This window comes from Populus alba, chromosome 6 (assembly GCF_005239225.2).
Source record: "Populus alba chromosome 6, ASM523922v2, whole genome shotgun sequence".
Lineage (NCBI taxonomy): Eukaryota > Viridiplantae > Streptophyta > Magnoliopsida > Malpighiales > Salicaceae > Populus > Populus alba.
The window spans coordinates 15,664,544-15,808,722 of record NC_133289.1 but is presented as its reverse complement, the minus strand read 5'-3'; the positions used below and the strand labels follow the sequence as shown (position 1 = coordinate 15,808,722).

The 144,179-nt window shown below is 32.9% G+C and overlaps 5 protein-coding genes, 2 long non-coding RNA genes and 1 other non-coding gene across 8 annotated transcripts; 5 read left to right on the top strand and 3 right to left on the bottom strand.

Annotated features, from left to right (window-relative positions):
- Positions 1–47,196: 47,196 nt before the first annotated feature.
- Positions 47,197–48,589, top strand: LOC118057933 (fasciclin-like arabinogalactan protein 4). The gene has a single exon (XM_073409716.1). The coding sequence runs from the start codon at positions 47,267–47,269 to the stop codon at positions 48,539–48,541; it is 1,275 nt and encodes a 424-aa protein (XP_073265817.1). The 5' UTR covers positions 47,197–47,266; the 3' UTR covers positions 48,542–48,589.
- Positions 48,590–50,598: 2,009 nt separating this feature from the next.
- On the bottom strand, positions 50,599–51,796 carry LOC140955680 (uncharacterized). The gene is made up of 2 exons (XR_012170074.1): positions 50,934–51,796; positions 50,599–50,832 (listed from the first exon to the last, which is right to left on the bottom strand). It is a non-coding gene; the product is annotated as an uncharacterized lncRNA (long non-coding RNA).
- Positions 51,797–58,320: 6,524 nt separating this feature from the next.
- Positions 58,321–58,981, bottom strand: LOC140955737 (uncharacterized). The gene is made up of 2 exons (XR_012170220.1): positions 58,774–58,981; positions 58,321–58,671 (listed from the first exon to the last, which is right to left on the bottom strand). It is a non-coding gene; the product is annotated as an uncharacterized lncRNA (long non-coding RNA).
- A 1,257-nt stretch (positions 58,982–60,238) lies between these two features.
- On the top strand, positions 60,239–68,102 carry LOC118057934 (diacylglycerol kinase 3). Its single transcript, XM_035070668.2, has 12 exons — positions 60,239–61,003; positions 61,452–61,574; positions 61,697–61,834; positions 61,910–61,995; positions 62,492–62,579; positions 63,544–63,619; positions 64,316–64,398; positions 65,424–65,494; positions 66,258–66,335; positions 66,594–66,681; positions 67,108–67,224; positions 67,722–68,102. Exons 1-12 carry the CDS (start codon positions 60,656–60,658, stop codon positions 67,878–67,880), a joined length of 1,455 nt encoding a protein of 484 aa, XP_034926559.1. The 5' UTR covers positions 60,239–60,655; the 3' UTR covers positions 67,881–68,102.
- Positions 68,103–68,976: 874 nt separating this feature from the next.
- LOC118057935 (glutamate receptor 2.8) lies at positions 68,977–74,170 on the bottom strand. The gene is made up of 5 exons (XM_035070671.2): positions 73,872–74,170; positions 70,969–72,254; positions 70,553–70,865; positions 69,994–70,409; positions 68,977–69,803 (listed from the first exon to the last, which is right to left on the bottom strand). The coding sequence occupies exons 1-5, from the start codon at positions 74,131–74,133 to the stop codon at positions 69,111–69,113; spliced, it is 2,970 nt and encodes a 989-aa protein (XP_034926562.1). The 5' UTR covers positions 74,134–74,170; the 3' UTR covers positions 68,977–69,110.
- A 19,311-nt stretch (positions 74,171–93,481) lies between these two features.
- LOC118057936 (uncharacterized) lies at positions 93,482–97,344 on the top strand. Its single transcript, XM_035070672.1, has 6 exons — positions 93,482–93,647; positions 93,734–93,760; positions 93,882–93,944; positions 96,801–96,879; positions 96,953–96,998; positions 97,081–97,344. Exons 1-6 carry the CDS (start codon positions 93,606–93,608, stop codon positions 97,088–97,090), a joined length of 267 nt encoding a protein of 88 aa, XP_034926563.1. The 5' UTR covers positions 93,482–93,605; the 3' UTR covers positions 97,091–97,344.
- Positions 96,583–96,687, top strand: LOC118057953 (small nucleolar RNA snoR99). Its single transcript, XR_004689062.1, has one exon. It is a non-coding gene; the product is annotated as a small nucleolar RNA snoR99 (small nucleolar RNA).
- Positions 97,345–125,613: 28,269 nt separating the features above from the next.
- Positions 125,614–126,551, top strand: LOC118057928 (protein GLUTAMINE DUMPER 2). Its single transcript, XM_035070664.2, has one exon. It carries the CDS (start codon positions 125,769–125,771, stop codon positions 126,291–126,293), a length of 525 nt encoding a protein of 174 aa, XP_034926555.1. The 5' UTR covers positions 125,614–125,768; the 3' UTR covers positions 126,294–126,551.
- The last annotated feature ends 17,628 nt before the right edge of the window (positions 126,552–144,179 follow it).

Here is a 144,179-nt window from a genome sequence, read left to right as displayed (position 1 = left end):
CTAATAATGTTGTATTTTAGAATCATGATTTGTACTAAATGTTATTATTTTAAAGCACGATAAGATAATTATCATGTCTAAAAATAATAATAATTAGTAAATGTCACGCTTTTTAAGCTCGATATGGTCAAACCATGTTATTTTTTGATTAACCGGTTATGAGAATAACAAGAAAAATCTTAAAATTACCAACACTAGAGGGCCTCAATAAGACATTTTACATCTAAGGATTTGACGGTCTGCGTAGTAAAGTAGTGGCTACTAATTTCAAAAAATCATATAAAAATTTGAGTGTAATCCAATGATCGGATAAAAATTTATGATTCCTTTGAGCTGCTATTAAAGTTTGGTGTGACCAGACCTCATCCTGGGTCTAGACTTATCCCACTAATTCATAAAAATGCAATTAATTGCTAGATCATAAATGTAATCTATTGGGGACAGATCTTCATTTAATTATGACAGACTCACACCTGACTGCTCAAAAATCACTTGTTACTATGTGAACAATAACTTTTTGAGATTTTTATTGAAGTCTATTTTTGAGTTAACAAGGTGGATAAAGATGTCTATTTTAACTCATAAAATATATTTGGAATAAAAACTTTATAAAATTATGATTTTTATATAAAATGATCAATCGATTAATATAATTGGTTGACTAATTTAGGTAAAAAAAAATGGAGTTTGACATTTACTTAATGTTTCGATTTTGAAACGCGACAATGGTTGTCGCGCTTACAATTAATGATATTTAGTAAAAGTTACGATTTTGAAATACAACATGGTCAAACTGTACTGTTTCACCAAACCTTTTTAAATCTATATTAACTTGTTAATTTTTTTGAATTTAATATGATAATTTTACAAAAAAAAAAAAAAAAAAATTTTGCCTTGTTTGTGGGTGTTATTTCGAATCCCTGATGTCATAAATTTTACTTTTTTTTTTTATTTACATGGGTGTCCGGGCCAGCTTGCGTGTACCATGACTAATCTCACGGCTCACTAAACATCCTACAAACTCAGTAAGCATGTAAGGCACCGTGAGGATGACAGACATGCACGGTGAGGTTTGAACCCAGGATACAGAGAAAAAAAACAAGTCCCTTCAACCGCTGGGCCAAGACCTCAAGTACAATTATTCTTCTTTGAAACATATAACGGGTGCAAACATTTCAATAGGAAACCATTGAAGGAAAGAGAATCCAAATTCATGCATTTAATGCAAAAAGTTACTCTTTTGTCCAGTATCATGCAACTCCCGGCTTTCTCGCCGAATTTAGTTAAATCCTCCCTTTTTTTTTTTACTTCGACACTGTTTAAAAAATATTTTATCAAAATAACATAGGGTAAAAAATATTTTAAAAATAAAATAGTTTGAGCAAAAAGATAAATATAAATAACTTTCAATTAATTTGGGGCTAGGGTAGTTTAGGATTTAGTTTAGAGTTAATTTGAAATTAGGGTTTGGTTTATAGTTAATTTGAAGTAAATTTTGGATTAGGATAGTTTAGATTTTCTAAAAAGAGTTAATTTGAGGTTTGATATAAAAAACTATTGAAATTTAGGTGTCTTATTTAAAGACATGAATACTAATTGCACTTTTAATTTAAAAACATGATTAATGATCATTGTGTTTTTAACAATTATGCTATTTACCTGAAACATTTTTTCACCTATACAATTTTGCCAAAAATCTTGACAAAGGGTGTTACAAAGAAAAATCATACCCTAAATCCTCAAAATTTAGGTTGGATTGCAATTTAACTTTTTTTTCCCATTTCTTACGTCACAAAATTTTGAGTGACATGGTGATTTTGTAGAAAATAAGAAAAACTACAAAATGAAAAAAGAAGAAGAAATTGTATAAAACTACATATTTAGTGAGTGAGGGCTTTATTTAAAATGGAGGATATGTGCTGTTAAAATGGTCTAGAAAACAAATTTGTCGTTATTGGTGCTTAAAATAAAATAATTAGAAAACAACTTTTGTCATCTAACTAGTATATTAGCTTGCGTTTTATGGTTGGTTAATATTAATTTTTTTATAACATAAAAAATTATTAAAAATATAAAAAATATTTTAAGTATTCTAAATTTAATAGCCATGTCAAATCCAAGAGTTTTGGATCTAGAAACAATATCCAACCTATGCTTCTTGGGTTTGGTACCATACCAAACCCAAGTTTGAGCATGTAATGATTAAAATATTAAAACTAATAATTTTATTTATTTATTGTAAGAAAAAAAAAATTTAAACTATTCTTCAATATCCTAAACAAAAATCCAAGTTCAAAAGTTATTTATAAAACAAAAAATCATCACAAAAATCTAATTTAATATTTTAGATTTAAAAATTCAAATCATATCTTCCTATTGAAATAATTTATTTTTATGTTTATGAATTTGTTATTTTTTCAATACAAATTTCTATCTTCCCTCTCCTTTTCTCTCTTCATTTTTTACTTTTTTTAAATTATATATTTTTTTTAACTTAATACCTGGGTCTGGCATGACCCAAGCACCTGGGTCTAGCAACCATGCTAGACTTATATATATTAAAACAATATTTAAACTATTCAATATTTTAAAATGAAATTGAAGTTCATAAATTATTTATAAACAACAAATCATCATAAAAATCTAATTTAACATTTTAAATCTAAAAATTCAAATCATATCTTTCTATTGAAATAGTTTATTTTTTTTATGATTATGAATTTGTTATTTCTTTAATAGAAATTCTATCTTCTCTTTTTTTTTTTCCTCTCTCTCTATTTTTTATGAATTTTTAATCAAACTCAATGCAAAAAAAGTTTATTTAATGGGTGGTCCTTTGTGATTTTTCACCGATGAAAAAATTATTTTATATTTTGTTTTTAACAATATTGGACTATATATGTTTAGTTTCATTATACATATTTTCATCCACAATGCACACAAAAAAGGAAAGTTTATTTTTGAAAACTTGAAATAAATCACTTTTTTTTCTTCTTGGAATATAACAAATTTATAAAATATGTTCTACAAACAAAAAAGTGTTTGCAGTTAAGCTCTACTATATATAAATAAAAAAATATCTTGCTTGAATGAGACAGTGTTTGTTTTTGTAGTCCAATCAAGCTTTTTTTAAAAATAAATTTTTAACCTAAATGCTTGAGTCTTACATGGTTGAGAGACCCAGGTGTGGGTCTGGCAACAATGCCAAACCCAAACATGGTTGCCAGCCCAAGGCGCTTGGGTTTGGAATAGTTGTCAGACCCAATGAGCTTAGGCTTAACGTGGTTGCTAGATGCAAAACTCTTAGGCCTTGTATAGTTGTCAGACTTAAAATGCTCAGGCTTTACATGGTTGCCAGACTCAAAATGCTTCCATGACACTTGCGGGTTTGACATTTTTAGTAGTTTGGGTCTGGCATGATTGCAGCACCAAGCTAAACCCAAGGCGCTAAAGCGACAGAGAATAAGCAATGACCGGGAAGAAAAAAAAAAGCTAAAGAAACATTTTGTACAAAAAAAAAGTTGAAAGTGAAAATACTATTATAATTTATAGTAATTGTTTTTTTTAATTTATATGATTTTTTCATATCATTTAGTTTTTGCTGGCAGAAAATAAATGTTAGGTACCAATAAAATATTATTTGAAAGATGGTTTTGATGAATACTAAAGCGAAGGTGATAGGAAGTTTTGGGATTTTAGGAACCTCATAATGGCATTAGCAAAAGAAAAAAAAATGGTAAAATGTAAGGGAACATGAAAACTTTCATTTTGTGTCTCTTATTTCCTGCTTTTATTTTCACCATATTAGTACAGTATCTTCGATTTGCCTTGAGCAATAGCAATATAGATGCGAGTGATGGTGACACAGTAGAAGGCAATATGTCCCCATGCAGAGTGCAGTGTTCGGAATAACATGAATTTGAGGTCACATGGATCGTGGAAAAGAAGAGAAGGAAAAAGGAAAAGAAGATTTCCTTCACATTATTGTACCAATCAAGAAAATTATGCTCTGTCTATTTTACATCAAGCCCTTCAAGTGAAGAGGTGTTTGGTTTGGAATCCAATGCGGATTGGGAAGGAGACAAAATCTCCAATGACGTCGTAGGATCCATAATTGCAATTAGCATTTGTCAATGTAATGATGTCCTTTGAATAGTCAATTGACTTGTTTATGCTTTCAAACTCTGCAGAAAATAAAGATTTTAATGGAAGAAAAGACTCCTCCTGGGTTCCCAGCGCCAGGAAAGAAAAATAGGTGTCTAATCAATCTGGTTTTTTTTTTTTTTTTTTTTAATTAATGTAATATATGTTGCTGTAACAAGTTACAGGCTGATGCTCATCTGGCACGACAGATTGAAGAAGAGCAACACCACTTGAACCTAGCTATCTTCAGATTCGAATTAAGAGATAAACTCTCTCTCAAACTAAAAAGCAAAAAACAAAAAAAAACTAAATAATGTTGAGGCACTCATAACTCATAGAAGAGCCATGCCTACAAAACGAAGCCACGCATTCTGAACATCTTTACATGGGTACAATATGGAATTAGTGACATTTAAACGAGGAAATGTAACTCATGTTGATCAAACAACAACTTGACGAGACAATACCTTTCAAGTTGCTCAAAATCTAAGAAATATCATAGTGAAAGAAAACATGACCCCTCAACATGTGGAAGAATAACCCTGGATTTTGGGCGCCCCTTCTTCCACAGCAAGAGCCATTTCATTATCAGCGATAATGTATCTTTACAAGTTTTCAACATGCAAATAATGGATTTACTGACCATTATTCGAAAACATGAAACTTGTTTTTTCTTTTCTTTTCTTTTTCCCGACAAGTTTGCCATCTTTTATTAGTACATAAACACAAGCCTTGCGAAGTTTACTCTGAGCATTTTATAACACCATTTTATAGTGCTAAGTCTGGACACATGCACATCACAAGTTGCAACTGAGCTAATAGCTAAATTAATAATAATCAAGTGGTTCAACTAATAATATTCAATTCATAAAAAATCAATAAGAAAAAAGAAAATATTTCTAATTTGAATCATATCATTTATATTTTTCGACTTAAATGTAAGTATATGGTTGTTGGAGATCTCAAGTTGGCGAGTTTTTCCTCATGGTTTAACTCCTGAGAATGACCGTCCACCTGTAAACAATATCTATAAATATGTCCATATTATTTATATAAAATTAAAATAGCATCAAAAAGTATGGTTTATGATATGAAAAACCTAGTAAAAATATAGTAGAACAAAAGTCAATTACCGAAAACATGTGAAAGATGTGGAAAACTTTGTGGAACCCCCAATCATCACAAGTTTGTGTATTATTCTTTTCAGTGTCTTTGATTTTGAAAAGTTACCGATTCCATATCTAGGCATTGCTGCAAGGGGGTATTGTCTGCACTTGACGTTGTGTGGTTTTGTTGTGCACAGGCTTTTCATCTATGAAATGGTCAAGAAGGGTTGATCTTTGAGCATCAGAGGATCGCTGCATGAGCACCACAGAGAGCTCTTCCACCAGGCTTTGTATCACAATTTTAAATGCCTGAAAATTCAATCATGCAAAGTTAGAATCTTGATATGCTTCTTAACTAATCACACTCACGAGAAAGCTGACTTCCACTCCTCTTTTCCAACAGAAGAAATGTGTATAATTTTAGCGAGCAGGCAAACACCAAAAAGAATTTGCACTGTTTATTAAGAACAGCAAGAAAACATACCAAGCATTTTACTTTTATGTAGAGTGATCCTCGAGAGGAGGCGGGGGAAACCACCGCTCCCCCTCTATCTCCTCATAGAACACAAGATTGCACACGCTTTAAACACACTAACTCCCTCGTTTACAATGACCTGCTGACAACCCCACCAACCTGCATGCATGTGTGGTTGTGAATAAAAGCATCTTCACGTAGACTGAGAACACAGTCTACCGAAACTTTAGATTGCTGAGGCTCTGGATATTTCTCTTCACCGCACAGACCTTGAACACACAATTTACTTGCAATGCTTAATTGGCAAGAAACCATTCAAGTTTGGGTACATATACACTTCCAAAAAATTAGAAAGAACCAAAGAGCAGACTTCTTCATTACTTTCTCCGAAAAAAACTGTGTTAATATGAACTGATGTCGTTCGGCCATGTAACGAGTTTATTTTCTATGGCATGTCAAATAAAGACAACCCAATTCCATCCAGAAGATATTATAAACCATTCAACTAGAAAATGTTAGCTGTATCGGACGCAGAGTATCACACGTGTAGGATTCCAGGAAAACACACAAGAACAACAAAAAAGGATTAACCTACAAATCACCATACAATAGAAGGAAACATGGCTCTAACCAAGTCCAGAATACATCAACAAAATATAGGTCATGTTTAACTAATTTAAAAAGATGATACAACCAATAGAGTTCAAAATAGAAAAGGAAAAACATTTAAATTTTCACAGCTAGAAAGCTTAACAAAATTAAACTGACAACAGATATATATTGCACAAAGATGTGAAAATCGGCAAATTATTGTTTTAGAAAGACAGCAACAGATATAACAACAAATGAATTAACAAAAAAGAAGAAGCATAAACCACGCATAAAATCTTCATGGGTGAGTTGCAAGCACAATAATGGATTTGCAGAGGAAAGTTTTCATCAAAATTTATGATGATATAACCACAGAAAATACATTAGTAAACAAGGACCATAATTTCTTCAGACACCAATAATACTTTAATGCTTTGAGCAATTGCTGAAAACACAAATATAGCAAAGCATATCCATACATGTAATAAATTGTTTGTGCATGGGTCTATACTCTATCGAAACTGGTAGATGAAAGTACCTTCTGAGATTCCTGAGTAATATGTTCATCATCAACTTGGTTGAATGCCCACATGCTGCAAAATCAAATTTCAAGACGAGGTTAGATCTCCTTTTTCTTGAGGCTTCAAATGACTGCAAGAATGAAAGGCTCCTTTTAACAAACTGAACGTATTTGCCAAAGCACAAACCATCTTAGTACCTTAATCTGTGTCCTATTGTATGTGCATGCACGTGACAAGAACAGATCCATAACTAGCCTGGATAACTGCTGGATTGAGAATTCCATCTCCAGATTTTCTTCTAGCGTAATGACATAATCCATCAGTCACCGTCATCTTTGGACACTGCAACTTTAAGCACGCCCCTTGAGATTGTATTACAAGCAAGTACGTAAGACAGGACCATCTTTTAGATTAACTCCATCAATACCTAACGTAAAAATGGATATTGTCATCCCTAGTCAATATGAGACAGTAAGAATCACTGCTAGAAATTCATTTAATAGCAACCGATTTAATGATGAAATATTTCTGTCAATAATTTGAGATCAAAATTACCAATGAAACTTTTTTCATATGTAATTCAGTTGGTAACTACCGACTGAATAACAAACAAAAAGTTAAGAATAAAAAAAAAGACGGGTCGTTGACGTGGAGTTTTTGGCGGGGTGGTTTTTTCCGACAGAATCATCGATGGATTCAAAATGATAGGCCCGTACAGTGACGTGACCGGTTCGCTGTTACAAATACCGACGAAATCACCGACGGATTTGAAATGACAAATCTATACGGTGACGTGTTGATTTTTCCGTCAGAATAGCCGACAGATCCACCGATGGAATAATCCGTTGGTGAAACTATCAGAGAAGGTTAATATAATTTCCTGCCTGCTGACCTTCTCCTCCCCTATTTCTCCTTCTTCTTATTAATCCCAACTCTCCCCATCTGCAAACAACCAGCGCCCAAACAAAAATCTCCCTCATCTCAGCACAACAAGTTATATTTCTTGAAGTTTTGTGGTCACAGCATCCATGATTTGATTTGCTGACGGTTTTTATCAATTTTTGTAAGTAATTCTATATTTTTTAAATTTTAACATTTAAATGTCAATTTTATTGTTTTTTTTAGTATATGTATTTTGTTAGTAAATGTAAATGTTTTATTGTTATTTCTTAAACAAACTTGTAGTATATGAATGTATAATTAATTTTATACCTGTTATGGTTTGTTTTAGATTTTGTAAGATTGTATTTATTTTGTAAATTATTAAAACTTTATGGAATTACCAAATTACATGTGCTATTTTGAAATAATTAATAGCTTGCTTAATGGGTCCGTTTTAAGTTTTATCAATGGTATTGCGGTGTGGTAATTTTTCATAAATTTATATATATTAATTTGTATGGACGTTGATAAATGATAATGAATATTTAATATTTATGAGAAGTTGTGACTGGTTTGTTGGATAATCTCGAGGTAAACTAATATTTTTGCAAGTTTATTTACCTAACTTAATTAATTAATACATGATGTCATCATAATTTTAAAGAGGTTCGATATAAGTCATGAATACTAGAAAATTGACATGTGCCCTAACTTTTGCATGTTATACTACCTTGAAAATGGTAAGATGGCCGAGTGCATGATATGCGAGCATTCCCGTTACAAACCTATAATTGACAGGGAAAAGACTCTAATGACATATAAAAAACTTAGATACTTCATGATCACACCTAGACTGCAAAGGTTATTCATGTCACAAAGGATTATTGAGCACATGATGTGGCACCAAGCACATGATGCGGTTGATGGTGTGATGATGCATCCTTCTGACGGCGAAGCGTGGAAACGCTTTCACATTGTGTATCCTCACTTTTTAGCTGAATCAAGGAATGTGCGTCTTGGGTTGTGTATAGACGGATTCAACTGATTTGGGTCATTTATTGCTCCCTATTATTGTTGGCCGGTCATACTCACAGTTTATAACTTGCCATCGAGAATATGGATGAGGCTGGAGTTCATGTTTTTATCTATTGTCATACTCGGTCCAAGCAGCCCGGGACGGAATATAGATGTTTGTCTTTGACCGTTGATTGATGAGTTGGCGCAGTTGTGGTCCTTCAGAGCTTTGACTTATGATATATCGAGGAAACAAAATTTCCTTATGAGGGCGGTCTTGATGGGGACTATCAATGATTTTTCAGCTTATGGAATGCTTTCTGGTTGGAGCACGTATGGGAAACTCGCATGTCCATACTGCATGGAAAACAACAAGGCATTCACGCTAGCAAACAGAGGTAAAGCTTCTTTTTTTTATTGTCACCGTTGCTTCTTGCCACTAAATCACAGGTACAGAAAGAACATAAAAGATTTCTTTGTTGGCAGAGTGAAAAAGATGTTGCATCCATGCGTCTTTCTGGTGAAGAATTGCATGATGTTGTATCAGAGTACAGTGACATTGTGTTTGACCTTCAATCAGGTAAGCAAAAGTTTCCTAGTTTTGGTTTGACCTATAATTGGGTAAAGTGAAGTATCTTTTGGGAGCTTCCTTATTGGAAGACCAATTTGCTCCGCCATAACCTTGACATCATGCACATCGAAAAGATTGTGTTTGAGAACATTTTCAACACCGTCATAGATGTGAAGGGGAAGACAAAGGACAACATCAAGGCTAGATTGGATATAACTTTATACTGTAACTGTAAAAATATGGAGTTGGTATATGATGAGTCATGGGTCGTAAAACCAAGGGCAAGCTTTGTGTTAGAGAAAAACGCATAACTGCTAGTCTATAAATGGCTTAAGAGTCTGCGTTTTCCGGATGGACATGCATCAAACATACCAAGGCTGGTTAATATAGAGGACTACAGATTGTATGGAATGAAGAGTTATGACTGCCACGTGTTTATGCAAACACTCATCCCATTAGCTTTTCATGATTTTTTGCCAAAGGGAATATGGGATGCACTCACGGAGATCAGTAATTTCTTCAGAGATATATGTTCCACCAAGTTGAATGCTGAGCACATTGAGAGGCTTCAAACGAATATCGTTGAGACACTATGCAAACTTGAGATGATACTCAATAGAGCATCTCCCTATACATCTACAATTTGAGGCAAAAGCTGGAGGACCGGTCTAGTATAGATGGATGTACCCATTCGAATGGTTAGATATTATAGTTGCAATGTAATTCATATATAAAAGTATTCGAAGTTGTGATTGGTTTGTTGGATAATCTCGAGGTAAACTAATATTTTTGCAAGTTTATTTACCCAACTTAGTTAATTAATACATGATGTCATCATAATTTTAAAAATGTTCGATATAAGTCATGGATACTTGAAAATTGACATGTGCCCTAAGTTTTGCATGTTATACTACCTTAAAAATGGTGAGATGGCCGAGTGCATGATATGCGAGCATTCCCGTTACAAACACATAATTGACAGGGAAAAGACTCTAATGGCATATAAAAAACTTAGATACTTCCTGATCACACCTAGACTGCAGAGGTTATTCATGTCACAAAGGATTATTGAGCACATGATGTGGCACCAAGCATGTTGCTACATAATTTTTGACCCATGTTTTGATAAATTTTTAAAAAAAAAAAAAAAAATAAAAAATAAGGGTTTACATGTGGCGATAACATAGAGTATCAAAACTAATATCAAGAAGGCAATACAACAAGGAGATAATGACTGAATCATATATAATTACTGCAATATAAAATACCATAGATATATGATTTGATTCGTGCTGGTTAGGGAAAATAATCAATGCAATAAAAAAATACCATATATATAGGATTTGTTGGTGCTAGTTATGGAAAACAATCTCTGCAATAATTATTGCAATATTTATTTAAATAGCACATGTAGAAATTTTATATATAAATGAAGACACAGCCATATAAAGAGGGAGGAGAGAATTTGGAGGAGATTTTTTGGAAGACAAAAAAAATTAGGGCATTCACAAAACCCTAAACCCATCTCTTTGAAGCCAGCCGACTGCCCACCCTCCGAGAACAAAAAAAAAAGAAGCCGCCGCGGACCTCCCCTCTCAACCAAAACAGATTCACCAGACCCTCCCTCATTGTGGCACAGCCGCCTCTCCATCTCCCCATCTCACAGACCCAGTAGAAAAGGACCCCATTTAACCTCCAAAAGCCACCATATAGGCTTTCATCCGGTGTTGCAGGAGAAGCCTTTGTTTTTTTGTTTTTTTTTCTTCCTCCTAGTCCAGCAGGAACTTCTTCTCGGCGCCACAACAACAACGTCATCCCTGCCTATCACAGTTGGTTCCTTTTGGGAGAAAAACAGCAGTAAAGCTAATTCATGTTACAATATCAGGACTCCATCCTCAGCCATCAATAGCGTTGCCTCCAACGATGAGCTCCATCCCCAGCATTGGTTGCAGTCAAGATTAGCGGCAACGTCATCAACAAATCCTGCAACCGGGAAAACATGCAAGCCAGCAGACAGCAGTTTGTATCTTCTCAGCCACGGTTGTAGACATCCGTCCTCAACACTAACATATATAAAAGGAACCAGCAGAGATAGAAGGAAAATGGACGAGCACAGTACAGATAAGGAGAGCACAGAAAGCAGAACATGGGAGAGAGGGCAGTGAAACAAAAAAGAGACAGAAGGAGCGTGAGGAAGAGCAACGTGAGAGAGGCAGCCCACAGAAAAAACAAAGAAAAGTAAGAAAAAAACAGAGGGAAGAACGTCCATTCCACCAGCACATCACACCTTCATCATTGTCTTCGCCGTCTCCAGAGAGAGCATTAGCAAGAAGACAAAGACAGAGACCAACACCAGTTTTACCAGCGTTCGTCATTGTCTCCAGTATCAGTGATAACTTGTCGTGTGCAGAAGCAGCAGCATCTTCGCCCGTTTCAGCGCCAGGTAAGTTTCCATGCATTCTCTTCACTTTGCATTTTAATTACTTATCTACTGTGCATGCCTTTTGTGTTTACTGTTCAAGTGAATTATAATTCACTTGAACCGTAGCTGAGTTTTTTTTGTGTGCAGCCGGGTCACTTGCTTAGGCAAGTGACCCGGCCGGATGTAGTGGTTTTATTTTGTTTTTTTTTTTAAAAAAGAAAGAGAGAGAGATTGATGATTTTAAGGTCTGTATTTTTTCTATATATATATAATAAAAAAATTTATATCAATCTCGCATTTAGAATACCTGGTTTTTTTAACACAAATACGGAAAATATACAAAAAGATATAAATTTTTTTTTTTTGTGTGTTTGCATACGGCCAATACCCTAACATGTTTTTTTTAATGTTTTAAAAAGAAAATATTTGAACTTTCAAAATTGTGTTTTCGCAAGGATTTCTTAAACATCAAAAAATTTGTTTTCTTGCATTTCTGGATTTTACAACATGTTTGTAAAACTCCAAAGGGTATTGGCCAATATTCCAAAAAATATAAAAATCCTATTTTTGGGGGGAATTTATCTATTATTCACCGCTAATGTTTGGATAAAGAAATCCTTAAAGGACGATTATCCAAAATATTATTGGGAGTAATAAATCCGCACACATCCTTGAGAGAAGCCTTGATTATAATTGAGGACATTTTAAAATTTCAAATTTTGACTCCACGGTTTACGAGCCGTGAAAGTATGAAATACTAACGCAAAAGGAGGTTTTTAAAGCGCTTTGAATTTCCTTAGATTTCTAAATCTTTGTCCTTCCTTCTTGCAATACACGAGTCGCAAACTCTTGAAATACTAAGGGAAAGATGAGCTTTTACAACACATGGAATCTCCTTGGATTTCTATCTTAATAAATTTAACTTGAATCAAACACAGATTTCAAGAGATCTGCATTGGTTCTCCTTGGTACTTTGTAGACATATCTAAAGGCGTGATCCACATTGACCAAGGGTTCTTTTTTTTAGACTTTGAGTCGAAGTTCGTTCATCATAGCAAACCTATCATAGGAAAATTGATGGGATTAGAAAACACCAACACCATAGCAATTATAGAGCAAACTGATTAGTACTTAAAAGTGCATGTTTATCAAGGTTTTATATCATCATTTTGCACTTGAAGTATCAATAACTCCTTAACTAAAGCATGTTTTATAATAACAAGTTTGATATTATAAGATACCTTAATTTATGGTAAATGCTCATTTTAAATGCAGGACTATCACATAAATAAAAGGATTGATTGATGAGTTTAAGCATTGAAAGTTAAAGGACAAAGAGATGGCCAAACTTAGAAAAGAGATGTCGGTGCAGTCCAAACCGGAACATTGCTCGGTAATTGGATCATATCTGGAGCTCTAGATTTCGGATTTAGGTCCACTTTATATGGATGGAAAGGTAAGACAAAAGCCTACAACTTTCATGAGGAGCCCAAGATTTGAAAAGGTCGTTTTGAAGTCCAAATTGAAGGAACAACGAAGAAGTCCGAAGCTGTCCTGCAGCCCAAACACTATTTAGTGTTCAGCCCATATCTTGAGTTCTAGAAGTCCAAATGACCTCATCTTTTTTTTGTTGGAAAGCTGAGACAATTTCCTAGAACATTCTTGAGGATTCTGGGCAAATTATGATGTTAGCAATGACGTCTTGATCAGACAAGAAGATAAGGATTGTTATCTAGTCAAGATGTGGCCACCCACTCATCAATTAGTCAACAAATCAATAGTTCCAAATTTTGGCCTATAAAAGGAGGCACTTACCATGTATTGAGGCATCTTGGTTTCCAGATCAAGATCATGCTCTTGCTTTCTCTCTTTGTATTGCTTATGTTTTGCTTTCATTAATATCAAGTTCATGCACTTTATTTCCTTTCCTTTACTTAGTTAACGTCTTTCTCATTTATGTTCTTATCTTGTTCATTTATGTTTCTTTCTTTCATTATGTTCAGCTAAGTTAATTATGTCAAGGTGAAAAGGGTACACTAATGGTGTAAGAATAAGTATAATATAAACTTAACATGGACCTTAACGTTGGATACTAAACATGTTTTTATATTTGTTATCTTGTTCACTTTTAATACTTTGCTTGTTAAATGGTTAATCTAGATTTATGTTGTATAACACTTGGTACAACAAATACTTGGCACTTTCATAGCTCATACTGTATGGTATAACCGACACCTGAGCTGTGAAAGGAACTTGATTTGTTGTTAACATAAGTTATAATCATGAATGCCTGCCAACATTTACAAGTATTAGCTTTATTCGAATAAGATAACTAATGTAATCATGTTAACAATTTATAATCTGAATGGAACCTCCTTTATGTGTGGTTTCCAATTGAGTAATAAGAGTTTATATTATACTTGTTTGAAGTACCATTAGTGGATCCTCTAACCTTGACATTTGTTTTTATCATTGTTTAATCCTTACGTTAATCTTTCATCTCAAAGTTCTCATTAATTTCTTCATCTTCTGCTTTCATTATTATTATTATTATTATTATTTACATTCTGTTTATATTACATAATATATATATTTGATCTTTTCATAAACTCAGTATATAGGCTGGAAACCTGTGACCCGATCTTTAGATCATTCTCAGGTATAACAACGCCACGTACTGAGTATAATAGTTATTATTATTGTTATTATTATTGTTGTTATTGTTGTTGTTGTTGTTGTCTTGTTATTTATAATTTATACAATTAACCTCTCAGTGGTTCGACCCCGGTCTTGCCGGGTTATTTATTACTTCGACACTCCTGCACTTGGGAGAAGACATCAAGCTTTTGGTCGTGTCACAAACCAAACACCAAGCAGCTTACCTTAGGTAGGGCGTACTAGGGGTGCTAATACCTTCCCTTTACGCAACCAGTCCCTTGCCTTAAAATCTCTGAAAGACCAGTTAGGGTTCCTAGTAACCATAATACTAGGTGGCGACTCCAAAGAACCGAATCAAGCAAAAACACATAACGAGAAAAATCACCATCGGAAGCCGCGCGGGGGACGTGCAACAAAGCACATGATGCGGTTAATGGTGTGATGATGCATCCTTCTTACGGCGAAGCGTGGAAACGCTTTCACATTGTGTATCCTCACTTTTTAGCTGAATCAAGGAATGTGCGTCTTGGGTTGTGTATAGACGGATTCAACCGATTTGGGTCATTTGTTGCTCCCTATTATTGTTGGCCGGTCATACTCACAGTTTATAACTTGCCATCGAGAATATGGATGAGGCTGGAGTTCATGTTTTTATCTATTGTCATACTCGGTCCAAGCAGCCCGGGACGGAATATAGATGTTTGTCTTTGACCGTTGATTGATGAGTTGGCGCAGTTGTGGTCCTTCGGAGCTTTGACTTATGATATATCGAGGAAATAAAATTTCCTTATGAGGGCGGTCTTGATGGGGACTATCAATGATTTTTCAGCTTATGGAATGCTTTCTGGTTGGAGCACGTATGGGAAACTCACATGTCCATACTGCATGGAAAACAACAAGGCATTCACGCTAGCAAACAGAGGTAAAACTTCTTTTTTTTATTGTCACCATTGCTTCTTGCCACTAAATCACAGGTACAAAAAGAACATAAAAGATTTCTTTGTTGGCAGAGTGAAAAAGATGTTGCATCCCTGCGTCTTTCTGGTGAAGAATTGCATGATGTTGTATCAGAGTACAGTGACATTGTGTTTGGCCTTCAATCAGGTAAGCAAAAGTTTCCTAGTTTTGGTTTGACCCATTATTGGGTAAAGTGAAGTATCTTTTGGGAGCTTCCTTATTGGAAGACCAATTTGCTCCGCTATAACCTTGACATCATGCACATAAAAAAGATTGTGTTTGAGAACATTTTCAACACCGTCATAGATGTGAAGGGGAAGACAAAGGACAACATCAAGGCTATATTGGATATAGCTTTATATTGTAACTGTAAAAATATGGAGTTGGTTTATGATGAGTCATGGGTCGTAAAACCAAGGGCAAGCTTTGTGTTAGAGAAAAACGCATAACTGCTAGTCTATAAATGGCTTAAGAGTCTGCGTTTTCCGGATGAATATGCATCAAACATACCAAGGCTGGTTAATATAGAGGACTGCATATTGTATGGAATGAAGAGTTATGACTGCCACATGTTTATGCAAACACTCATCCCATTAGCTTTTCATGATTTTTTGCCAAAGGGAATATGGGATGCACTCACGGAGATCAGTAATTTTTTTAGAGATATATGCTCCACCAAGTTGAATGCTGAGCACATTAAGAGGCTTCAAACGAATATCGTTGAGACACTATGCAAACTTGAGATGATACTCAATAGAGCATCTCCCTATACATCTATAATTCGAGGCAAAAGCTGGAGGACCGGTCTAGTATAGATGGATGTACCCATTCGAATGGTTAGATATTACAGTTGCAATGTAATTCATATATAAAAGTATTTTCTATGTTTTTCTTAATTGAAAATACTTGAATTTTAATTCAATGTAGGTACTTGTTTAATCTCAATAAAAAGGTTAAAAACAAGGTGCATTTTGAGGCTTCGATATGTGATGCCTATATTGTTGAGGAGATCTCAACATTTATCTCATACTATTTCGAATCTCATCTGAGAACAAGAATCAATCACGTTCCACGACATGATGATGGCGGTGAAGTGCCTTCCAATGGGAACTTATTAATATTCTCCAATACTGGATGACCCATACCTAAAAATGTTGTAAGAGGAAGATATTTATCGGAAATAAAGTTCAAACAAGCACACAACTATGTTCTATTTAACTGTGATAAGCTGAGACCTTTTATTCAGTAAGTTTATATATGTGTAATACTAATTAAACTTTGTCAATAATATACTATTAATTATATATTGTAATATCATACACTTATTATCACTTGCAGGCAACATCGATAATATTTGCTCTCCAATAACTCATAGCTGACCGAATCCCAGATCTTTCAATTACAAGATGAACAATTTGTCACGTGGTTTAGAACACATGTAAGCATTATCACAAACTCATTACAAGATGAACAATTATTGTACGTATGTATGTCATTACAAGATTCTCGTTCATTTACTGTTTATTAATGTACATTACATACAAGGTTTATCAAATGGGAAGGAGTGCGCCTAAATCATTGTCTTCACTAAGCCTGAGGCCTGAAAGAAAAGTTAAGTGCTACAACAGGTATTTTGTCAACGGATATGTTTTCCATACTGAAGAATACAGGGAAGGAAAAAAACATAGAACAACGGTGTCCGTCGATAATTTGTCGGAGGGTAAATTTTACTGACAAAAATATCGACGGAATGTGCAAATTTCAAAGGGTGGTGCATTGAATGCATCTCTGACCGAGTTAGATTGCCGACGAACCGCGAAAAATATGGAGGGTAATTAAAAAATTTGTTGCGAAATTTAAAAATTACCGATGAATTTTTGACACTTCACCTATGGATTAAATTAAAATAATAATAATTTTTTATATTTTTCAGTGAATTCGTCGGTAAAATTATTCCTAAATATTCCAACGACCGCCCCTTCAGTTCATTTTTTCTTCTCCTCCGTTTTTCACCTTAAATTTTGATTTTTTTCTCTCTCTCAATTCTTCAAGGCTTTCACCTAGAATCTCTAGCAAGATTTGTTGTGAATCTTCATCAGATTAAAAGGTATGTGTTTTCTTCTATTTTATTTTATTTTATTTTAGCTATTTTTATTTTTTGTTATGTTTTTTTGTTTTGGTGTATTTTTTGTAATGTAGATAAAGTTTTGAATTCAACACATTATTAAGGTAAGAATATTTCTTTCCTAAAGTCTATAGTTTTTTTGTTTTGAACTTATTGAATATTTTTTATTGTTGTATTGGCATAATTATTATTAGTTAATTTGTTGAATATTTGTTGTTAAATGTTGAATTTACCTTAGAATTAGTAATTGAATATGTTGGAATAATTAGTAATTTTACTCTATTATTGCATGATTTGTGTTTTAATTATTTCCATTGATTTTAATTATTAGTCTATATTTTTTTTTTAATTTATTGAATATATTTATTGTTGTATTGATTTAATTATTGAATAATTGTTGAATTATAATTGTTAATGTTGAATTTACCTTAGAATTAGTAATTGAATATGTTGGAAGAATTATTAATTTTACTCTATTATTGCATTATTTGTGTTTAATTTTTTCCATTTATTTTGATTGTTGGTTTAGAGTTTTTTTTTTTTTTTGAATTTATTGTTTTGTTGTATTGGCATAATTATTGAATAATGTTTTGAATTGTAATTGTTAATGTTGAATTTACCTTAGAATTAGTAATTGAATATGTTATGTTGGAATAATTAGTATAGATCGGATCAATTGGTTGTGGCTATTGTTAATATTTGTAGGTTTTGTGGATTTGGGTAGTATCCAGTATAGGGAAGGTGCTGTCGAAATTTTTTTTCACAATTTTGAATTTAATTATATAATTATTTGTATAAATTAGATAGATGCGTAGAATGAAACAAGAGCTAGTCGTTTACGTATGGTCGCAGCTAGTTTGTCTAGTAGCGATAATGATATTTTCTTAGGTGCCTTTCAAGAAGAAGCACTTACACCACCTGTGCCGTCAATTGATGTTGCCTTTTCCGTGCTAGTTCACAGCGCAGAGGCAGCGTGTCTTCGCAGCGGAATCAATTTATCCATAAGTACGAGGTACAGTGAAAGGACGACCTTTCAATGTAAGTTTGTTAAGGTTTTAATTTTTTTAAAAAAAATTATAACATAATTTATGAAGTAATCACTATTTCATTAATTTCATTTATTTTCAGGTTCACAAACATTGAGGCCGCATCGAGTAATATCATTAGCGTTTAAATCATCGATAGAGATTTTCATTGTTTCAATGGAGTCAGATATCCAGGCTTCCTGAACGGATGGCTTAAATCAATGCATGGTTTGACAGATTTGAGGTTGGTGTTAATTTATAATTTTCAGTTTATTTCTAATAAATTATTAATATAATTATAAATAATTTATTATTTTTATTTAAAATTATTTTTGTATACACAGGACAAATTCTGCTAGGACAGTGGACCATAACACTGTTATGAAGAAGGTTGTGGGAAAATCACACGGCAACTAGGTTACATCGAAAACAATATAAAAAATTTTTTAGACAAAAAATTATGTTTCAAAATGTAATTTTTGGTTGTGTGAAGTAGATTGCTTGATTTTTTGTACGAAGCCCAAAAAAGGGCAAAAACAAATGCGAGGGATAGGGGGTTCCAAGGCTGGAATAATGTTACGGTTTGGTAGGATTTCAAACCGATATACATCCCGGAAGATATATGGCCACACTATCTTGAGCCCGTGATGTCTGAGCGGTTCCCACGACGCTCACAGTCCAGTGCTGGCAACCAGAATTGGCCAATTCATGGCTCGGTGACAACGCACACCGGCGGCTTCGTTTCGTTTGCTGCACATACGAAACATATGATAAGATTAATTTAAATGAAATATATCATTCAATTAATTTGTTGTTAATAAATTTTTTAAATTATAAGGTACGTCTCTTGGACGTGAGCCGAGCTCCATGGAGCTGTTTGTGGAGACGCATGTGCGAAGTCAAGACAGCCAAAAGTGGGCGCAACAGTTCGTTTGCAGCATGCTCAACATTTTGTGGTATGTTTGTTAAACCATTTTATCTTGTAAGTTATTATGTTTATTGAATTGAATATGATGATTACTTTTTTTCTTTTTTTTTTCAGGAGAGCTTTAATAATCGGTTGAGGGAGAGATACGGGGACGATCCTTTGACCTATTCAGAATTCGATTCGGATTTATGGATGGAGGTTGGATCATCAAGTGGACTCGATAAAAATCGAGTTTACGGGCATTCCAACACTACGGCCGACAACTCGTGGTCGGCCCGTAGTGCTTCAACTGTTGGGAGCTCCCAATCAACATCGAGCTTCCAATCTAAGGAGTTTGTGGCCTTGCAGCAACCCATGGCTCAACTCACCGAAAAATACGACCACCTATCATCGGTGTACGTACAACTCAAAGTGTCTCATGCACAACAAAGAGCGGAGTCTGAATAACAAAGAGCGGCTTATGAACAACTTCACGAAACGGTTATGAACATGGCACATAGTGGAACATGTGTTCCTTTTTGGTCGTATGACCACCAGCCTCCCCCTCCCCCTCCTCCTCCAACTTTATATTAATATGTAATAAACATTATTTACCTTTAAAATTTTCATTTAAATATTTTTTTGAAACACATTCATTTTGTAATGAATATTATTTAACTTTGATTTTTTGTTTTTTGATGTTTAATATAATTTTTATTTGCATAATTGGTTTTTATTACCATTAATTTATATAATTTTATATCATGTATTCCAAATAATTTTTAAAAAACAAATTTTAGAAAAAAACTATTACAAAGGGGTTTATATATCCGACGGAATGAATCCGTTGGCATTTTGACTGTAGCTGTCACAATCATCGACGACTTTCCAAACGAATACATTCGGTCAGTATTTCATACAATCACCGATAGATTTACCAACAAAATTAATCCGTTGGCATTCGATAGTAGCTGCCACAAGTATCGAAAAATTTACAGATGGATATATTTGGTCGGTATTTCAAACACTCACCGACAAATTTACCAAAGGTAAGTGGTCGACGGTAAATCACGATATCACCGACGGAATAAAATTCGTCGGTATATTTCAAGCGGGAAACTTTTTTGTAGCGCGCAAATTTCGTTTGTAAAACCATCGGCAAATGGTTTTTTTGTGTTTTCGACCGATATAGCGACGAAATGTAGAATCACCGATGAAAGGAAAGCCAACGAATGTATTTCGTCGGTAAATAATTTACCGATGAAATCCTAATCACACAATGAAGGAATATTTCCGTCGGTAGGTAAAACTGTGAAATCTTATAGTAAATGATAGAATTTCATAAACCAGGGGCATGAGATTATTTTTTATCATGTTTTTCTTTCTCACTTTAAACAACATCTATTTGTGTCTACAGAAAGATAGGTGCGGTAAAACAAAGTATTGCAAAGTTGATAAAAAATAATAACGTAAAGTAAAAAACTTTAAAACAAGAAGATTGAGATGATGATATATTTTTATTAAGTGTTTTTCTCAAAGTTTTCTTAGTTATTCTCTTTTTTTTATATGTTCGAATAATGTTGAATTACAAATTTTTTTATAAACATAAAATCCTAGATTATTAAGGAATTAAATGAATACAAGGAAATTCTAATCTGAATAGGAATTGTATTATGCCGACTGAATCGGTTGACCTTTTCTGAACTGGTCAACCGATTTATTTAATCCAACCGGTGGACTGGTTCCTTTGTTCTTAAAAAAAAAACCAAAAATTGAGTTTAATTTTCAACACCACTCTTAAACTCATAGTAAATATCTTATCTTGGTAAAAACATCATATTTTAGTGGTTTTATGAAAATATTTGCAACTCGATCTTATGTTTTTACATATTTGACTTCAACTTCTTTGTTTGTAATGCAATTTCTTAGGTAATGAAATCTTATGTCAATGTGCTTACCTCTATCATGAAAACTAGATTTTTAGTTAAGGCAATAGTTTATGAGTTGTCCATGTGAATCTTTGCAGGCTTCTCTTATAGCATTCACAATTCTTTCAATAATTTTCTTAGTCATATGGAATGACATACACATGATGTAGTAGCTACATATTCAACTCACATGTTGATAAAGTGACAATAAATTGATTTTTTGAATTTCATGTGAATGTTGTGTCTCCCATGTAGAAAATAATAATCTAATAGTGCTCTTTCTATCATTCGTATCTCCAACCCAATCACTATCACTATAACCTATAAAGTCAAAACTATTAAAATATCCATAAAATAAGCCAAAATCAATAGTTCCTTTGATGTATCGATGAATTTGCTTCAAAGCTTTAAAGTGTGTCTTAGTTGGTGTCTCCATAAACCTATTCACAAGTCCTACTCCAAAAAGAATATTTAGGTGAGTGCATGTCAAATATCTCAAACTCCTAACTAGGCTTTTGAATGCTGTAGAGTTTATCTTCTCCCCTTCATCATTCTTTGACATCTTCACTTTACACCCAACTAGAGTATTCACTTTTGCACAATCTTCCATCTTAAACTTTTTGAGAATCTCTTTTGCAAATTTCTTGTGGCTTACAAAGATTCTATCATTTCCTTGTTTGATCTCAATCCCTAAATAGTATGTTATAAGACTAATGTTCATCATTTCAAACTCCTTGATCATTGCTTGCTTGAAGTCTTCAAACATATTTGGATTGTTTCCTGTAAAGATCAAGTCTTCTACATACAAACATACAATAAGAATACCACCACTCTATTTTATCTTCACATAGATAACATATTCATAAGGGCATATTACAAATACATTCTTTAAGAAATAACTACTAATACAATTAAATCAAGCCCTTGGGGTTTGCTTCAATTCATACAAGGTATTTTTCTTTTAACTTTAGTACCTTGTCTTCATGTTCGTTCACTTCATAATCCATAGGTTGCTTAATGTAGACCTCATACCCAAGAAAACCATTAAGAAAGGCTAATTTGACATCTATTTGATAAATTCTCCATCTATATTGGATAGTTGTGGCAATGGTTAATTGAATAGTCTCTAATATAGTAATGAGAGCAAAAACTTCATCATAGTCAATCTTATGCTTTTAACTATAGTTTTTTTTTTGTCACTAACCTTGCCTTGTACCTCTCCACTTCTCTTTCGATATTTTTCTTTTCTTTATAAATCCACTTGACACCTATTGATTTCTTTCCACTTGGTTTAAAAACCGGTTCTTCTCAATTAATACAATTTCCCCATCCATAGCAATTCTTCATTTAGCATTCTTTATTGTTTCTTCAAACACTATAGGATCACATGTAGCAAGGTGACAATACTTTTCTTTTAAGAAGTATAACCAAGTTTTTATACTAATCATAAATAAAAAGTAGATACTATAAATTTATTTATTTTTTATCAAACGAATATGGTTTGATAGGACCACAAACATTTGTATGTATCTTTTGTAAAGGTTGACTTGCTTTAGATGTAGACTCTTCTGGAAAGCTCTTACGTAATTGCTTGCCTACTAAACATCCTTCACATAACTAATTTAGATGTATAATGGATGATAGACCTTTCAACATCTCATTTTGTGCCATCATCTTCAAGCTATCAAAGTTTACATGTTGATGTCTCACATGCCAAAGCCAAGTTTCATCTTTCACATATGCCTTTAAGCATTTAGGCACACCCGTCTCTATGTTTAGCAAAAAATTTTTTCTTTATCAAGGCGCAATCTTTCATCTTAATCTTATAACCCTTCTCCAACAAGTGACTCAAACTCAATATTTTTTTTTACACTAGGGATATAATAGACATCAATAATAAATTAAGGACTTCTATTTTTTAATTTTATGAGAATCGTACTTTTTTTCTTTAATGGAAACCTTTGAATGCTCTACGAAGGTGACATTACCTATAGTTGATTCATCAAGCTCTATAAACTTATCTTTATCTCCACGCATGTGATTACTGGCACCATTATCTAGATACTATATGTTCTCTTTGGCTTGTATTAATTCATTATGGACTAGTAATAAGGTGGTTTCTTTCCTATCTTCTATATCAAAATTGACATTCTCCCTAACCTTTTTAGTTGGATTCCAACAATCCCTAGCATAATGACCTACCTTTTTATATTCTATGTAGTGATGACAATTAAAGATCCAATCAACCTTTTTTTTCTCGCTCTAGATATGCCTTCAGATCATTCTTTCCTTTGAAAGTAGGTATTTTCAACTTAATAGTGCCTTACTCTTCACATGGATCATTATAATGCCTAATATATCATAAACTCTCCCTTTAGTTGAAAACTCCACCCTAGCCAAAACTCACATCCTTTTTTGCTCTGTTTTTCATAAATTTGTTTCCTTATCCTATAGATGCAAAGTCATATTCATAATTACCCACATCTGCATTATCATAAACAAACTTATTAACGTTAGTGTTAACATTCCGTACAACTTTTCAGACAATATTTTCTCGGTGATTAGCCTCACCAATATGTAACTTCATTGAATCCATATCATCTTTTGGCTTTTTGGTCAAAGTAGCCAAAAGTTTAAATTGTTGCCAAAAGCTCGTTTTTGAAATGTTTCTTCAACCTTTGGTGTCACATACTTGTTATTTTTAGATATATTTGAATATGCAAAAATCAATTAGTAGCACCAAATATATCCTAATAACCCTTTTGTTTCACATATATCAAGGCTTTTCATTCTAATATACTCACTACACCTTTTACCTCTCAGCCTGTTTTTTTTCAATTTTTCCAGAATTGAAATTCAACAAATCAAAGTCAGTGACTTATGAAATGCAATTCAATTATAAATTTAGACTCTAGAATAAATAAATATATTGAAAACAAGTAAAATAAACTATGATTATGATTTCACGAGTAACAATGCAAATTTGTATGAATTGTGGACAAACCGAAGACTCGAAATAAAACATATGTAAAAATTAATGAAAATGATTATTTGACTCCTACTTAACCTAAATATATCAGAAACAAAATGATTTGGTCAAAGAAATAGTATAAAATATGTTTTGGAACTTGACGCAAATCTAACTTGTTACGCAATTTAAAAAATCCGAATTCAAACCCAAACCTAACGATTTCAGAATGACCTTAATTGAATAGGCAATACTCTTTATACCATAAAAAAATAAAATTAGTTTACAGGTGTTTCTCTTATGCTTAAGTATCAAAAACTTGTGATGATTGGTTTATAGTAAGATTGAACCCTTAATTGAACCTCAAAGCAAATGATGTCAACATAAGTCAACATTTGATATACGACACGATTTTACCCTAATAAATAGTATATGAAATTTCAATCGATTCTGATATGGCTTGCTTAAGGTTCTTTATGATTTGTGTTTTTGCAACATATTTGAAACATACTTTAAATAAACATTTTTTTTTCTAAGTACCAACTGAAACAGAAATCTTGATCACGTGGTCAAGCAACTCTCAATAAAGTAGATAACAACCCAAAAAACTGAAAAATAAAATTTGATAAAACTCTAATTTAGAGATGAACATATACCTAAAAATCAAAGGTATTGGAAAAAGATTTGGATCCAAAGATAATCTTGTATATAAGAACCTTAAGTATACAAATAAAGCTTGGATCCAGAGATAACCTTGTCAAATTTGTTCTTTGTCCTAGTAAAGAAAATGTATTGCATCATGCAAAACACAAGTTTTTTTCCCTCCATAAATCCATGACTAATGAAAATTTAAACTTATAAAATCTTATATAATAGCTCAACTAGTAACCATAATGGATTCTTTTTGAGTTGCAAGCTAATGGGCTTAATCAACTAATATAAGTCTAATAATAAAATAAACTCCTAAACAATGTTTAATGGAATAGAACAAAACCCAAATTAAAAATAATTATTCAGCATTAAATAAATACATAAAATAGGATAATAAAAACAAAGTCTTCATACTAAAATTCCTCCTTGTTGCCCGAATTTCCAATTTCTGCACATTATTGGCAGAATTCAATCTTGATTTCAAACACATCATTTTCTCTTGTTTAGATGAATTACTGGGCCTACTATATATGGTTGAGAATCTTAAGATGTCTAGTTTTCTAACGTAACTTGCATTACAAATAAAATTCCACCAGTAGCTCCAAATATGTCCCAAACAGTACATGAAAGTCTAGTTTGACAAATTTAACAAGATTTGTCTAGTAACTTTGACCATCTGAAATAATGTTCCAAATTTAGTTATTTAAAAATTCACCACAATATATTTTTCATGTATCTAGTATTTGTAAAATTTTAGCGCGATCCGATGTTGAGAGATATGATTGATCTCGCAAAACTAGTCAATAAATAGTTTTAGGCTAAATCTGGACATGACTTGGTTTGTATCATATAAATATATATTCTAAAAATCCAATATGACTTTAAAGAACTTCTTCATGCATAAAAGGATCTAAAACAGTAGGATTTAAATTATGCATACTTATTAATTTAATCACTCACCTTAAGCTTTTACCTCCTGTTCCTTTACTTTTTCCTTCACTTTCTTTCCTTTATAATCTCACAATCTATCTTTGGTTGTCTTTCTAACAACTCTAATGAATTTAAGCCTTAATACTTCACAACTTGTTCAAGGAATATATGATTTGGTGGTGTTAGTTTGTAGGATGGTGTTTAGCTCTCTCTTAGGTTCGAGAAATAGAAGAAAAGTTCTTGGCAATTCTAAAAGAAAGCATATATCTACCTTCCTTTTGACACCTCATAAGCATGACATGCCAAAACTTGTCTTATTTCATCTTATTTCATCTATATTTCATTTATATGACTATGCAAAATTGTCATACTTCACCAACTTTATCATTGTCCTCCACATACTTAACTATGCAAATCTATCCTACTTCATGTACTTAAGTTAGTAATTGCAACTTAACCCTTTTTTCTTTAGTTCTATGGCTTTTGCCCCTGATTTCCTTTAATCGTGCACTATTATAAAGAAATCATCAACTATAGTCAAATGCAAATTTTGAGGTGTTACACTAATTGTCCCAGAGTCCTAGTATATTTAACATGTTAAATTTATACTAACAGGAACAATGTTGCAGGTTAAAAGTGTTATTTTGTTTGTATATCACTTCTGTATAATCTTGTGACTATTTAACAATGTTCACCAACAATTGGACAGAATTGTGTAGCAATACACACAATTACAGTAAATCAAATGCTTAATGTCATATCATACTTTCTGAACCAACAAAACTATCCACCCTGTTCTTTATTGCATAAGCCAACAATTATATGACAAGCACGAGAGACAATTCTTAGAGCGGTTAATGTTGAGGTGAAAGAAGAAGAGGCAGTTTCATGAAGGTAATAGTGAACGAAGAACACAACAAACATATTATTGGATTGATTCAGGGGATCTAACAAATTCAATGACTGGCATGAAGAAATGGCATATCTTTATAAAATATATCTCAACCTAAGGAGTTATGTGCCTCAAACTAACATAATCATAAACATCCATCAAGACAGCGAAGCTTCCCAAGTTGACTCTTGCTCTAGATATTCTACTTCTGCTTTTTTTTACCTTCTCTGATTAAAGGTGAACAGTCTAGAAAAAGACTTTCAGTCCCTTGATTTCTAGTTGTGTTGTCTCTTTTCAGAGAAGCAATTTATAGTTGTGTAAATTTAGGAATTTTGTATCCTGTTTAAAGATTGTTATATAGGATATTTCTTCAAACTTGAGCCAGAGAAGTGGGCAAAGATTTTAAATCGAACTTCAAGTAGTTACCTTAACACCTCCCACACCACATTCTTTCTCGACCCAAATAATGTTGTTTGCATGAATCTTCACTTGTCTACCAACAGCAGCAGTGCAAGTTATTCAACTTAAGTTATTCCACTACTCCTTTAGATAAGATTCTGCCACCTCTTCTTCTTAGTGACAAGAAGGCTATTGGCTTGGCAACCCTATATTTTTATTTTATTTTCCTGCGAACAAGGGATATAAAGTTTATGGATTGAACTTATTTCTAGTATTTGAATTGAATGAATTGCTTGGAATATCCCCTCTGGGCTTACTTTCCCCTTCAATTCTGACAGTGTTTGTAAAGAAGTGAAGAGAATGTATACGAGAAGAAATAAGATAGAATAAGGAAGATAAGAAAGAGCAGAATAATAAACTGATATTTATTTGAATAGAATCAATAATTCTTATTAATTTTATCCATGCAATCGTTACACATTTATACTAAAATAAACATAACAGAATTCCAATCTTATAGCATGAAATCATGCTATGTTCTGTTAACTTAATAACAGACTAACTAATACCTAGAGACTAGGACAAAAGCTTATTATTAGCATGATAAATAGAACTAACAGAAATAACAGACTTCACGACAGCTCCTTCTTTGACAGCTTCAGCAAGCAAACTTCAACACTCCTCCTTGCTTGAGGAGCTGCAAACTCCAATCCTTTGTCTTAAAAACTCAAACCTGTTTGCTGGAAGTGGTTTAGTAAACAGATCAGCCAATTGATTTTCAGACTTGCAATAAATCAACTTAACTTCACCATGTTTCTGCACCTCACGCAAGAAATACAGTTTGATATTAAAATGTTTAGTTTTTCCATGAAAAATTGGATTATGAGATATTGCAATAGCTGCTTGATTGTCAACTGAGATTTCAGTTGCTTCTTCTTCTTCCATGTGTACATCACGTAGCAATTTCTGAAGCCAAAGAGCTTGGTTTACAGCTGTTGTGGCAGCAATGAACTCTGCCTCTGCTGTAGATTGAGCCACCGTGTCTTGCTTCTTGGATGACCATGAAAATATAGCTGACCCTAGGTTGAAACAAAAACCAGAGGTGCTCTTCATGTCATCAATGGATCCTCCCCAATCACTGTCAGAAAATCCATGTAGTTTTAATTCCTGACACTTTTGAAATTTAACTCCATAGCTGCAGGTCCCTTTGATGTATCTTAGGATTCTTTTAGCAGCTCTCATGTGAATTTCACTCGGACAATGCATAAACCGAGATAGTAAACTTGTTGCATGAAGTATGTCGGGTCTAGATGCTGTTAAATACAACAAACACCCAATTAAGCTTCTGAATTTCTCTTCATCCACCTTGGCAGTGCCATCTTCTTTGCTGAATTTTTCTTTTTGGTTCATTGGAGTAGTTGTTGGCTTGCAACTTTCCATATGAAATTTTTTCAAAATTTCCATTGAATACTTCTTTTGACAAATGAAGATTTCATCCTTGCCCTGCAAGATTTCCATTCCCAGGAAGAAGCTCATTAAACCGAGATCAGTCATCTCAAAAACTTCCATCATATTCAGCTTGAAATGTTCAACCTGTTCTGTGTTGCTCCCTGTCACCAAGAGATCATCAACATAAAGTGAAATTATAATCACATCATTGTTGATACTCTTCACATAAAGAGTTGCTTCAGACAAGCTCTTTTGAAAGCCAGCACCTGTCAAATAATCATCAATCCGGCCATACCATGCCCTAGGTGCTTGCTTTAACCCATAGAGAGCCTTTTTCAGAAAATACACTTTGTCTTCCTTCCCTTGAATTTCAAAACCTGCAGGCTGCTCCACGTAAATTTCTTCTTGTAATATGCCATTGAGGAAGGCAGATTTAACATCTAACTGGAATACTTTCCAGTTCTTTACAAATCTATTAAGTGTGGGGCAATTGATTGAGAAAGGGATGAAGGTTGTCTTTGAAAATTATTTTTGCTATGTCTTTGATGCTGCTGGACAACTAATTTTACAAGCTAAGATGAAAGGAAAGAGTTTTTCATTCCTACCATTTAAGGAGGAGTATTCAGCTTTTCATACAAAGCTGACTGATATGGAAGTGTGGCATAAAAGACTAGGCCACTGCCATCAACAGAGGATGATAAGCATGAAGAAACATGATTCTGTAAGAGGAGTGCCTCAATTCACTGATTTTCCATCAAATTGCAGTGCATGTCAATTTGGTAAACAAAGCAGGAAGCCATTCCCGAAATCAACTTGGAGATCTACACAGAAACTCCAATTGATTCACACTGATGTTGCTGGTCCACTCAGCACACCTCGAAGAGAATGTATACGAGAAGAAATAAGATAGAATAAGGAAGATAAGAAAGAGCAGAATAATAAACTGATATTTATTTGAATAGAATCAATAATTCTTATTAATTTTATCCATGCAATCGTTACACGTTTATACTAAAATAAACATAACAGAATTCCAATCTTATAGCATGAAATCATGCTATGTTCTGTTAACTTAATAACAGACTAACTAATACCTAGAGACTAGGACAAAAGCTTATTATTAGCATGATAAATAGAACTAACAGAAATAACAGACTTCACGACAGCTCCTTCTTTGACAGAGACAGCAAGCAAAAATCTAATGGTGTCCATTCTTGCTACAGGTGCAAAAGTATCTGAATAATCAACACCATAAATTTGTGCATACCCCTTGACCACCAACCTGGCTTTATACTTGTTGATGGTGCTGTCAGCATTCAGTTTAGTCCTGAATATCCACTTCACGCCAATGATGTTTTTTCCAGGTGGTCTGTCAACAAGTTCCCATGTGCAATTCTTCTCAATCATTGATATCTCCTCCTGCATTGCTTTCTGCCATTCTGGACTTTGTTTAGCTTCTTCATAGTTTTCTGGTTCACAGAGGGCTACATTACTTCTTTGATAAACATCCTCAAGTGATCGGATGCCTCTTGTTGGTGGATCATCAAATGTTTCATCTAGCAATGGATCTGCAGGCTGCTGATTTCTTTGTTAGTGTCCCCAGTTCCATTTTTCTTCTTCATGAGGCTGATTATTCATTTGTAATTGTCCCCAGTCCCACTGATCTTCTTCTTGAAAGTGAACATCCCTGGTAACAACCATTTTTTGTGTTTGAGGATGGTATACCTTGTAAGCTTTAGATGTACCACTATAGCCAACAAATATTCCTGGTGCAGCCTTCTTGTCCAGCTTGTCCCTTTTGATCTGTGGAATGTGAACAAAACACAGACAGCCAAAGACTTTAAGAAATCTTAATGAAGGTTTGTAATTATACCAAGCTTCAAAAGGTGTCTTCTCGTCAAGCAATTTTGTGGGCAATCTGTTTTGAAGAAACACTGCAGTGCTGGCTGCTTCTGCCCAAAAATCCTTTGGTAAGTTCTTGTCATGCAACATGCATCTCACCATCTCCATGATGTATCGATTCCTTCTTTCACTAACACCGTTCTGCTCTGGTGTGTAAGGGGCAGTGAGTTGATGATCAATGCCAGCTTCCTCACAATAGAGATTGAACTCTGATGAGGTATACTCTTTGCCATTATCAGACCTAATGGCCTGAATTCTGTAATTGCTTATGTTTTCCACATTCTTCTTGAATTTGAAAAAAATCCCAGCAACTTCTGATTTGTATTTCATGAAGAAAATCCAGCACATCCTAGAAAAATCATCAATAAAAAGAATATAGTATCGACTACCTTTGATTGAAGGTGTGCTGAGTGGACCAGCAACATCAGTGTGAATCAATTGGAGTTTCTGTGTAGATCTCCAAGTTGATTTCGGGAATGGCTTCCTGCTTTGTTTACCAAATTGACATGCACTGCAATTTGATGGAAAATCAGTGAATTGAGGCACTCCTCTTACAGAATCATGTTTCTTCATGCGTATCATCCTCTGTTGATGGCAGTGGCCTAGTCTTTTATGCCACACTTCCATATCAGTCAGCTTTGTATGAAAAGCTGAATACTCCTCCTCAAATGGTAGGAATGAAAAACTTTCCTTTCATCTTAGCTTGTAAATTAGTTGTCCAGCAGCATCAAAGACATAGCAAAAATAATTTTCAAAGACAAACCTTCATCCCTTTCTCAATCAATTGCCCCACACTTAATAGATTTTGATCTATTTCAGGTACATATAAAACTTCAGAAATGGTTTTTGTACCTGACTTTGTGGTGATGGCAATTGTCCCCTTTCCTTTTGCAGCTATGCAAGCACCATTCCCAATTCTGACCTTTGCAACTTCAGTAGATTGCAAGGTTCGAAAGAGGCTTCTATCAGGGGTCATGTGATTCATACACCCACTGTCTATCAGCCAGTGATCTGAGGTGGTTTGGACTGAAAAACATGAAGCTACGAACATTTGATCTTCATCATCTTGACTGGCAACTTGTGCATCAACATCTTGTCTCTGAGTTGTTGTCCTGCAGATGATTGCCTCATGTCCCATTTGATTGCATTTGCTGCATTTTGCATCAGGCCTTTTCCAGCACTTGAAAGGTGCATGTCCTGTCTTGTTGCAGTGTTGACAGGGTGGAAAAGTTCTTTTGAGAAATTTTCCTTTGTTCTGGAATTTGCGAGCAGTATTGTGACTACTGCTTGAAGCCTGATTTTTCCTGAAATGACTTTTAGAATCAGTATACTTTGCTTGTAATGCTCCTTCTGTAACATGATCCAGCCTCATCAGTCTCCTTTGTTCTTGAGCCTGCAAAGCATTTATCAATTCTGCCAAATTGATCTTGGACAGGTCCTTGGTGTTTTCCAAGGTAGTTATAGATGCCTCATATCTTTCAGGCACCGTAACCAGGATTTTCTCTACAATTCTGCAGTCATTAAATTCTGTGCCCAGTAATCTCACCTTGTTGACAATTCCAAGCAATTTTTCTGAGTACTCTTTGATGGTCTCAGACTCCTTCATCCTCTGCAGCTCAAACTCTCTTATGAGGTTGAGGCTTTGCATTCCACGTATCCTTTCATCTCCAGCATACTCCTCCTTCAGATAATCCCATATATCTTTGGCAGATTTTAGGGACATAATCCTTGTGAAAACTGTTGTTGAGACAGCAGCAAATAGACATGCTTTTGCTTTGGATTTTTTGGTTTTTCTCTCCTTGTGACTCTTAATCTGAGTCAAGGTAGGATTTGTTGGCAGTGGTGGAACTTCATAATCCTCTTCTATAGCCTCCCAAAGATCAAGTGCTTCCAAGTAGGTTTCCATCCTTACTGCCCAAAGTTGATAATTTTCTCCATTGAAGATTGGAGAAGAAATGTGAGAAAAACTTGCTTCATTATCCATCACAGGTCCTTTAAGAAATCAGCTCTGATACCAATTGACAGTGTTTGTAAAGAAGTGAAGAGAATGTATACGAGAAGAAATAAGATAGAATAAGGAAGATAAGAAATAGCAGAATAATAAACTGATATTTATTTGAATAGAATCAATAATTCTTATTAATTTTATCCATGCAATCGTTACACATTTATACTAAAATAAACATAACAGAATTCCAATCTTATAGCATGAAATCATGCTATGTTCTGTTAACTTAATAACAGACTAACTAATACCTAGAGACTAGGACAAAAGCTTATTATTAGCATGATAAATAGAACTAACAGAAATAACAGACTTCACGACAGCTCCTTCTTTGACAGCTTCAGCAAGCAAACTTCAACAAATTCTGTGAACCAAATCCATCTAAGAAGAAGGATAGGAAACTTGGAATCCACTTTCTTAAGCCTTTGAAATATACCAAGATGGTTTCTTGGACCCACAAAACTATGCTTTTGAATCCATAAGAACAAAGGGTTATGAAAATTTTTATTTGACAGAATATCTCCCCTTATAAAAAATGCTTGGAAACTCAATTTCTTGGCCTACTTTTCCCTTATTCCGTGAACTTTCTGTCAACCAAACACCACCTGAGAAGGATAGAAAACCTAGAACTTGAATTCTGTATGTGCTGCTTGTTGAATCCACAAGAACAAAGAATTACCAACCCTTTTATCCATCGAAACAGCTCCCTCACAAAATTAAATACTTGGAATCTAAGCTCACTTTTCCCTCTGATCCATAAAACCAAAAATCCTAGAATCCAGCTAAACCTTTGGAATCTACAAAACTTTTGAATCTACAACTACGTTTGCTATTGAATTTGTTTGATGTAGGTTATTTTATGTTTGTCTTAATTAAAAAGACCTTGCAACTTAAAATTAGAGTTTTAAGTTAATTGGTTTGAATTTTGAATTTAATTTTAGATCTACTAATATAATTCCAAATTTGTATTACAGAGTTACACTACTATCAATATGATTAAATTCACTTCCAAAGAAACAATAGTTCCACCCAAGAAGTAACCAAATAACTAAACCAATTTTAATGTAAATTAAACTTAATGACTAAGAAAAAAAATACTTACATTCATAAAGTGACTTATACTCTGATTACAAGCATAAATTGTAACTTTTGGATAATAGAATATCTTTTTGGTTTATGAAATTGAAACTACAAGCTTCGTGATTACAAAGAAAATTACAAGCCTCCTTGACTATCCCTATTCTATTGCCTACAAAGTTACCGCCTACAAGCTATTGCCTACTAGTATTCAGCCTACAATTACATGTGTACTTGATAAACAAGTTTTGAAGATCTTATGAACTTCATTGAACTGCAATGCAGCAGGATTGGAAAGCACTGTTGATTTGATTTTTTTTGTTAAAAAAAATTTATTCTTTCCTTTTAAACAAAATAAAATACTACTACGGAGTACTAAAGACTATATCCATAGTTTTAAAACCCGGCCCGGCCCGACGGGTCGACCCGGGACCCGGCCGACCCGGGCCTGTGACCGGGCCGGGTCTAAGGAAAAAACAGGCTGGGAATTGGCCCGGCCAGACCCGGTCGACCTGGAGGGTCGACCCATGACCCGGCCAACCCGGCTAAACCCGGCTGAGACCCGAGTTTATTTTTTTTATATTCTTCTGGATAAAACGACGTCGTTTTGACCTTTACAATTAAAAGGTCAAAACGATAAGAGTAGAAAGACGAACTCATTAGATTATTATTTCATAGGATTTGATGCAGACAAAATAATTAATTAATGGGTCACGACAAGAAGTGTAAAAAAAAAGTTAATGAATGGCATGCAGGCATCAAATTAGAAAAGTTTCAACGCGTTTTGGCCTTACAGTTCTTACCTAGACAAATCTTGATTAATGTGCTTGATCAGACTCTATAAATAGATAAGCTCCCATGCATTCTTCTCCATCTTCTATCTCAATTCTCTCAATCATCCAACAGCTTTGGTAACAACACTTGCAGACTTAGCTATACATTTAGAGCGCTAAAAACTTTAGTTTCTCCAACTGAAACATATAAAATGGCAAGCAAAGCAGGAGCAGCAGCTTCTTTCATGTTCATGTTGTTCTTGCTGAACATAGCATGCCAAGCACAACTCTCCCCTACATTTTACGACAGCTCCTGTCCTAATGCGCTGAAGTTGAGAAGATCTGTCCTGGAGTAGTATCTTGTGCAGATATCATTGCTGTTGCAGCGAGAGATGCGTCTGCTTATGTGAGTATCTAAATCCATCTCTTTATTGTTGTTGGTATTGCGAGCTGCAAAATCAGGACTTGTTACTTATGATTCTTATGAAAAAAATGTCACAGGTCGGTGGACCATCCTACGCGGTGAAGCTTGGAAGAAGAGATTCAACTACAGCAAGTCGAAGTTTAGCCAACGCAGAGTTATGTGTTTTTTTTTTTTTTAGGTTTTTTTTAGTTGACCCGGGTTAACCCGGGTCAACCCAGCTGACCCGTGACCCAGAGGGTCGACCGGGTCAATGACCGGGTCGGGTTTCAAAACTATGACTATATCCTACAAGTACAGTCATGAAAACGAGCTTCTTGAAAAAAATTAGATGCATCAGCCAGATACTATTAATTGAGAAAGTGATCAAATAGACAGGAGGAGTAATTACTCTGTATGTCTGTATCCAAATTTAAACATCAGGTGCTCCCTCTTTTGTACCTTCAAAATAAGCAACCCAAAGGTGATCTTTATCAACCTGCACAAAACACAGATCAGAAATACATTAAACTGCTGATGATGAAGGCAAACTGTAAGAATTCGAAGAGAATTATTTAACCCAATTAGACAATTGCAACAACGGTAGAGGCATGGCAGCTATTGAAGGGAGCAGAGTTTGCAGGAAATGTGAACTCCTCTTTCACTGGCTTCCAATTATGACAGTCTTTGCTCATATTTGCTATCTTGGGCACCAGAGCCGTATTATTTCTGTGTATTCCAGCCACCTTCCTGAAGAGGACTTGGAACATTTATAGGTCTTAATAATAATAATAATAAGAAATTACACAGAAGTACAGAAAACAAATGCATAGAGGAAATAGCATTACCATTAACAAAAAATAATAAAAAGAAAAGAAGCGGCCTCTTTCTCTGATTCTTTTTTCCGAGGAGCACACCTCTGTCATTTTGTTTGTAATATACATTTTTTGGCCGTGATATAAACATTCAATAAGGGTCCCTCAAAGATTCAGGGAAGTTATAACTACATTCATACCCGTATATAGTGTTTTGTTTTTGGTACAAGGGAAATTAAAAGTAGAAACTAAGAACCTCTACAGAAACAAATGTCCATAGAGTCAACAAGTAGAATAGAGGATAACCTTGCAAGGGGATCATCCCCAATATGAAGTTCCGTCCGATCCTTACACTTAATTTGGCAAGAAAATCCGCACAACAATTGCCTTCTCTTAGAGTATGACGAAGCTGAGCTTCCCATTCCCTTAAGAGGAGAGAATGAATATCCATAGCAATGGAACCATATCGATGAGAATCAATGTCACAATTTTTAATCAGCCGCAGAGAATCCATAGAGTTTGAGTTACAAAAAACTTGTCTATAACCCTGGTTTCTAAGAAATTAAGGGGGCCATGCTTCAAGGTGAGGAGCTTTTAAGAGAAAATTAGGACCATAACCTGCCAACCCAGAAAATCCAAGCAGCTAATTACCCTCTCAGTTTCTAAATCCTATAGATCCAGGATTACCAATAGAGCTTCCACCCACATCCAATTTAATGAATCCCTGAATTGGACGCTGCCAAGAGATCATGATCGCATTTTGAACGAGCAGCATCCCTACCATTCCAAACTCACACGACAATCAGCTGCAAAATGTAAAATCTGGCTTAACAACCACTGGCCCCCCTTGTACCCATCTCCGTAAGCAACCATGTTTTTGTGTCGCCAAAACCACCACATCGCCGCAAGAAAAAGGAATCGAGTGTCATCAGCCAACATTTTAGTAACCACTGTTTTTGCATCAGCAGACCAGAAGTCAACCCTTGAGTTAAACCTGAGACTCTGCCAAATAAACATTGCAATCTCGCAAACACTCTAACAGTGAAGGGCATCTTCCACCCCATGATTGCATCTGCAACATTTAGAGTAAGGAGCACTATGGCTGTTAAAATAAACCAGATTTATAGGAAGGCTGTCATGGAAAAATCAGCCAAATGAAGATTTTACACTTCTCTGGAGCATTTAATTTCCATAGCCAGCTCCAATTCAAGTCACTTCGGACACATCCATCTCTATTCAGAAGCCACAAATAGGCGGATTTTCGTAGAATTAACCACTATCATAGTAGCTATCCAAATCACTTTGTCTACTCCACCAGGTATAAAAGGAATGGGGCAAGCCATTATGCGGTATCTAACAGCCTCTGGAATGTACATTGCCATCTTGCTAAAGTCCCAAGCCTCGTTAGTCCATGAATCCTTCACTTTGTAGTCCGCATCTAACACACATTCACATACTCAACAAGATTGCTCAAATGTCCTTCTAACCAAAGGTCAAACCAAACCGAAATATCCCCTCCACCTAGCTTATAAATGAAGCCTTCTCCCAACTGAGTAAAAGATTTAACAAAAGACCGCCACATGATAGAAGAATGAAGAGAATTGTAGCTGTAAACAAATTGTTATTACAAAGGTACTTGTGGCCATAAACCTTCACCCACATCTTATTGTTAGCATTGAAAAGATTCCAAGCTTGCTTACCTAAAAGAGCAACATTTAAAAGCTCGAGCATAAACCTTCACCCACATCTTTAGTATTCCGAATTCCAAGACCTCCAATTCTCCTTGGGCACGAAACCGATTCCCAATTAACTAGATGAAGACCACCCTCTCCAGTGGACCTTCCCCAAATAAAATTCCTGATCATTTATTGATACCATTACAAATCGATTAAGGGAGCCAAAAAATTTGCATGGCATAAGTGGGGATTGAAGAAATAACTGCTCAAGCAAGCGTGGCCCTCCCCGCTTTATTAAGCAACCTTTGTTTCCAATCTGTCAGCCTGGATTGAATTCTTTCAATAATAAAGTTGAAAACTGGACGTTTAACTCTCCCCTGGATAAGAGGGAACCCAAGATATTTGCCAAGACTGCTAGCAAATATGATAGGAGAGAGCTGAGATATGTCATGTTTAATTCTCCGCTACACATTTCTTGAACACATCACCCTAGATTTATCAATATTAACTTTTAAACCAGAAGCATTACAAAAGTCTGTCAGCACATTAGTCATGACATGCATCTGGGCAGTACCGACTTTAGCAAATAACAGGACATCACCAGCAAAGAATAAGTGAGATATACTTGGCCCTCCTCTCGGAAGGTGGATAGGATGCCAAATCTTCTCTGAAAATTTCTTCGTAATTAAACACGCCAATTTCTCCAAACAATTGAGGAGAAATTGGATCTCCTTGCCTTAGGCCACGAGTAGGAGTAAAGGAATGAAGCTTAGACTCATTCCATAAGAGAGTGAGGGAGGAAGACCCCACACAAAACATAATTAGAGATACTATACCAGGAGGAAAGCTGAAATCCTCTATAGTGGACTGCAAGAAGACCCAGTTCGCCCTATCATGGACTTTTTCTAAATCAAACTTTGTTGCCAGAGAACACCGCTTGCTTTTGGAATGATGCATGTAGTGCATTACTTCTTGAGCAACTAAGGTATCAGTACTTCTCCAACCAGGGATAAAGCTGCTTTGGAGGGGGCCAATTAAATCATCTAAATAAGGTCCCAGCCTGTTAATTAACATCTTAGTAATGAGTTTATAAACTACATTACAAAGTCTAAAAGGGCGAAACTACTTCCTTGGGACTTGACACAATCAGAGTATCAGTCAGATCTTTATCAAAATATCCATTAATAAAAGTTGCTTGAACTAGATGCCAACTGTCATCCCCAACCACATTCCAGTATTTTTTTGAAGAAAAAAGCTTGGAAGCCATCCTTCCCCAGAGATTTAAAAGATCCCATACTCATTGGAGCTACATAAACATCCTCTTAAAATCCTGGTTTCTCTTAGTTAGAGATTCCTTGTGGAGATAATGTAGGCAAAGGAACAGACTCAATAAAGTGAGCAGTAACAGTTACCTCTGGGGAGAATAGATTCTTATAAAACTGGATGGCCTCTTCCTGCAGTTTAGAATCATCAGTGCACCAAGTCCCATCAGAGAGAAAAGGCCTATTAATCCTGTTCTGTCTTCTCTGCATAGTTGTCTGCGCTTGAAAGAACTTTGTATTCTTGTCAACATGAGTAACCCACTATTCTCTAGATTTTTGAAACCAAAGAATTTTCCTCCTACTGAAGAACAACATTATAAATCATGAAAGTAAAGATTTTTCTAGAGAAAGAAGTGAATCATCAGTATAGTGCTTAAGACACCTATGGACACCATTAATCTGAGCTTCAAACCGTCTTTTCCTATGGAAAATATTCCCTAAAATGTGTTGATTGAAAGAAATAGAATCTTGCCGGACCTCCTGAAGCCCCTGCAGGACATTATAGCAGCAGCTATCCCAAGCACTACAAACAATATCCTGATAATTTTGAGTGGCTAGTCCAGGCTGCCTTAAATCTAAAAGGTCTTTCACAAGCCAGTCTAGGTGATCTCCCACAACGAAGAATAATCGGGTTGTGATCAGAGTGAATTCTGCAAAGAGTTTCAACATAAGCTTCGGGAAAACTAGTTTGCAAATCCAAAGAAGCCAGCGCTCTGTCAAGCCGTTAGGCTAAGTAACGAACCCCATGAATATGTTTGTGCCAAGTAAAATTAGGGCCCTGGTGGCCCAAATCTAAAACCTCACAATCTGACATCATCTGCAAGAAACATGAAGCCCTAGCCCATGAGAAGAGACCTCCTCGAGTTTCGGAAGGAGAAGATATTTTATTGAAGTCACCAATGAGGGCTCAAGGGCCTTGCACTATCAACTTTATTGTATTCAAATAATCCCAAAGCTAAAGTTGAACTCCAGGAATAGGCGAGGCATAGACTACCGATAAGAACCAGGAGCTGCTTCCCACAGAAATCTAAATGGTAACACATTGCCCAATGATATCCAAGGTTGAAAGGCGACAAAGCTAATAGAAGATAGAATCCATATGCCACCGGCATGTCCTTGGGCTTCAGAAACAGCCACTAGAGTATAAGCAATACTATACCAAAAAATTTTAATCTTACGAAAATTGACATGCATTTCCAACAGAGGACGGTACCGCCTTGCCAATTCTTTGCAGTGGCGTTTGCTTATCTTATTAGCGTCACCATGAACATTCTATGAGATTATAGAAAAATCTGTAAACATATTTATAATAAATAACAAAAGTATAGCAGAACAGTTACTGCCCACCATCCATCTGAATGGCCATCCCCTCATTAAACCCCTGATAACTTGAACAATTAGAACCCGTTTGGTTACGTGGTTAGGTCCACGTTTCAAGCGTTTCATTTTGTCAAGCTGTTTGGTTAACAGCAACCGGCGTTTTCAAATAGCATGGGGCCCACTGTAATTGCGTTCCAAACGCAGGTTTATCAAAAGCATCTGCCAGATGCTTCTTGCGTGGCTGCTGTTCAAAGAAAACGCATTAATAATTGTACCAAAAAAATTAATTAGCCCTAACGTCCAAATTTCAAACGGTCATCTCTCCTCCCTCACTAAAGAGCTCTCCTCCTCCAAAGCAGCCCGAAGCCAAAAATCAGTCCTTCTCCTTTTGATTTCAAGCCAAAAATCAGTCTTCTCCTTTTCAAGCTAGTTGTTTCATAGCGAGGGAAACACACCCACAATACCCATTCTCTCACACATATCATCACCAGTGTGTGTATCAGAGTGTAGATCATGCTCATCTGCCACCGATTTGCTGCTATGACGAACTCCTTTCTCGGTTGAAGAAGACACACTGTGACCCAGGTAATGTTCTTCAAACTTCACCTGAAAAATTGTTTACATCGTGGCTTATCTTCTAAACACATTGTTTTCTCTAACCACAAATTTCGTTTGCTGTGTGTTTTCTTTGCCAGAACCAAATACAACATCGAAATCGTCCTCTTGGAAAGCTGAAGGCCAAGCATCTTACCAATCTCTGTCTCGGTTGCAAAGGAAAAATCAAGGTCAGTTGCTCTGTGTCTGTTGCACAAATTAATGTAGTTTTTAATTTTCAGTTGTTGTGTGATGTTTGAGAATAAAAATTTCTGTTATTGTTGTGTTTGATTATGTATGTTTCGGTTGATTTTAATTCTGTTACTTTGTTATGCCAATTGTATATTACATTTTCTATTATTGCCGCTGCATGATCTGCTTTTCTTCCGTTTTGTGATGCTCTGTTACTGTGTTTGTGTTCGTGTTCCTTTTTATTTCGACAACCTCATATGTGTTATAATTAAACTCTGTTTTTTTAATGTAAAACAGAGTTGTACCTGTGAGTGATTTGTTTAGCTTTCTCTCTTAAAATGTGATTAGTCTTTTCTGTCTTTAATGGTATAACATATGTTCATATTTGAAATTATAGCACCCCCTATCATGTAGTGTTTGTTCAGGTTCTTTAAATATTTTTAAACTGTTTGTGTTGTTTGCTCATGTGGGTTATGTTGATGGCCTGAGGTTGAGTTCAAGTATGTGCATTTTAATGAGTGCCTAAGGTTTAGTTTAACTAGCTGATGTGTTTAACATTAGGAAAATTTTCAAAACTGAAGGAGGATTCCATTTGAACATGTTTTAATGGAAATAAATCAGTACTTGAATATTGCTATATACACTGAAGGTTGGACGTTGTCTCTTTAGCATGCCTTCTTACGCTTAGGCAATGAATAGATTAGCTTGTAAACACTTTAATGGAAATAAACCTATCAATGAAAGTGTTGAGTTGATTATGTAAGTCTATATAATCAATTTGCAGTGTAATCAATTTGCAATTTCTATTTTAGCTTGCGATGTAATTAGTATAGATTGTGCATTCCATGTCCTTTACATTCCCTCTAGGAAAGTAACCTGTTATTTGTTAATTAGACAACACATTTTAACCAACAACATGGACGATTCTCAATCACAAGATAAGGCTTGTTGGAGTAGAGAGATGTTGCATGCATTTTGTGATATATGTATTAAAGCAATTGAGCAAGGTATGCGACCCAACACACATTTCGACAAATCTAGGTGGAAATATGTTATCAATTGCTTTAAGGATCAAACTGGCCATGCATTAACGAAAGCATAATTAAAGAATAAGTGGGACGGAATTAAAAAAGATTGGAGAATCTGGAAAAGGTTGCCTTTCAAAACAGGAGTTGGATGGAGTGCTGAACTTGGAACAATTGCAGCTCCAGATGAATGGTGGAAAGCTAAAAACCAGGTCTGTCTTTTTTCAGTATGTTTAGAGCTGTTATAAAACAGCTTGCTTTCGTGTTTTTACATCATTTTTTATGCATTTTGTTGTTCTTTGTCCCTTGTTGTAGGAGATACGCGGGGCAAGAAAGTTTAGGCATGCTGGCATCGATCCAACATTGTGTTGTAAATATGATATCATGTTTACAAACATTGTTGCTACCGGTTAGTATGTTTGGGCTCCATCACAGGGTCTGAATTTGGATGAAGATGGTGGCTGTCAAAGGCAAAATAATGCAGTTAATGAAGACCCTAATCTTGCGGAAGGTAGTGGCAATTCTGAGAAGGATAGTCTTCCAAATTTCATTGTCGATGTCAATAACATGGTGGCTGGTGTCCATTTCGCCAATAGCACAAGCAATACCAATCCAACTGGTAGTAGTGGGAAGAGAAAAGGTGCGCAACAAAGCTCCCAACAAAATGAGAAAAAGAAAAGGGGTGCTGGAAGGGGATCACAATTGTTTTCGCGATTAGATAAGTTAGTGGATAGTGTATCTACCAAGAGTGAGTGCACATCAAGTGTTTTCGATAAAAAAAGATGTAGCATATAAGAGGTGATGAAGGAGTTCCACTCCATTGAGGAAGTAGTGTTCGGCAGTGAGCTGTATTGCTTTGCAACAGAGTTTTTTATGATTAGAAGTAGGAGGGAAATGTGGGCAGCAATTGGTGATATGAACCAAAAATTTCAATGGCTGAAATTAATGTTTGAGCGAAGGGTTAACTTCCGACCTTGAAGTAAGTTTTCATTTGATATATGGAAAACTTACAATTATGTATTTTATTGTTTGTTATATGTTACAGCAATTAAATGTTGTTATGTTTAATAGGTTTTGGTAATTATTGCATGCTTTCCATATTTCATGTTTTTTTAATGTTTTGTATTCCAATGAGCTGTTAACATATTGTATTTTAACTGTTTTTTTCACAGTTACCAGTCCACAAAAGGGTGAGGATGATGAGGTCTTCTTGCGGCTGTAGAATTGCATAATGGTTGATGCAAATAGTTATGAATTTGCTGTTTTTTTCAGGTTTATTACCTTGTAACGTTTCATATTTATGGATTCTGCCTTTGTATTTGTATTTGTTGCCTAATTAGTTATGTTTGAGATGATTTGAACATTTTATGTATTCAGGCTGCTTTCTCAGCCTTGTATTTCAGATTTTCACCTAACGAATTGCATTTGTTATGAGTTGAATGGATGATTGGCTGAGATTATGTTGACTTGAATGGCTGCTGATTGGGTGAATTTATGTTGACTGGAATGGTAGCTATTGCTGTGAATTATTGTGAATTTACTTACATGTTTGATAGTGGGTTTAATGGGAGTTGCTTGGTTGAATGTTTGGTTGAATGGTTGGTAAGTGTACAATTTATGGGTTGCTAATGTGTATGGCAGTAAATACAGCTTTTTTGTGCTGTGTGTGTGTTTGTATTTAAGAAGCAGTATGTTTGCAAAGAGGTGTGATTGGCTGGGAATAAGATTTGTATCCCTTCCCACGGAAGTGAGGGCTATAATTGCAGGGTTTTTTTTTTTTTCTGTTTGTATACTGCAACTTGAGGTTCTTTGCCATTACAAGGTTAGTTGATTTTAGGGATGCTTTTTAGGTCATAAAGCTTTCTATTGCACAGCTGTTACCGAATTTGCACCTATAAATGCTTTTAAGGCTGCTGTTATTGTGTATTTAAGAAGTGAATGTATGTTTTTTTTTTCGTATTTATATATCTATCCCTTCTAGGTACTTAGTTTTCTTAAGAAACCTTAAATGGATGTCACCAATTAATTTAAAGCATGTCAATGTATGAACATTGTTTTGTGTTGTTGCATGTATGTTTTTGTTGTATAATATTTAATGTGAAACTTCTAAGTAAATTTTTTTCGTCTCGTAGGGTTCGTTTGAAATTATATATTTTTTTTCTTAAGTTAATGACGCTGTAAATAAGTTCCTTTATCTTGGATTCTTAAAATATATATGTTGGGGGATAAGTTAATGTCACTAGTACTGTTTTAAATATTGCAAACAAATTACACAGACAAAACTTTCATGTTACTGTAACGTTGCAGGTTGAAAATTACAATTATTGTTGTGTTGAAAAATATTGCATGTGTTAAGACCGGCATGAGCGACACATATTTTAAAAACAAATCGTTCAATGAACATGTTTTTTGTACCAATACTATGCAGGTTGGAAATTGATATTAAATTTACGTGCAAAGATATGGACGCGAATTGGTTTAGTGCGCTTTTTGATAAGCATTATGAAAATGTTATGAATAATGTTGGTCGATATGTGTCTGATGGGTTTGTTGGTACAAGTTCTGCAAGTGGTTTTGGAGATAGTTTTGGTGATCGTTATGTAAACTATGATAGTGAGGCTCAGCATGACGATCTAAATCAAGGTCAGGATGACGATGCCGTTGGAGATTTATTTTGGCATAGAGAGTGTGATCGCAAAAAATTAGTCATATGCACAGCTGGAGCACTGGCGATGTATTATAATACGTATATTTATAAAGAGCCGTGTATGGATTCATACAACACTAGTATGCGCTGGTTGACTGAAATTTTAAATGGCCATTGGATTCGTTGTGTGAACATGTTTCGTATGGATGCTGAGACATTGAAGAGTTTGGCTTTGGAGTTGGAAACGATGTACGGGTTGAAACCATCTAGACGGATGAGTGTTATTGAGAAAGTAGGCATGTTTCTCTACACTTTAGCTCTCGGTGCGTCGAATAGGGAAGTGCAGGAGCGTTTTCAGCATTCAGGTGAAACTGTTTCTAGAAATTTCAACGAGGTTCTTCGTTCTGTGTGCTTGCTAGCAGCTGATTTAATCAGACCAATCGATCCAGAATTCACGACAACACCATTGTAAATTGAAATGAATCCCAGATACATGCCCTATTTCAAGGTAAGCAATACTTAGTACAAGTTGTTAAATATTTCAAAAGGTTACAATCAGATATTTACGTGCAATTAAATTGATTCGAAAAAAAAAAATTTATATATAGAATTGTATTGGAGCGATTGATGGAACACATGTACGTGCATGTGTTTCACAAGAAAATCAAATACCTTTTATTGGTAGAAAAGGTATACCGACGCAAAATATAATGGCAGCCTGTAGATTTGACATGCAATTTACATTTGTTTGGGTTGGGTGGGAAGGTAGTGCTCACGATACAAAAAATTTTTATGAGGCGATTGGAAATACAAACATACAATTTCCACGGCCACCAGAAGATATATATATAAAAAAGTTGTGTTTGTTGTTCAGCTAGTCTAATTTGTTTTAATATGAAGTATTTTGTAAGCGTTAATCAATTCTAACATTTATGCAAGGAAGCATTATCTCGTTGATTCGGGATATCCGAATGAGTACGGTTACTTGGGTCCATATAGAGGGGAAAGATATCATCTTCTAGAATTTCATCGACGAGGACAACCACGGAGTCGGGAGGAACTATTTAACCGAGTCCATTCATCATTACGATGTGTAATCGAACATACATTTGGAGTTTGGAAGAGAAGATGGCGAATCTTGCAAACCATGTCTGAGTTTCCATACAAATCACAGGTTAAAATTGTTGTCGCATCAATGGCGCTACACAACTATATTCGACGGAAGTCGGGCCAAGATGTTGCATTCAACAAGTTTGATAGCCATCCTGATTTCGTTCCTCAAGATATTTTTCCTGATGTCGCTTCACAATCACAAACAAGTGGACACCAGAGGCCATCGTGTATGGATTATATTCGTGATAACATTGCAAATAGTTTGATGGGACAATAATGTTTAATTGTAATAACAAAGCACGCTTCTATTATTGTCGGTATTTATGTGGAAAAAATGTTTTATTTCCTCTTAATACAATGAATTATTTTATTAATGTCATTTTTTTTTTTATTTAGTCATTTTTTGTACAAAAGCAACCGCAACCACAGTTTTAACCAAACATGTTTTGTACCACAATAAAGTCAAACCACACTTTTAACCAAACACTCAAATCTTTAAACAAACCACGGGAAAAATGATTTTTAAAAAAAGTGTTTTTTTTCAACCGCAACTACAACAATTACAGCAAAAACAAACACACTCTTAATGGAAATAGTTATGCCCTTAACCCTCGGCATAATTCCTGCCATGACAAGTGAATCTTGCCATGGAAGGCAGAGATCATTGAAAAGACCATCTTCTATGAATACCTTAGACTCCTATTGTCATTCTCAAACTCAATCCGCACAAAATTCCTCTCGAGAAGATCTGCACGATCACATGCGGGGGAGGGGGGGTGGTTCTAAGAGATTCTTCCATTGTAGTCCTTTAATGGCTGCCCGACATCTCTCCACATATCTGGGGGTTTCTCAGGTATAGAATCCGTCACAGTCCTCCACTCTCATACTGGGTCAAAATGTATACCCATATATAGTGTGCATGACAATAATAGAGTTCGATTTGTTTCCATTACTATGATTGTTCTAAATAAGGGAAACACATAATAAAAACTTGCAGCAAATAGAGGATATTTGAGAAGCAGATACTAACCACAATTAGGAGCAGGCCTCTTGGGGCATACATGATCAAAATAAGCACTAAAACTAGCATCAACATAAATCACTTTAACAAAACAAAGATAGACAGGAAAGTAAAGGAAAAAGAAAAAAAGACAACCTGCTAGGACGCTTATGTAAGTCATGTAGTAATTGCCGGTAGGTGTGCGATCTGATAGTGTGAGAACTCAAGAGCTCATGGTTGACTTTGAACAGGCCAAGAAAATCAGAGGAATTGGAGACACAAAACAACAAGATCAACAGAGAAAACAAGAAGAGCAAGACAATGCTCCTAAATGGTCTCCACATAGTTATGAACTCTGTTTTTAGAACTAGGTTTCCTCGAAGCAATTCAATTTCATTTGTAAATAAAAGGATTGAAATAATACACATTCATATATAAAGAAGAGCACCCAATATGCATAAAATAAAAGCACAACAGAAAAAAATGGAGAAGCAGCCATACCTAATACAGTGATGCCATGAAAAGAAAAGGAAATAATATTGAGCGGAGAGGGAGGATTGCATTGAAAGAGAGTGATGCAAGGAAAGGGGCACTGGTCCTCAAGGATCAAAACTTTATATATTGCACCCTCAAAAAGAATTAATTTAGCCCTTCAAGGACTGAAACTTTCCTTATTCCTCCCCTGAAAAACACATTTTTTAACACATTTTCCTTCTTCACATCAAAATCACTCCCAATCCTCCTCACTCCACTCTCTCTCTGCTACATCCTGGAAAAGAAACCCCAGGGGAATGGCACAAATCAATCCAGCCATTTCCCAAATTACCCCAACAAGGACACTTACCTATTTCCTCCTCCTCCTCCTCACCACCACCACCCCAATTTTAGCCATAACCAACCTAACAGCCCTCCTCTCCTCCTTCCCTGACTTCTCCTCCTTCACTTCTCTCCTCGCTTCCACACCCTCTATAACCTCAGACCTCTCCAACCGCTCTGCTCTTACTCTCTTAGTCATCCCAAATTCTTACCTTTCCTCCTCTTTAGACCTCACGCGCCGCCTCTCTCCTTCTTCCCTCACCGACCTCCTTCGTTACCACATCCTCCTCCAATACCTCTCTTCCTCCGACCTCCACCAACTCCCCCCAGCTGGGGCCCTCATCACCACCCTCTTCCAAACAACCGGCCGTGCCTCCTCTAACTTTGGCTCTGTTAACATAACTCGAAACCCAGTAACAAACGCAATCACTATTTCCTCTCCATCCCCTTTTTCCTCCTCAAACGCCACGGTTTTGTCCCTGATAAAGACTCTTCCTTACAATGTTTCAATAATTTCAGTGAATTCTCTATTAGTCCCATATGGGTTTGATTTGATGGCATCAGAAACAAGGCCCACATTGGGTTTGAATATTACTAAAGCACTACTTGATGGCCGCAGTTTTTTTGTCGCAGCATCTTTATTATCTGCTTCTGGTGTTGTACAGGAATTCGAAGCCGATGAAGGAGGAGCTGGAATAACTCTTTTTGTGCCTACTGATTCTGCATTTTCAGATCTGTCGGAAACTGATGTTAGTTTACAGTCATTGCCAGCTGATAAGAAAGCTGATGTCTTAAAATTCCATGTCTTACATTCTTATTACCCTCTGGGTTCATTGGAGTCTATTGTTAATCCTGTACAGCCTACATTGGCTACTGAAGATATGGGTGCTGGCAGTTTTACTTTAAATATTTCGAGGGTTAATGGGTCGGTTGCTATTGATTCAGGGATTGTTCTGGCTTCTGTTACGCAGACGGTTTTTGATCAGAACCCTGTTGCCATTTTTGGGGTTTCAAAAGTGCTTTTGCCTAAAGAGATTTTTGGGAGGAATCCAGTGTTGACTAGTAAGCCAGGGAATTCTGATATGGGAAATGCACTGCCGCCTGCTGTTGCTTTGTCGCCAGAGAGTTCGCCGAAAATGTTGTCCTCTGCACCGGGTGTTAGAGAAGAGATTAAGTCTGGAGTTGGAGGGTTACAGCGGTTCAGTACTCTGCCTTTGCTTTGTGCTCTTGTTGTATGGTATTGTATTTAGTAGTATTTTGCACTTCATAATCAATGAATTCTTTTCCTCTTTTTTTTTTTTTTTTTTTTTTTTTTTTTTTTTTTGGGGGGGGGGGGGTGGTTCACGGTTATTGACTTGAATTGGGCAACAAAAGCAGCTTGTCTTGTGGTTTTTTTTTTTCCCTGTATGTGGCTTTGTAGAGGTAGATGTAGAAGTGTGAATTGTGTAGTTCCTTGAATAATTTATATCATAAGAGCATCAATTTTTTTGGCAGTTCTGCCCCCTTTTTCTTGGCTTTTGTTATAAAAAATTGATAAGAGTCGAAGAAGGAAATTTTTTCTTTATCCTGGCAGCTTGTTATGTTCTCCAACAGTGTTGAACTTGTTAGTTAATTATGAGGTTTGCAGCTGAGTTCTCTTTTGCGTTTGATCTCTCCTTTATGTTTCACCTTTCTAAGCCATAACTATACTGATTTTTTATGTCCAAATCAATCTCCTCGATGAGTTCTGCCCTAAATGCACCCCTGATAGCACATGCTCTATCCTAAAAATAACAAACAAATTAGTCTGGCAGCAGGGGATGCTTGTACTGTTGCATTGTTGATCTCATTGGTACTTGTGTTGAAAGTGTATGATTGAGGAGAAGTTTGAGCTTGCAAAATTGGTTGTTGCTGGCTTGTTTCGTTTGGGAGTTCCAGCTGAAGGCTTTGGATACATCAAAGGCTTATGATTTTACTGGGAATAAGAGATTCCCTGCCATCAGTTTATGGAGCAATTAAAGCTTCAAGTTGCTGGGGAAACAACCTGGTTCTGGCTCTGCTGCTGGTGGATATCAACAGCAGAGAGGATTGCAAAATCCAAAATGGATTTAAGAATTTCTGTGCAACCAGCTCCTTGTCGCCCAAATCCAAGTGTGATTACATTCTCATCACTTTGATTCTGATTTGGTGTGGTTATATTGTATTTTTTTGGTTGATCAAGGAAAATGAGGATCTTTCTACTTCTTTGTTGTTTTAACTTTTTAGCTTTGGGATGAGTTAAAACAGATCAATGATCACAGGCACCAGGGAGTAAGGCTTCAAGTTCGTTTCACCCATGGGCCAAGCAAGGTAATGCCTTCTGAATCTGATGTAGGCATTCTGTCTTTCTTTCTTTCTTTTCTTTTAATTCAACTGTGTTATCTAGCTTTTGGGTGTGTTATTGTAATTTGCTGCTATGCGAGTTTCTATAATGTTTTGTTATTTGCTTATGCTTGATTCGTGTCATTGCAGTCTTTAATCTGATCAATAAGTAATGGTCAGGGTAAAACTATAGCCCCGCTTCTAATAAGAACTCCTTTGACTCGATGTTTTTTTTTTTTTTTTTTTTTTTTGTGTTAAGTCATTGAACATTGGAAGAAAACAATGTGAGATTTAAAATGAATGATGATCATGGAACCAGAGGCTGGTTAGTTTTAAACTTAGTAATGCTCTTTCTCTTGTGGTCTGTTTCTAATTATTGGATCATACTTTACTGGTAAAAAATAAAACATTTCTGAAATTTATTGATGACAATCTTATGAACCTCTTTGGAAAAGCTTTGAGTGAAGGTCTTTTTCTCTGCTACAATATATGTTGGTGACTTAATTGGGAAATGCTATTCATTGGGAATTCCATTGGGAAATAATATTTGGAGTAATATAGCAGTCTGGCGATTAGCCTGTCCTCGCACTACTCGAAGACTTCGTAAACTCATTGATGAGTTCTATCGTAGTGAAAGCTGCTGTGAGGAGATCCTTGTGCCAGTGAAGATTGCTTCCAGTAATCAGGAAATAATAAACACAAAAACCATTGTTTTATATCCAACACAGCACTCCGGATAGGGAAGGATCTATGTCAAATACTTCAAAATGGGGTCGATATCATTATAATCACAAAGGATCAAAATACGAAATACCAGCAAATATCTTGTTCTGAAAAACAAAACCTTAGCTCTGGATGTTGTTCTAGTTGAAATCTAGGCCTAGAAATTTATTCACAGAGAGTGTGGCGGAATAGAAATTAATTAATGCCAAAGAGGTGGAGTAGGAATTGGAAATGGCATGTGATCTGTAATTTATAAAATATGGAACATTGATTGCTCTTACATGTAGAAAAAACCAGTTACGAGCTCTTCTATTTTAGAAAATATAGGCGCAGAAGACAAAAACGAGTGACTCTAGTTTCGAGAGCATGTATATACAACAGGGGGCGTAGAGTTTCTAAGCGAGGGCAAGCGCAGCTATCCATTTCATATCTTCCGTCAGCAAAGCAGGTCCACTATGCTATAAAGCCAATCGGCGATCTAGTGCATTTCCACAAGGATCTTGATAAGCATGCAGCACCATATTTTAAGAAAACAAGCAAGTTCAATCTAAAAGGGAGTTTGGTTTAAGGAAAATCAACCTTGTAATGACTGCAGATTCATTTGCATAAGTGGTGGTTTAATGGCAAAAGAGGTTCGGGTTTAAGGAGAAAGTGCTCTGCAGTAGGGCTGAGGCCAAGGCAGCGATTCTCACCGGTGGAAGGGAATTTGTGTGTCAAGGGTATGCATGTGAGCGAGCACTAGAAGGATTGTGGGGACAAGGCTTTATTCTCTCTCTGTTGGGATACAGTCGAGGGAGAGGGCCCTCTTGCCGACAAGGCATTTCCATCCTATCCCAGAAGCTCATTGGTATCCTAAAGCAGTGGAGTGGGTTGGTGGTATTGAACATTCGGCCATTTGGTGCCTTGTGATTAGCTTTCAAGATCTCCTCATGAACCTGTCCTCCGAAGCAGGAGAGAGAGGAACAGACAGATCATCGGAAGAACTGGCTATAGGAAGAAGGTTGCTGGAATAACTCACACTATGAGTGGGATTTAGTTTGGAAATGTAAAAGCCCACACAAGATTCTCTGTTTCTCCTGGCTGGTACAGATTAAAAGATTTTTAATAAATGAGCTTCTAGAGGAACAAGGAATCTAACTGTTCCAGTTACTTGACACCTGTACATGACTAGAGAGTGAAGAGGGAAACGTGCTTAGAGACTACTCTGTGGCCAAATGTTTTGTGCAGTGTCGTAGACGAGAAGGACAAGGTCGCATTTTTTTGAGAAGGATCATTGTAAATGGTTGAATGATTATGTTCTTAACAATATTGTGGTATAGCAAGCAAGCTGTCTCTGTAATCTTAAATTAATCGTAAGTAACACATGGCTCAGATGGCTGTTAGGTTGTGTAAGTAATTACCAAGACATGATTGCTTATAAATGTTGGAAAGCCCCAACTGCAATCCCTAATTTAGCCACCACTCAGTCCATTCTCCTCATTTAAATCATCATCTCCATCATTTCTTGCCCCCTCCAAACTAATGAAATATACCTTCGATAGAGAGAACATTAACACTGTTAGAACGTGTGATTTTGGAGTGCTGATGTGAAAACTGAAGATTTATGGATTAAAAAACCAGACATGAACCATTCTATCAAATCTTTAGTGATGCAAATTTGATAGCAATTCTGCTGTGCAAGATTTATTGCAACTGATTCTTTTCCGGGATGGATCAAGGAATTTGATAGCAATTCTGCTATGGAAAATATAATCGAATGAATAATTTAAATTTTGTATTCGTTCAGTTATAAATAAGATATAAATATAGTAGAAACGTATGAAATTGTTTCCCCCTTATTAAAGGTACTATAAAACTAGGATTTTTCTTCCTACAAGTAAAGATTTTACGGACCAAAAAATCAAATTATGATAGTGTTACGATAAGGTTAGGAGTTTAATATTTCCCTTTATTTATCCACCGTTTGTTTTTTGCAGGTGCGGCATGCCCTGATAGGTTTCAAGAAACAACAAAACCCACGAAACAGCGACTCTCAATCCAGCAAGTGATCCATGATGTGAAAATGGTGTGAGTTTCTTGCATACGCATAGTGTCACAATCCTTACATTGGGATAAGATCACAAGTTGTTCAGGTAAATCGTTACTTTTATTAAAATGATCTATTTAACTACTTAATAATCAATTTATTTGAATAAGATGCTTACAAAATAGGCTAAAATGCAAAAAATAATGCAAGAAAACCCAAATCAATAAGAATACCAACCCAGAAACTTATGCAAACCCAAAAATGCCTAAAAAGCTAAAACCTCATAAACAAACTTAAAACCAGAAAAAGGGACTTAAGCATTGCGACTGCCATACCTTAATTTTAGGATATTCATCAAATTCACTTTTTTTTCTTTCAAAATAAAAATAATAAAATAAAATAAAAACTAGCAATGAGAGAAAGTAGACCAAGGAAGATTTTAAACATATGGGAAAATCAAGCTGCAATTTTTGATGAAATTCAAAACCTAATTGTACCTCATTATACCCAAGACTAAAGAAACAATGTAGATTCAAGGTTAAATTAAATGATTTTTGGATAACTCTACATAGAAATTAAGTCCAAAGACATAATTAAATTTTTAATACGCCAATTTGATTTAATCATGGGTCAAATTAAAGTTTAATTATATTTAAGAATTAATTTGAGTCTAATTAAAGGATTTAATCAAGTGTCACGACTTAAAATGGATCAAATTAATTTTATTAAGGGCTTAATATGTGAAAAATTAAGTTTAGGAGCCCAATTTGGGTTTAATCAAGAAGATTGAAATTGTAAGAAACTTAATTTAATTTTTATCAAGTCATTTGGTTGAAATCAGGGGCAAAATTGCAAGAAAATAAAAGTTTTGGGGTCAATTAAGGGCTAAATTGAAGAAATTTGCAATCAATGACCAATTTTCAAAAGGTGTCAAACTCTAGGGACCCAATTGACAAGAATCAAGGGCAAAATTAAATAAATTTGAAAGTTTGATGGTCAATTAGGGGTTCAATTGCATAAATATGAGACCAAGGAGTAAAATAAAAAAAAGACAGCCAACATTAGAGTTGCCATTTGAATGTGGCAAGGATGCAATTGAATTGATTCTTAAAATCAAAATTGCAATTAAAAACTTGATTGAATAAATCACAAATTAAGGATTGATTTGGAAATTGACTTCTTTGAAGCCATTTTATTTTAAATGAAATGGCACATTTTGTTCAAAACGACATTCTTTCTTGTATTGTTCAATTAAAAAAAAAGCACAAAATGGTGTCGTTTGCAACAACATTGTGCTTCTTCTTCTTCCCTTGGACGTGAACAAACAGAGGAAGAAGAAGTTTTCCCCCCTGTATTTTCCCTCTCTCTCTCTCTCCCTTCCACTCTCCTAAACCCTTACATAACCCACAGTCCACATGCCCTGCCACCATTATGGAGCCATACCTTGTGAGCAGCTCTAGAGCAGCTGCACAAAGGCTGCCCCAGGCACCTTACCTTGTCCCCTTACGCAACAATTGGACATGGTAAGGTGGCCCTCTCCCCCTGCCCCTTATAAAATACCAGGGGAGGAAGACAAAGAAAAGAAAAGAAAATAGAAAAAAAGGATTTTTGGAGAGGATTGGAGAGGAAGAGATGAAAAAAATAGAGAAATAGAAAGAGGAACAGAGAAGGGGAATGACAGAGAGAGATAAGAGAGAAGAAAAAAAAAAATAGGGAGCAAAATGAAAGTTTAAAAACAAAGAGAAAAGAGAGGGAAAACAAACAAAGAAAAAGAGAAGAAAAGAACGAAACAATAAATAAAAAACAAAAGCAAGAGAGGAGAAGGAGTAGAAAAAAAAAAGACAAAGAAAACAGAAAAGAAAAAAAAAAGAAAGAAGAAACAAAGGAAAAACATAAAGAGAAGAAGAAGGAGAACCGTTGGCCTGCAAAGTAGCTCCCCAGTGCACGACCACCTTATTTGGAAGAAAACCATCAGCGCCACTGTGACCCACTGCTAGGTTAGCCTTCCCCTACCCTTCTTTTTTTTTCTTCTTCTGTTTCACCAACCCCCATCTCCATTATTCTACTAATGAACAGTGGAGAGCCACTATTCATGGGCCAAACCAGCACCGGTCCAGTTTCTCTTTTAGGAGAATTTGTTGGGTCGAATTCAGCCTAACCCTTGTTTAGGGTCGATATTTACCCAACTATTGTGGGCTAACCTCGGCCTATTTCTCTTTTGACCCGACCTCGACCCAATTTATTTTGGGTTGGTCTTGGCCTAACAAGGGTGGGCTCAACCCACTTATTTGGGTTAGGCCCAAACCCAATACATTATTATAATGTAATAATAAATAATATTATATAGTATATATTAAACAAATAAAAAAAACAACAAAATTTCAAAAGTTCTTTCAAAAAATTTGTTAATTTCTCGCGCAGTTAAGGTTTCTAGTAACCAAAAAATTAGATGGCGACTCTCATTTCCTCTTTCCACTAATAAAAAAACAGAATTCCTTATCTCCCCTATTTTCTAGATAGATACCAAGAGTGGACGCATATCGTCACGACATCGCACACGTGTGACAGCGACTATGGTTTAAAAATTCTATACACAACTTGTTTAAACCATTAGAAACAACAAGAAACTTTAAAAATAAACAAGACAACAATCAAAACCTATTATCTACTACAAAATAGAAATGCATTCTTTTAGTCATAAACATTGTTTTACTTATTATTTCATTGTCATTAAGATCAAACATCATGCTTACAACTTCAACAAACCTAATAAACTACCCTAAAACAACCTAATCCACAACAACATCATACTTGAGATATTCTGCCATGACTTTAATATTGATTAACTAAACATTAAAGCATGAAACACAACATTATACACTATTATTTACCATTTCATTATCTCTTTCTAACACATCATTCAAGGCATCAAACGAAACTTGAGCATACACGAGCTATTTTCAAGGCATGCTTAAACATCTTAAAACAATCATTCATGGCTTTTAAACTAACAAATGACTATAGTGGATGCATAATAAACATTTAAGTAGAAATTTTAAAGACAAAATAGAAGGGGAAGGTGTGTGCTCATTGAGTCACACCCCCTATCAAAGTTTAAAGATATACCATGTAAAATGAATGTTTATTCCTTCTCTAGATAATTTGATTATTTCCTATAGACTTTCAGCTTCTTTTTTATTTGAGATTGACCTTCACTCTTTTCCTTCCTTTTTTCTTAACTTAGCACACAGTTATTGTAGCTTTTCTCTTAATCAATTCTAGGATTTTTCCTCTCAAAGCTTCTGTGTTTCCTCCTCTCTTTTCTCTGTAATTTTTTTTTTAAATTTACCTCCACTTCTGCTCAAGAGCATATGCCCTTTTATAAGCAAATCAATAATAGAAATCTCAAAATCATGGTGGTATTTGCCAAGATATTGTTATAGAATATTCTTATTCTTTTTTTAAAAACCTTCCTCTTCGAAATAGGTGGTGTCTGTCCCTTTTTGTCCTTCTGTAAACCAAAATCACATATGAGATAACAACCTAAGAGTCTTTTCTAACATGACAAATTTTTCTTTAGTCATAGATGATTTAGTTGGGTACTTTGTCAAGATCATTATGGAGATTGAGCTATAAATGTATCATTTATTGACTTAAAACTTGTAAAGGGGATGTAGATCTATCATTAGGAACAAACCATGCTATATTGAAAGGTCTAAAATTCCACATTCCTTTATTGAAAGGTGAGCTCTCAATTAGCTTGAATTTGCCATGTAGAGGTTGTTAATTAGTGACAAGATGTTTTGAGTTTGTTAAGTTGAATGAGGTATAAATGTTTGATGAAAATAGTTGATCCTTATAAAGAAGATGTTTCTAAATCGAGTAGTGGTGATTGGAGCCTGTGAGGTGGTCAAAATTGCTAATCAATAAAATGTTGAATGATAAAATTAAAAAAAAAATTCAATCAAGAAAAGGAAAAAAAAAACTCGAGTAAACTAGGTTAACCCTCAAAACTCGCGACCTAAGTTATGAGGCTAGGATAACTTCATAAAACTTAAATCATGAAGTCCAATCCTAAAAAACTAAATGTTAAAAGATAAAATTAAAATTGGAAAAAAAGAAAAGAAAGCACCATTGAATGAACAATGCTTTACGAGATGGTGCACAATAAAAGCATCACCTCTTTTTACGTAACTTACCAAACTTGTGACTTAGGTTATGAGACTAAAATAACCTTATTGAAAATAAATCAAAATAAATCATAACACTCAATTCTCAATCAATAAATGACAAGAGATGAAATTGGAAACAAAAGTTTAAACAAGAAAAGGGAAAAAAACCTAGGTTAATCAAGTTAACCAACAAAACTCGTAACCTAAATTATAAAGTTGGAATAATCCAATAAAAAGTAAATTGAAGCAAATCATGAAGTCCATTTCTAAAAACTAAATGTTAAAAGAAAAAATTAAGATTGAAAAAAAAAACATATATTAAAAAAAACAACAAAAAAGCACTATTAAAGCGAATAATGCTTTGTGAGATAATACATAGTAAAAACACCATCTCTTTTAGTGTTTTGTTAATAATAATAATAATAATCATTTTCTTTATTGCATCCATTTTCTCTCTTTATTATCATGAGTTCAGGACCCTTCATTGTGCCCATATGCAACATGTAGTACAAATGCTCATAAACTTGGGTAATGTTTAAGATTGTGGTAAAAGTTGTCTTTTAAAATGCTTTTGGCTAGAAAATGCATCAAAATAATATTTTTTATTTTATTTTTTAAAATTTAATTTTGACATCAACATATCAAAACTATCTAAAAATACAAAATAAATAAATAAAATTGAAGCAATAAAGAAGAAGAAGAACTCAATTTTGGTAGTGGACATTTTGTTGGCATCTAATAATAAATTTTTATCAACACAAAAGTAATTAATAGTTCTTCTTAAAAAGGTAAGGAGAAAAAAATTATTTTTTTCATTTTAACGACATGCAAGTGTAAAATTATTTTGTCAGTTTTTATTTGTTTTTCATCAAATGTTTTCCAAAATTACTAGCATAAAATATGAACATTATATAGGAAAAATAATAGAATGACCTATATGATAAATGCAAGAAGAATTTGGGACTCTATTGATTAAATCTTTTATATTAGCACTCAATTAATAATTAATATAAAGATTTAGGACTAAATTAAGATTTTTATTTTTTTTAATTTTATTTTCATGTCTAAATGGCAAGCTTGCAGCCATTATTTTAATAATTGTAAAACCTAGCATGGATATCGATTCTGGATAAAACTAGCTCATGAATTAAAAAAGTTGATTTAAGTTAATTTGTGTAGATTCTATTTTTTTTTTAAATAAAAGGATAATGTTGTTTTGATTAATTTTTTTTATTAAAAGATTAACAAATTAAAAATTAAATTTTGACTGGATTAAACTAGGATCAACCAAATCAAAGAATTAATCAAGATTTTTAACCTAATTCAACCAAGTTTTTTCCTACTACTATTTTTTTTCAACCTAAACCAATGTAGGCCATGCAGTCAGAGTACTAAATCAACTCGCAGGGCACGTCCAGATTTTACAACAGTGTTGTGTTCCAGCCATAGTTATTAAACCCGGCCCGGCCCGGTGGGTCGACCCGGGACCCGGCCGACCCGGTGGCTGGACCGGTTCGGGTTTATTAAAAGACCGGCCGATGCAACGACCCGGCAGAACCCGGCCGACCCGACGGGTCGACTCGGGACCCGGCCGACCCGGACGGACTTTTGGAGTTGGGTCTGCTTGAGATAATTGCAGATCTGGGTTTTGAGATCTTGAGGGTTGGCGTTGGATTCCATTTCTTCCTTCTAACTATTGATGACTGGAAAGGGATGTAAGAAAACTTGCAAGCAAGATAACTAAAAATGGCTGGTAGGAGGACTGCAATTGAAACGTGAGCCTCAGGGAAGGCAAAAAAGAAAAGATTAGATATTTGAAGGGAATCCTCCCCTGCTCCTCATACATATCATACAAGTGATTATATAAATCCTTCAAGAAGGTACAGTCCGTTTCATTATCCAGTTTCATCCAATCGAGGAGCTGGTCAGCTATTTTGTTTTTCCTTTTGAAGGCTTCGATTTGAAGAAGCAAACGAAGCTCTTCGCTCACCCGTTTCCTCTTCGTTAGCAGGTCTTGGTCGTCGAGTAGAGGGGTGGACCAAACTCACAGTTTCAGGGGAGAGAGAGGCAACATGAGCAAGGACTCTGCTTCTGGGCTTCCAACAGATCTTGTTCATCCCTGCACAAAACAAATGGTTAAAAAAGGAGAGACAACTTGGTTGCCTGTGATGAAGTCAAAGAAGGTAGATAAAATTTGTGAGGAGATGGTGATGAGATGAGCCTTTTCTCTGCATAAACACAAGCGACACCATGACTGCCACATGGATCCCACTTCACTGCCTCCCTTCTCCATTTCTTATCTTTAACCTAACATTACCCTTAAATAACCCGGGTTTTATGGGTTGACCCGAGTTAACCCGGGTTGACCCATAAAACCCGTGACCCGGCCCTTTGGCCGGGTCTACCTCCGAACCGGGTCTAATAACTATGGTTCCAGCAATGCACATTTTCGGAATAAACTGGTATTGCTCTGGCGAAGGGATAAGAATCCAGCGCGTAACACGTGCATGGGATAACTGGTCATCTATGTCGGCTGAGATACGACCACGTGCGTGCTATCTACGGAAATGACCATAGTGGATAATGGTGAAATTTTCTATTTTCTTTACCATATTATAGAGAAAGATTCCAATAAATTGAGTAAAATAAATTATCACAATTGAACTTCCAATAAGCATAGAGTATTGAAAGTTTAGTAAATAAAATTATTTATGTAGTTTATAAAAATTAAGAAAAGAAATAAAATATATATAAAAATAAAAATATAATAAAAATACATTTGTCTATAAAATTATTTAAAATAATTTTTTTATACTTTCAAAATAGAAGGTACATAGAAAACATATTTATAGAAACAATATTTTTTATTTTTTATTCCCTAAAATATCATTGTAAAAATTCTTAATTCTAAAATTATCTAACAAAAACATACAAGTATAAAAATAATAATTATTATACTTTCAAAATCCAACTTGGGGATTAATCTAGGGTAAAATTTAGATTACGAGTTGGGTTGACCCGGGTTTACCCGTGTCAATGCAAGAATAAGAATTGTTATCACTATAATTTTCAAACCCGATTCAAGAGTTAATTTAGGACAAACTTGAGTAATGCGTGAGATTTATCATTGACTCGGGTCAATATAAAAGATAAAATTAATCATTATTATAGTTTTAAAATTCAACTTGATAATAGTTTTAAAATAAAAGACTGTTATTATTATAGTTTTAAAACTTGATTCGAGAGTCAATTCGGGATAAAATCCGGATGAAGAATCAAGAATGTTAACTCGAATTGATTCAAGTTAATAAAAATAAAAATTATTATTATTATAATTTTAAAAAAATTTAAATAAAAATTAAAGTTATAAATCAATATGCCATTGGAGTCTGTCTTGCAAATGTGCTCCTGCTGACAACTTGAAACAGTATCATTTATTGCTGGATCCAATCTAATAACCAGAATGAAAAAAGAAAGTAAATATCAACTACCTTCTTCAAGTCCCAGCTTCCGACCCTTACATCTTATTAATACCCAAAATAAAATCAAGCATTTAATCCATGAAAAAAAGCATTACAAGTGCAATGTGTGGCCCCTACCAGGGGTGTACCTGCCACAGAAAAACGAGGACGAGGAGGGTAATCAGGATTAATACGAGTCAATTGGTTAGATTTTTAATCGCTTCACTCACCTAGATTATAAGTGGGTGGTGTAAAATGGGCCGGAAATCAATATGTGACAAGATTTTTCGTCTGTCGTTCTTTATGATAGGCGCTCAAGTGCGATTACAAGTAGGTGGGGATTGAAATGGACGGTTGCAAGCTGGTTGGTCGATGATTTTGATAGCTTGACAAAATCATAAAGCTTCATCCGTCACATTTCACTGCTTGAAATCTCTGTATACCCTCGTTATTTATCATTTAACAAGCAAGTTTGTAAAGAATAACAACAAGGACAAAGTCATAACTGAGTCAGCGCCTCCAACAAATCTAACTGTTAACTGTCTCCGCCCTTATCATCCCTCCTCCTTTTTTAAATCTCCGAAGCTCACTGTTTTGTAACACTGACAGTGATACAAGGAGAGGTGTTTTTTGTTGTGAATAATGGACTCCTCGACGGCGTCAACGTCGGAAGAATCGGCGGGGAAGATAGTGGCTTCGAGATCATCAGTAATTCAATCAAGTCGAGTGTGTGGGTTATCGGTCTTCCGAGTAAACAAAGAGGATTTACAGAGGAAACTGTCGATACCTAAATATCTGCGTCACGCAATTCGAGACTCAATCAAGTCAAAGGATGTTAATGCCGCTGTTGACCGTTGTCGAGAAGGAAGTGGTGGTGGTCGTGAGGCGGCGCCGGACGGGCCTATGGTGGTGTTTGTGAATTCCAGAAGTGGTGGTAGGCATGGGCCTGAACTTAAAGAGAGGCTTCAACAATTAATGGGAGAGGAGCAGGTTCTGCGTTGTCTTTTCTTTCTTTCTTTTTACCCGCTTCTTTTCCTCAGCTTATCGTTTTCTGTGCTAGTTTGTGTCGTTTTTTTTTGGTGGTTTGGATTTGTCATCGAAAAGAAATTATTATCAGTGCTATTATTTGTTTGTATTGAGGAGTACAAAATTAGTTTAAGAATGGATAATTAAAAACTAAAAACTTGTAATTATAATAGATTGTTTTGTGTGGGATTTTTTTTTGTTTTAATAATTGTAGTTTGTTTTAGTTTTATTTCTTACAGTTTTCTTGTTAATGGGGCAGTAAAAGATCAGCTTAAACTTGGGATTATGCCAAGCTGAATAGAAATTAAAGAAAGACTCTGGATAATCAATTATTAGCAGGTTGCTTTACTAGATTTTGTTAATATGGTTATAGAGAGTTGGCGTTTTGAATAAGAAATGATTTCTAATGCAGGTTTTTGACCTAAGCGATGTGAATCCCCGTGAGTTTGTCGACTATGGTTTGGTTTGTTTAGAGAAGTTGGCTGACCTCGGTGATTATTGTGCCAAAGACACTCGTGACAAGTTGAGAATTATGGTATGTTTTGCATGGTATTTTGAAATAAATGCACCTTTTCTTGATCGGTAAATGAATGATCGTGTTGATGATGCCATTTCTTGTTTGTGAACGCGTTGAGAAATTTTTGGATGAGTGGACAGGTTGCGGGAGGTGATGGTACGGTTGGTTGGGTGTTAGGAAGTCTCACAGAGCTTCATACACAGGATAGGAAGCCAGTTCCTCCAGTAGCGGTCATTCCTCTTGGTACTGGAAATGACCTGTCAAGGAGTTTTGGTTGGGTAAGATTTTCTCTTACAGTTTGCTGACTTTAATCTTGCATTATTAAGCTGTGGTCTTGAATGATTTTTTTTCAGGGTGGTTCATTTCCTTTTGCCTGGAAATCAGCTGTCAAAAAATCTCTTCTCAAGGCCATTACAGGTCCAGTGTGCCATTTAGATAGGTAAGCATTCTCTTATGATGCAAGCTGCTCCTATGTTATCACGATAAAATGTATTTCCTTTGCTATTCTTTTCATATTGTCTAGAAGTTGAAAATTTCTTGACAGCTGGCAATATTTATAGCTGCTTCAAGCCTTGTTCATCTTTAAAAGGAACCCTTATTCTTGTGAATTTCATAATGAAGTGACAATTGTGGTCATTTTTTAGTGAGTAGATATCTCCTCGCGCGTTAATCTTGCAGTTGATGTTTTCCCCGACTAGCCACTGCTTAGCACTTGGTTTTTGCGGATAGCTTTTATTTTATCTATGTAGACATTGTATCTTGGCATTTTTTTTCTGGTTTTCTGTTTCTGCCATGCCTTTGTGCCCTTGCATCATCTTGTGCTTCATAAATCTTGTACTTCTGAAAGAAGTCTTGTTTGGTTATAGGTGTGGTTTGATTATGGATCTTCGACATAACAAGCACTTATGTTAAACATTACCTTTTTGATGATGCAGTTGGCATCTTCTAGTGTCAATGCCGAGTGGAAAAGTGGTGGATCCACCCCATTCCCTGAAACCTACAGAGGAGTGTTCTCTTGATCAGGTACTGGACCCTGCTGCTTTAAATTACACTGTTTTAGTCATTTGGCTGCTAAAGTGTGCTTATTTTTGGCTGTTGAATGGTAATGTCAGTGTAGAAAGTGCAAATTAGGACAAAGTCCATATTCAATAGCTTTTTTTTTTCTGGTGGTGCTTATTATTATTATTATTTTTATTATTTCGCAGGGGAAGGGGTGGATTCTTGATGGATTGATTTTCCCTTTTTATGCATTGCAAGCTATTTGGATTGTCTGCAATTAGTCTTATTCGTGGTTGCCATGATCTGCTTCATGCTCCCTCTGCATTTCATGATACTGTCAGTTTTATGATAGTTATTATAATTCTCAAAGACTAGGATGACCCTTGGGTGAGTTAGCTTACCCTGCAGACCCATGCTAGCTAACTGTATAGAGGGAAGGATTTATAATCACAAGCCTAATCACCTTCCATGCAACGTGAGGAATATGAACATTGATATTTGAGTTTCTGAATGCACATGACTCTTGGAAAGAATGAAATTTTTTATATTTGGGATCAAGTAATATGATTGGAACTAACTTTTAAGTGTTGGCTTCAACCTATATTTAACAAAGATAATTTAGAGCCTTTCTTTTGTCTGAATGAATCGTACTGTCATAATGTGCTGCTTCATCTACGGCCATAATGTTTTCTTGTCAAGATATTTCTAGAATTTCTGTTCTGTCTCATCTGTAAACGAATACACTGATCCCTCCCTCCACTCCCACCCACACGCATACAGAGATAAAGGGGCAGGGATCCAAGGATGTAAAAAACCAAATACATGTCTGGGGGGGGGGGGGGCATTTACCAATATGTTGATTTATAGATCTCATTTCATTGTAAATTGAAAGTCAGTTACTTTGATAGTTTAATCCTGTGATGTTTATTTGCTGATATATTGGTACAAATCTGGTAGCTGAACGGTTGTAATTTTCTTTCGAGTGCAGGGTTTAACAATTGAGGGGGGGTTGCCTGAGAAAGTGAACTGCTACGAGGGAGTTTTTTATAATTACTTCAGCATAGGTATGTCAATATGTTCTAGAATGACCATTAAAGTTGTGCACATATGGTCTTAACTTGGTTTTAGAGATTTATAATGTTGTTTGAGTTCAACTTTTTGTCTTGACGAGTGTTTCAACTGATGAACTTAAACAAGAATGTTTCATTCCAAAGAATCTGTTACTTTGTTTCATTGTGCTCACTTGTCCATAATGATTCCAAGTATTTTCTGTATAAGAATTGATCTACTTGAAAGTTGAAAATTGTCTTTTTTGACTGAGAAATGATTTTTTTTTCTTTCTTTGTTTTCTTTTCTTTTGTATTTTTTTAAGCCATCAAATGGGGTGTTTTCTCATTCCATTGGTTCTTCTGGATTGATTCTTTCATTTGCTTCCTTTTTGTGCCCATTGGTTCTTCAACATGTTGTCTCATTGGTTTGTACTTTATAATTGTTTGTTCACTAGACAGAAGGCTTAACACAATGATTAACTCCCCATCTGAACTAGGCAGTGCATGTTGAACTCAATTTCGTTAATTAACTCAGACAAGAATCCTATGGCATTTAAGAAAGAAAGATGTAGAACTTCATTTGCAAAGACTTGCTTAATGACATAAAAATTTTGTTCCAAATGACAACCTTGCAGGTTTTAGCTTGTGACGAATATTTGTATCCTGTTTTACTCTTTAGGTTGCTTCTAAGTTTATTGTTTGTTTGCACAGGAATGGATGCTCGGGTTGCCTATGGCTTCCATCACCTACGCAATAAAAAACCTAACCTTGCACAAGGTCCTCTTTCAAACAAGGTTTGACCTAATCTTCATATTTCCTTCTATATGCATTTATATATGTTAATTTCCTTGGAAATACACCATAAACTGGACTCTTAGTAGATTGATGGGAGCTTAGTTCTTAACAAGGGGCATAATAGAAAAGCTGAAAAAAAAAAAGAATAGAATTCTTTGATTGTACTTGTATTTCGGGAGAAACCAAATTGGAAACCTTGACAATATGGTGGTTAGAGGGAGTATCAAATAAGGATGATGGTGGGAAAAGCGATATATCATTTTCGTATGTTGCTAAAGCTCTGTTCTCGACACATTGATACCATACTGTAAAATTGCTGGTACAAAACTGTTATTTTTAAATTGCAAAAACTTGAAAAACTTGAGAAGAAAATAAATATCGAGGTCAAATAACATCCATCTAAATCTAATTAATTAATTATTTATTCTGAACACACCTAATTTTCTTGAATTTTGGCTCTGTGAATTTGATAATTTGCAATAGAGACAGATGTGTGAACTTTTAAGAAATAAAGATTCAGCAGCAGCATAAAGGTTGTATGTTTCTTTCTTTTGTTGAATTTCACAGAAGCTGTAGAAAGGTCATCTAGTTTTGTTGTTTATTTAGCTGTTCATGTTGTCATCTTTATTTTGCATGATCTGTTATTTGTAGCGCAAAAACTCTCATGAGTTGATGATGGAGAATGAAGAAAGGCCTCTAGGATAATACTTGGTTGCTTAGTTTATATGATTATTCAAGGTTTAGTAGTTTTTAGGAGCTTTGTTTTTTCTTATTTGGTGGCTAAAGTAGCGCTAATTAGGAGTTAGAAGTTGAAGCACTACGCCAATCAATATAGCTGAGCCAGAAAGGGTGCGTAACCTTTCCCATTATTTCCCTTGTGATTAGTGAAACAGATATTTTTTCGGCATGTTGATGAGCACAATTTTACCTGGCATCATGTTTTCTTGAACTGTTAAATCATAGTCAAGGATTCAATTGTTTTTGGCAACATTGATACCATACTGTGTTTGATCTGTTGCTGCAGTTGATCTACTCTGGATACTCTTGCACTCAGGGTTGGTTTGTCACACCTTGCACAAGTGATCCAAGTTTGAGGTTAGATATATGTGAAACTAAAATTGGTTTTATACCATTTGATTTGAACATCTTTTGTTTGTCTTTGCTGTTCTAATACTCAGTGACTAGGATAATTTTTGGATCCATTGGTTATTGTAGTGTAGAAGTTTTTGGCTTGCAACCTCATAGGTGCAATTTTGAGTCTTGAGAGAGCTTCATGAAACAATGCTCAAGGGTAGGATTGTCTCCAACTTCTAACACCCAGAATCCCACTTGGATGGGACTACAACTGGGCAATGACCTTTTAACTGGCATTATGATTCCACTTGTTGTGGTGATGGATAATTTTTTTTTGTTTATTTAAATTATTTATTTTGTTTGCTAGCTTAAGGGTATTGTGAATTACTTTTTTCATCACTAGAAAATGCTCTTTTGCAATATATAGCCACTGTTTCTAAGTCTCGTACAATCCTAACCTTATCAGTAATTTTCCTTTTATTGTTAAATTTGTACATTTGTTATTGGCAACCACTTGTAGTCCCCTCGCTGCAGTTTCCTTGGAAATATGTGTCAATGAGTTTTTTTAATCGTAGTTGCTGAAACGGCTTTTGTTTGGATATTTGAAACCATTTCTTCTTATGATTGTTTTATCAAATATTCTCAACTGTATCTAATTTTGTTTTCTTTATTATTTATTCATTTTTTCTGGAATTTTCTTTTTGCACTGTTAATGTTTCACTTCAGTATTCCATGACAATATTTGCCTTGATTTATATACTGGTATAACATTTATTGGCTGTAGGGGACTCAAGAATATCCTCAGGATGCATGTTAAAAAAGTTAATTGCACAGAATGGGAGCAGATACCTGTTCCTAAAAGGTAGGGGGATTGATGTGATTTCTGTTGAGATACTTTAATGATTTAAGTAACGAGAGGCATATGAGCACTACCTCTTCTGTATTAGCCACCCATAACTGTCTATTTAATTTCATAAACCCATGAAAGTGTTTTATCTGACCCAAATATTTCTTTTTTTCTATTGCTAGAGATATTCAAACATGTAGCACTGTTTTTTTTAATCCTTCATGTTGCTATTTTTTTCATAATTAATTTATACTCATGCGTTCTTTGTTCTAGTGTAAGAGCGATTGTTGCTTTAAATCTTCACAATTATGGGAGTGGAAGAAATCCATGGGGTATTCCTAAACGACAGTATTTGGAAAAGGTATCACACATCTGTCCTCCGAGTCTATTTTTCACACCAGTCAATTTTGCTCTGTTGAGTATCCATCTCCAGGTGATAGCTGTTATTCTATGGCTTAGGTTGCGTTTGGTACAAGGTTAGAAAAAGGTGATAATAATTACAATAGTAATCTTTTCCCTTGCTCTCGTAGGTTAAAATTTACTCGCTAATTTGCACCATGTGAGAAGTAATTTATAACCCCTTAATAATTCCTCCTCTCTAGTTGTTTACAACAAACAACTATAATCAATACAACCCTTGTAATATTTAAACCCCATCACTTCAAACCAAACATAACCTTAAGGTAAATTGAAACTTATTCTCATACTTGGTTAAATTATGCTTGCTTACTTTCTGATTCCTGAGAATGATTTATCATTTATATAAATTTCATTGTTTCTTTTTCAGAAAGGTTTTGTTGAGGCCCATGCTGATGATGGTCTCCTAGAGATTTTTGGCTTAAAGCATGGATGGCATGCGTCATTCGTCATGGTTGAACTCATCTCCGCCAAACACATAGCCCAGGTACTGCAGTCTTTCTGAAACTTTAAAATTGTTTTAAATTATAAGTTTGTCATGGTAATCCCTTACATATTAGAAAACTACACAATCTTTTTTGGGACATAATGGGGATAACATTGTTGAGCAAGAATCTATATATTTTGAAATTTTCATTTTGTGTTTTGGCATGCATGTGTATGTGTGCGCACATGAATTTTGGGCATTACTTTTGTATGAAGTGTATTGTTATACAATATTTTGGTTTAACATTTTGATGTATGGAATTTATAATTTGGTTGAAGATTTATCAACTATAATTCAATGTTAGAAGCAGGTTTATCCAAATCCAAACATCCATTTCTTAATCCTAGTTCACAGTTGATAATTACGTATATTGAAGTTCTTAAATGCTGAATGAATGGAAAGAGGACCTAGGCTGGCATCGTGTTGCTTTTGACGGTTGAACCCCATTCTCTTGAAGTAATGCTTTCTTGTTCACAAGTTTTATTGGTATCTTTCAGGCTGCAGCAATACGATTGGAAGTAAGGAGTGGAGAATGGAAGGATACATATATGCAGATGGATGGCGAACCTTGGAAGCAACCCATGAGCAAGGAATACTCAACATTTGTGGAAATTAAGAGGGTGCCTTTTCAATCTCTCATGGTTAATGGACAATGAGAATAGGCGTATTGGGTTGCTTTGGTTTAGGTTTGTATCCTTGAAGGAGGTGGCATTTCCTCAGGGTTGAAATCACTGGCAAACGTGGTGTAAATTTGTACTTTTATTTATGGATAACAGTGCTACTACATTTGCTGTAAATTTGCGTGCCATTGTAAGACCTGCAACGACATCTAAATCATCAAGTTGCTCAGCAACTCAGTCAAATTCTACTTGAAATTATTTACTTCCATCTAACATGCTTGTGATAGGGCTATAGCTTGATGTGCAGGAAAATGTCGTGTTTGTACCTACAAAGGTCGAGCCCCTGATAGGATTCCATCTAGATATAGAAAAGCCGATGATTATTGAACTGCGAGAGTATATTTGGGCCACTTAAAAATAACAAAAAAGAAAACACGGTTTCCAATCACACTTTTAAAAAATCAAGGATAACATGTCTCTGATAAGTTATGCACAGCGACAGAAAATGCACCTTCAGAGGACAATTCTACAGGCTTAGCCTTAAATTTTCAAGGAAGGATATTCAGCGCATCTACCAGGAGAGCTCTTCTACGTTGAACGCCCAAATCCAGTTTCAAAATGCAGCCATTAAAGAGGTAACCAATGTTGCATTTTATGAATTCTCTGTTTGCAAGGAGCTTGGACATCCACAACTTTCTCTAAAAACTAGGATGACAAATAAAGTATACCATTAGACTATTACTGTTGTGTTGTTGATTGTAAAATCACCATCCTTAACCCACCGAAATGACAATCAACTTATGATCACTGAAGATTGAAGTCTAGCATTTGAATTGCTTTGCACTTTAAGTATATATAAGATCATAAGTTCTCGTGTTACTTATAGGGTGTTTGTGAGTGTGGTTTTTTTTAAAGTGTATTTCACTTTGAAATGTATTAAAATAATATTTTTATTTTTAAAAAATTATTTTAAATATCATCATATTAAAAAAAAATAACATAAAAAAAAATTTAATATTTTTAAAAACTTTGTTTGAAATGTAATTTCAAATGACCTCTTGTGGGTTGTGTGTGTGTGTGTGTGTGTGTGTGTTATAAAAGGAGTAATGCTATGGTTTGTATTTCAAATAGAAAAAAAAAAATCCTCAATACCCTGATGGCCATAAACATAATATATACCACGAGGACATCATATGTTAACTTTCAATCAGCATTGGTGAATGGATGGTGGCTCACCATTATTCATGTACAGCCGGTTATTGTAGGCTACATTGTGTTAGTATTTGTACCACTGTTCACTGAGGTAGGATTGCCGCGGTTTTGACCCCCAACAACAACTTCGGCTCCTTCATCGGAAGTCATTTCATGCACACAGGCAGTATCAGGTGAAGCTCGGTTTCTTTCCGGAGTGTTAGGGGCAACAGTATCTGCATTGGAGGCAATAAAATTTGTACCACTATTCCCCGAGGTAAGATTGTCATGGTTTTGATTTTCTCCAATATCTTCGGCTCCTTCATTGGAAGTCATTTCATGCACGTTGCCAGTCTCAGGTGAGGCTCCAATATTTTCAGGACCTGTGACAGGGTGAACTCTAGATTCACTTCGCCTAAGACGATGGACGGAGGGATCTTTCTGGTCAAAACGCTTTGCTACCTCAAGAACTCTCAGCCACATGGATTGTTCTTCATGCATTGTGTTTGAAGCAGGATAATTTGAGCAAAGGAACCTGATGATATATATCAGGAGCGAAGATATGGAAGCAACTCCAGAGATAAGGAAGAGGCCCGCGAAGCTAGACAGCCTAAGACCACCTGAAGGGGTTTGAGGTCCTTGATCTTCACAGGTGATTTCCCTACCAAAGCTTTTCCTCTTAATTGCTTCCATTTTATCACGATCTTCAGTGACATTCAAGATTGCTCTCGAGAAATAAGAGACTAGTGGGGAGTCAAGTGGGAAGGCCTATAATGAAAAAAGAAAGAAAGAAGAGGATCGAGCTGATTAGAAAGTTTGCTCACTGCATAAGTTCTGTAATAGTTAAATACATGCTTAACAATGGCTAATCACTTTTGCCTTAATTATAAGTAGCCTGATAATCATGGAGTTCTACTTAAAACCTAACAACTTCAGAAAGAGAGAGAGAGTTACTCACAAAGCCAAATCCATCGGTTTGATAGGTTGGTCCTACCATTTGAAATTTAGAGCAGCGGGACTTGTCTTCAAGGAAGCGTCTAACGTAGGGAATTTCATCAAAGATAGCAGCCACACCACCATTATGAGACCCTCTAGACAACGCTTCGTGATAATCCTCTGGAGTGGTATATTCCTTCAACATCGTGTCACTGAAATTGAATTCTTTTTTAATGAAATCTTTCACAAAAGAATCTTTCTGGTGTCCAACAAAGTAATTATTCCTCTTGATCTCTGCGACATCAACAAATGCGGGATGCATCCGCTGTACTGTTAGCATTGAGGCTAAGCTAGCAGTGTAACTCTGAGATATAATAAGTACCACAAACATCCATATGATCAAGACAAATCTTGTCAGGTTGTTCTCTGGCCTCTCCCCTATTACGGCAAAAAAAAAAAAAAAAATTACAAAATTAATGATTCATGCTCATACATTACAATTTCATTTTAGTTGCGCTTGTAATCAGTTATGAAAAGAAAGTAAAGAAGATAAAAACACGAGAGTTAGAGAAGTTAATTACTATGTGCAAAGACCAGTGTTGAGAAGGAGAACCAGATAACTGTGCCCAGTTGTTGCTCCGGTGTTCCCCTAAACTCCCTGTTTATACGGTGTTCGAGCACCCATACCACTAAACCTGTGACAAAGAAGGCTAGTCCAGTTACCAACCAAAGTTTCGGGGTTAGTGGCTTCAAGAAAATCCACATGTTATCCCTCTCATCGCGTTTCATCAAAACCACCATTGTTACGCCTGATTCCGAGTAAGGCAAGGTGAAATCTACATATGATGAGCGATAAGCCACTATCGTTGTATCTCCAACCACTGCATCAAATTTCTGAGAGACAAACAAGACAAGGTCACTCTTTTTATGAACTTTTAAACTTTTTACTACAGCAAATTAGAATAGAAAAATGGATTTTAAGTAGCTTAACACGGACCTGAAGTTTGATTTGCCGAAGAAGATCATCGTAAGTCCCGGCACTCTCCCTAGTTCTATCGTTCATAAAGGGTATGAAATCATACGGAAGGGGAAATGGTAATATATCATGCACTGCACGGAAAACCTCTGCAGAGAAGCCTGAAACAATAGGCTCATTGCTCTGCTGAGGCCATTTTACTTCTATAAATTCGCTAAAACCGCTTCTCACTGGAACCCCAATCCTCAATTTCTTCGGCTGTAGTGTTGTGCCTCCTGGCCAAATTGGTTGCTTCAGTTTGGTTTTGGAATTTGAGTGTGATATTTTACTACTGCTATCCAAGCTCTGAGAAAGTCCTCCTTTTTGTGTCCAATATCCAATAACCCTCTCTGATCTCCCCACCACATTGAATATTTCAAAGGCGAAAGGTGCCATCTCACCCTTAACCAACTGGAACTTTCCACTCAAGCCATCAAATTTAGTGTTTAATATGGACTTCAGGAGTCTTGGCCCCATTTCTGAGATTCCCAAAGCCGCAAGATCAACTGACCTGCTGCTTGCGTTTTGTTTTAAGAACCTAGAATGCACAATGCCAGCCCTCTCCACTGCCATTGCTATCGCCCAAACTGTATCATATGCCCATAAACCAAAGAGGTTTTCAGAGTTGAAATTCCTTTTCCATCTTGATTTGAAACCTTCAAGCTCTTTAGATTTTGGTACAAATGGCTTCACACCTAATACACCTTCCATAGAATCCATTACTTTTGCTTCCACGGGATCTAATAAGGTGGACAATCCTGTTGTCACTAGCCATGCATACCCTTCACTCATCATTCGAGCGCTTTTGGCGAGCAAGAATAGTTTGGATCCCATGGAGGCTGTCATGTGCACCAGAAACACGCTTTCCTGCATTTTCTTTATTTTTTGGAGCTCGCTCATGATTTCAGTGTCATGGAAAGACAATGGAATGCAACTTTCATAGGGAACTCGAGTGCCAATCGCGTGGAAGGCATTTAGCAAATATGGAACCAAAGCAACGCCATATTCTGTGCCTTCATAGATTAGAACAATTTTCTTCCAACCATAAGTTTTGACAATGCTGGCAATGGCTTCCACTTGAGAAGAATCACTTTGAGCTGTCCGGATAAAGTAATTGCTTTGAACTGAAGTGAGAGCAGGACTAGTAGCTGAAAAGGAGAGAATTGGCACATGTGTCTTGGCTCCAAGCTCTATCACAAACTTGGCTTCTGATGATCTTTGAGGCCCTATGATTGCTTCAACTTCTTCATTTTTCATTAAATCCAGTGCTGCATTTTGTAAAGTCAGTTTTTTAATTAAAATATGCTATATTTTAAATTGTAAAAATGAACTTTATTTCTAACGATAGCATGGCATGATATTGTGGGCATGATTCCACAAAACATTTTCATTTTAAAAAAAAAAAAAAGAGTTATGGAAAATTTACTGTGAATGATAATGTGGATATTAATAGTGGTAACACTGTTTTGACCCTTAATTTATCAGAAGTTAGGTTGTACTGGGAGGACTACTGTTGTTTTTTAATTTTACCATCGTTAATCTGACTTTTCTACTGACACCAAATTTTTCCATGAAGATTATTAGTAACATAAATAATGAGAAATTGTGGCTATCTCATGAGATATATGTTAAAAAAAAAAAAAAAGATATTTAGGTATCTCAAATGCATTTTTAGTTTTAGTCTATGTTTTGAAAATAATAAACATGTTCTAGATAGATACACAAATACATGTATAGCTAGTGATATTAATTTCAGAAAGTTTACATCAAGATATTTAATGACTTTTGTAGGGAAGCACTTTCATAACAATCAATGTTGCAACAACATAAACTAGGTATAATAGTTGAATCATCCACTACAGAAATTGAATACATTGTTCTTATTAAAAAGAACAAATAATTGTTAATGATAAAAAAGTTCTTATATGAATTTAATCTAATGTAAAAAAACTGTGTTGCATAGTGACATTCATTCTGATCAAAGCACATTGAAGTTAAATTTCAATAGATTCAAAATGGTATGAAAATGAAGTTTTTAATTGTTGAAAATATCCATATCAATAACAATGTATTAAAAATGATAATCAAGCTTCTCTCGTCAGAGAAGTTTTGAGTTCTGTAAAAAATAAACGGGCTTGACAAAGCCCACCAAATTAAAACTTACAGGCCGATAACCGGTAAGAAAAACTCCACACATGTACATGAGGGGGGAGATTTGTTAGGTTGTCACACCACCACCACACATTCAAATTAAAACTAGCAGAGACATGGTGTGTCGTGTGCCTCTCATTTAAATATAGAAGAGCAGCAATGGGTTTTGTAAGAGAAAAGGAGAGGAGCACACCAGGAGAAAAACCGAAAAGAGACAGCTTGGGCAGCCTGTCTTCAATCTCATATTTGAAGCTCATTCACAATTTTATACTCATTTTCAGATAAAATACTTGCACGCCAAACTATCTCAAACCTTCACAAATTTTTAAAATAAAAATAAGTAGACTATCAAATAAAATGTAGAATCACACAAAATATATCCGATAAACTAGACATAAAACCTGTTTGATATTGCGATAAAAAAACAATTAAAAATGTAAAAAGAATTAATACCAGAGTGTTTTTTATATAAATTCAATTCAATATCAATCCCATCATCAAATATATGTTAAATATGAGATTATTGAAAATATATAAATAAATAATAAAAAGGAAAAAAAAATCATTGGAAAATACCATCAATTCTAGTGCTTTAATTAAGCACAAGATCTGGTTTAAAAACACCATGAGAGAGAGAGTATAAAATTAATAAAGCGTCTGAATATTTGCTGTTATGATCTTTACATGGACACTGCATTTTAGGTAGAACACAAGACAAAAGTGGCCAGTGGTACCTGCAGACGCTGCTGTCACGACATCCCCTTCGGAATCCCTGGTGACGAGAGAGATTCTAGTTCGATAATCAGCATTCCGAGCATAAAAATCAGTTTCTGCAGCAGATATGAAGCTCTCTGCTGTTTTTCCGACAGTTGAGTTCATATCAAGAACCACTCCAACTCGTATGATCACCTTCCCCATTGTCACCTGCTCACTCCACAGAATGACCAAGAGAAAGCAAAGAAAACAGCAGAAGCTCTTCTGCTTTGCCATTCTCATGAAGATTGTTGTTGATGGCAACTATGCGTATGCTTAGTATTTGTGGAGCCATTAGCAAATTTTAGTCGGCTCATATTTGGACGTACTTGTCACGACGACGTTGTGTAATTGTCAAAATTAAATGTTTATCACGTCAGAAGTGACTCCTTGTTTTTTTAGTTAAAAATATAGTAAAACAGTATTTTTAGCTCTTTTAATATCTAATATCAGCACATTAAATATACAAAATATTAATTTAAAAATCACTTTAAAAAAACACCTACGAGTATATCATAATAACACAAGTGCAAATTGTGACACAACAATATCATTTTTCACTTAATCATTTTTATTAAACAATAAGAAATATCTTCTAACTAAATTATGTTTCAATTAAGATAAATAAACAAATTTAAAAATGCATACCAATATCAGCCTAATTCACTAAAAAAAAAAAATTGTAATCTCTTTAATCAAAATTGATGTGACATATAGTACTCAATTAGATGATTGGTCCATGCTACGTTAGGTAAAGTCAATTTTTTTTTTTATCATAAAAAAATTTTAAATGTTGCTAATGTTTTTTTTCTAGTGGAAAAAAAATTAAATTGTATGAGGTTTTACCCGATATAACCCGGTTTGTTTTACTAGTTCAAAAACAATCTATATAACCTGTGAAAACAAATTTTGACTAAATAAAATTTCAAGATAACATCTTTTTTTAATATTAAAATAATAACATATTTGATTGACCTTGGACAACTCGGGTTATGAGACTATGATAACCCTATAGAAAACAAATTAAAATAAATTATGAAGTCTAATTCCCAATTAACCCAATATTGAAGGATGAAATTGAAAAAAAAATAATAAAAAAAATTGACCAGGATTAACATGTCAAACTTGCAACACGGGTCATAAGACCAAGATAACCCCATGAAAAACAAATCTAAACAAATTATAAATTAATTTAATCCCTAACCAACCCAATATTGAAGGATAAGATTAAAAAAAAAATTAGAAAAATAATGTAAACACAACCTGAGTCAATCTATTGAACCCGTGACTCAGGTCATCAGACCAAGATAACCTTATAAAAAAAACAATGACCTGATTTAACCTAGGCTAACCTGTCAAATTCACGATTTTAGTCTTGAGACTAAAATAATCCTATAAAAAAAAGTCAAAACAAATTATAAAACTTGATTCTCAATCATCCTTGTCGAGTCTAATGTCGAACGATGAAATTAGTAATAATCTTAGTTAAAAAAATGGTATAAAAATAAGCCAAGTTAACCCGAGTTACACGTTAAGCACTATTACCAAGTCATAAGATCAGTCTAACTAGGATAGCCTAATGAAAAAAAAAATCAAGAAGCCTAATTCCTAATTAAACATAATATTAATTAATGAAATTAAGAAAAAAATTAATTAAAAAAAAGATAAAAAATTAGTCAATTAGGTTAATCCGCAACCCGAGTCATGAGACAACCTAATAAAAAGAAAGTTCAATGTTGAAGGACCCGTGACCTAGATAATGAGACCAATATAACCTTTAAGAAAAAAAAAATTAAAAGAACGAGTTGATTTAACTAGGGTTAAAGCTCAATTTTTAACCAATTCAATGTCAAAACTCGTGACCTTGATCTTAAAACCAAGATATTCTCATAAAAAGCAAATCAAAATAGATTATGAAGCTCCATTTCCAACTAATCCAATCTTAAATGATAAAATTAAAAAAAAATCAATTAAATAAAAGACACAAAAACAACCCGGGTTAACTCGGGTTAATCCGTTAAACATTATACTCGTGTCATGAGATTAGAATAATCTAATGAAAAGTAAATAAAACAAATCATGAAGTTTAATTCTCAATCAAATCAATATTAAAAAATGAAACTAAAAGGAAAAAAAACAATTAAGAAAAAAAATAAAATCTAAGTCAATTAGGTTAACCTGTAAAACCTTGGATCTATATCATAAGAGTGTAATAACTAAATAATATATATATATATATATTAAAAAATAAAATTAAACAAAAAAAATATTAATTAAAAAAAACAAAACAAAGCATTATTTTAATAAATAGTGCTTTATGAGAAAGGGTATAGTAAAACCTCCTTCCTCTTTTAATTTATAGTTAATACCCGGGAGGGCAAATTAAATTTACCGTACTTGTTTATTTTGAGATTTATTGGTACAATATATACTTTCTTTTTATCCTTCTAAAAAAAATTAATTTAAAAACCATATGTGAATATATCATGATGACATAATTGCACGGCACATGCGATATCATTTTTCACTTAATCATTTTTATTAAACAATAAGAAATATCTTCTAACTAAATTATGTTTATTTTGAGATCTATTTGTACAATATATACTTTCTTTTTTTTTCCTTTTTCTTTTTTCTCTACTGTATGTATTTTGAAAAAGTCACACTTTCCGACTTTGATATTTGAAAAAGCTTGACTTTGATTAAATTTCATTATTTGAGAAAATATATTTTCAAAAAGATTTCTCTGGCAGCAAGATCGATAAATAACAATTGTGAATTGGCGTTGCGATTCAACCATTTTCGTCCATACGATTCAACCATTTTTGTCCATACGATGCATAGAATCAAACATGCAGAGAGGAAAAGGTTGGTTTCTTCCATACGGCAGCGGCAGGTCAGATGCATCTTTCAGTTGTCGAAGTCCAAATGGGCACCGCGTGTAACTGTGTTAAAAACAAAAACAGACGACATTCAATTTGTTTTTTATTTTAAAAAAATTAAAAATTAAAAAAAATTTATTTTTTTATTTTAAATTAATATTTTTTAGTATTTTTAAATAATTTTAATGTGATGATATTAAAAATAATTTTTTAAAAATAAAAAAAATATACTAATTTGATATATTTTTGAATAAAAAATATTTTAAAAAACAATTATATTCATATTTTCAAATAAATTATTAACATTTATTTTTGTTTGTGATGCAAAATATTTTATGTATTTTCTTAAAAATATATATAACGTTGATAGGATTATAAAATAAAAATTAAGTTTATGGCATATCTATAACCACGACATGAGATACAAGAATCAACTGTCATATTTTGATTGTATGGACAAAAATTAAGTTTATGGTAGACCATAATTCAGACTTAGCCAACCATCGCGGACCATTCTGAAGTTGACTTGGCCACAAACTCATCTTAAATTTTAGTTAAAAGGCACGTAACTTGAGATTTTTGTTTCATGCCCAAATCTCAACCATACAAATTTTATATATTTTTTTTTTAAAAAAAAGAAGAAAAACCAGAAATATACAAAGGAAAAGAAAATTTATCCTATTTCACAAGCTTTAACTATTTTCATATAATTTATTCCATTTCTTGGAATTTAACTATATTTATATGTTTTCTTGATTTTTAATATTTTTATGGTCATCAGTGAAAAGAAAATTAAAAAGAATAGAGAGAAGAAAAACAATCTAAACAAAAGGAAATGAGAAAAAAAAATTGAGAAAACTAAAGGAGTTTAAAACAAAAAAATAATGAGAAAAGGACAATATATATATATATATATATATATCATTTAGTTAAATTTTTTTTAAATTAATTAATTTAAGATAATATAAATATATTAATTTATTAAATTTAATTAATAATATATTTTATAGATTATTTTATTACATACCATTCAATTTTTACATTGCTTTTATTCATCTTTTTATAATGTAAGCAATTTTTTTACAGACCATTATTTTTTTTAATCTTATCTAATTGCTTTTCTAATAGTGTACATTTTTATTTTTATATATTTAAATAAAAAATTATTTCTTAAAAAATGATGTTATCAAGCTTGGTTAAATTCATAAATTAAATTGTGAGTTTAACAAGTTGATTCAAGTTGATTTGGGTCAATTAAATCTTACTTGCTAGATTTCGACTATGACCAACCTCCTATGCTCTAAATTGTAAATTAAAATCTCAAAAAAAAAAAATTATTCTAAATAATGTCTGGAAGTTTTGGCAAAGTTTAATTTATCGTTCTAACTTCAGATAGGCCCCCAACACTGTTAGGGTATAAGTTGCAATATGTATTTCTGGGAATCATGATTCTCTTATTGTTGTTAAAAATCATTTCAGTAATTCACTATTAATCATTCTAACTATTGATGCGAACACTAAAAAAATTTAACGAGCACTAGAAAAATGAAAATTTCATAAAGATATGACCTGTTTTTAGAACTTAGCTCTAATACCAACTAATGTGAACCTCAAGATCATGTGGTCATGCAACTCACAATTAAGATTGAAATCTCATCTCAGGAAGTAGAAAGAGGTCTAATAGAAGTGTGACACAATAAAAACATATCCTAATGCACCAACACTATTGAAATGAAGTCGAATGATGCCACAAAACTAGCTAATATTTGATAAGATAGATTTAGTTCGTTTAAGAACAAAAAAAAATACAAGAATCTCTCTCACACTTTAAATTGAAAAGTTAAGGAGTGTTATTCATCAAAGGTTTTGGAATTTAGGCTTTATATATGTTTATATAGTTTTTAGAAATTAACCCTAATGGACATACCTTTATAGGCTGAATTGATCCATTTACAAAAACCGGCCCAAAACCTTTACTAGTAAGCTCAAACTCTAATCCTAACAAGTCTTGGATCCTAGCTAAAAACAAATTATTAATTAAGCCTAAACAAGCATTGGGTTATAACAAATAAAAATAAAACTCATAAGTTTAAATCTTGTTCCATCATGAGATGAGAAGAAGAAAAGAAAACATTATAGGTTTAATTCAAGACTTATTTGTAGCATATAATGCTATTTAATAATCCTAGAAACTAAATGAGAAGTTGTCACCCTTTTAGTTTCTAAGTTAGAATAGAATTTTGATCTCAATCTTGTAATTATCCTTCTTTTGTAAGAAAAATGATGCTGCCTTTACTACTCCTCTTTGCCACCACTTGTGTTTCCTAAGTCAGCTTGGATTCCTTTGTTTTCTTTACTGTGTTTTCTCCTCACTTAACAAGGAAAATATAATAAATCTTAATGTTTAAAGAAAATAATTAATGTTCCCACACATAATAAGAAATAAAAAACTAGTTAGAAATCCACAAAATACATGAAAACATCACAGAACAAAGTAGGCCAAAACTGATATAAAATTGAGAGTCTTGTTGTCGAAACTTCATGGTGTAAATAAGGGTAAATTGGATCACTCTTGCACATAGATTAAATGTATTAGGCTCCTTTAGATGCTTTAAAGGATCTCCAAGTTTAGCCTTTACTCTAAAACTTGTACAACCAGTTCATTCAATTCTTCTTTCAATGCCTTCACCTTGGACCTAGCAAATGGTCCATTTGGAATGTGTGATGGGTCATTAGTGTTCATAGGCTAATTCACATCACTAATTCTCAATTAACTCAATGTTGAAGGATGAAACTTGAAAAAAAAAAATTAATTATAAAAAGGGGAAAAAAAACTCAAGTCAACTCGTCAAACATGCGATTCAGATAATGAAACTAAGATGATCTCATAAAAGATAAATTGAAAACAAATTATGAATCTTAATAACCAATAAACCTAATGTTGAAGGATGTAATTAAAATTAAAAAATCGATTAAAAAAAACACAAAAACAACTCAAGTCAACCTAGGATAACCTGTTAAACTCGAGACCCAAGTTATAAGATGGAGATAACCTCATAAAAATCAAACTAGAACAAATAAAAAAAGCCTAATTCTCAATGAACTCATTATTGAAGGATGAGTTTGACAAAAAAAAAATCAATTAGCAAAAAGGAGAAAAAAATAGAGTAAACCAAGTTAACTCATCAAACTCGTGGTCCCGATAATGAGACTAAAATAACCTTATAAAAAGTAATTTGAAAACAATTATAAAGCCTAATACTTAATAAACCTAATGTTGAAAGATGAAATTGAAAAAAAAAAAAAACGAGAGAAACACTACTCCAAAAAATAGTGTTTTCTAAGGAGGGGAATAGTAAAACCCTTTCCCTTTTTAGTTTTTTGTTTACTAGATTTGTGACCCATACTCTTTGACATTCCAATTATGTATCAATGCAATCATTTCATCGGCCTCCATTAAAAAAAATTGAATGAAAATTATTTTAGTCTCTAAATTTTAAGATTTAATCAAGTAGAACCTTATAAAAGTAATATAGTTAAATTAGAATTTTATTTCCAATTAAAAATTGCAAATGATGTCATTGTTAGTTCAACTAAAAATAGATTCTCTTTGAATGCCTTATCAATTATTTAACTAATTCTTATTATGTGGGAAAAAAAAGAGGAAAACTAATGTGAACTTTTGAAACTGGTGATTCTGGTCATGAATCCGATATTAATTCCATAGAAGGCAAACCATAAAAAATAACAAATTAAAACTCTAAAAAACAAGGTAAAAAAAGACATTAGCTTTTAAAAATTAAAAAATAAACAAGTCAACCTAGACAAACCTTCTAAACCCCGTCTAATCTTTAAGACTCACAACCCCTGAAATTCTTGAACTGAGTTCAACCAAGAAACTTAATTTTCAACAAATTTAATTTTGAAGGATGAAATCGTGAAAAAAAAATATCAATGTAAAAAACTTGCCAAATAAAAAAAATATCAATAAAAAAATAAGGATCAAATTTGAAAAAAAAAACCATGGAGGATGAAATTATAAAAACAAAAATCTAAAAAATGATCACAAACAAAATAAATAGCAATAAAAAGAACAATGACTAAATTTGAGTGGAAAAAAATAAAAAGGGGGGAAATTAAAAAAATAATAATTTTATAACTTATTAAAAATAATGAGATAATAATAAAACAAATGAGGACCATAACTAAAAGATTAAAAGTCAAAAGCGGGTGAAATAAAAAAAAACATTTATAATTTCATGAGTTATTAAAAAAATATAGTAATCAAAAGGACACAAAATATGAAAGGGAAACAAATTGCATGGACTAATCTGATTTTTTAAAGGGGCTAGCACAAAATTCAGAGTCGGGAGAGAGAAAAAAAGAGAAAAAAATAAACTATTGTCGGTGTCAATCTTGATGTATGTTAGGGGCACACGGTACCTCATTTCGTTGAGGTTGCCAATTTTTTTTTAATTACATTTAATTAATATAAATTAAACCAAATTTCTTTAGTAACCTTGAAATTTACAATAAAATCAATGTAAAATTATAAGAAGCTATTTGGTGAGAGTTATGTTGTTTTTACCTTTAAAGACATCAAAGTAATTACACTATTCTAAAAAATTAAAAAGACGAAAATGTCCCTTAGTAGTAAGCATTATATTATTTTATTTAAGGGTTAAATTAGTAATTGTACAGTAAAAATGATGAAATGACCAATCTAATCCTATATGATTTGTTAAAGACAATTGTATCATGATGAAAAAGCCACCTTGCCTTTACACCTACTTCAAAGGCTTTTTGTTTTGTTGTCTAAAGACAATTTTATAATTAAACTCTTATAATAAATAATATTCTAAATCTTGGAGATTTATTTATTTATTAATTTAATTTAATAAGTTTGGTTGTGTTCAAGGAAAAAAAAAAAGTTTGGCATGTGACTGATCTCTTTCCTAGAGAAGACCAGTCAAACATTCAGACTAGATCAGATCATGCATTCAGAACAACAAATATGATCGATTAATTATTTTTCTTCGCTAACCGAGTAGATTGTCTTTTTTATATGTAAATATCGATTGTTCCAAGAATCTGGGAAAACTTGGATAGGAATTTCCCACTTCCTTAATGTGACCTCGTAGTATTTATTTTTAAAACATATAACATATACACGCATAAACTTTCCATTTAACTTAATCACTCCAAAGTTTCATTCCCTTAATGCAACAATGTTTTTTTAAAAAATAATAAATTCGATAGATCTTCGAATGCAATCTGAATCCTTTATTAATTTTTTTATTATATTATTTTTAACTTTATTTTAGGATTCAAATTTGGATTGATATTTGAAAAATCTGATTATAAAACTCCATTTAATCTCTCAATCAAATTTAAATATACTATGATGATGTGAAACATTTTTTGGCTCCAAAATTTGGTAAGGGAATGGTTGTTGTTTTTATTTAAATATATATTAGAAAATCATTGCAATTTATTCCACTAGATGAGTGTAGATTTTATTTTAAATGATTTTTATTAATCTAATATGGATTATTCCTACAATCATTGTGTTTGGAGTTTTTAATTTTTTAAAACCTATGTGGTATATTCCACTTGATGTGTGTGGATTTATTTCCAGAATATTTTTAATTCAATGCATATTATTCCTCCATTTGGTTTATTTCACTAGCTGAATTTGAAGTTTCAAATGTTTTTAAACTAATTCAATTTATTTCACTCCATGTGTGTGAATTTCTTTTCAAATAATTTTTAATTTGATGATGATTATTTCTCCATTCAGTCTTAAATTATTTTTAAAGTAATGCGGTTTATCCCATTTCATGCATGTGGATTTTTTAAATCAATGTGTATTATTCTGCATTTAGAAATGTCAAATATTTTTGAATCAATGTAGTTTATTCTACTTAATACGTGTGGATTTCTTCTCGAATGATTTTTAATTTGATACAGAATATTTTTCTAATGTTGTGTTTGGATATTTTAATATTCTTAAGCTGATGCGATTTATTCCACTGCATGCATTTGGATTTCTTTTCAAATGATTTTTGATCCATTGCAATTTATTTTCACTTGTTGTGTATGAGCTTTTCATTTTGCTTTTTCTGAAACTAATCTTCACTCATTCCATGTGGAGCTTCCAAGATAATCTTTGCAACGAACAAGAAGGGATTTAGAATTCACCTTAAAACAAAGGAGGATTGATTTTGGGAATGAATTCGAAAAAAGTAAGAAAACTTATCATGCATGCATGCTATTATTTCACCTAAATTAACATGTTTATTGAAGGTAAAAATTCGTAGGAAATTAATTTGAATTTAGGCTTGACAACAAAGGTTAATCCTCTCACCATTATGGGGATAAGATTCAAAATAATAATTAATGGTGACTCAAGTTTTGAATTATTTCTTTTAATTACCCGATATATATATTAATCTATCATAAATTAATTATTTTATCAAGTATATCCATTATAAATAACCATAAACGTTTGACCCAACTCAATTAATATAAACAAGCATAGTTGAACATAGCAAAGAAAGAAAATCATGAATACACTATGAATTTATTCAAAATAACATACACGTATACATATGTATGTGATTAAAAAATAAAAAATATTATAAATCATAAATTTGTTTGAACAACAAATAAATTATATATGGGATTAAAATTGACCTTTACGAGTCATTGAAGTTAGCCGGAATGAGAAGAAAATAGCAATAGTCCTGAACAGGTTTAATTTCGGAGCATCATTCCACATGCCACTAGGCCATACCACTAGGCCATACCACTAGGCCATAGAGGCTTGTGGACTCTTATGCAATGCAACTTAACTCCCTCTTCTTCCTTCTAGCATCGATGGTGTAGACAACCTCATCCTGAGGTGGGAGATTGGTGATTATGAAGGTGACATTTGTTGTTAAATGTGTTTTTATACTGCTACTAATTTTTTTTTTCTTCTCCTTTTGTCTTCTTTTTACTATGTCTTTTATTTGAATAGACTTTTTGCAAAGGTCTCTTGTTTTTAAAATACGTGGTGTCCTTCTCTTTCCCTAAATGCCTCTTATTTATATTTTCTAGGATCTTTTATAAAACAGGAAAAACTAAACTGGAAAAATAACATTAGACAATTATATTATTTTTTTTATTATAAATTTTAAAATTAATTAAATTTTTTTCTTTGCCATACTTAGCATCGTGACGAACCTAAAAAAAAAAGTGTGATGTATAATTTAAAAATAATAATAATAAAAAGTTGTCTAATATTATGGTTACTAGTAACCCTATTTTTCAACAATCTAAGATAAAGGACTAGTAAAGCTTAAGAAAATATACTATTACCTCAAAGCATCTTACTTAAGATAAGTTGCATTGCTAATTATCTTTTATTTTTAATTGTTTGTTGTGTCTATTTTACCGATAATCTATGTACATAGATCTACTGCAATGAGTTAAATCCAATGTAGGTTTTATGCTTATTCATTCTAAGGTCCTAATTATTTTTGTCACTCTTAGTTTGTTTGGTGAATTGACATATCAATAACTATTTACTCTTGATCACAACATGTAATTATTAATAGTCTATTAACTTGTATCAATGAATAATTAAGTGAGCCTATGTTGGCCTTATTAAACATAGTCTAGATCCTAAAAATATTTTTCCTTATTATAAAAACAAATGTAGAAATACTAAAACGACTTCGATAATTAACAAGACATGTATAAATTAAAAAAAGATGTAAGGTTATATATATATATATAGAGCTTGGCCTAAAATGCAAGATTTGATACATTTTTTTTTATTACATGAGCATGAAATAAGAGCGAACAATTATTAACTAAGATGCTAAATTTTAAACCCTAAATCCTACTGTCATGCTAGGTATAACCGAAGAAAAATGTGAAGTTAAGAAAATAAGACATGATGTTGCAGTTTAAAGGAAAGCAAAACCAACAGGCATTTTCATTTTCTTTTTTCACACTGCAAAAACATAGAACACAACCTACACATCTCGACATGCTTATAATGTTGTAGTTTTAAAGCAAAAACCAACAGGCACTTTCATTTTCTCCTAATACAACACAAGCACGCTACATGTCCTACACACCTCAACATGCATATCTCTCCTCCTTTGAGTTTCAAACACAAGACAGGATATAACAAAAATCCTCTTTGAACACAGACTGTGTTTTTTTTTTTTTTTTTAATGCAATGTAGGCTTTCTTAGATAAGAAAAGGAGGAGCAATATATGGCTGGAACACAAGAGGGAGGCATGCGTGTTTGCCTCATTAAAATACCCTATCTAAGCTTGCCAAAAACAACACTTAAAAGTCACTTAAGCTTCCATCTTATGGAATCCATATTAATAGGTTGCCTCTCTACATGTAGAAGGGGTCATCTAACGCCAACTTTCCAACCCAATGCTCGTATTACACCTAAAAACCAAGGTAACAAAAGGATCAAATATCACCTCTTTATTTCCAACTTACTGTTAAGGAAACAGATACATGATTAAGGAAACCGGGATTAACTCTGCCAAAATCAAGCAACAGATTCTCACCACAGCTTGGCGTTTCCAACCGTTGCAAATCCTTCCATTTACTGCAGATATTATTTCTCAGGATTAGCGTTTCCAACCATTGCAAATCCTCCCATTTACTGCAGATATTATTCCCCAGTATTATAGCAAAATGTCCATATGTATTCACTGCAAAACGTAGACTTCTCTTGTATATATATTTCACTCAGGACTGTAATGCAAAGTGTGAGTTTTTCTATAACATAACTGTCTTGATCTTTTATGGTATCAGAGCATCCATCTCTCACGAGCAAACAGATCCTTCTCTAAATATGTCGACCTCTACAGATCAAACAACAGAAATTCACCCAAACACTCACCCAATATCTTCCACTGAAAATGCACTCATTGCTCTCAACATCACAACACAAATCAATGAAAAATTGACGCCGTCTACCTTTCCTCAATGGAGAGCACAATTTGAAGCTCTCCTTATTGGATACAATCTTCTTGACTACGTCCATAGAGTTTCCCAATGTCCCTCCCCAGCTGGCACGTCTCTCAGTGAGATGAACAAAACTCATTGGGTTCGTCAGGACAAGTTAATCCTGAGCGTTATTCTGGCTTCTACCTCATCCACCATCACTCCGCTCATCGCCAGTTCCAAAACCTCTCATGAGGCATGGAAAAAACTTCACCACATGTATGCCAGTAAATCCCAAACCCATGCCATGCAACTTAAGGAAGAACTTACCTTGATTCAACGAGGAAATCGATCCATTCATGCTTACTTGCAGGCTGTGAAAGCCCTTGCCGATGAGATTGCACTCATCGATCATCCAATTTTTGATGATGATATTACCCTGTACATTCTTAATGGACTGGGTGCTGATTTTAAAGAAATTGCTGCCCCAATTCGGGCACGGGAAATGTCTCTGACTTTTAAAGAGCTTCATGACATGCTTGTGGGGCATGACAGTTACCTGCGGCGTTTGGAATCTTCAACTCAGCAGCTTATTGCTTCTGCCAATTACTCTCATCATAACCGACAACACAATGATGCTTATGGTGGGTCTTATTCCAAGGCATCTTATAAACCAAATGGGCAGACTCGTCCTCAAACTTATAGTAAAACTACTCACGGCTCATTCAAGGACAACTGGAGGCCTTCCACACCCCGGTATCATCAAAGGTGTTATAAACCAAAATGCCAATTCTGTGACCAAATGGGCCATATAGCTAAGTCTTGTCCACATGTTCATAGATCTGAAGTCACAGCTAATTGCATCGTTGCTTCTCAACCAGAAAATCAGAAATGGCTTTTTGATTTTGCTGCTTCTCATAACATTACTGGTGACTTGAAGAATTTATTTGTTCACTCTGAATATGATGGTACTGATGAAGTTGTTATTGGTGATGGGTCAGGTTTGACTGTCTCTCATATTGGTTCCTTGACTTTGAAATCACAAAAACGAAAATTTATACTTCGTGACACCCTTTGTGTTCCTAACATTTGCAAAAATTTAATTTTTGTTCATCACTTTACCTCTCACAATAATGTCTTTATTGAGTTTCATCCTTTTTATTTTCTTGTGAAGGACCAGACTACGGGGGCGACATTACTAAGAGGAGCATGTGAAAGCGGCGTTTATCATTTTCTGAAATCACTGGTGGATTATAATCCTAAAATTATTGCAAATGTGCATGAACGCATCTCATTGGACGGGTGGCACAAACGTCTTGGTCATCCCTCATTCAAAATTGTCAAAAATCTAGTAAATCATTTTTCTCTTCCTATGGCGCATAATAAATTGCATTCTCTATGTTCATCATGCTCTATCAATAAAGCCCATCAACTTCCTTTCCATCCTACTAGTTTTCAAAGTCATGCTCCCCTTGATATTATTTATAGTGATGTGTGGGGACCTGCTCATTGTGTTGGTCTAGATGGCTCTCGCTATTATTTAATCTTTATTGATCATTACACAAAGTATATGTGGTTATATCCCATTAATGCAAAATCTTGTGTCAAGAGCATCTTTCCTCAATTCAAACAACTTGTTGAGAAACGATTTCAATCACAAATAAAAAGTCTTTACTCTGATAATGGTGGCAAGTACACAAGCCTAAAACCCTATCTCTCTCTTCATGGGATTAGTCATTATACCACTGCTCCTCACACACCCCAACAAAACGGTGTTTCAGAACGTCGGCATCGCCATCTAGTTGAAACTGGTCTCACTTTACCACACAATGCTAATCTTCCCCTCTCATACTGGCCACATGCTTTTCACACTGCCACGTATCTCATTAATCGTCAACTTACACCTCTTTTACAAAACAAATCACCATTTGAAAGTCTTTTTGGCCAAAAACCAAATTATCTTAAATTAAAAACTTTTGGGTGTATTTGTTATCCCATACTCAAACCTTATAACACCCATAAAATTCAGCCCAAGTCCACTCTGTGTGTCTTCATCGGGTATTCCTTAACCCAAAATGCCTACCGTTGTCTAGAACCCACAACAAACCGAATTTATCTCTCCAGGCATGTTCTCTTTGATGAGCACCAAACAGTAGCTTCCTCTAGCTCTCATTTCTCTTCACCTGTGTCCACTCCTTTATTTGCTGCTCCGTCCACATCTTCTACTTCATTAGTGGTTTCAGAATCTGCCATTGCCGTGGACTCATCTCCTCCAGGTAATACCTTGCCCTCTCATTCTCTGGTTCCCTTACATTCTCCTGTGTCTGTTCCCTCACTCCCTCCTACTGCAGCCCACCATTCCCCACCTTCACCAGTGTCTCCTGCATCTAATAGTATTTCACCTTCGGTTCCCCCAGACATAATTCCACCACCATCAATTCGGACACACCCCATGACTACCCGATCCCTCAATAACATCTTCAAACCCAAACAAGTCCACTCTGTCACCAGACACTCCCTTCCTCAAAGTCACGAACCAACATGTGTTGCTCAGGCTCTGTCCATGCCACATTGGCTTGAAGCCATGTCTGATGAGCTTACTGCTCTTATGAGACATGGTACTTGGGACTTAGTGCCTCCTCCAGCCGGTTGCAAACCTATCAGTTGTAAGTGGGTTTTTCGTGTCAAACGAACGGCCGATGGGAAAATTGATCGCTTCAAAGCTCGACTTGTTGCCAAAGGCTTTCACCAATATCCTGGGATTGATTATAAAGAAACTTTTAGCCCTGTTGTCAAACCTGCAACCATTCAATCTGTGCTAACTGTTGCTGTCATGCAAGGTTGGATTTTACGGCAAATGGATGTTAACAATGCCTTCCTTCATGGACAGCTTACTGAAACTGTTTATATGGGTCAACCTCCCGGATTCAAGGATCCCACGCACCCTCACCATGTCTGTCAGCTGCGTAAAGCTATATATGGGCTCAAACAAACACCTCGGTCATGGTATTTAACACTCAAGCATGCTCTTATTCAACTTGGCTTTCATAATTCCAAGTCTGATTCATCCTTGTTTATCTATCACCGTGGCCCTGTTATGTGTTATATGTCGGTATATGTGGATGATCTTGTGCTTCCTGGAAATGATACTGCCTTTGTGCAATCTCTTATTCAGCAGCTTGGTACTCAGTTTTCATTGAAAGATATGGGTCCTCTTAACTTCTTTCTTAGCATGGAAGTTGTCTCCGCCTGTGCAGGTTTATTCTTGTCTCAACATCAATATATTCGTGACTTATTATCCAGAACAAGCATGGTTGGCGCCAAAGATGTATCCACTCCCCTATCCACTGGTATTCCGTTAAAACTAGATGATGGAACTGCCTCTGTTGATAGCAGCGACTTTCGTCGAGTCCTTGAAAGTCTTCAATACCTCTCCCTCACCCGCCCCGATATTTCCTTTGTTGTCAACAAGTTATCTCAATTCATGCACAGGCCAACTACTACACACTGGACAACAGTCAAATGCCTTCTTCGGTATCTGAAGCAAACCATCTTCCATGGTATTCACATTCGAAAAGCTACTACCTGGCATTTAACAACCTACTCTGGCTGGCAACTTCAATGACCGAACTTCCACTTCTGCATACATCAGCTTTCTGGGAAACAATCCCATTTCCTGGAGTTCAAAAAAACAACGTGTTGTTACCTGTTCATCTACCGAGGTTGAATACCGATCCTTAGCCAATGCAGCATCTGAAACTATGTGGCTGCTTAGTCTTCTCAGTGAACTGGGTTTTCCACTCAAAGCACCTCCTTCTCTGCTCTGTGACAACCTTGGTGCTACTCATCTCAGTTTTAATCCAGTCAATCACTCCCGCATGAAGCATATTTAGATTGATTTGCACTTTGTGCGTGACTTAGTTCAGAAGGGTTCGCTTCTTGTCAAACATGTTCACACTCAGGATCAGCTTGCTGACTTACTGACTAAACCATTATCTCGACAGCGTACCACGTTTCTCCGATCCAAGATTGTCCTCACTGATGGGATTCCTATCTTGCGGGGGCGTGTCAAGGAAACATATACATGATTAAGGAAACCAACATTAACTCTGCCAAAATCAAGCAAAGATTCTCACCACAGCTTGGCGTTTCCAACCGTTGCAAATCCTTCCATTTACTGCAGATATTATTTCTCAGGATTAGCGTTTCCAACCATTGCAAATCCTCCCATTTACTGCAAATATTATTCCCCAGTATTATAGCAAAATGTCCATATGTATTCACTGCAAAACGTAGACTTCTCTTGTATATATATTTCACTCAGGACTGGAATGCAAAGTGTGAGTTTTTCTGTAACATTATGAGCAGTTGTCTTGATCTTTTACTTACATGGAGATAAACTACAATATTAGTTCCTCCTCGTATAAGTAAAGTGTTGGGGAATGCAACCGGTGATGTACTGATAGTTGTCCATTCGAGACTAAGCATACTGACACAATATTTAACGTGGTTCGACAAATTATCTACATCCATGAGAGAGGTCAATATTATTAGAGATAGAGAAAGAATACAAAACAAATACATAGAGAAAGGAGGATCACATCCACTCTAACTTAACTCCCAACTCACACACACTGCTGCATATGGCAGCAGGGTTGTTGCCCATGGCAGCCCCCCTTTTCTCTCCTTTCTATTCCTCACACTCTCATTCTCACTCTCTCTCATTTCGCTCTCAAATAATGCCTCTATTTATAGGCATCAATGGTAAGACAAGAGGCCATTAATTATGACACAAATGGTGGCAGCACATGGGTTGCATCATTTTTGTCAATTGTTGGTGCAACTTCTATTGTAGCCTTTTAACAATGACAACCCTACTTCTTAGAATAGGTTGCACATATTGTTGCCCATTAATGAAAATATCATAAAGCATGTCCATATTAAAAGATTATTGCTTTGTATGCCAAACACAAACAAAACTGGTTACCTAAAGTTGCAACCACATACAATAATAACTCAAAATAACCAAATAAAAGGATTTAACATTAAGTAATGGGGGAGAAGCTTACCTGAAAGACTGCTGCTGTTAGTGTTCCTGTAAAACTTTTTTAGGGAGAAAAATAACTATTAAGGTTGCGTAAGAAGCCATGGAAATTCTTTGACGTTGTTGCTAGTTCTTGTTGCATTCGCCATTGTCCCATGATCTTTTGAACTTGGAGAATCAAATCGTAAACCCAAATAAAAACCTGGATAGCTACTTCATACGTGTTTTGACTTATTCTGACCAAACCAGGATTAAACCTCCCACTTAAAATTGATGTGGTGATGTCGGACTACTACAAAACCCTTGTATGTCATCCATTGAAGTTTGCAATCTTCTTAAAACAATGCTAAAATAACTGTGGTAGAGATGTCTTGATTGCCATGACTCGAGAGAGTTGTTTTTTCTTTCTTTCTTTTCTTTTCTTTTTCTTTTTTTTCTTTTGCTTGTCTTCTTCTCTCATGTATTTCTTGTTTTCCCTCTCTCTAACTTTTCTATCTTTTCCTCTCTCTTTTCCTTTGCTACTGATTTCTTCCTTATTTTCTTGTTGTAATTGTTACAACCTCACTCTATTTTAATTTGCTCTCTTTTTTCCTTGATTTCCTCTCCCTTGACAAGGTTTTAAACATCCTTTTTTATATGCAGATGATGTAGATGAAGTTAAAGACAACAATTAAATAAAAAAACACAGTATTTTAATAGGAGAAAAGAGCTGTAAATATGAGCTCTAAATTCATAAGTTTATTTCTCTAAAATAATAATAATGAAGTCTATCTTCTTAGTAAGTTTAAAAAGTCTTAAATAGATTAAAAACTTGACCTCAACTAGAAAACAAAACAAAAAAAAAAATTCAAAATTACAAAGGAAAAAAGCATAAAATCTAAAATAAGTAAGAAATTCAAAAATAAGAAGGGAAATCACAAAAACTGCTAAAATCATGGGGCCTCAACGAGATTTTTGATATTTAAAGATTTGACAGTCCACATAGTAATGTATAGCTATTATTGAGAAAACAACATCCAGAAACTTTTGTAAAAATTTAAGCGCGATCCAACGGTCAAATTAATAGTTATGGCTCTTTTGAGTTGTTATTCTAGTCGGGCGCAACTAAACTTCCTCTTAAGCCTTAATATGTTCTATTGATCCATAAATAGATCTGATAGGCCATTCACGTAAACTATCTAGAGTAAATCCATATTTTATTATGATAGATACATACTTGATTGCTCATATTCACTCATTATTATAGGCCCGACTATGTATATCAGTAGAGATGCGTGCTTCCGGGTCTTTGAGCTGGCAGGATGGGTACCCTAGATCTTTAGAAATCCATCATAGCCGTTCGTTTCATCTCACACTCCTTTTTTTTTTATTTAACTTGCAAGCTGACCGAGAGGACTGTCTTGTTTGCTTATAGTTTTTGCTGATTGGGGCAATGGTTTTGGCATGACATTGCAGCATATTCAGAGCTTCCAAGTTGATTTTTGGCTTAGGTTGCAGGTGGTATGGAATAGACCAAGGTGGCGTGTTGCTTGTCTCATAGGTGGTGGGGATAAAACAAGAGATTAAAAGAGGCAAATTTGTCTTCCTTTGCTGGAAACAATAACTGGAAGATGTTGAAAAACGGCAAAAGAAAGACAATGAACGATGTGTCATTTCTCCATTTAATAACCTAAGCAACGTGTCATTTCTTGCTGAATTAGAGTCTCTCACTTAATCAAAATGATGTCATTTTGAGAATTTTAATTTAGTTTTAAAATTGAAGTGTGTTTTTTTAAGTCTATGATTTCATATATTTTCAATTTGACTTTTTATTGGACATTTAACCTCAAATTTCTTTAATTTCATCTCTGATCCATTTGATTTATTCATCAACTTTGTTCAATTTTTAAAATTTGGTCCTTGACCCCCGACTTGAGCAATTTTGATCAATTTTGCTCTTAATTCCAATTTTCCCCCTTAATTAGGCCCTTCATCAATTAATTGGACTTCCATCCTTCTCATTTTGATTCATGGATTTTCAATTCTTTCAATTATGATCAAAATGACCTTTTTTTTTAAAATTTTCTTCAATTAAACCATAAAATAATCAACTACAAATTAAATTCTTATCCAATTGCAACCCAAAACTATATTTTATTTTTAAATTTTTTTTTTTATTGAATGTTGTTTCTAAAAAAAATATTTTTTTTCTAAAAATATTTTATTTGAACATGATGTTTTGAAAATGATTTTAAAGATATTTTTTGAAAAGTTTTTGGAAAATTTTAAGGGGGGTGGTATGGAATTGGGTTATTTTTTTTTTTTTTCATTTTATTCAAATAAAACAAAATTATTTGGTTAGAACTATAACCCCAATTATTGTATTTTAAAAAAACATATTTGCAAAGCCTAAATATTTTTTTTTTTTTAAATAACACTTCCCGACATGGAGTGTAGCCCTCTCTAGTACATTGCTACATGCTTTATCTCTCTCTCATTATATATATATATATATATATATATATATATATATATATATATATATATATATATATATATATATATATATAAAAAGGAAAGAAAGAAAGAAAGTAGATCTTAGCATCAAGGATGAATGAGGTTATAACGTTCAAACGTTGAGCCATTTTTCAGAAACGCTTAAAGATAGAGGACCAACTTGTGATTTACCATAGTTATATTTTTTCTTACAAGCCATCGTGCCAAACACTCTCGAGGTTGTGTACGCTCCCCCCTGCCCCCCTCGAAAGGCCTTGTGGTTTAGGGTTTTAACGTCTCTACAGTTTTACTTGTCTGTGCCCCAAAAACCCTCAAGAGCTTCACAGCCATGGCGAGCACCAAAGTCCAGCGTATCATGACCCAACCCATTGTACGTCTTCTTACTTCTCATTATTATTTTTTCCTAGGGTTTTGATATAACATTTTTGTTGTTGTTGTGAATTTCTGCTGCTCCAGAACTTGATTTTCAGGTTTCTTCAAAGTGTAAGTCACTCTTTTCCTTATTTTACTGATTTTCTTTTCTGTGTCTGCTTAATTTTTGCTGTTTGTTAATAATGGGTTGTTGATATTTTAGCTGATTTTTTTTTCTATTTTGTGGGTACAGAAAGCTCGCATTCAGATTTGGCTTTTTGAGCAGAAGGATTTGAGAATTGAAGGCCGAATTATTGTAAGTTTTGTACTGAGCAAACAAAAAGTTTATATAGGTTGATTTGTTTTATGGGATGTATTGGTGCTAAGTTCGTTTGTGCATTCTGATTGGTATATTTATTGTTAGAGCAAATATCACCTACTAGCGTTGCGTTAATATCATATTGTCAATTCTTGCTCTTTATATGTCCATTGTGGTTAGCTGCTTAGGGAACCAGAGTATCAGTTTATTTAGTCGTCCAATGGGTGGATAATATTTTATAGGTTGCTGGATTAGAATATTGTCATTCTCAACTCAGTTGTGCTTATATTATTTGACATGATGCATAGTCTGTGTGATCTCAATCTTATAGGATTTATGCATCTGCATAATTGATACTTTACTATCATAAAATGCTTTATTCATGCTTAGAAGTTTCGAACCACCTCACCTGGATTCTATTGATGATATTGTCTTTGATCTCCTCCTTCGACATGTTTGAACCTAGCCATTTTTTGTGGTCAATTTAAGGTAACTTATTTCTGATCTCCTTAATCTAACAAGTAATGATAGTGTTGTCTTTTAAGGTGTTGAGGCAGTTGTATTGTATTTAATATCCCTTAATGTTGCCTAACTCGAAACCCTTGAATTCAAAGGAGCTCCTTGTAACTTCAACTTCCAGTTTATTCCAATCATTGTTTTGTCAATTAAAACTCATTGTTAACAATGCCATGCCCCATTGGTTATCATTTTGAATCTGCTTGTTCGCTGGTTTATACCATAGAAAAAACATAAGGAATGAAGGCAAAGCCCAGGAAAATTGTACTAGGGATGGCATCCCAAAGTTTCATAGACTTATCTTTATCCCACTTATATATCAGATCAAATTCTTATGTTCTCCAACACCCGATTTATGACTTTCCCAAGTACATATGTTTATCCCATATGCATATCAAATAAAAACTGTTTAGTTTTCATCTCCCTTGCCATTCCCACAATTCCTCATGCAAACAGATTCAAGAACCAATACTTTTTTTATATGTTACTAGATAAAAAAATTGGACAGAAATCTATGATTTTTCAAGGGCTTGCATGGTGACAGGAGAGCCAAATTTGACAGTGTAATAATTCGTTTGAATACCATACATACCTTGTATGACATTGAGTCATGATGCTTTAGGTCTTGGGGTATGTGCCACAACCTTATTTCCTTCAAAGCAATGCTCTTTTGAACTAGGTTTTGCATACCAGAATAGCTATCATGGAACCAAATAATATCTCATCTTTGCTTTTGAGGACTTCAAAACTTTCTCAAAGTATCTTGTATTTGCGTAGACATCACCATAGAAATGGATAATAAAGAGGAAAATGAGGATTGGGTATATTGCGCCCCCCTAATGTGCTTGGAATAATAAACTAGGCCAAAGAAGCCCAATAGGCAACAAATTCTCATCAAGAACTTCTAGATTATTCTTTGGCCATTATTGTATTGCATATTTGTCAAAAGATTGGAAAGAATTTGCCATCTAACCAACACTGCTCGTGTACATGTTAAGGAAGTTTTTTCAAGATGTTGCAATATTAGCACCTCATCTAGAAAACCTTCTCTATCTCTTAGTAGATATTGCAATGTGTTGCCAACAAACGACATTGGATACTATTTGTATAACCTCTTAATACGACCTTTATCCGCTCCCTCCTGTCATTTTACTTTAAGAATCTACACAACCATAAAAAAAGAGAAGATAAAAGATTGGCAATCTGATTAGATTCAACATTATGGCTTCATCTTTCATTTTTTCATGATAGAACTCCTATTTCTTCTGGTTGCAATGCTTTTAAATAACTTTGCATTGCTATAGCCTCAAATTATTGAAGCCTAGTTTTTTGTGTTGTGCTAGTCTTTTCTTCAAAGAAAGCTTGTTGAACTATTTTTTCAAGAAGATAGGGTCAAAAGTCCTCATTAGAGAATATATTTGATGATTGTCCTTGCAAACTCATCCTTTTCAGAGGATTAGCTTTAGCAAATAAAAGAATGTGATAAGAGACTGGGTTGTGTCACCTCTTAACCCAAGCAATCACTCACATATGACAAAGGAAGAGGGATATAGGATATAGTTATAAATGAATATGTTAATGGAAATAGAACATGAACAACAAAACAGAATGAACAAAAAAAATGCAACAATTTATTCATCCATGTCTTTTGAAAATACAAGCCAAACAACCTTATTTATACTATCCCAAGAAATAATTACAAAGTTCGAATAGGGATTCCTAAACGAAATAGAAAAAATAAATAAATTATGATGACAATATTTGCTCCTGCATTATGAGGTGCATTATATAAACACTTTACTGAGTGTATGGCACACAAATTGATATTGTAGTTTACAACACGTTTATTTATAATAATTAGATATAATTTGATAAAAATCAATATGCTCTTTCAAGTGGTTGAATGGTATTATGAACAAATGGTATGCTTTGAATCTGCAGAAGAGTCCAAACTTTCAAATTTGAAGTATCAAGTATATGTAAAACTCAAGTTTTTGCCTATGCTCCTATGTTGTGATTAGTAATGTACTATGTGTCTTTACGCAACTCCATCTTAGGATGATTTATATAAGTGCGAAGTTTGCTATTGCCACCCCTTTAGCAGTTTTCAGACTTTCTGGTGCTTTAGGGGTGAACAAGTCCCTTACAAGTAATTATCACCACTCAATTGCCCTTTTCAGCAGTCTATTGAATTTCTTGCTGAACATTAGAGGATGGAGAATGCTTGTACTTTTTGGTTTTTAAATACTTCTTTTGTGAGTCTGGCATGTATAAACTTAGAGCATGTCCATTACCTCGTTCTGTTCTGAGTCATTCTGGTGTTTTTATGGTTGGCAGGGCTTTGATGAGTACATGAATTTGGTTTTGGAGGATGCTGAGGAAGTCAATATCAAGAAAAAGAGCAGAAAGTCTTTGGGTAATTCAATTTCGTAATTCTTTTCCTTCTGTTGTTTGTGCATGCTCTAAAATATATTTTTTATGTTTTACAGGAAGGATTCTTCTTAAGGGAGACAATATAACTCTGATGATGAACACGTAAGTTGAACCTAGAAACACTATATTCTTTTTTTCTCCTTCTCTCATACATTCCTCATGATTTTATTTTTGTACATAACAGGGGAAAGTAATGGTCATTCCTGGTTCTTTAAGAGGAGTTTGAGTGGAACAGCTTTGGGTAACAAACAATATTAGTAGATTATGAATGAAAAAAATGTTCTTGTAATGAGGTGTGTCTTTACATTTGACTTGACAGTGTAACATCTCTATCGTAAGAATTGCTTTTAATTATCTTGGTGCTTGTCAGCGTTACCAATATTTTACCAGATGTACTGATGTATGGGAACCAAGAAATGTATTATGGTCTGCACTGTTTTCTTTTCAAGCCTGGTGAAGTAGCTTTACAGTTCTTGTGTGCATGCATTTTGTATTTACAAAATCTGGGCATGTGATTTCTCAGCCATATTTCAGAACATTGAAATCTTGATGATTTGGCTTCGTAAGTGGTAAACCTTCATGTAATGGGTGCAGGGGAATCCAGAGTCTTACCCTGATGAATTGTGTTGCTTGCTTATTGGACAATCCCTTGTTTCATGGTTCACAGGTTTAGGGTTCCAGGGGTTGCTTTTGCTTTATTTTTTGTTGTTTGTAGTCCTTCCTCTAATAAGATGCATGATTCTTTTCGGTTTGTACCCTTTTTTCGCACCAGTAGTTTTATCTCGGCATTTCTTACATGGTGTGGAATATTGGTTGGAACACCCTGTAGCTGTGTCTAGTTGGTGTAGTTGCCCAAGTGGCTAATAATGTAACCGGGGCTAGCCAAGCCCAAAACATGCAGGTGTGAACAAAGTACACCGCTGTTTTCTTGTGTTTCCACCGTGCTTCGGCGATTGAGAATGCAGCATTGTGACAAAAGATCTGTAAGACGCCTTCATAGATGACCCCATGGTAGCCATCCAGCACTGATAAGTTTAAAATGGGGGAGGAAAGGTGCATCTATTCACTAGCAAGGCCAGGTGGGTGAGTTTTCTGGTGATTGATACAGGTCAGGCATGGCAGGGTATATGAGGAAAACTACTTGTGCTGTGGGAAATTACAAGGACGAGGGTAGGGTCCAAGGTGAGAGGAGCCATTGTGCTGGTCCTGGTGCAGCCGTGTTTCTTGATAGTATCATATAGATATGATGTGTCTACTAATCGGGAGGCAAGTGCTGACCCATTTTGTTCTCTTTCCACTCACTGCTCGTTGCTGATTACTGACTCAGCTTCCACACATTTCATATCTCAGCACAATCAACACATCAATGCTTGTTTGTTTGGTAGGTAATCAGTGCAGATAGTAAAATTAAATTAAAAATTTAAAAACTAGTACAATTAAACTTGATTAGTATAAATTTAAAATCAAACCGAGTTTATAAATTTATATATAAGATGGGTGATTTTTGTATTTTTTTTTTTTTTTTGAATAACCAGTCAAACCAATTATTCAGCTAGTTTTAGCTTTTTTATATATCTTACAGTGATTAGCTTTTTTATATATCTTAAAGTGATTGAACTTTTTTATTATTTATTTTATTTTTATTTTAATTATATTATGTTATTATTTACTACCGAGCTTAATATATGAGTTAAAAAATCTTATATTGTGTTTTCTGTATGGTGTAAAGAGAAAGCTTTTGAAAACCTTGCTTATATCCGTACGACCCCGTCAAAGGATGACGGAAAAAAAACTAAAACAAAGCGAAGTGAATGTTGGGTCGTACTTTTGTTTTTACATTTTAAAAATATTTATTTATTTATTTTTATTTTATATTAATATTTATTTTATATTTTTATATTATTTTAATATACTAATATCAAAAATAATTTTTTAAAAATATAAAAATATTATTTTAATATATTTTTTAGTAAAAATTATCTTGAAAAGCAATCATAGCTATATTTTATTCTAAACAACTTTAAAATTCTAAACAACCTTGAAAGGGTATAGATATTGTATTTGTACATAGATATTTTTTGTGAAGGTATTTCTTCAAAGCATTTGCAAATATTGTATATGCACATAGATATTTTTTGTCCATCATGTAGAGAATCGATCAAAGTTTTGACTTTGAGGGACCTTCCAAATGCCCAGAATTTGGCTTTTCAGCTTCATTTTGGCTTCTGACCTGGACCGAACTGACTCAGTGTTAGACTGACTGGTGCTGCATTTAGCTTTACACGCACACAAAAAAAGGAAGAAAAACTTATCTCTTTGATCCCATGTATGACAAGCCATATATTGATTAAAAATTGTGGCGAAACCTATTATTTCAAAACACAATGATTAATTACCTCTTTAATATTCTCATTGAGAAATGACTTATGTGATGGATTGCAACAGCACAACAGCCATGTTTCATGTACCTCAGTTTATTTTTGTATTTTAAAAAGATTTTTTTTTAAAATTAATTTTTTTATTTTTTTTATTTTAAATTATTTTTTAGTATTTTTAAATTATTTTAATATATTAATAACTAGATAGGATTACCTTGCCACATGGGCCTGTACTTTCATTTCTTGTCTTCCGGAAGATACGAAGGATAAAACTGACCTATTTGTCCAATGAGGGACCTACAGAGCTTTACCCTTGCAGTGTCACCATGTCCAGGTGTTGCTTGCTGAAGCTACAAAATTCAACGCCAAAAAAGAAAAGAAAAGAAAAGCTGGGAGCCATAAGAAACCACCGTTTTATTTGCTCCCGTCCTAATGTACAGATTAGTCAATTAAAAATGCATTTATTTTTATGTTTAATTTTTTTTTAATTTTTAATTTTTAATTTTTAATTTTTAATTTTTTTTATGATTTTGAATTGTTTTAATATAAAAAATAAAATTTTAAAAATAAAAATAATTTTATTTTAATATATTAAAAAAAAAAACATAAATACAATCCGAAAGAAATCCTAACAATAACAAGGAGATCCTGCACAAAACCTACTGAACACAAAATCATGCTCTCTCTATTTCTCTCTTTTCAAACGGTAAAAGTTATTTTTGAACTAACTTGTATGGCAATTAAAATTAAATCATATTCATATTTAAATTAAGTCATGTTATCGATAATCCTACAAAACCACCTATTATTTACAAAATATTCTTTAGATATTATATTATTTTAATAAATTTTTAAATAAAAATTATTTTAAAACACAGCCACCATTACATTTCTAAAATTGCCTCACAAGAAAGCCCCAGAAGAAATTTAAGGAGCACAAATCATGCTCTCTCTCTTTTCGAACGGTAAAAGTTATTTTTGAACTAACTTTTGTGGCAATCAAAATTAAATCATATTTAGATTAAGTTATGTTTTCGATAATCCTACACAACCATTTTTATATTTCTTTGGGCACCTTCCATTTTAAAATGTCTCAATGTTAACTTTTTTTTCAAATTATTGCAATTTCAGCCCCTTCTAGACAAATTGGTAATGCAAAATAACAAGAGATGTCATTTTTATAAATCTTCTAGTAGTTTATAAATCGTTCTCACTTCGGCCTGTACGATAACAAAAATTATTGCAATTTCAGCCCTCCTAGACAACGGCCTTTTTATCTCTTAAGATTACAATTCCTCTTATGCTTTCTCTACTTTTCATGAGCTCACTTTGCTTTCATGAAGCTAATTTTGATCGTAAATGACAGCAAGCTATACTTACATAATTACAAGCTTTAAAAAGGAATGATACCTGGGATTTTCTTGATTTACCATCGGAAAAAGTCTATTATTAGTAGTGAGTACATAAGATCAGAATCAAATCCAATGGCTTAGTAGAATGATATAAAGCTTTTATTATATCCATAGGATTCACTCCAAAATATTGCATTGACTATGTGGATCATAACCATACATGAATAACAATTTTTTTAAAAAAATAAATGTTAAAAATGACTTTCTAAATAATGGTCTTACTTAAAAAATATACATTTAACCCTTTTAGGATATCATCACTCCCTAGTCAAGTCTCATGTCTTCAAAAAGTTTTATATGGTCTCAAACTATGAAAGAATCATCTCAACCCAATAGCTTAAGCTATTAGGTAAAGTCTCATGATATGATTTATATTATTTTCTAACACACCCTCTCAAGTGAAAGCCTTTTAGACTTGAAACTTGCATAGATTCATATTATCTTGTGCTTAATTTTTATAAAAAAAAATAGGGAATGGTGAGATTCGAACTCGTGACCGCTTTGTCATTAAGGCTCTGATACCATGTCAAAGAATTATCTTAACCCAACAGCTTAAGCTTAAGCTGTTAGGTGAGGCTCCATAATATGATTTATATTATTCTCTAACACAAACAATATCCAAAAGATTAGTTTGCCAAGTTTAACACTCATATTTCTCATATCAGTTTCATTCTGTTACTCATGATTCTACACTATTTTTTTATATAAAATATTGAAACTATCATTCTTGTTTTTATATTAATGATATGAATATTATAAAGAATGACATCTTAAGCATTAGTAACCTTAAATATTTTCTCTTTAAATAAGTTTGAGATGAAAAATCTTAGCAATTTTGATTGTTTCTTAGGTCTCAAAGTCTCTGTTAGTTAAGATAGTTACTTTCTTTCTTAAATTAAATACACATATGAACTTCATTTAAAAAAAAAAAATGATAGACAGTAAAACATCATGTACTCATTTGAAATAGACTTAATGGTATATCTAATATTGTTTTCACCTAGTATATTAAAAAGAAGTGATCACCTAGTATTGTTGTCATAAGAAAATCCTAATTAGTTTTTATAATTCTTAGGTAAAAGACTGTTTATGCTAAAAGAAAAAATATTATCACTCTAAAGTATCTTACCTAAGATAAATTGCATTGCCACTTGTTTTATATTTCTAATGTTATGTTGTGCTTAATTTACCAATGGTCTATTTACATGGTGAGAATGGTTCTGCTGTAATGAGTTAAACCCTTAGTGGACAAATAAGCTTAAAACCTATCCATTTTAAAATCTAGATTATCTTTGCTACTCCTAATTGCTTGGTGAATTGATATTTCTACAACCATTTACCAATGATAATAACATGTGATTATTAGTATTCTATTAAGCTATGTCAATGAATAATTGGATATACCTTTATTAAGCTTATTAAATCCATCCCAAATCTTTAGATGAGTTATCGCTGAATATTTTGTTTATATAACATCAGCCCATGAATAATGACTTGTTTAAGTTCATTTATTCTATTGTATAAAGGTTCACTCATAATTTTTACTAAATAAAATTTTTACATATGCTTTGGACTTACTATGAAACATTATTACCCCTTATTGACTCTTATATGTCATTGATAAATATTAGACTCAGATGCTTGAAATTTTAAATGAAAAACACGTTTTAAAAACAAAAAAGATCGAGGTTTTACTTCTCATTAATATTTAAGATAATAGCTCATTATGAGTCTGTTTATCCTAAACACTACGAGTGAATAACAAAACATTTATTTTTATGCTTTCTTTTAAAGAAAGATTTTTTAAAAGGGTTATTGAATATCAACTCTTAAGAGCCTTTTTAATTTCGGTTAAAATTCAATAGATTTTATAAACAACTAATAAAGCCCCATATGCATGTAATATGATGAAAATATATTTTTTAGGTTTTTCTTTTTAGAAATATTGAAACACAAACCCTAGAATAGACATGTAAACTTTGTAAAAATTAACATTGACAAGGAAATATGCATGATTCCTTTTTTTTTTTTTTAAATAAGATTTAGCTTTTTTGATGAGAGGTTCAATCCTTATGAAAAAGATTTTAAACATTTTATTTTAGCAAGAACATGAAGATAAGGATAACTATAACAAGTAGAAAAATTAAAAACCCTAGGTAACAACTTAAGCCTCAGAATAAAAGATCTTAAGTTACATAGTATTCATTCATGTATCATCCAAACAAGCACAAACATATATCAAAGAAACTTTCATGCGTCATCATCTAAAGAATAAAGCACATTTCAAAACCCTAGCCTTTATGATTTCAAGTCTAGATTACAAATAAGCCTAAAAAAAATATAAGTTATGGTTTTTTCTTTCATGCATCAACATCACACATTTAACCATTTGATTTTTTTAATATTTTGAAATAACAGGCAAGCAAAACCTAAATGAAATATAAAAAAATCCTTTTCTTTTTTGGAAAAGCTTAAGTTGTATAAATCCAAAAAATATACAAAATACTAGGGGCATATCCCAAGTCCTACAAGTCTGAAACATGGATAAAAAAGACCAAAATGTTATAAAGAACAAAGATCAAAGCTAGTTTACCAAAAAGAAAAACACATGCGTTTTTAACATATTTAGCCACCATATTGTTTTTTGTATTTTTTTTTTTTATAAATGTCTGAATGAAACCTAACTAAAGCCTAAAAACACTATTTTAAACTTGTGTTCATATTTTTATATCAAAAGGCACATAAAGCATCATTTTATACTATTGTTATCATAATTCCTAACAAAAGAAAAGGAGGAAAGAAAGGTTGTGATTTATCTTAATGGTGGTTCTAGCAAAGTGAAGAGGTATTGTAGATCCTAATCGGCTAGTCAACAACGATGAGGTACTCTGAATTATTTTCTCTCTCTAGATTAGGGTTTCTTTTTAGTTTGTGCTTTTTTTATATTCTTATTTAATTTATTTATTCTATTTGAAACTATCTAATTCAAAATGAACTAGTTTTTGACTAAAAAACCAACCTTTTCCTTTCTACCCTACTTGGATTTAATGATTTTGGTATGATTTTTCTCTGTTTTTTTCTCTCTCTCCCAACTCTCTTCTACCTTATGGACAAGATGGTTTAAACTTAAAATTTCTTTCTTCACTAACTCTCTTAAATTTAGGTTTTTCTGTCTCTAGAATTCTTCTCCCTCTTTTAGGCCATGCACCTTTATTTATAGGCAAATGAAGGTTTTTGAGTCTTTTTTAGGTGGAACAAATTCGTTTATTAATTCATTTTGGGTTAATCTTGGATATTTACCACTATTTTTCACTTTATACAACATGCTTAGGTTAGCTATTTTGGCATGCATTTTCTGTGACCAAAGGAAGGCAATGTAGTAGATCTTTGGTTGAAGATGAAGTGCAATTACAGAGGAAAAGGTGGGTGTGTTTGTTGTCATGCATGAACGTTCGAGAGAGAGAAAAGGTCTTTAAAATCTAGCTGAGAGAAAGTAAAAAAATAAGAATTTTAATACATATATAATACTGTCACACAGGAAGGGAAGAAGAAGACCCATGCACATTTCTAAAATGACATTGTTTTTGGTGTTTTTTTCCTTTTTTTTTTTTTTTTAATTGAACACTATGAGTTAGTGCTATTTTAATCCAAAACACGTTGTTTCATTTAAAATGAAATTATGTTGTTTTGACTTGTTAAAGGATGATTTTGAAAACTAAATCCTTTAGGACATTTATATTTTTAATTTGGTCGTTGATTTTTCAAGTTGTGCAATTTTGGTTGATTTTGGCCTAGATTTTATTTTTTGTTTCAATTTTACCCCACTAGCTTTCAAAATAATCCCTTAGTATTGTCACATTTTAAACTTCATACCGTGGCTTTGAAAATACTCATTTTGACTCCCAATTAGACTTTAAACTTTAAATTTATTCAATTTCATCCCAATTGACTTCGATTTGGTCCCCAACTTTGGTAGCATGTTACACTCTAATCATTGGACTTTTAATTTATGTATTTTTTTTTGTCAAATTGATCCAAAATCTTAATATTTTCTTTAATTACACCCCTGATTGAATTAATTGGATCTATAAATGTAATACCTCTTTTATTTTGGTCCATGGTCCTTTAATTGTTTCTTTTTTGGTCAATTTAACTCTAAATTTGAAAATTTCTCTTCAATTAGATCCTTAATTGAATGAATGAGATTCCTAGATTTGGCTATATTTTTTGATTTGATCATTGGTCTTTCAAGTACTCTAATTATGACCAATTAGGACCAATTTCATCCATTTTTCTTAAATTAAACCTCAAATTTCTTGCTTATATGACTTTTTGACTAGTTATAAATTAAATCCTTGCTCGATAACTCAAACTATGCTTTATTTTTGAAACATTTTTCATTGAAGATTTATATTTCTAAAAATGAGTCCTTTCCTGAAAGGCTTTTATTTAAAAATTATTTGAAGATATCTTCTTCTTCTTCTTCTTCTTTTGAGGGGGGGATTTGGGTTTTGAAACACATACCAAAAATTAATAAAACAATTTTCATTTTATCCGATAACATATTAAGTGGAACAATTGTTGCTTTTGCTTAGTGTTCAGAGATAAAGGGGAAAATAAAAAAAGATAGAAATGTTTTTTTGTAAGAGGAATAGAAACAAAGATAAAAGAAACCTATCTCTTAAATAATTTTGAAGTGAATTTCTATCCTATTAAAAAAGAAGGTACACGAGGACTTGTCCTTTTTATCTCCATTATCTTTATCTTTTTTTGTATCGAGTTAGTAACCAAATGCTACCTATATGTTTATCCTTTATTGCATAAATTAATCAAGTTGGAGATATCTTTATGAAATTCTTGTTCACTGGTTGCTTTCAAGATTTAGCTTCCGAACCCAAGCATGTGTCAACCTTACTATCTTGATTTGGAAAGGGGATGTTAAATATTATTAGATTACATTTATTTTTTATATTTAATATTGTAACCTTGTATTTATTATAGATGGTTCATGGTCATTAAATTTGTATATTGACTTTGTTTATGAGTCCATGGTTGGTAACTATATACATTTAAATCTTTTTAAATTAATACCATTAGAACCATGAAGATTTATTAATTAATCAAGATATTATTTAATTGATAAATTACTAATTTATTAAGTTATACATTAATTAATAAAAAAGATAATTTATCAAGATATTCTTTATTTATTTTTTTCAAAATATTGAAGTTCACACACACACACACACACACACACACACACACACACACATATATATATATTGTATTATGATATACAAATATACAAATATTATCTAATTATCTAGTTATGAATTATCATTATTCTATATATTTGTTTAACCAAAACAAGTTCATGAATGTAATTAGTCTTATTAAATTGAAGTCATGGATATATCCATTTTATAACAAACTAAAAATGCATTCATTACATACTTAATTAATGTACTTCATGGACATTAAGTCAAACAAAAACATCAATAAAAAAGAATATATAGTATTACAAATGATAATACTAAATACAATGATTTCTCATCTCAAAGGAGTAAAAAAAAATCTTTCAAAGTTATTGATTGATGACCAAATTAATTAGAAAGTAATGAGAAATGACAATGAAGATAAATTTGAAAACAATAATTATATGCTAGAATCCGTCACGCACAAAGATGCACTCAAAACAACAATCATATTGCATAATTTTCTCTTGCAATACAAGCACACTACATTATATCTTTTTAATGCATTAAGAAAAGTCAGAGATGAAATCCAAAAAGATATCAATTTCAAGAGAAAACAAGTATCATTAGAATCATATTTTACAAAGGCCTCTTAGTTGAGCTATATGTGTGTAGGTGTGTGTGTATTTTGATGTATAAATAGATTATTAATTTATATATCAAGTGGGACCTATGTGTTATTATTTTATAAATTTAGTAATTTATTAATGTACCACATCGGTCTCAAGTCAAGACCAAAAATATATATTATTTTATCGAGGTTATTAATTTATCAAGATCATGTGTGTATGCATGTATGTATGTATGGGTCATGTACAATTAGTTTGATATACATATACAAAATATTCTTTCTCTCTCATTCCTAGTTATAAAACCTAGATCGGTTTGGTTGGTCAATCCAGGGCTTGGACTAGTTCGGGTTGAAGAAATAATGAGTGATCTGGCCTAACCAGGTCAAAAACTTCTATCAACTCGTGCCCGGTTTGTAAACCTTGTAAAAAAAAAAATATAAGTTAAATTGAGTTATAGTAGTACAAATAGTTATAAATTTTTTTTTGACCTGATAACCACCTGGAAAAAACATAAGGGAACCAACCAATGTATAAGTAAAAAAAAAAAAAAAAACACTAGGATAAAAAAATACAACATCCAAACATGGCCTAATATCTTTTAAAAGGGAGTATAAATACATTGTGAGAGAAAAATAGTGACTTTTCTTCTCGCCATGGTCGATTGAAATAACCATAGCAACCCATTCTCTTACAAGTTCCACCGAACAAATTCCTTTCATATCACCCATACAAGATATTTGAGTGAGAGAAGAATAAAAGTGGTGAAAAACCAGAAACATTGAAGTAAAAAGAGAGAGAGGAGGCTGGTTGGAACAACAGTGAAGGACAAAGGAAAAGCAAAAAAACATTGAAGTAATAAAAAAGATAAGAGGCTAGTTGGAACAATAGTGAAGGAGGAAGGAAAAACCAAAAAGAAGGAGAAGAAAATCACCAAAACTCTCCTGCAAATTTTGTTTAAATTCATGCGGTAAGGATAACCTTTACTCTTGCATTTGTTGTTTTGAATTTATTAGATGATATGGGAGGAAAAACCCAACCAAGGTAACCTAGGGTTCTTATACCTTAAAATTTTGAAAAACTAGATGAAGAGATTACAAAGTTGAGATAAGAAGTTAACATTTTCAGATTCTATAGCAAAAAAAATTGATATATGTTAAAGAGAAAACCTTTACTAAGGCCGACCTAATGAAGAACTGAAGAGAGAATATAATTGAATGATACAATTTGTTAATTAGTGAGCTTGATAAGTATTTTAAATGAAGTACCTAGATTGAAATAAAATTTTTACAATTGTTAATATTTTTATTTTATATCATGAGTTGTAGAACTCATTTAATTGTAATCCTAGAGTATTGATATATGATTATTTCATTTAACATAGACATATTTGGAGTGAAAGTTTTGATTTACATGAATGAACTTGAAAGAATGGAGACAATATGTTCGATTAAGAAAATAAAATTAAAGAAAACATCCTTGTACAATGAACATCTTTAGAGAAATAAACAAGATAGTATAAATCGAGTTTAGACATAATGCGATGATAGTTATTAGCTTGTGTTTAATAATTTGAAACATAAATGATTGTGAATGAAAACTAGGAAAGAATGCCTTGTGTCTCAGCCAACATGAAGATTTTGGAAATAAAATCCTTGAAATGTAAATACTTGAATTGATTGAATACTACTTAGCAATATTGTGATAAATTAAATGAAATAATGGAAGTACACATGATCCTTAAATATGTCTAGTAGAATTACATAAATTGAAATACATAGAACACATTATGTAATGTTATAATAGATGAGAATTTGATGATATTATATTAAAAAACACAAAAATATGCTTAAGAGAGAAAGGACATAAGTTTCGGCCATTTTGAAAGAAAATAGAAAAGAAAGGTCTTCATGAATATAATGATAATTAATGGATCTTCCTTAACAATATTCGATAATTGGATGAAATTGTAATAGATTGGAGACATTACATATTAATTTTATTTCGTATGCTCTTGGAAATGAATTATGATGTGGTCAATGTCCATAAAATAGGTTATGGTATGATCTTTAAAGAAAACAACTTGGTATTGTCATTATGCATGAACTTGGGAAAAGAAATACCTTAATAACTCATTTTTCATTGATGATTTTCAGTTTTATAATAACTCAATTTTTGTTCATGACTCTCAGTGTTGTAATGACTCGGTTTTTGTTAATGATTTTAGTATCGTAATAACTCAGTTTTCGTTGATGATTTTTAGTTTTGTAATGACTTGGTTTTTGTTGATGATTTTCAATATAGTTGGAATGAATGTTTTATTATAATATTATTGTCATGCAAATATATGAATAATATACACACATATAAATACATTTATATGTGTGTGAGTGTATGTATATATATGTGTGTGAAAATAATGTTTGATGATGTCTAGAGATAATATATTAATTAATGGTCTCTTTATAAACCTGGAGGTCTAATAGGAATCAGATCTTTGATAGGGCAGGGACACACTATGGGGCGGAACAAGTAGGTCACACTTGAGGGGGACATGTAGATGATTTTCACCTTCATCTATATATTTTTTAATTCATAATAATGTATTATTGTATGAATTTTGTCATTTGATTAATCGTGAGTAATAAAGAATATCATGATTTGTTTTGACTAAGGATATCTGGGAATGAATAATGAAATGACCTTGGCTAATGGTATTTTTGTTAGGATAATTAGGAATGAAAAATGAGATTAACTTTGGCTAATAGTATCCATGTTGGAGAGCCGAGAATAATGATAAGATTAGCTTTGACTAATGGTATCAATATTGGATAACTGAAAATAAATGATATAATTAACTTTGGCTAATAGAATCCATGTTGAATATATGAGAACAAATAATAAGATTAGCTTTGACTAATAGAATTCATATTCGATAGCTATGAACAAATGGTAAAATTAGCTCGATTAATTGTATCAATGTTGGATAGCCAGAAACAAATAATGAGATTAGTTTCGGCTAATAGTGTTTATGTTAGGACAACTAAAAGTAAATACCGAGAATAACCTTGGTTAATAATATTTATTGATATAATGAAGCGACAATTATAACATATTATTACCGATTAGGATTGATTATAGTCAGAGATAAACTATCTTTGTAATGAAGGATCCTCCATATGTTAATTCCTAAATCATAATATATATATATATATATATATATATATATATATATATATATATATATATATATTGATGTCTAGTAATCTAATAGTATTCATCTTGTAAAACAATCATGTAATAATCTAAGTAATAGTAAGAACATACAACTTAAATTTCATAAAATTTTATCATGTAGATATCCGAATTTCTGATATGTAAATTATGGTATGTTTTTAAAACCTCATATTATGAATGTAATGAATAATTATCTTTCCTTTTTATAGTACTACCATATCTCATATATATGTGTAGTTTATATAAATGTTTAAAGATGTTTGGTTATTGAAATGATAGACGATATTATCCAATATACACAGTTCTAAGGAGTTATGAATATAATTTAAGAATTGTTTATGGTAGACCTGTCGAACATATAAGACCATGGTATTTAAAAAAAAAACCCCTCATTTCTATCAATTACGTATAAGTAATGTGTTGTAAATATTTGAAGTTTTATGAGATATTACATGGTCAACCTGAGGCACAGACCTTCAAACCATTTACTCAATTCTGATTTTTTTTTTAGTTAAAAATAATAGTATTTTGATTTTTTTTAAAATAATTTTTTAAAAATTAATCCTACATGTAACCTAACCTTGATTTGAATTCACCTTAGGACAAGTTTTATAACTATCCTATAATTCTTTTAACTTGTCACTTCTACGACTTTGTTGCTCTTTTCAGGGCAAATCACATGATGGCTCAGGGTTATTTTTTGGACCACATCATAATATTTCCTTCATGATGGGGCCAGGTGTTTCAGATAAAGAACAAAGTCTATCTCTTTCAGAATTCAGTTTTGAGGGGAAAATGAAAAATAATATCACCATTATGATCATATTGCACTTGGGCCCATTATTACTCTTGTAATGGTTCTCCATTTTAACAACCGTGGACCCAATAATTTGAAAGGCTGAACTCTGTTCCTTCTTTTGTTTTCCTTTTGCCTCTGCATGTGTTCAGTATCTTTGTGGGACATCCAATAAAATTCAGAAGATATTTTGTTCTCTTAGGTTTTGCAAGTGAGCAATTTTCTGCTGTTAATGCGTTCAATTTTCATCATAATAAAAAGTGTTTTCAACCTTTTATTTCTATTTTATTAATCAGGTGTTTGATTAATCTTGGTAGAAGTGGCTTTTGGCTAGATGTGGATGTTTTCTCTATCAAAACGAGGCAAGCTCGAGTCGAGACCATGTAATATTAATTGAAGCTGGGAGTTGGGATGGTGAATTATCAATGCGAGAATAAGCGTATCTGATATTGTTTTTTATATTAAAATAATATTTTTTTAGAATTTATTTTTAATATTGAAAATATCAAAACAATCCAAAAATTAAAAAAAAATTAATTTGAAATAACAAAAATAAAACAAAAATTAATTTTTTTAAAAAATATTTTTAAAACACAAAAATAACAAAATCTTAATTTAAGCTAAAAAGCCTTATCAAAACATAAATTCTAGTTGACAAAAAACAATATTACTCTTGCATATTTTATGTTTTTGTTAAAATATTTTACATGAGAACCATTGCATAGGATTTAATGTATGTTTGTTTTGAATGTTTTTGTTTATTTTTAGTGGTGGGGTTCACTACTAAAAACAAAAATATAGAACAAGAAAAACATGAATTTATTGCTTTTGCTTTTATGCTTTTTTGTTGTGGAGGGTTATACCCCACAACAAACATAAAAAAGATAATAAGTCCAAGCAATACAAAATTCTAATGAATATGATCATCATCTAAAAATTTTAATTATTAAATATTTTTCTTTAAAACACTATCTTTTTAAGAAGTTTACAACTTAAAATAAATTTAACAACTAAGCTAAACAAATTAGAAACATTAGAATAAAGAGAAACAATAAAAAGTCCTAAGAAACTAGAAATTCAAAAATAACGAGAAAAAAAAACAAAAATAGGCTAAACAACACATTCTAGATCTAATTTGGAGATCTTTTAAATGTTCATTGGTTTTAACAAGCAAGCTAGTCTATAATATTGATCTTGTAAAATTTGTTGGCAAACTTTAATCATGATCCAAAGTTGAATAAAAAAATATGAGTATTTTCATAAAAATATTTATTATGCGCAACTCAACTTTTTTGTTTTTGGCTCAGCCATGTTTGGTATGTAAATATTTTTACAAGACTATTCACATAGCTTAGTTATGAAAGATCCACAATTGAGTAATCAAAATCATCTACATCAGAATATATCTATTTTATTTTATGATATTAATTTTTAATTAGAAAAGAAAATATTTCAATGATAGAATTTGAACTTAGTATCACTTTGTTAAAAAAAACTTTAAAGCCGCATCAAAAATAGATATATCAAGTGATATCTCATGAAATTGTTTGAAATTAATTCTTAACATAGGATACACAAGTATGAATTAGAAATGCTTGATCCAAACCTAATTTAGACCTAGAAATCATGTCGTGTTGTATGGGTTTAAATTGGATTGTATTGAATTTGGATTGAATTCAATAGATATTAAACCCTAATCCAATTCATGTTTGATTAGGAGAACAAAAATGATTATGCAATTAATATTTACTTACATATTTTTTAAACTTAACTAGGTTTATATCTAGATTTATAAAATTTTAAGTATTTTTGAAATGCACAATAATAGTCTCTAATAAATGGTGTAGCGTAAGCGATCGATCTAGTATAACCGTTTTATAAATCAATGCTTGAAACCGTCAAGTTCTTCCTCCTTTTGTGAAATGTGAACATCAACTACGAACCAGCTGCTACTTGCTAATAAATGCTTCCAATTTCTTCACGGCAGTATGTACCGCAATTTATATAATATGAATGAAATGTTAGCTGGCATATATATATATATATATATATATATATATATATATATATATATATATATTATAGATGGTAGTTTAAAGCTAGCTGAGGTTATTCAATAAGCAACGTCGAATAAAGCATTCAGATCGATCATTACAAAGGTCAATTTATACTTCTACCTGTTACCTCATCTGCCTTTAATTTTCGTGTAACAAAGTGGCAGAACGGCCGAGACATAGCGTAAACACTTGTCACACCTTTCCTGGCCGCGCGTGAAAGCGCTTCCAACTCTGTTATGTTATCTATATGTATCGCCATCAAGGCATCAATATGGATAACCATCAACTTCTTGGCATCCTTGAATATTATTTGTCAAGATCAATTAATCCCAGCACCGATCATAACTTTGGGAGATCTAATGGTCTGATGGCATGTGGAATTATCTGATTAAATTTGAGCTTGATCAGATCATGTATTTTTATTGTTTTTGTCTAGTCTTATATATGATGCATCTAAGTTTTTTTGTGAATTTATTTTTATATTTGTGTTAAAAATCCTTCGAGTGTGTTTGACACTGCATTTCAAAAGTGCTTTTAAAAAAAATTGATTTTTTTTTTTGCTTTGAATTAATATGTTTTTGATGTTTTCAAATCATTTTGATGTGCTGATATCAAAAATAATTTTTTAAAAATAAAAAATATTTTTGACATTCTTTTCTGAGTGAAAAAGTACTTTAAAAAGCAAACGCAACCACACTTCTAAACACGCACGAAGATAATAATGGAGAATGCATAAGGTTACACTAATTGTGATAATTTAGTCACATGGCAATGTAAATAACAGAATAACAAATTAACATGAGTTAGTTGATGAATAAGATCACATGTAAAGATGGAGATCGTTAATTAACAAGTCTGTTACAATAGTTAGTAGCCGAGAAAAATTGGTATAAATGTAAAGGTAAGGGATTGCATATAAATCAAGTAATAGAATATGAAAACTCTTTATGTATCTCTTTTCTTCCTTTTTTCTTCTTTATGTCTTTCTCTTCTTATCATACAAACTAGTTTGTTAGGGCAGAGTCCTAACAAATTGGTACTAGAGTCGATTTTGGGCCTTTTCTTGATTTTGATGTTATTGCAAATTTAAGAAAATGGTAAAGAGCAATAAGGTGAAAGTTGTGAAGAGGCATTGCAAGAGACTTGATGAACAAATACAAGAAATTCATCAAGAGCTTCTAGAATCAGCGACAGTAAACGAGGCAAGGTGGCTAGAACATGATAGGAAATTTGATGAAATCAGCTCAAAGATTGAGATTTTGACCAATCAAATTCAATCCTTCTTGACTAATCAAATGGAAATAAGAGAAGTTAGAACTAATGCCCGGGGAATCCTACCAAATCCAGAAACAAGAAGAGAGTTGGAGCAACTAGCATACAAGAAAGCACATGAAGACTGAAATGTTATGGATGTGGAGAGAATATAGGAAGCCAAGAGTAGTACAGGGTCGGAAACCAATCAACAATGCCAATAATGGATTTACTAACCTTCTAGGGAGATAACCTTAGGGGTTTGATAAGGAAATGTAAGAAATACTTCAAGTAAAAATTTATCCCTATACAACAATTGGTAGAGGTGACATCTTAGTGTCTATATGGAAAACTAGAAATTTAGTTGGAAGGATTGATGTTTGACAATGAATCACCAAAAGTTAAGAGGAACTTACTAAAGCTATTTGTAAAAGGTTTGGAAACAAAGATGATATAGTTTAAGATTTCAACGAACTAGAACAAGATAAAGGGGTGAAAGATTATGTAGAGAAGTTTGAAGAATTAAAATTATTAATGAGTGCATTAAACTCCTATCTGCCATAATTTTATTACATTTCTAGTTTCATCGATGGTTTAAGGGTGGACGTCAAACCTATGCTTAAGATCTTGAGATCAACAACCTTGCTGTAACTTTTGAACAAGCAAAGTGGCAAGAGGGATTTAACAATGCTATGATAAAAAAAAATTTGTTTAAAGATCCAATCATTCTTTCAACTTGGGAAGAACATCAAATAACTTTCCATCTAAAACCCTTAATCAGTTCAAGCATGAAACACCACAAGGCATGAAGCATACTCCAGACACCTTTTATGAACAAAAAAGAAAACTTAATGTTTGTTTTAAATATTGAGACAAGTATATGCCTGCTCATAATGTAATGTTAAAGGATTTATATATGATAGAAGAAAAAAAGGAAGAATCTTTAGATGTAAAGGAGGAAATCATAAGTGATGAACACAATTGGCCATAATATTATTGATGAATATATAATATCACTAAATGTGTTGGTTGATAACTATGCCAACAACATAATGAGGATAGAAAAATGGTTTTTAGGGTGAATATTTAACCATCCTAATTGATAGTGCCAACATTCATAGTTTTATAGATGAGTTGGTGATTAAGGGAATGAAGGCTATAATTTTAAAGATTATTGTGTTGGAAGTAATGGTAGCAAATGACAATGTAATGTTATGTGATGCAAAAAGCCTTGGATTTACATGGTATAAATAAAATAATGAATTTAAGACTGATTTTAGAATACTTAAACTGGGGGTGTATGGTGTAGTGTTAGGAGTCGACTACATGAGGGTATATTCACCCATCATATTTGGTTTTATCAAAATGATGCTTTTATTTAGGAAAAAGGGTAGAATGATAGAATTAAAAGGCATTCTAGAAGAATCAAATATATAAATAGTTTATATGAATAAGGTGAATAAGAGTCTAAAGGATCAATGATTATATTAGCTAGTTCTTCTCTATAGAAACTTTGAGTGAGTTTCCACAGTAGGAGCATAATATAAAAATAAGAACTATACTAGAAGAGTATCACGAGGTTTTTAAAGAGCCAACATAGTTTCCACCAATATGGGTAGTGGATCATAAAATTCCATTAATTCCAAGGGCTAAGCTAATAAACATTAGACCCTATAGAAGTTCATTGATCTATAAAGAAAAGATTGAAAAATTGGTAAAAGAGAGGTTTTTAAATGGAGTAATTCAACCTGGTTGCATTCCTTATGCCTCACCTGTGTTAGTATAAAAAAAAAAGGGATAACTCATTGAGATTTTGCATTGATTATAGAAGAGTTAATGATCTCACTATAAAGAATAAATTTCCAATTCTATTTATTGATGAGTTATTGGATGAGATGTATCGTTCTTAGATTTATTCCAAACTAGATTTAAGATCTAGTTACCATCAACTGAGAATGTATAAGGGAGACATTAAAAATACTATTTTCAAGACTCACCATAGCTATTATGAATTCAAAGTGATACTGTTTGGATTAACAAATGCACTAACTACCTTTCAGCCTTTAATGAATCAAGTTTTGGAACCATTTTTTAGGAAGTTTGTGCTTGTGTATTTTAATGATATCTTGATATACAGTTCCACCTTGGAACTCCATGTGCATTATATGAGGAAGGTATTAGAAGTTTTAAGGAGCAATCACTTGTATGCTAAAAGGTCTAAATTCTCTTTATGTAAGATGTAAGTGGAGTACTTAGGGCATATTATCTTAGTAGATGAAGTTTCCACAAATCCAAACAAGATAGAGGCAATATACAAGTGGCCTATTCCTAGTTCAGTCAAAGAATTATGAGGATTTCTTGGCCTAAAAATGTACTACAAGAAGTTTATCAAGGGTTTTGGTATCATTAGTAAGCCTTTGAATGAATTACTTTAAAATAAGTTTTAGTGGAATGAAAAGTCTATAGTAGCTTTCAATCAACTTAAAGAGGCATTGTATACTACTCTTATGCTTGCATTACCAAACTTTCATAATATGTTTGTATTAGAGATAGATATCTACTTAGTAGGATTGAGAACTATTTTGAGTTAAAATGGAAATCCATAAGCCTTGGGTCTTATACACCAAGGACTTTTAATTTATAAAAAGAAGTACATGGCTATCCTAATGGTTAATGGTTATGAAGAAATGGAGTCACTACCTGGAATATAAGAAAAAAAAATTCATTATAAGAACTAATCATGAGAGCTTCACATATCTAATAGATCAGAAAAAAGTATATTGTTCTACAGAAGAAAAGATTAACCAAGTTACTAGGTTTGAATTACAAGATATATTATAGGAAGGTAAAAAAAACATTGTTGTTGATGTATTATCCATAATACTATTTATAAGAGACATGATATTGGAAGAAAATCATGAGACTAAAGATAAAGGAAGCTTCATGGCAATCACTAATATAGTTTCAACATGGTATACAACATGGTATAGAGAGATAAAAGATATTTACAAGGACGATCCCTTCATACAGGAGATTATTGCTGGGAAATTGATAATTGTAAAAGTATGGTTTGATTAGAGTTTGACAAAAGGGATACTGAAATATAAAGGAAGGATAGTCATTGGAGTGAGGAAAAGTAAGAGTCAAATTGGTTAATGTTGTTCATGAATCTTATATTAAAAGACGTGTAGTAATGTCGAACATGTATAAGAGGCTGAAACCTATGTTTTACTGGCTAGCCATGAGAACTACTATGAAACAGTTTATTTAAGATTGTGTGGTGTAAAAACAAGTTAATATAGAGAGAGTAACCTATCTAGGTTTGTTACAACCTTTATTAGTACCCGAGGGAGTTTGGACAAACATCCCAATGGACTTTTTTTGAAGGATTGCCTACCCTAAAAGGAAAGGACATTATTATGGTCATAATAAACAAATTTACAAAGTTTTCATATTTCATGGCCATTACATATCCTTTCACTGCACAAGATATTGCACAAGTCTTCTTGGATCAATTTTAAAAACTTCATAGATAACCATTAGCCATTGTTAAAGATATAGATAAGGTTTTTACTAGTTTATTCTATAAGGAAATGTTCAAACTATTAAAGGTGAAACTATTGATAAGTTTTATATATTACCCTCAAATCGATAGGGTATTTGAAAGGGTAAACCCATGTTTGGAGATATATCTAAGATGCATGAGCAAGTACAAACCTCAATAGTAGATAAACTGACTTTCTTTGGCATAATGATTATATAACTCAAGTTGCCACTCAATTATTGACATGACACCTTTGCAAACCTTATTTGGTTACCCTCTCCAAATAGAGAAATGATACTCCAAAGTCCAACCAATATGGCTGTTGTAGAAGAAGTGTTGCAACAAAAAGTATAGGTGAATCAATTACTATAGTCACAACTAGAAATGACATGAAATAGGAAATGAGAGGGAATTCTAGGTTGGAGACATGATGTTTTTTAAATTACAGCTATACAAACAAACCAACATTACTTTGTGTAGAAGTATTAGGTTAGATCCAAGATATTATAGGTGCTACAAAATATTACAAAAGGTGGGAGTTATAGTCTACAAGTTATTACTTCTAGCAAATTCCAAAATACACCATGTTTTCCATGTTTTTTCATTGAAGAAATCAATGACTAATGAAGCAGTAATATCCCTTACTCTTCCAAAAATCATTGGTTATGGTTTAGTTAAGGTGCATCCTTAAGCCATTCTTGACATAAAGATTATTAAAAAATGATAATAGGTTTGCTACTAAGGTGTTAATTCAATGATCAAATCTTTTTAAGGAAGACACTACATGGAAAGAGTTAGATGAGTTGATCAAATAATGTTCAACTTCTAATGTCAATTATAAAGGATAAGAATTGTGTTAAAGAAAAGGGTATTGTTACAAATCCTTTATAAAGACATTAATGAATCCAATTGTGATAGGTCAGTCATATAACAATGTAAATAACAAAATAACAAAGTAAATGAGGTTATTTGATGAATAAGACCATGTGTAAGGATGAAAATTGTTAGTTAAGAATTCTGTTACAACAGTTAATAGCTAAGAAAAAGTAGTATTAATGTAAGGGCAAGGATTACGTGTATATCAAGTAATTGAATAAAAAAACTCTTTTTATATCTTTTTTTTTCATTTTTTTTTTGTGTCTTTCTCTTCTTATCATACAAACTAGTTTGTTAAGGATTTATTTTTCTTTCTTCTTCTCCATGTCTTTTTTTATCATACAAACTAGTTTGTTAAGGCAGAGTCCTAACAATTTGGTCTTTGCTATCTAGTTCATTAATATATTTGCAATGTGTTACACATTATGAGACATATCAGGTGGATGCTAACAAAACCTTCTTTTTATGAAACTTTTTATGAATTATAAGGAATCACCTTTTCAGATTTGATTCTTTCAGGTTTAAATTATATTTAGAACTCTTTTAATTTCTTTTGGTCATGCACAACCCCTTTCATTTTTTGCCAAGTTTATTTGTCATACCATTGATCAAATTTTCTGATGTCTTTAATTTGCTAAACATATTTAGATCCATTATTATAATAGAGAGCTCCTTTTTCTACCATTTCCACTAATGTATTGTCTTAACCACTAAATTGTTTGATTGGTTCAACTAGATTATTGACCCCCGCTATGCTATGAGTATTGTCAAACTTTTTTAAAACATAAAAAAATTATTCAGATGTTGCTAATATATTTTTCCCTAACAGGAAAAAAATTTAAATCGTATGAGAATTGACCCGATGTAACATGGTTGACTTTGCAGATCCAAAATCAACCCATACAACCAGTAAAAATATAGTTTAACTAATTATTTTTTCAAGATAACATATTTTTTAAATATTAAAATAATCACATATTGGATTTACTTAAGTCAACCTAGGTTAACATGTAAAATTTATGACTTAGGTTATGAGAATATGATAACTTGATAGAAAGCAAATCAATAAATTATAAAGCCTAATTGCCAATCAATCCAATGTTGAAGGATGTAATTGAAAAAATCATAATTAAAAAAGTACTTAAAAAGTGACTCGAGTTAACTTGTCAAACTTGCGACCTGGGTCATAAAATCAAGATAGCCTCATGGAAAGCAAATCAAAATAAATTACAAATTTCAATCCTTAATCAACTCAATGTTGAAGGATGAGATTAAAAAATAAAATAAAAAATAACCCGAGTCAATCCACCAAACCTATGACTTGGGTCATTAGACTGAGATAACCTCTTAGAAAGAAAGAAAGAAAAAACTTGGTTTAACCTGGGTTACCTAGCCAAATCTATGACTTTGGTAATGAGACTAAACTTATCTCATAGAGAGTAAATAAAAATCAAGTTATAAAATTCAATTTCTAATCGCCTTGTTAGATCTAATATTGAACGATGAAATTTATAAAAATCCAATTAAAAAATGATAAAAAAATAAGCCAAGTAACCCGGGTTAACCCATTAAGCACTATTACTAGGCTATAAGATCGAGATAACCTAATAAAAAGCAAACTTAGATACTCATGAAGCTTAATTCCCAATCAAACATAATATTAAATGATGATATTGGGAAAAAAGCTAATTAAAAAAAGAAAAAACAATTGAGTCAATTAGGTTATCCCATCAAACTCGCGATTTAGGTCATAAGATGAGAATAATCCAATAAAAAATAAATCCAATGTTGAGGGACCTATGACCCGAATCATGAGATCGAGATAACTTCTTAGAAAAAAAGTAAAAAAATGACTCAATTTAACTAGGGATATAATGTCAAAATCTACGAGCTTGATCGTGAGACCAAGACATTCTCATAGAAAGCAAATTAAAAAAAAAATATTATGAAGCTCAATTCTTAACCGTACTAGTGTTGAATGATGAAATTGAAAAAAAAATCCATCTAAAAAAATAACACAAAAAACAACTATAGTCAACTCGGGTTAACCCATCAAGAATTATTCTCAGGTCATGAGGTTGAAATAATATAATTATGAAGTCTAATTTCCAATCAACCCAATATTAAATCATAAAATTAAAAAAAAAATTAATTAAGAAAAAAAATTGAATTAACCGAGTTAACCTATCAATCTTATGATTTATATTATGAGAGTATGATAACTCAATAAAAAAAATTCTAATACTAAATGATAAAATTTTTAAAAAAATTAACTAGAAAAAATCAAAGAAAAAAAGAAAAGAAAAAAAGCAACGCATAGTGACCAATCTTGAATGATCTCCGAAAAGAAAGAAAGCACGCATAGTGACCATTCTTGAATGATCTCCTAACTCCTCTAGCGTTGTTGAGTAGGTCACAACACATTCTAGCGAATTTCTTACTCTCTCTTTTTTCAACTTTTTTCATGTAGTTTCAAGGGTTGCTTGAAAATATAATAATAATTATTTTTTAAAATATATTTTATTTAAAAATGTATTAATTAAAATAATATTTTTTTTAATTTTTAAAAATTATTTTTAACATTAACATTTAAAATGAATCTAAAAATATATAAAAAAAATATTAATTTAACTAAAAATAATTTTTTTTTTCAAAAAACGTTTTTGACAATACAAAAACAAACAAATTCTTAATTAAGTGAATATTCTAATAAAAAAAACTAATCAAAAAAAACTTTTTCTTTAATCTAAAAAATAAAAACAGAGTTAGCACTAATTAATCACAATAATTAAACTCCAAAGTAGAATTTCCATCCAAGAAGGGAACAAGTGCCAAACTCTATGCCCCTTTTATCTTACATGTTATGTTGCTGTGACTCTAGATTCCAACAGTATCGCACTCATCATGTACACAGCCTTCTTTTGTTTATATTACTACAAATTAAGGCCTAGGGCATAGCCTTTCATTAAAGTCAAATTAATAAACACTCGTTCTGATCTCTAAGTGCCTTATCCATCGAATCCTCTATTATACGTGCATGATAAATCTTTATAATTAGCATATGATATTACGAAAATAAAAGTAATTGTACATAGGGCCCTAATCACTTTAATTTGATGAATCAAGAGCATGGAGGGAACTAAAAGCTTGCTTGAGAAACGAAGGCAGACAAAAATCATTCATGGTTGTGGGAACCAGCCTACTTTATAAAAGTTTGTTTGAAAATATAATTATCGTTATTTTTTAAGTATTTTTTATTCATAAATATATTAAAATAATATATATTTTTTTATTTTTTAAAAAATTATTTTTTAATATTAACGTATTAAAATAATCTAAAAATAAAAAAAAATATTAATTTAAAGTAAAATAAAATAAAAAAAATTTTAAACTTTTTAAAAAACACTTTTAAAATTAAAATATAAATAGAACCTAAATCTGGTACTTAGGCTAGGCAGCGTAATTAAATACTTGCATATATGAAGGTAGTGGCAATCCCACTTCATCAAAGTTAATTATTTCATGATATATAATCAACAATTCCATGCATCTAATACACAGCATAATTAAGTACTGACAACATCAAGTTTAATATCAAGATAATATTCCATTGATGTGGGATTAATTAATTAATGGGTTCCGCAAGATTAATTAGCATATCTTCAAGCTAACGTGAGCAAATCGGGAATTATCTCCCTTAAACGTGAAGATGGGAGGGGGCATGAGTTCATACCATCATATAGCTTATATGTGAATCGATCTAATCGATTATAATTGCAAATGGATGGATTGTTCACTCTCTTGCATGTCACCTCAATGAAAAGATATGGGGCATTTAACATTTAATGACGCGATCGGTTTTTTGCACAGATCTAAAAAATTGAAACCGACAATTATTAGAAGCTTTGATTGTAGGAGGAGAGTATGGTTATAGTTATTTTTTAAAAATATTTTGTGTTAAAATATATTAAAAGAATATTTTTTTTATTTTTTAAAAAATTATTTTTAAAATAAACGTATCAAAACAATTCAAAATATATATAAAAAATAATTTTTTAATAAAAAAAATTTAATTTTTTTAAAAATACAGGTATACCATGTTTCCAAATATTTAATACTACGTAATAAGGTTCTAAATTTGTAGTAGTTATTTTAAACCTTAATTAGTTGAAATATAAAAATAAAAAATTCACGATACTCTTTGGGTGTTATAATGGTTATTTTTTAAAAATAACTTTTATTTGAAAATACATTGTAATAATTTTTTATTAAAATTTATTTTTAACATTAGCATATTAAGATAATCTGAAAACGTAAAAAATTTATTTTAAAAATATAAAAAACAAAGTAGCTTTAATAAAGTATTATCACCATTAATTTTATAATAGAAATAAATTAGTGTGCGTAGGATTAGGATCAAGGTGTTCTACCTGAAAGAAAACAATTAAAGGAATATAAAATGGCAAGGTAACCACCCGGTAGTGACCATTATTATAGCACGACCTAATGCGACTTATTGTCAACATATAGAGAAAAGTTAAGGATTAAATAATAGAAGAAAAGGAAGCTCTACCCTATTAAAAGGAAGAGAGATACGTTTAGTTAACTAAACAATATAATATTTCACCACAAAATAAAAAAACAATAAAATAAAATAAAATAATGAACGAAGTGGGATTTGGTTGTGCCATTTTTTTAATTCTCGTTTAATTTTTCTAATCCTCCTAATAGGGACCCGTCGTCCAAGTAGCTATCCTTTTGGTGCCAATCCAATTGTGCCACTTAACAAATATAAAATAATGTTAATGGAGAGACTAATCAACATCATCAGTTTATGATCCAATCACAAATAAGTAGATTACATTGTTACAATGGTGATTTTCATCAATCTCTTGTGATGTGAAGTTGGAGGAATCGTATGGGAAGGAGGTCCTATTGTCCTTGACGTGTACGTTCGGTGGTGGAAGGTGACTCTGAAGTGGGAACCACAGCAACTCAACAACCCTGGGCGGGACCCATTGACCCCCTGAGTGGTTCAAGCTCGGCTTTATTATCCGATCCAAACACCCACAGCTACACAAGGGCTTGGATAGCTACTAGCTAGCTAGCTAGCTTGCTTGTCCCAGCTGCGTTGCCAAACCTGAAAATGCTCCAAATGGGAAGGCAAGAAGGAGGTGGAAAGCAATACAGGCAAGGCATACGCTAGTGGAGGGGCCCTCACGGAGGGGCTCCAAATTCCAAAATGGAAATTGGATCCCACATCCATCTCCATGATTTTATGACCTCTGAAAATTAACTGAGCTAACAAAGCCGATCCAACTGCATCCATAACAAGTTGTTCCCTCTTGGGATGTGAAGTATCATGCTTCCCGCTTATTTCATCTTCCTAAAAGAAAATTGGAAGAGGATGAATGTGCAAGAGAGTAGTCGCTGTTAAATCAATCAAAGTATACATGCTTATTTCATCTTCCTAAAAGAAAATTGGAAGAGGATGAATGTGCGAGAGAGTAGTTGTTGTTGTTATGATTATTATTTCTTCATCGCCACTTTGTATCCTTTTCATGGACATCTTCTATGATGACATGAATCAAAGTATACATGCAATTTTCAACTTCTTTTTGTTGATTAATCTGGAAAAATGTGGAGACAAGAGGAGCCATTTTGTTTTTGTTTTTGTCTTCTCATGCAATGACTCGTCAATCTCAATTAATCTCAACCCATTTGACTAAAACAGTTGGTGTCCAATGATACTTATTTACTTAAAAGACTTAAATTAAGAATGAGATGGAAGAAAAAACGAAGCATTGGAGTTACTTTAGAGCTATTATTGTGCAAAAGTAGTGAACTTTGTTATCCTCTTTTATTATGGTGTAAAAAGTTGAATAGCCAAGAACGAAAATGCCAAAGCCAGCACCATAGGCATTGCTTCTTTGGCCGTGCCTCGAGTAGTCCTAAACCTCACGCATATATGTATATATCTATGGCACAGACATGGTTTCTTGTTCATTTTTGTGAGAGTAACCGTCTCTTTCTAGCACTACGCCATTCACACACGCACCCCGATGACCTTTTGAGCTGATCTCTATCTGCTTTCTGTGAAATCGTTTATTTCTTTACCTTCCTAGGTATGATAAAGGAGTTATTAGTTTGGTGTCATAATCTCACGTGCCCCATTTTGAGTGTTGATCATTATGTTTTATGCATTTTGAGCTATATTCAGACATATATAGAAACGGTAGCTGCTTCCGGAAAACGAGAGAGAGAGAGTTGAGAACACGTTAATACAAGATTAACAAATTACAAGGAAATTCGATTTAAAGTTTCGAGGGAAGATTTACTACAGAATGTTATTATGAGAGTAAGAAACTCGACCAACCTGGTCGAAAATTAAAAGCAACTAATTAATGGTGGCTTTTCCGGTGCTTAGATCTTGGTGTAAGCGATGACGAAGATGACCTTTTTGTTTGAACCAAATTCAGTTCAGCTGAATCCGATATTTCGAACATTTAACTCAGCTCAATTTTGATGGTTTTAACATGAGAGTGTCACTTAATCAGTGTAAAATCTCAGAGCCATTTGAAGACGAAGACATATTTACACGTCATGATCCCACAAAAAGTATCTCAAGAAGAAGAAGAAGAGCTAGCAGACCGAAAGGCCACCTGGTATCCAAGTTGGTATTGAACAGTGGATAGTAAAAGCAACCATTGTATGGGGCCAACGTCATCTGGCTTGTTGCGAATGCAAATTGAACGTTACTCGCAACATACATAATCATGAGATCCCATTTTGGATCACATCATCACTAATCAAATGATGGAAGCCACAGAAACTTAATTTACACCTCAAACTTTTTTATTCTATATGCTTTTCTGTACATTCCTATCGATAATTAGCGCCCTAATTAGTACTTAGCAACAGCAATTTGCCTTATTTGCTCATTACAACCACACCTTCCATCCCATTAAAGAGACGCTGCTCAAGGGTGGGTGGTGATGGTGATAATAATTTCTCTTGAATTCTTCCATTTCTAGACACTGAAACATACGCATGTATAAATACCAGAATAAACAGAACAGTACAAGAAAAGGAAGCCAACTCCACCCGTCATGTCAGGATATCATTACAGCATCGCATCCCCAGCTTCAAAGTGCGTTCTCACAGTAACATAAAAATAAATAAGACCCCCAGATTATGAACCTCAAAACCAGAGTGGGTCCCAATGTGCTGGACCCCACCTTTCTCATGCAAAATGACGAAATAAAAAAACCCCACAGATTTAAAAAGAAATGAAAAACCACCTTGCATCTACTTTTATTTCTTTATATAACTCTTCCTCCATCTATATATACACTACCATCTTTCTTTCACCTCTCATCAAAACCACCACCTGCAAAACCTCATCTCCCAGAGGCAAAGCTAAGCAAGGCCAAGCTCTTACCTCTTGCTATACATTTCCTCCCTTCTTTTTCTCACCTCGATAAATTAACAAAACAAATGGCTGCAAGAGAACCCTTCAACGTGACAGAAAGAGCACCAAAAACTGGCGCAGTTACACCTCACTCACCATGGCATTCACCTGTACCGTATTTGTTTGGTGGGTTAGCGGCCATGCTTGGTTTGATTGCTTTTGCCCTCTTAATTCTTGCATGTTCTTACTGGAAACTATCTGGGTACCTGGAGAGTGGCAATGAAGGAGGTGAAAGAGACCTTGAAGCTGGAGAAGGAGAGAATAAGAGCGGTGATGGTAGTGAGAAAAAGCCTATTGCTTTTGAAGAGAAGATTTTGGTTATCATGGCTGGTGAAGTCAAGCCAACTTTCTTGGCCACGCCAATGTCTAGTAGGTCAACTTCATTTGGTGATACTAGTAGTGAGAAGAGTTGTTCTTGCAGTAGTGAAAAGAGTGAGAAATTGGGGAATGTTAATGATGTTGAGATGGTGAAACAGGGGAATACTGATGAAGATCATCAGGTTCAAAGTGGGGACATGGACAGTCATGAATCTTCCAGTCAAAACCATTGATTCAGCCCGCCCGCCCGCCCCCCCTTCCTTTTCTTCTTCCTTTTTGAGGTTTTTAGGTGTTGAATTTTAGGATTATGAGGGAGATCTGTTACAGGTTTTGATTTAAGGTCTCTTTGGAGGAATAGCGTCTGTAACATGATGAGCTCCGATGTTAGATTGGTGTATGACCCTTTTTAGCAGCTATCTTTCTCCCTCTTGGTTTTGTGTTTTCAGTTCGGGAAATGTAAATGGAAGAATATAGCTGTTTTTTAACATTAATTATATATACTCTCTTTCTTTTTTTCAAGAAAATCTGAAATCTTGATCGGTAATATATTGTTACTATAATTTAGAAATTGCTAAAACCGAAATCCTGTTCATCATGGCCAGTTTAGGAAACGTCTTAATTATTCTTGAAGATGAGTGTGCCTTTATAGTTTTGAAATCTGTGACTCTCCAAATCAGAAAGCAGAATTCAAGAAGAAATAACAACAAAGCGTGAAGGCAGGTTGGCATGTGTAAAAGTATATGCTGACAAGTCTCTCTTATCCTACCTTCGTAAATTGTGAATAATGCCGCGAGGTGAAAATGCTAAGGTTACACAGTAACACAGAATTATAACATTTGATGAGGCTTTTTTTCTTTATCTTTTTCTTTTTTAAAAAGAAGCTCCCCGACGTCTCTGCTTCAACTATACTGAATCATGAGTTCAGAGCTTTCATTGCAGTTTTTTTTTTAGTCAGACATGGTTGTAGACCCAAGTCTGCATCCCAAATTAATGACTATATTGGTTTGTGAGAGACACCGCACTGAATTGTGGAGCTGCACTATGTATGGTCAAATGACAAGACCATCCTTGCTTTATAAATTGAGGACAAAGGAAATTTAAATGGGATCGATAGTGCCATGAGTTAATAAAGAAGGTGGATCTTGATTCAAAACCCATTATGGAAATGCCCTTACTAATGGTTTATTTGCTCACTCGTATTGTCTTGTTTTATTATGAAATTTAGATTTATTTCATGTAAGGATCTTGTTCTTCGACTCAATAATACAGATGTTGCTGTCAACATGTTGGCCTTCACGTTTGGATTAAAAAAATAATCATGCTCAGAGATTGATTGAGGAAGAAGAGAGCTAAGCAGGAAAAAAAAAAAAAAAAGGCGAAACGATTCCCACTAAGCAACTTAAAATTTATTATTGGTGATTGATTTGATTATTTGAATCTGTTCTTCTTTCTTCCTTCTTAATTTGCTGTGAACTAAAAAACAAAACGATATGAAATTTTGATCAATTATAATGACGCACGATAGGGTTTTTTTCCGGCTAGTGGGAAACTGCATTTTCCATGGAAATTATAGGATGTGGTGCATGTCGTCGGTCATCACCTGAACAGTCTTTGTTATGCTAGGCCATTGTTCCTATATTGGTGGTCTATATACAATCTTGCAATGAAAATACATGTCACTATGTAAGCAAAAATAATCATTGGTACATAATGCTTTCTGAAGTAAGCAACACTAAGGTATTATCATAGAGTAGATAAAAGAGTTAATGCTGACTTCAGAGCATATCTTGATAAAGAATCGAAATATTCAAATTGTGAGGTAATTGGATTTGGATGTACCTAGCTAGTAATGATTTGGAACGCATATTACATTAATTAAAGTAAAATATTCCATATTCTCATGTTATACTATTGAAATCTAATAATATTCCCTAACATAAATATTTCAACATGTAAAATCAACCTGTCTAAAGCTATTTATAAGTAAAGAAAAAATTAATCTAAAAATATGGAAAATTCTTAAATTTAAAAATTATTGTATCTCGCGTTAAAAAATATACATATCTTTCAAGTGGTTTATTTAATAATTTCTTCACAAGTTAAAATTAAATTCAAAAAACATCAAAGCTTTTAGAATGAAAAAGTCCTGGTTTACATGGGCTTTAGACTTAGTTTTGGGCTTGACCTAGGTTTATTTATAAAATAATTTTTTGACCTAACCAAATAATATTTTGTAAACTCATGAATAACTTATGTGATTAATTACCTTTCATAACATGAATAATTTTCTCATGGAGATTAGTTTTATGACGGGCATTGAAGATGTCATAATTAATTATGTTAACTAATAAAAATTAATTCATGCATTAGTTTTATTTCTAAGTCTCTCCACTGCTAGATTTAATAGTTTTACCGATAAAAGTTTTTGTTAGCATTTACACTCACAATCTGTCGGCACGTATATTACTAACGGGCTCACGAACAGAAACATTTTGTCAAAAAAACTTTAGTTAGTAATTTATGGTCTATTGGTGAGTCCGTTAGTAAAAACATATACTGATGGATTTACAAACAGACAAAGCATGCAAAAAACATTACTCGTTTCATTTCATCGGTATCTCCATTGGTAAATTTAACATTCACTGACAGGAAAACCGTGTGTAATGTTATCAATGTTTTTATTTGTCCATCGGTATATTCATCGATAAATATAGCATATTATCGATAGAATATAATCTATAATTTCATTAGTGAGTTAACAGTAGTAGTGATATTTGTAGCAATTCTTTTCCAACTCTCTCAAGAATATACGGACAGAGTTTTTCCAGGGGTAACCCCGTTAGTGATATTTTAAAAAATATATCAAAAATAAGTAAAAAAAATAATTAAAATAATTAAATATTTATCACAAATCTAAATATTTGTACATTTAAATACAATAAATCTAAAATAGAGGCGAAGTTGGAGGAGGAGGAGGTTGGTCGTCACCGAGTCCGTGGGGCTAATTAGGGAGTGCGCATGTACTACCTATCTGTGATCTCATCTCCATTATCAATTGATGGAGTTCTTTATAATCAATAGTGAAGCGTTCAAATTTTTTGTTAAGATGGGTTGTTAGAGCCTGTACTCGTTGGTCTCATATTGTTGCGAACTCTGGAGTTTGAATGCTTGAAATCGATTACAAGCATCAAATGTTGAAACACTACAAGCCATCTACAAGTTCTTGATTTTAGTGTAAGAGAGTCCATACACCTGATTTCTATCGGGTCTAGAAGACGATCCTATCTCTAACTACAAATTTAGATTGGGATTTGGCTAGGTCGAAGGATCGTCTCCGTATCTTTCCTTCAACCAGCTATTATATATATCCTAGAAAGAAAAAAATAAATTCATCAAATTCAAGGAAATAATAAATTCAGAAAAAAAAAAATGGTTGAAAACCAGCAAACCACAAAGTGTTGAGCTTAACTATCAACGAATTGTTGCACCCCTTTTAGTAGTCATCACTCTACACGTACATTTCAAAAAATATATTGTCAATTAAATAATTTTTTTAAAAAAAGCTAATAAAAAATGGGTGTAATAAAAAAAAATCCTAACATCCGTTTTGAATGTGAAAAGAATGAAATAGAGCCACCAGTGTTTGTGGTAACAGAACTGTGACCAAACTATGATAGTCGTGTGAAACGCACAGACATCACGTGCCAAATGTATTTCTGCCCATGCAGCACTCTGAGATGTATGACGGTTTGAAATCCTTCTAAACCATCATGTCATTCCAACTTAAAAGCTTGCTTTCTTTTTCATATTCTTTGGCTTTTTTTTACACCTCATACAAAAAAACAGGCAACTTATATGATATAAATTAATTATCTATTAGTAAATGAAAAATAACATTTTAATATTTGGAATAAAAAAATATCATGAATTCGATCTTATCTAATTGCAATGTGATTCTCCCAAACCCTCCTCGTAACATTATTATCAGCTCTCTCCTACTCAATTTTTTTCTTGAAGTAAAAATTTATATAAATTCTTTTTTAGTAATTTCAATAAACTAACCAAATTAAAATAAAAAATATTTAAGTTAATACTAACTTTGAACCTTGAAAACAATGCATTAACCTGTGGTTTCCATTTAGGATATTTAGAAACTTGGCTCCATTGAAATAATGAAATTTCTATTGACGATTTAAAGGCCGATGTTATTATTGTCACAACCTCAATATTTGTAAACCTAAAATTGAATTTGTTAAATGATATCATTTTAAAAAAAAAATTATTAAACATGCCATTGTAAAAGCAAAACAAATTTACATTGAAAGGTCGTCTTTCCACTAGGTCTCATACTTGCGGGAAAATGGATCCCACTATGAAGGGACTCCCCTTAATATTGTAGCATCGTGCTCGATGAGCCCGTGTCATGAGTCGATGCATGTGTCTCAAGTGTATGTTCTTAGTCGACACCTCATGACTTGTGGTTATCAGCATCGCTGCTAGAAGAACTAGGAGCGATCCTATCCCTATGACGTGCAAAATAGACTTTCCCTTAGTTTGATATTCTAATTTGTAATGTTGATACCTATGATACCTAATGTATTCAACTTTTGACTTGTTTATTGATTTTGTCTTGCTAAAAGTTGAATGATTGTTGTCATAGCCTCTTCCTCTTCTTTGATAATTAGAAGACTAATTATTTGCCAATTTTTAGGAATTACCATTTTTGTTGCTTTTGTTCCTTCCTTTTCCTTAACCACCTCTATATGAGGTAGAAAGTTGATTCCTATTTTTATTATGAATTAGCAAGGAACTTTACAATTTATCAATGGAAAGTTCATCAATATTCTTTGACTCTTCTATTGAACACATAATAAAATTAAGTTTTAGTTACAATGAACAAATAATTTTCTCAATGATGATGATATCTTTCATTTTATCACCATTGATCTACATCTTACTAACAATTGCCATTGCTCATGAAAAATAGTTTGTAATCGACTCCCTATATTCATCTTTAACAATTCAAATGCGTTCAAAATGCTTGAAGTTGTTGCCTCTTTGCATTAGTTATTCATTGATATTTGTTTTCATGCAATTCCAAATATCCTTTGAGATATCGTTGGAAAGAATAATTTTCAAGATTGACTAGTTTTTTTTCTTTAATTGGAAACTATAACTTTTTTTCTTTAAAATATTTTAATCATTGCCTTTCTTTTTGTCTTTTTTTGTTTATCTTTTATTAATGTTCAAGTTGGCGGTTCAAGTATTTCTTCATAAATGAATTGCAAATACTACTTAGAACTTAACAAATTTTCCATTAACAAGATCGAATGATCATAATGGTCTTCTAATGAGGAATGACTGGTTGAATGTTTTTTAGAAAGTCATGATTTAATTTATTAGACTCTTTTCTGCCACTATTAAAGGCTGGTTTTCTGCCTTGAAGGGAGACTTTGCTTGCTACCACGTTAAAGCTATTACTGCTATCTAGATTTGCACAAAGTTTTATTAATATTCTTTCAAAAAATTCTAGGTAATAAAATTTTTTCTTTCACGTTGAAGATTGTTGTTGCCATATCTAGATTTGCACAAAGTTTTATTAATATTCTTTCAAAAAATTCTAGGTAATAAAAGTTTTTCTTTCACGTTGAAGATTGTTGTTGCCACTGCTCCTGCTACTAAGCTGATGTATTGTTGTGTTAGAGGCCAATACTACTAGAAAGAGGACTGTTGTTGAGTTTTTTTTTTTGAGATGGTATTGCATTTTACTGTTTTTGTATATTGCTTCTTTATGTGTGATCTTTTTCTTCTAAAATGAACTATTGTTGTGTTCTATTTTAGTTTGCTACCATGCCAATTTTTCTATAGTTACTCTAGTTTTCTCTACTTTGTTTATGTTGTTTTGTTTAAAGGACAATTGTTGTGATTGGAGGTCTACTTGTGTAAGTGTTGCTGTTGCGTTTGTTATTGTCATGAAGGGAGAAGGCTGTTGTGTTTGTGTTGTTGTTATGTTTGCGTCTATACTGGAATGAAGTTGTTGTTAAAGCCATTATTACATAAGAATGTGGTGAGCTGCAACTGCTATTCTAACTAGTTGCCTTGTTTATTTTGGAGGTTGTTTGGTACTGCGTTTACAAGTTTACTCATGCTATGGAGATGTGCTGCTTGACACGATCAAAAAATTAATGTCATATCCCAAATGCAAGAGTGTCGAAGTAATAAATAACTTAGCAAGACCAGGGTTGAACCACCGGGATGTTAACTATATAAATTATAAATAATGATGATGATGATGATGAGGACTTTGAAATGTAAGATTAATGTGAAGATTAAATAAGGATAAAATAATTATCAAGGTTAGAGGATCCACTAATAGTATTTGAAGTAAGTATAGTATAAACTCTTTTTATTAATTAACTAGAAACCACACACAAAGAAGGCTCCAATTGGATGATTTATCCTTAATAGTTCATTATAAATTTTTAACATGATCATATTAATTATCTTATTTTAGTAACACCATACTTTTAAATATTGGCAGGAATTCATGATGCTAACTTATGTTAACAACAAATCAAGTTCCTTTCATAGAACATGTATAGGTTATACCATATGGTTGGCTATGAAAGTGCCAAGCATTTGTTGTACCAAGTGTTATACAACACAAATCTAGATTAATTATTTAACAAGTAAGGTATTAAGAATTAATAAGATAAAAAGATAAGACGTGTTAATAACAAATTTTCTTGTATATAAACATTGAAGTCCATGTTGAGTTTCTATTATACCTATTATAACACCATTAGTGAAACCTTTTTACCCTGACATAATAAACTTAGCTAAACATAATAAAGAAGATAAATATAAATAAACAACATAAAAACATAAGTATAGTAAATGAAATAAAAAGCATAAACAAGAGATTAAGGAAAATATATATAACATAAAATAAAACTTAAACAATTACAAAAATATAAAGAAAGAAATAAAAAGCATGATCTAGATCTGAACAACCAAGATACGTAAATGCATGACAAATGCCTCTTTTTATAGGCCAAAATTTAAAATTATTGATTTGATAACTAATTGTTAAATGGGTGACTAACTCTTAACTTAGTGAAAATCCTTATCTTCTTGTCTGAACAAAATGTCATTGTTAACATCAGAATTGAAACCAACTATACTCATGAAAGTTCTAGGAAATTGTCTTATCTTTCCAGAAAAAAAACATTGAGGTCATTTGGACTTTTAGAACTCGAGATATGGGCTGAATACTGAATAGTATCTAGGCTGCAGGACATATTCAGACTTCTCTGTTATTGCTATAATTTGGCTTTTTTAAATCTTGGACTCCACATGAAAGTTGTAGGCGTATGTCTTATCTTTTCATCCATATAAAGCAAACCAAAATTCGAGATCTAGAACTCCAGATATGACCCAATTACTGAATAGTGTGCCAGTTTGGACTACACCAACATCTCTTTTCTAAGTTTGGCCCTCTCTTTGTCCTTTCAATTTCAGTATTTAAACTCATCAATCAATCATTTCATTTTTGTGATAGGCTGCATTTAAGATGAACATTTACCATAAATTAAAGGTATCTTATATTATTAGATATGTTATTATAAAACATGCTTTAGTTAAGGAGTTATTGATACTTTAAGTGCAAAATGATGATATAAAATCTTGATAAAAATACACTTTTAAGTACTAATCACTGCTGCTAATGCCAAATTATTCTCTTTTTTTTTTCCTTTCCATGCTTTGATACTAATTGTTGAAAACACTAAGCACTAAAAGCTTTTATTTATTGATATTCAACACATAAAATTATGAATGCATGGCATTATATTTGTAAGAGATTACCGGATAAAGATAAAGCTCAAACAATCTTATATTTATAAGAAAATTATATGATAAATATAATGATGCATTCCAAACTACATCAAATAATTCATTAGAAGTTTCAGACGAATCAATTACAAGATTAAGCATTGAGAAGCTTAATAATGCATTCAATGAGCTTATTCATAGAATTTGAGTAAATGCAAATCTCAATGAGACTACAACTTTAATATATGATGATCTAATTTTAGTAAATTTAATTTGTACTCAAGGTGTAATCCATCAACTTCGTGAAATACTTAATTTTGGCAGCAAGAATTTTTATTTGTTTTTATATGTTTTATGAATTCTAAGATGTGGAAAGATTCTTTATTATGTTTGGAAACATGGGAGGCTAAGGAAAAATTATTTTCTTTGTTTGTTTGGGATTCCAAATGGCAATAATAATAAGGGTTTTTTTTCCAAGTAAGGTATTTATTCAACACTTATTTATTTTAATTCCTATAGTGAAACAACTTGGGCTTATTTTTTAGAATATTTATTTTTATTATTTTTCATGTTTTGAAAGATACTTTGGGCCTTATTTTAATTTGAATTGATGTTAGTCTATTATGTCAACTAGAATTTATTTTATTTCAAGTATAACTATTACTTTTATAAGAATTTTTTTTTTATTGAAAATACATTATTGCTACATATCATTGTGTGTGAGAGGAAATTCTTTTAATTTGATTTATCATTGAACTATAATGACTTATTGAAGAATTGACCAAGATTCATGATATCTTTCATACTTCTCATTAATGTTTTTTTATAAGTGCCAAGTGATGTTTTTTTGGTTCCTTGTAATTTTAATATCTAGTAACAAGTTATTATTGTTACAGACTCAAAACCTAAATTTAACTTTTTAAAAAATGATTGATTTGATTATAAGTTCAAGAGAGACTCGCATCATATAAGCTTAAACAATTATATTTTAATAAAAATTATAATTAACTAATTAAGTTAAAATTCTTTAACTATATCTATAAAACCTTTTCCGAACCCTTCTCGCATCTCAAAATTATACTCGTAATAATTCTGCAACATTTTTATTATGATTGATAATTAGTATATATATGTATATATCACATGGCGTTAAACTAAATAATTAGCTTTTTTTTTTTCCCAAAATGTAATTCCTTTCAGTGTCTTTTCTTCTTCTTTTCTGGATGGAACTTTATATTCGTACTTGGGAATTTAATAAGTAACAGGGTGAAAGTAGTAAAGACGCGGCACCAGGAGAGTGTTGTCCCATCTAATCCACAACACAAAATCGGTAAACCTTGTACTTTCGATGGAATAAATTAGCTAGGCTCAAAGATAAGGAACCTTGTGCCATCTATGTTGAAAAAAGAGCCCTTAATTTTATTTTATTGTAACTTTTATTACAAGATGTTAGCAATTGCCAAGTGTTATGTGTATTCTCTCTTATCTTGCTTTTGCCCTCCTTCAGCTGTCACCTTTTACGTTTTTTTTCACATGAAAGATTAGATAGCAGATGCTTTTCTTTATGTCTTTCTTTTTTCCTTTTAAGTTCCTTTCAAGCACATCTAAGCAGATTCCTCATTCTATGCTACATGGTATAATTCTTAATTGGTTAACATATTACAGCTATATCTTTTTTTTTAATTCTTAATCTAATTCACGAACCCACTATATATTTGTTTATTTCCAGGTATGCTCTCTGCTATGTATTGGATTATGAAAAATCTCTCTGGCTCAAGCTTATTGGGCTTCAATCTAATCACTCCTCTTCCGTTTTATTCCCAAATGGGTAAATTAATCTTATAGACCAAAAGATATGTGATTAAACAAATTTCAAAAAAGCACATGAAATTTATTTTAGACCACGTAAATTAATCTTCATAATTGCACAATAATTGCCTAATTTGAATGCATAGTAATTAACCTCCACACGAGTAAAATATTGGCAAAATCGTTAATATGGTAATTAAAGAGGTTTGTTTCTGTTCTTGGAACATCTCCTTTAAAATTATGCATAGAAAAATTTAGATTTTTATGGTAAAAAAGCAAAATATTGAGAAGTAGTATGTTCGGTATCATATTCCTGCACGGTCTAATAATCCGATGACATTTAACCAATATAAGTAGTCTTTGAGATTTCACAAAACGAGCTGATCAAGTGTGTGTGTGTGTGTGTGTGTAAAGATGTAGACAGACATTGATCAACAATAATATTTTACATCACCTTCGTTTTGTAGTGGGTCATTAATTTGTTCTATTAGTTTCACCTATGGAATAATTGAAAGTCCCATTAAAGCTAAGTTACATAAACTCAATTATCACCCTTGACCCTATTTCGAAATGAGACCACAAAGCATTAATACTATGTATTATCACGTCTTAGTCATAATTAATGCCTTCATTAACTCTGTTCATAAACAATAATATCATTCTCAATTGACTAAGTACGGTGAATATGCTTTCAATTATATCCTTGGAGAAATAGATAAAAAAAATCTAGAATGGGATTGTCGCTATATTTCGTACCCTACATGATAGTGTGACGTCACGATGACTTTTTCCAGATAGGTTAAGAGGTTTTTGATCGGATAAAGTCGTCATATATAATAATATCATTTTTAATGGACATGGGACGATGAATATGCTTTCAATTATATCCTTGGAGTAATAGAAAACAAATCTAGAATTGGATCGGCGCTATATTTCGTACCCTACTTGATAGTGTGATGTCATGATAACTTTTTCCAGATGGGTTAAGAGGTTTTTGGTTGGATAGAGTTTTAGAGATTTTAGGCAAGAGACTGATTGTATAAAAAAATGTATTAACACCCTTAGTATACCTTACCTAAGGTAAGTTGCATTGTTTTTCTTTGTTTGTGGTTGCTATGATCTAATGGTGTTTCTATTTCTATTAGTGTATCAATTATGGGATTGTCACAATGATCAAACCCTGATTTTTTAAGTTAAGAACTTGGTCTAAAAGATGTTTAAAGAAAAAAGGTTTATTCACAACTTATACATTGTAAATGAACCATGGTGAGAAGTCTAAAAACATAGTGATTTTTTTTTTCTCTTTTCTCTTTGGTATTTTAGATGTCCATGACTCTTGTACCATAAGACACGGGTTTAAATATCACCAATTTTAATAAGGCTTCTTTTGGGATAAACTTGAAAGTTTTGGCTACTGCATTATTTCTAATAATATTTTAGATAAAACTCTTTGCAGTTTTTATCCTTATATTAGAAATGAATGAATTGTATTACTTCTAATAATATTTTGGATATTAACTCCCATATAATTTTTTTTTCCTTATATTTAAAGTGAATAATAAATATCTCTAATAATATTTTGGATATTAATCATTTTGTAGGTTTTTTATTCTTATATTAAAAGTGAATAATATATTTTTTTTCCAATAATATTTTTGTAATATTTTTTGAAATATAGGCCCAAATCTTTTGGTTTAACCATAAATCAATCAAAAAACATTGATTTGATTCGAATAAAAACCAAACCCAAAATTAAAACTTAAAATGAATCAAACTTGCAAAAAACACAAAAAAACATGAAATGTTTTGTCAAAAATGGATAAAAACCAAGAAAACTCAAGAACATATCAAACAACAAGAACATGTCAGACAACATGTATCAAGATCGAGATTAGATATGAACAAACCAAAGACATAAACAAGTTAGGAATCAATCACTGAACAATAATCATAATCAATCATTAAACATTAATGATTATCAACAAATAATAACAATTTAATTTGATCAAAATAGGTTTCGATGCAAAAACCAAACTCTATAATTAGAACTTGGAAAAAACAATAATTGATGCAAACTAACTCTAGATTATTGATTAACAAACTCATATGAAGATGTTGGTGCAAATAAGTGAAGCAAAAATGGTCAAAATTAAGTCGCAAAGGCAATGCTCATATAAAAAACATTGCCTCAATATGCAAAAATGTTATTCAACCCAGAATTGCCTTTTAGGCTTCCCAACCTATTGCTTTTTGTTCTCATATACCACATTGCCATAGTTACACATGTTTAAATCAAAACAAACAATAAAAAACAACAAATTATAAAAAACATGTATGAGGTTTCAATTTTCAAAATTGTTAAACCTAAATAGCAAGTATATTCAACAATATGAGATTTAAAATTGACACTTTAATAGTCAATATGACTCACACAAACCTTGAAATCAAGAACATGCACCAAAACAAACATCAAAAGCCTCCTATCACTTTTGAAAGATTCCAAAACTACTTCATTCCATAAAAAACAATCAGAAGCATATCTTATTGGTATCCAGTAACATCAATAAGAAACTCAAATTAGGATTGAACAAAGAAAAAATAATTTTTTTATGCATTAATCAAAATCCAAGCTCAACACCATGTAACCCCAAAACAAGTTTAAAACATTATTAAAACATGCAAGGAAAATCTAGAGGTATGCCTCATGGACATCACCTAAGGTATAAACCTTTGAAATTTCTACTATTTCAAAGCTAAAGAAACCCTTGTGCTAGGTTCATGAACCTTCGTTATTGTGATTTCTTTATCAATATTTTCTCTCCTCTTATTTCACTCTTTTGCTCTGACTTTTCAAGGGTATTTAGGGTTTCATGCTAAGATTTTGATTAAGGTTTGATCATGATTGATCAATTCTTGATCCTCTAATCCAAATTAAAGGTTTTTAGGTATATTTTAATAGTTAGAAGCACTATACTTTGCTGGTTTCTCCATGGTGGTTTCGCAACAAACTTGAGTTTTGAGATTTTGGTGGTTTTGCTAAACTTGGAGGGCAAAGAACTATTTTGGCCTTTTGGTATTTTGAGAAATATGGCCAAATCTTAATAAATACCCATTGAGAAGGTTCGAAGTGTGCACACATTAAAAAACTCAATGGTTTTACATAATAGGTATCACAATCGAGGTTGACTGAGTTAACCACTTTCAATGCTTCGCCGAGGTAACTCTGATGTAAAAATCATACATTCGTTTAAAGATGTCAACTTGATTAGCTCAGAACTACCCAAAGAAGAAGATGAATAGTGGGTAGACGATGTCATCTGCCCTCCATTCTAAACAATGCGTTTTGAACATGAACTAGACAATGTTTCGCCTACATTAACCACCAAGAAATTATGGTTTTTAATTTGGAATTTGGTCAATACTAAATTTAATCTCTTGATTTCTTTTAATTTCACTCGTAATTTCATTTTAACTTTTAATTTCATGCAATTTTACCCCTTTCAAACTCAATTATCATCCCCAAAGTTCAATGTTTTTTCCAATTTGGTCATTGATTATTAATTTATGCATTTAACCCCTAATTGACCACCAAACTTTTAATTTTCTTTAATTTGATCCTGGATTAAACCAATGTGAGTCCCTGAAGTGTTGCGTGTTTTATAAATTGGTCCTTGGTTTTGAATTCCTTTAATCAAGTCTCTAATTGCTCATCAGACTTTAATATTTATGCAATTAAGCCCCTGATTTGACCAATTTAGCTTTTCAAAATTACAATTTAACCCTAAACTTCATTGTATTTCAATTAAAGCCCACATTGAACTCAAAAACCTGTTTTTCTTGCAATTAAGCCCTTAATATATTCAATTACACCTAAAAAACTCAAATTGAGTCCTTAAACATCCAATTTTGAATCTTACTTCCCAAATTCATTTTTCCAATTCAAATGACCTTTACTAGTCCATATTGGATTGCTAGTTTTTCCAACCTTGTAAATTTTGGTCCTCCCCAACTAGTATTTAGCATGCTTTACATAGTAAGTTTGTAAAGACAAACAAACTATTCTTCAAACATAATTTTCTCAAAACTTTAATTCGGTCAACTTGAAATCTTGTCTTTGCTTGCTAATTAGAAATTGAACCATGCACCATTAACCATATTTAACTTCTATCTCCCTTACCATATCGAGCTAAAATATGATGAATCTTTTAATTGTAGAACTGTTACTTACAAAAGAAATCTCTTTGTAATAACTGTAGGAAACAATTGTAATTAATGCCCGTCTTTGATTTAGGTTAGATCCACAGTGGCAGGTTAGAGACCATTACAGCTTTATGGAATTAGTACATGGGAACCAAATCAATCACTTAAACTTGGCGTGATAATTTTCTTGTGTTGATCAAATCAATACACGAAGGTGTCACAATAAAACGACCATTGGTGTGGCATGCGCAACCATCTAAATCCATGCTACTATGCAAATACATGTTTGATTTGCTGAAGGCGTGAAGAGGAAGTCCCATTAGTACAGCAACATCCACTAAGATCTGTATCAATATTTTACTGATGCATGCATGCTGTATTCTTGGTTGGCCTACTAGAAAATGAAGACTGATTATAGACCTCATGGGCGATCGGCATTGCTAAAAAAACTACAATCTGATGATCTAAAGCGAACCTACTTTGCAATATAATTAGTCCGGTCTTGTTTGTTTTTATATTTCAAAAACGTTTTCGAAAAATTTTAAAAAATTTTTTATTTTTTTTTTGCTTCAATTTTTTTTTTTTATGTTTTCAGATCATTTTAATATTATTGATACTAAAAATAATTTTTAAAAAATAAAAAATATTATTTTAATACATTTTTCAAGTAAAAACATTTTACAAAACAACCATAACTATATTTGTCAAAGAACCAATTCAACCCAAAAGTTTAAACTGTTAGGTGAGGTTCCAGGATATGATTTATATTATTCTCTAACACATCCCCTTAAGTGAAAGTTCTTTGGGCTTGAAACTTGCACAGACCCACTTTACCCTATGCTTAATTTTATCAAATAAATGGGGATGGTGAGATTTGAACTCGTGACCACTTGGTCATCAAAACTTTGATACCATGTCAAAGAATCAATTCAACTCAAAAGCTTAAGCTGTTAGATAAAATTCTAGGATATGATTTATATTATTCTCTAACAATATTTGCATACACCCTTTAAAAAAAAAAAAAAAAAAGCTCCCATTTCATTGTTTCTTGTGGTTGAAGATTAAGTGACCTTCTATCCTGTTGGAAAAAGGGAAAATTTGTGGTGACGAATCAATAATTGGATTTCGCTTCCATCCCTTGATGGACCTGTCAAATCAAAACATTCCAATTAAAAATATAAAAAACGAATGTTGCTGAGTGAACCCAACTTTCCTCACAGAAAGTCCTGTAAACTACAATTCACAATTTCATAGATTCATTTATCTGGCCAGAAATCATCCATTGTTGAACCTTAATGGTTGTTGCGATGACAGGTACCCCAAATCATCATCACCAACAAGACGAAGTTTGGACGCACACTTACCCATTGTTGAACATTATATACAATTATTCAACATTTTGACAACGAAGACAAACAGAAGCAAAACAGGAATCCAACCCCACATTTGAAAGTAATCATCACTTTAGATTTAAATATATTGCAAGCAATACAAGAATTTTTAGATTTTAGAATGTAATTTTCTGTTAGTATTTATACTCTCAGTACATTAGCACGATTTTTACTAACAAACAATAATACTTCATTAAAAAAAATCTTGTCAAGTAATATGTGATCTGTTGGTGAATCAATAGATAATAATTTTATCGATGGATTTATGATGACAAAAGCATGGTAAAAAAATTTATCCGTTTCATTTTTGTTTAATATTTTTCTTGATGAATAATAACATATCATCGACAAAAAAATCATATTTAATTTCATTGATGATTTTTTTTTGTTCGTCAGTATTCCTCTTAATGAATTTGACATATCATCGTCAAAGACATAATTTGTATTTTTTTTCATAGTGGCAATGACATTTGTAGTAATTCTTTTTCAACTCTCTTAAAATATATTGATGGACTAAAGTGTGCCGGTAATCCTATTAGTAATAATTTTTAAAAAAATTTATTTAAAAAAAATATTAAACAAAAAGTATAAAGTAATTAAAATTAATCAATTAATATAAAAATAAAATATTTATTATAAATTTAAGCATATATAAGTGCAAATACAATTAATCTAGAATATATGAGCTAGTTGAAAGAGAAGGAGGAGGCAAGTCCACGTTGGAATAGTGGAGCCAATAAGGAAGAGCACATGCACCATCGAATTATGATCTCATCTCCATTACCAATTGGCAGAGTTTGGTCGTCTCAGCACTAAGTTGTTCATAATCAGTAATAAGATGAGTCATTTGAGCTTGAATTTGGTGGTCTAAAATTTCCTCAAACTTAGAAATTTGAGTATTAAGAACATATTGCAAGCATCTAACAGTTGAAACATCATAGGCCATCCACAAGTCCTTGTCGTAGTGTTAGACAGATTATACACCCAATTTATATCATGTCTACTAAACAATCCTACCTCTAACCATAAATTCGAATCAAGATCTAGATGGATCAAATAATCATTCATGTATTTCTTCTTCAACCGAGTTTTACATTTATCTTGAAAAAAAAACAACAAATTAAAAAAAACTTCAGATGTCACATGCTGAATATATTTCACCCACACAGCCTACGAGATGTATAGTGGTCTAAAATCCTCTAAAACCACCATATCCTCCCAGCCTAAAAGCACTCTTTCTTTCTTCTTCTTTTTTTTTTTTTGCATTTCGTACAAAAAAATCACGCAACCTATATGGTACAAATAAATTATCTATTAGTAAATGAAAAATAAAATTGAATAAAAGGATTAAATTTTTTTATCTTGATTCTAATCTTACGTAGTTGTAACGTGATTATCTTAAATCCTCATTGCAATAGCATTGTCAGCTCTATCCCATTCAAATTTTCCTTGTAATTAAAATTTATAAGTAAAAATTTCATTAATATTAATAAACTAACTGAATTAACATAATAATAATAAAAAAATATTAAGTTAATACAAACCTTAAACCTTCCACATGCATTTATTATAGGTTTCCATTCAGGATATTTGAAAACTTGACTCCATTAAAACAATATAATTCCCATCGATGATTTCATCTCTAATGTTATGGTTCTAGCAACTTCAATGTTTTGCAAACTTGAAATTGCATTCGTTAATTGAAATTAAAATTTCAAAATTTATTAAGATGTCATTGTGAAGGGAAAACAAACTTACATTGGAAGGTTGTTCTTCCACAAGGTCTGGTATGATGGCATCGAACTTGATAAGCTCGCGTCGAGCGTGGTTGCCTGTGTCTCGGGTGTCTGTTCTTAGTCGGCACATAACGAATCATGATCATCAGAAGTGCTGCTAAAAAAACTAGGAGTGATCATAATCCATTACGATGCACTATTGATTTTCTCCTAACATATATCTACGGCAAAAATTAAAGGATTAAGAAATACCATAAACCATTCCTATTTTTTTAAAAAAAAGTAAAATTGCAAAAACCTTCCTTATATTAGGAAGACTACCCAATTTTTTTTAAACCTACAAATAAAAAATAATTTAAATTCAATTGCCACAACCAATTGATTTATATAAATTGTTTTTCCTTGTCATTGAGTGAAAGAGTTAACTCACTTTGTACTCAAGCCAAGTTTTTTACATTATTGGTATTTTTAAAATTTTTAGTGTTCATCAGTTATTTCCATTGATGGACAACAAATTTGGTTAATGTTTTTTTTTCTAAAACAATTTGATTAATTCTAAAAATATTATTGACTTAACCAAGGATCTTGTTTTTCCTCCCTAATAATATTATTGACTTACTTTTCTTAATTCTACATTTCAACATTCATACACACCTCATGCTTAATTTACAACAACTCAAAATTATATCAATTAACTCTTAATTCTCAACAACTCAAAACCCTAAACCATAAATTATAACAAACAATGAAATTAATCACTAAATTAAACAATTATATTTAATTCAATTGAACCCTAATTTAAAAAAATATGAATAATAATTCAAATTAATCATATACAATTAATTGAAAATTGAACAAAAAATAGAAAAACAAAACAACTAAAATTCAATAAAATTGTTTTTATATGAAAACAAAAATCGAACAACAACATTCATACAATTATTAAGAGCATAAAAGTTTTTATAAAAAGTAACAAAAAAATTATTACCCTTTAATTTAATTGTGAATTTCAAGTTGAAGAAGAGGAAAAAAAAACAAAAAACAAATATGCCCAGAAGAGATGTTAATTAAAAAAGAAATGAGAAGAGAAAAGAGAAGAACATATCTGGCATGCATAAAGGAGAAAAAAAACGAGATGAGAGGGACTTCA

Excerpts from the sequence above, each read along its gene's own strand:
- LOC118057936 (XM_035070672.1), top strand. The coding sequence starts at position 93,606 with ATGGCGAGCACCAAAGTCCAGCGTATCATGACCCAACCCATT. Across the intron at positions 93,761-93,881 it reads TTTTCAGGTTTCTTCAAAGT|AAAGCTCGCATTCAGATTTG; the intron begins GTAAGTCACTCT and ends TTGTGGGTACAG. Across the intron at positions 93,945-96,800 it reads GAATTGAAGGCCGAATTATT|GGCTTTGATGAGTACATGAA; the intron begins GTAAGTTTTGTA and ends TATGGTTGGCAG.
- LOC118057928 (XM_035070664.2), top strand. The coding sequence starts at position 125,769 with ATGGCTGCAAGAGAACCCTTCAACGTGACAGAAAGAGCACCAAAAACT.
- LOC118057933 (XM_073409716.1), top strand. The coding sequence starts at position 47,267 with ATGGCACAAATCAATCCAGCCATTTCCCAAATTACCCCAACAAGGACA.
- LOC118057934 (XM_035070668.2), top strand. The coding sequence starts at position 60,656 with ATGGACTCCTCGACGGCGTCAACGTCGGAAGAATCGGCGGGGAAGATA. Across the intron at positions 61,004-61,451 it reads AATTAATGGGAGAGGAGCAG|GTTTTTGACCTAAGCGATGT; the intron begins GTTCTGCGTTGT and ends TTTCTAATGCAG. Across the intron at positions 66,682-67,107 it reads AACGACAGTATTTGGAAAAG|AAAGGTTTTGTTGAGGCCCA; the intron begins GTATCACACATC and ends TTTCTTTTTCAG.
- LOC118057935 (XM_035070671.2), bottom strand. The coding sequence starts at position 74,133 with ATGAGAATGGCAAAGCAGAAGAGCTTCTGCTGTTTTCTTTGCTTTCTC. Across the intron at positions 70,866-70,968 it reads TTCGGCAAATCAAACTTCAG|AAATTTGATGCAGTGGTTGG; the intron begins GTCCGTGTTAAG and ends TTTGTCTCTCAG. Across the intron at positions 70,410-70,552 it reads AACACTGGTCTTTGCACATA|GGGAGAGGCCAGAGAACAAC; the intron begins GTAATTAACTTC and ends TTGCCGTAATAG.